The 144,179-nt window shown below is 37.4% G+C and overlaps 2 protein-coding genes across 3 annotated transcripts; one reads left to right on the top strand and one right to left on the bottom strand.

The window, feature by feature from the left end:
* Window positions 1–63,718: 63,718 nt before the first annotated feature.
* NEIL3 (nei like DNA glycosylase 3) lies at window positions 63,719–87,279 on the top strand. Its single transcript, XM_075149296.1, has 10 exons — window positions 63,719–63,835; window positions 66,487–66,602; window positions 71,562–71,696; window positions 72,777–72,990; window positions 74,203–74,277; window positions 76,878–77,044; window positions 80,141–80,310; window positions 83,446–83,848; window positions 85,725–85,902; window positions 86,730–87,279. Exons 1-10 carry the CDS (start codon window positions 63,719–63,721, stop codon window positions 86,904–86,906), a joined length of 1,752 nt encoding a protein of 583 aa, XP_075005397.1. The 3' UTR covers window positions 86,907–87,279.
* A 7,286-nt stretch (window positions 87,280–94,565) lies between these two features.
* On the bottom strand, window positions 94,566–123,324 carry AGA (aspartylglucosaminidase). 2 transcript variants are annotated; one of them, XM_075149294.1, is made up of 9 exons: window positions 123,160–123,324; window positions 120,994–121,147; window positions 120,230–120,342; window positions 114,149–114,261; window positions 113,021–113,135; window positions 111,000–111,075; window positions 110,058–110,165; window positions 108,030–108,163; window positions 94,566–107,194 (listed from the first exon to the last, which is right to left on the bottom strand). In XM_075149294.1, the coding sequence occupies exons 1-9, from the start codon at window positions 123,305–123,307 to the stop codon at window positions 107,094–107,096; spliced, it is 1,062 nt and encodes a 353-aa protein (XP_075005395.1). In that variant the 5' UTR covers window positions 123,308–123,324; the 3' UTR covers window positions 94,566–107,093. The 2 variants fall into 2 exon arrangements, with proteins under 2 accessions (XP_075005395.1, XP_075005396.1); XM_075149295.1 differs by lacking the exon at window positions 110,058–110,165.
* Between the last annotated feature and the right edge of the window lie 20,855 nt (window positions 123,325–144,179).

Genomic DNA, 144,179 nt, shown 5'->3' with positions numbered 1-144,179 from the left:
TATGGCATATGTCACAAAAATTCAAAGTATCAAGGCACAGTGTTCATGTAACAGGAAGAGATTTGCTTGTCATTTCTGCACAGTGGAACACTTGCTATTCTGCAAAACTCACTACTCCTGTCAGCTGAGCTTTAGTTCTAGAGCTCTGATTCTCTTAAACAGACCAAAAGAATTTCTGTAAGTCAACTCAGATCTGCTGTAGTGACAAGACATTCCCAAATTTTGTAGCAATATTGGCAGTCATAGAATCATAGAATCATAGAATCATAAAGGTTGGAAAAGACCTCTAACATCATCGAGTCCAACCACCAATCCAACACCACCGTGCCCACTAAACCATGTCCCTAAGCGCCTCATCTACACGTCTTTTAAATACTTCCAGGGATGGTGACTCCACCACTTCCCTGGGCAGCCTGTTCCAAGGCCTGACCACTCTTTCAGGAAAGAAATTTTTCCTAATATCCAATCTAAACCTCCCTTGGCGCAACTTGAGGCCATTTCCTCTCGTCCTGTCGCTAGTGACTTGGGAGAAGAGACCAACACCCACCTCACTACAACCTCCTTTCAGGTAGTTGTAGAGCACACTAAGGTCTCCGCTCAGCCTCCTCTTCTCCAGACTAAACCGTCCCTGTTCCCTCAGCTGCTCCTCATAAGACTTGTGCTCCCAACCCTTCACCAGCTTCGTTGCCCTTCTCTGGACACGCTCCAGCACCTCCATGTCCTTCTTGTAGTGAGGGGTCCAAAACTGAACACAGGATTCGAGGTGCAGCCTCACCAGTGCCAAGTACAGGGGCACGATCACCTCCCTGCTCCTGCTGGCCACACTATTTCTGATACAGGCCAGGATGCCGTTGGCCTTCTTGGCCACCTGAGCACACTGCCGGCTCATGTTCAGCCGGCTGTCAACCAGCACCCCCAGGTCCTTTTCTGCCGGGTATCTTTCCAGCCACTCTTCCGCAAGCCTGTAGCGTTGCATGGGGTTGTTGTGGCCGAAGTGCAGGACCCGGCACTTGGCCTTGTTGAACGTCATACAGTTGGCCTCGGCCCATCGATCCAGCCTGTCCAGGTCCCTCTGCAGAGCCTTCCTACCCTCCAGCAGATCAACACTCCCGCCCAACTTGGTGTCGTCTGCAAACTTAGTGAGGGAGCACTCGATCCCCTCATCCAGATCATTGATAAAGATATTGAACAGGACCGGCCCCAGTACTGAGCCCTGGGGAACACAGCTCGTGACCGGCCGCCAACTGGATTTAACTCCGTTGACCACAACTCTCTGGGCTCAGCCGTCCAGCCAGTTTTTCACCCAGCGAAGAGTGCACCTGTCTAAGCCGTGAGCCGCCAGCTTCTCTAGGAGAATGCTGTGGGAGACAGTGTCAAAGGCTTTACTGAAGTCCAGGTAGACCTCATCCACAGCCTTTCCCTCATCCACGAGGCGGGTCAACTCAATTCCTACGTTCCCCACTAAATCCCAATTAGGAACAAAAACACTATTGATGATCTAGCTTAAGGTATGATCAAGAAAAAAGAAGAGCCATATATCTACTCTTCAGATCTAGATATTAGACAATTTGCAGTAGAAATTAACATTAACTTTTTTTGCCTTAATAGAATCTTATGCTTCCATTAAGAATAGGTTGGTTAAAAGCGGAAGAGTCCACGATATATGTAATGCTAAGAGAAATGAACTTTTCTTTGCTGTTTTGGTGTTTACTAATAGCAAGTTTATTTCAAAACTTACTTTATGATTTTTCAAGGTTTTTAAAGCTACAAATATTTTTAAAACTCCAAATCCCAAAGTTAAGCATACCATTCCTTCAGTGTTAAATTATGCCTTAATATTTTCATATTATTTTATTTGTTTCAGTGGATATGAATTCTGCACATGAACGACAGAAGTTGGGACCGAACCCACCAAAGAATTTAAAACTATGCTAACTTTTAAGCATTAGCTGTTCTGACTTCAAAGGTCTAATCAACATCTAAAATGCTAAACTACTTTAAATCAGACTGGCATAATTAGTGACTGGAAAAAAAACTATTCAAAATTAACATGCAAAATATTGAGTTGTATCTAGTTCTTTTTTAAAGCACACACCAAAAAAAAAAATCACATACTCATTGCTCCCAAATGTAATGTGTATACATGCCTACATACATATTCCTCTAGCACAGGACAAAGACACAACAGGGACGAAACTAATCTGCAGTTTCTAAATATGACAGCAACTTGCTGACATTCAGTTGAATACCTCTATGAAATATGAGAGAACTTACTGCTGATTCAGTGTACACCTCTCTGTATCAAATATTGTATGATACTCTATTAGCATAAATATATCATTGCGTTTCTGTTTAAATGATTACATTCTTGCTGATAGATTATTATTCATTACAATTTTGAATGAAAACTACAGCTTCATTTTAAGCAAAATTTAAAGATAGAACTACTTAGGAGAAACTAGCACACAGTGAGGCAAACCCGATGTAAACCATACTGTAGGTCAAAAGGTGTCTCTCTGGGCTTTGGTTTCAGCTGTATCTTCTGAATGTGACTGACATAAAGCCAAATATATCACTGTGTTAGAAACTAGTACAGCACTTCCTCCTTCCTTTTAAAATGACAAATGCTTTTGGTAAAGAAAAATACATGGGACTTGATTCTGTTGCCCACATAGGTGTATCTTGTGCCACCTGAAATATCCTAGGATATCTGACACATCACTGCTGCACTGTTAGGTTATGCTTATGGGTTTATGGGATACCCGTGCCATCTGGAGTGGCAGCTGAAGGTCAAGCAGGATACCCTGGGACACCTAGGGGCACTAAATACTTACGCGAGGGCAATTGAATCATACCGTTAAAAGCAATCATGCCATAATTTTTCAGATGAGTGGTGGGGCTTGGAAGCTGTTTTACTCTTTTTTTTTATTAACAGAGGCTTCCATTTTTGCTCTTGGATTATGTCTGGTGAGTTGGTGAAGCTGGCTGTAACCCAATCCCCTAGTTCCAGACTCTTCTTATCAGTGGTGTCCTGAGACACAATAAAGCAAAGTTTTTAATCCTGCTTCTGGGATTGCTTGAAGAAAATGTTTTAAGGAATTGTAGCAGAAAACTCACAGTTCTTGAATGCAAAGATATTTCTATATAAGTAACTTAAGAAAACATAGCTCTATTGAGCTATGTATTCTTAGAATTTGTAATATACAAATTCTGCCTGACTACTTGCCTGATTTTCAGCAATCAAGCAATAGTGTCAATAAATAAATAAATAAATAAATAAATAAATATTTCACAACTCAGAGGTTATGTTTTGGTAACTTAGTGATACTTGTATCAATTCTAGAAAAAATGCAGAAAAGTCCACAAATGAAAAGTGAAATTATTTGTAGCATATAAGTCACCAAAATACCATGGCTATTTAGATCCCTATGCTCTGCCTATCAACTATCATAAAGAAAAAAAGAGCCTGCACCCACAGTTGCTTGTGAGGCCAAAAACAAAGGCAGGGAGCTCAACTGCATGTTACAGAAGCTCTAATACACTAGTGAAAAAAAGAGTTGGGATTAGTCACTCTTCATCCAGCTTTCCCTCACAGGCAAACCTGTAGCAAAGAAAAGTGTAATTTGTCAGCAGACAGCAGGGATTTGTGCAACTTCCACTCTGTATTGTGAAATCTTACTGGGGCTCCATGACCTACACTCTGCCAGGGTCTCCTGGGATCTCTGGGAGGCTGCTGATCATGGAACACATTTCCTTTGCTTCCAGCACACTCTGCCCTCCAGCCTGTACTGCTTTAGCAGTGAATTTTACTCCCATCTTAGATGAAAACAAGCAGAAAGGTTGTGAGATTTCTACTGTCCTGCAAATGTGACTGAAACGCAGGGGAGATGTTGCTGTTAGCTTGAATGCAGAAAAGTGTGAGGTAGAGTATAAAATAACAAATGGTAGGTTATATATAATCTGAATAATAGTTACCTAGCTTTTACACACCACTTCCCATCTGTAGACCATATGACATTTTACAAAAAGGATTATGTTTATCCTCACTTTATAGGTGGAGAAAAAAATTACAAAGGATTTCCCAGGGTCACAACACAGTTTGAAAAGAAGTTGGACCTTGACTGCCAAACCTATGTCCTGGAGACCAAATAGCTACTCCTGCAATTTCTGGACAAGTCAAGTTTGATGAGATGTTGAGTTAAGAGTTATTTTATTTGTTCTTCAGGTTAATTAAACATTTTTTTTTAAAAATAATGACATTTTAATATTGCCCTACACTGATTGTAAAAATAAAATCAATCATTTTTGCCAAAACAAATTATAATAGCATAAAGAAATACTCCGCGGCTCAGTTTCTTCAAATTGTCAGTTGCCCAGATACTGCAGTAAGCAACACACACTCACAAAGGTCTCAGCAGTTACAAAGTATAGTGTTAATTTTATATAGTCAAGTCGAATAATGTTGAAAACAAGAATGGCTGAATTTTCATAAATTTGATAATGCATCCATTGTCAAAGGCTGGACACAAAGTTGAATCAAATTACAGGGAATGTTCTTTTGCCTTACATAAAAATCATGAAGGAGATAATATTTTAACATTAAGATGAGAAATACAGATTTCTGTTCAACAGCTGGCAAGCTGTATATTCAATAAGAGCTGTCATAAAGAGGTTGCTAAAAATCAATAAGCTTCAAGAAATAAGAGCATGGTTGCAAGTATTTTGTGTAGTTGGGAGATCAAGTAGCATAGCAATGGGTGAAATAGAGAATACACTGCAATGGGAATTCAACTGATTACTAACCAGCACTTTTGACAGAAGGAATAGACTAATCAGAATAACAAATATGTTTTATAAAGAAAGTAACATGACTTCAAAAAGGAAGTAACATTCCTATGTAAATGCGAAAAAAGGGGAGATATTCAAGCATAAAACTGAGATGACAGCTTCAGAAGAGGAGAGTATAAAAGTTATTTTTCCTAATGAAGGAAGGAGGGTGGACAAGATCTCAAGAGAAAACTAAGTGGTTTGCATTCAGTCATAGTACATTGATGGTGATGGTGCAGCATGCCTAAGGAGCTGGATAGAAGAGAGGGATATAGAACAAGTCCAAAAAAGAGTAGGTTTGGCCCATATTTAAGAACTGGGGATAGCAACCTTATTTGAAACAAAATACGAAGTAGAAGTGTCAAGTAACGCTCAAGAATTAGCCAAGAAATATAGTAATAAATGATGTTACAATTGAATGTAATTGAGATTTAACAACTGATTGGAATGTAACTTTTTGACTGGGGAAAAATTTCAGACTTCGGAAATGCATTTGGAAACACCAAGTTGCAGTTGTGAATAAAGGTACTGCGAAAAGTTTTAATTTTATGTTTCTTTTCTGACATTTGTATTTAATATCTGATCAATTATAAAATTAAAAAGAAAGCTGTAGAAAATGACTGTACACTAAAGCAACTCTTGAAAGACCTTAAGTGATTTATTACTTGGAAACAGTATAGAAAGTGTGAGATGGATGCTGAAGTGCTCTTGATCAATTCAGTATGGTTCACTTCATGACTGAGATTTCAAACAAACATGTAGATGATCAAAACTGGCATTGAAAAAATGTCAAATAGGGTATTGATCTTCCTCACATTATGAGCTATTCCTGATTTATAAACCACATTCCAGAAGGTGACATATGACATATGCCTGATCCCTCTTTTATGTTTGACATATCATCTTTTAATTTATGTACCATAAGTCAAGTTCTTCCCTTAGGTATGCAGTGGAATTCATGTTGTACTAGATACAGAATTAAGATACCTTAAAATAGAAAGTAAAAGAAAGTCAAACATAACAAAGTGCTATATAGTTTGAAAGCCATTGACTTGGGATAATGAAAGGAAAGAAAAATATCCCTAAATTCATGTGGCAATCTTTCTCACTAGGATGACTGATTTTATTCCAGGTCTCATTCAATTCCAGACACATTCAAAACTAGATGTATGACTCTGCTTTATATCGCTCAAGTAAATATGCCTTGCTAGAAAGACCTTACAGGATTTTAGAATCATAGAATCATAGAATAGTTTGGGTTGGAAGGGACCTCTAACCTAATTTAACGGGAGAATTAATTCTGATGGATGCATGAAATTGTGAGCAAATTTAATTTTATATACCATGTCTGGTGTGTCTTTTGTACACTTGACCCTTAAAATCCTTTCTTCCAATATGCTAATGAAAGTAAGATCTGTACTTTGCTGAATGTAGGCAAGAGTTTCACAGCATTTTTCAATGGCAGCCTTAACTGTGTCCTTCACATAAGTGATTAAATGCTAATTTTACTGGTACTATAGGTCTAAGTACATTCTTCTTATTGAGCTCTTCAAGACTTCATATTTATGAAGGAAAAATTGCTATACAACATTGTTTCTATTATAAAACAATTCATGAGCAACTCAAGTTTAAGAGAATGCCTTTGAACTACTGAAAATTTTAATACAGAAGGTAGGAACCTAAAACTGTAGTTCCTGCTACAAGATTCTATTATACTGAACTTGGCTCATGTTCTTCAGTTAATATCTTGAGGAAACAATGCATTTAGGAACTCTGTTTCAAAATGCTAGTTTTGCTTTGATAGATAGTTACAATTTCTATTAAGTTCAGATCTTTTTTTTTTTTCAAATTACCTGTTAATTCATTGAGTTTGCAAAAAGGGTTTTATAAAGCAACAAATAATAGATCATTTAGAACAAACAAAAAATATATATTTTCATTATTACTATCCAATAAGTTCTTCATTTGAAATATTGCAAACAGAGGAAGTATTAACATTAAGCAGACAATAAAAAGAAGCTGTATGTACTTCACCAAAACTAGCATTTGAAACATTTATAAATATATGGACACTTTGAAGTGCTTTTAAGGATGAAAGAACAAAAAACATGAAATATCAATAAATATGATGCTTTGATACTATATAAATGCTGTATTTACAAACACATAAGATTTAATTAAGTTTTCAAGTAATTCTACTGACTTTTTCTTTCCTCCTTTTCTATGGTACAGTCTCAAAAAGAAACCTCCATCATCTCTGATGGCTTTCATTCTTTAAAAGTATTTGCCACAAGACTGTTCAAGAAAAGTTGTTCACCTGGAAGCAGATTAAGAACTGTTTGCTTTGATTAAACAAGATAAATTTTTAGAAGACATTAACAGAAGTTTACATCATGATTTACAGCTGAATCATCTGTGTAGAACTAAAAGGGAAAAAAAAAGTGGAGGATTCAGAGACAATCTATGAGAATACGTTTATACTCCTTATCTGACGGGTTTCTCTGCTCCTATCATTTTACCCCTCAAGTATTGGTAAATGGCATTATGTTCCATAAAGGGCAGTAAACCAAATTTAATTCTTTATCCAGGAAAGTATTTTCAAATGAATTTATATTGCTAAGCATAGGAATTTTGAAGTTTATGTACTTACATAGTTTAATATTATTGGTTTTATAAAAGCTTTCAAACATAGTAGATTATAGAACATAATATTATGATCCAATTCCATTAATTTGGGTATAGACCATTTTTTTCCATCCCTGCAAATTCAACTTTATTTTTTTTTAATCTGGGATACATTAACATAAGGTATGTCTGCCAGATAAGTAGTGGTGTGAATTTTTCAGTCAAGATGCTCAGAAAAACCCACCTCATACTCTGGACTTTATTGCCAGATAATAATTAGGAAGACTAATTAATTTAGTACACCTTACATGCCCAATTACATTAAGAGCATGTCAAAATAACAAGAAACCTAAACACTCAGATGTTAGGAAATTTAAGTACTAAATTTTTCCCCTTTGTGTATTATGTATGATAGTCTTTAATTTACTTGCTATTTTTTCCAATGGGACTTCTATCAATGGCTAATTCTTAAAGAACGGTTCCTAATTATGCCTTTTTATTGTCAATGTTCAATGCATGTGCCCAAGCCTTGTTTATTTCCTACTGTTCAAATCTGTTTTAAATACAGAATTAAGCTCCTCTTTTTTTTTTTTTTTTTTTTTTTAATAGAATACATCGTTATATAATGCTTATTTCAAACACTTTATGGGCTACAGGAAAATAAGGGTATATTTTGTACTATTTGTCACTTCCCCAGCAGTGGCCTCTGTTCCCTGTTGTTTAGACTTTCATCTGGGCCTTAAACTGTCACAATCTGAGAAACTTCATTTAAACCTTGTTCCAGGACAGGATAGGATCCAAGAACCACTATGCTGCATCTCTCTAGTACCTAGCACTGTACGTGTGTTCTGAATTTCCTTAACAAAAGCCAACATGGCTGGATCTCTCAGAAAATGCAGTTGCAGACATCTTTTTTTAAAATAGTGATACCCTTTCACTTCTACTCCTATCATCAGTATGCTGCACAGATTGCACAGTTCCATCATCACCAGCTTACAGAGATACATATCTATACTTGAAAATCCGACCTCCCAGAAAAGAATGCTCTACTCATCAGGCTAATGTTGCAGTATTCCCTTCTGAACAGCAGGATTAATGGTGCCAGAAATTAAGTTTTGCAAGAGAGAGCGTGACTTTGTCTTAACAGTTAGCAAACGATCCTGTTCCTGCATGGAAAGAAGATGCAACTGTGCCTTTAATTATGGGGCTGGAGTTATAGAAGAAACAGGACTTATGAACCTTTCAGGTGAAGCTTGCTGAAAAGTCCATTAGTCTACCTTGATGTCCACCACGACTGGCATGATAATGGAACAGTAAGTAACCTTTGTGGCTTATGTAGTGATGTCTACGTTAGGCCAGGCTCAGTTAAGGCATTCGGAACATCATCTATGCCATTTGTGAATCCTTGGAAAGAAAAAGTCCGTATGACCTTGCTGGTTTCATCCACTCAAACTATTTAAGGGAGGAGAATTTAGAAGGTGGTCTTGGAAACCTTGATCACCTCTTTTCCAGAAAGTGGATTTGCCTATCTCACATTGGTTAGTCACCGATCAGCAGGAGGCATGGTTGTAAAGCTCTGTAGGAAGATGCTATTCTCTTGGACACAGATTCTTGGATCAGGAGCCAGGATATAAGTAAGTAATTTGAAACTAGACTACAGAATCCTACTTATTTTCATTCTATTTTGGTTTGGTGAGGTTTTAATTCTTTACAACAGCACAGCTTTCACAGGAGAGTTACACACAATTATATAGAGCCATGTAATGAGGGCACTCTTGAGAAAGGTAGAAATCTAAGGAATCTAAACTATCCTCTACAGATTACTTCACTCATGGAGGGGAAATAATTGAATCTATGTCAATTGGATGAGATCTCTAATCACCAGGAAAAAAGAAGGAAATATCACCTATCCAAAAATGAGCTTGCCTGTACCACCACTGCCTGTTTGTATCAAAATTACTTATTTTGGGAGAAAGGAAGGGCATGAACACTTTTTAACAGGGGGAAAATTGCATCCTGTGCAATCATCTCAGAGCTTAACCCATATCTTTCAGATAGGATATCTGCTCAAGTAGAACAGTCTGGCCTGGGCATATTGAAGCTAAATGTTCAGTAACTTGGCTATCCGACATGGACTGATTCCTCTTTGAGACATCTAATTTTGTCCAGGCATCAAATAAGAAGGTTCAGTGTCTAGCTCATTTTGGACTGGGTTGCAGAGCAGGTGCCTAGAACAGAACTGGTACCATCCACAGCACTGCAGCACAGAAATCCTGTTTCGGATACATTCCAGAGTCTTACTCTCATTCTGATGAGTCAAACGAATTCAAGCATTGCTCATGTACAACAGTATTTGCTGGACAGAGCTCTGAATAGGTGTTGATAATTAATAATAATAATTATTAATAATAATAATAATTCTCCAGCTTATTTTCAATCATGCCAAGAAATTCACTTCAAATTGTAAAGTTTGGTATTCTAGTGAGTGGGGGAGTACTGGGCTTTAATCTGACTACAATTAAATTTTGGGATGATCTCTACACAGTATTTACACAATAATTATTTCTCTCTTTCACTTGCACTCATAGTAAGCAGTGCTGACAAAATTATCTACATTTATTCTGAAAGATTTCAAGTTATAGTTTCAGTAAGACTGATCTCTATCAACGGCTAATTTATCACAATCATTCAAAAATTGGAAGGTGAAAGTAGAGAGGTGAAGGTTATTTGACCTTACTTAACCAAAACAGAAATGTAACCTGAGTACCTCACCCGATCTTTTAAATCAATAGATAAGCATATTGCTTTATCAGCAGACACTCCTCATGAATAGTAAATAATTTCTGTTTGCTTTCCCTTATCTCTTCACACCACAAAATTTTAATCACAATACTTGATTATTTTGGGAAGAGAAAATTTAGAGTGATTTTTTAAAGTGGTAGAGAACCATAAGCATCAAAGCAATAAACTACTATGGCTGTTAACCATTACAATTGTATAAATAAAGCAAAATTAAGTTGTATGCAAATGGGCTTATTTTCATGCATTTATAGACTGGAAATAGCAACATTTTCTTTTCATGTCTCTCAAACCTCAAATTATATGTCTGCATATGCAAAGACAAGTATGCAAGAATTGCTCAACTGACATTCTTACTGAGATGAATGAGAACTTCACCTGGGCAAAAACTGAGTAAATGGTCAGTATCTGCTTCAAGCTGTTTTAACAGTATCTTTCATATAAATGTTACCTTTTATCCATATGGGTTTATGAAAAAATAAAGTTAAATATGCATTTTAAATTGTGTTTAGTTGAAGCAGCTTAGACAATCCATGGGTTCCTGTGCTTCAGCGAGACAGAGAATTCCTAGGGTCCCTTGACGCTCAAGAAGAATGCACTTTTAGAAAGGTTACTATGTTATTCACCCTTAAAAGCCAAACAGCAAATCCAGGTGGGGCAGCAGTATGACTTTGCTTCCCTCTTACTGCTTTCATGCCTTGAAAGATGGGCTAGCTAGTACCACAGGGGAATTCACAAAACTGGGGCTATAATTTTGATAAATTACAAATTAGGGGAAACCTGTCTGCAAACCCTATAATCTTTCACTTCTTATAAAATGCTTGACAGATTAATCCTACCAAAGATCTGCTTACACAGCAAACATTTCTAGTTCTGTCAGCGATAATTTAGTGTGTTTATTGTTAGAATTTACCTACTTCTGTATTGTATCTAGCTCCTTCTAGATAAAAATTATAAGAGAGTAGTTTGCATTTGAGGTACAGGCCACTTGCTGTATTAGGCCACTTCCTTGCTTTGTCCATGCAGTTTATGATCATAAACTGCTACTGTCTCAGTCTGAGATGTCACAAGAACATAAGAATTAACTCATTATCTTTTCACAGATAGTAACCAAAACCAGATACCCAGAGGAGAACGTAAGAACAGAGTAAACATTGTTCTTTCAATTGCACTTCTAGCCTCCAACAACTTCTAACCTCTGTTATATCACCCTGCAGTTGTCTGCCTTCCAGGTGGAAAAGCCTTATCTTCCTCAGTTTTTCCATAACTTTGTGGATGTGTTCTATTCTTTCAATCTTCCTTCCACTTTCTCCTATCTTTTTTAATACTACTACCTTCTTAGCAGGAATCATGGTGGGAGAGCAAGGGGGTGAGGGAACCAGAATTGCACACAATACTCAGGAACTAATGGCATAGTCATAGGTTTGGGTTTGCCATTTCTAAGTAAAAATTTAGAGAAAGCGAGTACCTGCCTTCTTCACCACACTTCTGCATCTTTTGCAGGCATTACCACTCATTTTTCTGAAGGCAGTTTCAAACTTTTCAAATCTGAAGCAGAACTCATCTAAAATGCAAATGCAATATCTGAAGTTCAAAAGGGTACACAATGGCTCAAAAAGAAAAAAAGGTGCGTCTCCATTCTGCAGTAACCTCTGATTCAGACCTGGACTTACCTATGTCTTTCTTTAAAAGCCAGTACAAGAAGTCTGCTCTCTCTCCAAAAACTATGTGGGCTGTCTTCTCTCTGGGTTGGTCCTGACTTTCACACACAACATCAGTAGCAAAACAGGATTAACAGAGATGACAGCAGCTTGTTAAACCTTTTGATGTTCAGTGATAAATTTACATGCACATTGCAATCTCCCACATGAAAAAAGGTCAGTCTTAACTGAAACTAATTGGTAAGGTTTGGAACTAATTGGAATTCTTTTGGTTTGCTAAAGAAAAACTAAAACAGAAGAGGCATTGAGATTAACACCACTTTCATACTTAGAGGCAATCCCTTTAGGTTAAGGGTTTCAAAAAGTTTATGCCTGTTTACATGTACCATGCCTCTCCAATTGATAAATTAATTTCATGTTTATATATTTCAGTTATATTTCTGATATTCCACACAGTTACCAACCAAGTCCTTTGCTATATTTAAAAGAAAAATCAAATTCCTATGCCAATGTCTTTCAATATAGCAGTAGGGAAATATTTACATTCCTAAAATAGCAAACCGAGAGAAGATGTATAAAACAGTTGATTTCTTTCAGATTTGATGTCTGCTTGGGTGTCACCAACATTAAAAGCAGTATCTACAGCAGTCATTTAATAATCTGTGATTTACAGTCACTGCTTAATAGTGGTTGAACTGGATTTCCTCCATAGAATTCCATGAGCTCTAAGCTAAGGGCTTTCACAGACACTGCTTTAATTAGACACTTGAGGCCTGATTTTCTAAGGAATGCTCCACAACTGACTGTACATTATGAATGTTTGCCTGGTTATTCACTTTCCTATGTCCTTAACAGGGGATCTAGTTGTTCCCTTCACAAATGAAGTTCTCAGCAGCAGAGCTCATAATTTCAAAAGGAAAAGCATTCTCAGAAGTTAATAATCTTCAATTAGAAACAGTCAAGTGGACCATTTGTTCCTAATTTTAGACTCCTAATTTGCTATGGGAGTTCTGCCACCTAAATGTGTAATAGGTGCTTTCCGTATGAGCAGAACACTGAAGATATTTTCTTCAGCTAACAAAGATTGCAAACTTACATTTTTTAACATTATTTTCTTGTAGGCAGAGAGATTTCTAAATTTTTTTTCAGGCACTTGATTTTTTTTTACAACTTTATCAGAAATCTATTTTGTAAATGGATTTTATTCTCACTAGCTTATTTTCTATGTCATAGCTCTCACTAGTGTCCTTTTGGATTGTTGGATTCAGTCAACAGTTTACAGGTAATGGCAGTTTAAATTGCATAAGACAGTACTACAAGAATATTTGTAGATTGAGGCGAGGAAGGTGGAGACATCCAGGACAACAGAGCATACTGGATCAACTTTTTTTCTGTCCCTGGCATTACGGACTGGTTAGAAGCAAACCAGTTTTCAAACTATATTTGTATAGTCTTCCTAATTCCTTTTCTGCTACAGTGTCTTTGTGATACCTACACTACAAAACCCTACAGTCTCTGAAAGAGAATTGTCTTAAGAACAAAGTAGGAGCATACTGTTTGCCCTACTGAGTAAACTGTTAGAAACAAACCAGTTTCTACATTAGGAATTAGGAAGACTGAAGGCTTGTGTAGACTTGACTTGTGTTCATATACTTGACTACGAAGTTCAAAACAAGGACCAAGTGGATTTCAAATGGAGAAAACAGTGCAGAAGATGGGAAAAAAAATAACTGTGTTTAAAATTTTATCTGGATACTTGAACACTACATGAATATATGGGAAATTATTACTGAAGGTTAGCTGCTATTCAGTCCTCTTCTTTCATCTGCCCACTATCTGTATTCTGCCCTGCTATCACGAACCATATTATTTTAATTCTAGGCCTCCCAGTATCTCCTCTGTATTCCTGCAAAGTGCTATACAGTGCTTAGGTGGATATCATGACCTACATCTTTCCTCTTTGTATTATTAAAGTGAAAAAAGAAACATTAGTAAATTGACTGAGCTCTGTAGATTATTCCGTGTATCTTCTGGTACAGTTTTCAGCAGAGTAGATGTGAAAATAAATGAACATGCATCAGCTGAGGTACAGGCTGAGCAGTGATTTTGTCTTTCATACGCAAAGACATACCTAACAGAGAAGACTGACTATATTTGGCACATTCACCTGTGCCATAAATTGGTAGGAATATCTTCGTGCTCTGTTTCTAGAATTAGACAGTTATGCATTTTATCTTGGTGTTCAAAATGAGAATTACACCTTCTGAACACAGTAGCTCTGGCCCTGTGTTGAGTGTATGTCGTGGTTTAACCTGGCAGGCAGCCAAATACCATGCAGCCGCTCACTCACTCCCCCCGCCCCCAAGCAGGACGGTGAGAAAATCGGAAGGGTAAGAGTGAGAAAAACTCGTGGGTTGAGATAAAGACAGTTTAATAGAACAGAAAAGAGAAAATAATAATAATAATAATAATGATAGAATATACAAAATGAGTGATGCTCAATGCAATTGCTCACCACCCACGCTGACCGATAACCAAGTAGCGATCGGTACTTCCTGGATCATGCCTACCATTCATATACTGAGCATGACGTCACATGGTATGGAATACCCCATTAGCCAGCTGGGCTGGCTGTCCTGATTATGTTCCCTCTCATCTTGTGTACCTAGCTCAGTCAGTAGGCACGGGAGCTGTCCTTGGACTAGGAGGGCACTTAGCAACAACTGAAAACATCAGTGTGTTATCAACATTCTCCTCATACTAAATCCAAAACACAGCACTAGGAAGAAATTTAACTCTACCCAGCCGAAACCAGGACAGTGTAGAGGCTTAATTTTATAAGAAAGCTTACTTATCTCGGAGCTTATTATGCATGCTGCATGTATTATGCCCTCTTTTTCTCACAGCATGCCTTCATTAACTTTACATTATTTGAATGCCCATTATGCAGCTTATTCTATTTCTTATTTCAAGTTTCAACCAGTGCAGCCTTATTCAAACTATATTTGTATAGAAAATAACCAATTTTCAAATGTGATAAAGGATGCTCCTTCTTCTTTCACTAAAGAGTCTAAATTTCATCTTATCTACACATAAAATCTTATTATGTAAAGGCAAGGGTCAACAAACATCCACAGAAATAGTAATTTTCAGTGGGTGGAAGAATCAGATGTTCACAGAAGATGACTCCAGCAGCCAAAAAATAAATTTAGTGCCTCATCTGAATGCCTGCTTAGCCTCTTTGAACAAAAAAACCCCAGGTATTACTTTTAAAAATATATGGATTTAAACTTCTTGTCTCAAGCATCACTCAATGGCACTAAAAATATTAAGAAGAGCACAGCCTCTGGAAAATGCTGGCACCCACATCCCGAAATATCAGTTCTCCTGAAGTACGATATCCCCAAATAGAGACAGTAAAAGTATCAGTCACTGTAGGTGCTTCTACACTGCTTTGTTCAGACATGAGGTGCCCAAGACTGGAATGCTTCATTTGTGTTCAAGCTAGCAGAGTCTCTAGACACCTCTAGATTGCCCACGGCATACATCTACACTGATATATTTGAGATTTGCCTAATCCCACTAGAAAATACCTGAAAAATGATTTACATTTTGCCACAACTGTCTGTCACCAGACAAATACTTTCTGTCTGCAGAAACAATTCAGAAAGGATGAAAGGTAAAGGAAAAGTGTGGTCATGAACAAGACTGAGAACATCTATGTTGGACTTTGTTGGGTTCTGCGATAAAAGCTCACCTGCACACCCACAAAGGAGCCCAGGGAGACAATGGCCCATGTCCTGGTTCCGGCTGGGACAGAGTTAACTTTCTTCCCAGTAGCTTGGGGGTGTGCTGTGTTTTGGGTTTAGTGTGAAAGGGGCGTTGATGGCCCATTGATGCTTTGGCTGTTGCTGGGTGATGCTTGCACCGGGAGGGGGGAGCACAGCTGGGGTGGTGGATCCAGCTGGCCAATGGGGTGTTCTATACCATGTGACATCATGCTCAGTATAAAAACCAGGTCGGGGGGGGGGGCTCGGCCCCCGTTCCTGACACACAGTTGGCGGTTGGTGAGCAGTTCCATTGCGCGTTGCCTGCTTTGTGTATTCTGTTATTGTTGTTGTTCTCGTTATTATTACTGTTCTACTTTGTTTTATTTCAATTATTAAACTGTTTTTATCTCAACGCGGGAGCTTTCCTACTTGTGCCCTCCCGATTCTCTCCCGCATCCCACTGGAGGGGGGGTGTGGTTGAGCAGCTGCGTGGGGTTTATTTTTGCTGGCTGGGGTTAAACCACGACAGCCCACCACAGGAGACATCAACCCATTAACGGCCAATCTCCACAAGCCCAGGGGAGCACAGGGGCACAATGGCAGTTGGGAACCGAGATTAAGAACTCCCAAGGAACAAACAAATTCTCTGGGCCCTTCCCAGGGCTGTACCAGCAGAGCCACAGCCTCATTGTCCCGGTGTGAAACCCATCAAGATAAGTCATCGGGAGGAGCTGTCCAGATCACCTTTTGGTCCAAGGGGATTTGCTACCCAGGGATGTGGGACACACTATGGGATGCAGGGAAAGAGCATTTTGGGATTGCACAGGATTTTTGCAGGATGGTTAGGGAAAGAATAGAAAATGGGGAAAAGAGAGAGGGTTGGGTGATTCAGGGAGGAACAAGTGTGGGAAAAGAAAGGTAAGAGGATAAAAAGAGTTGGTTGTGTGTGAACAGATCAGTGCAGTCTCTCCTGTCTTCTTATTAAATTCCTTTCTAAGCCTTTCCTGGGTGGGTGAGGGGTCTCTGTTCTGTCTGCACTGGGAACTGGGAAATCTCAGCCAGCTGTGCGTGTGCAACAGTCTGTACCCACAACTGGAGGGGGTTGCAGCCTCAGGGGCTTGTATGTCCAGGTGCCTGCAGCTGGAGAGACAGATCCAGGGGCAGCTAATGGGCAGACTGAGTGTCTGAGCCCAGCTGCTGGAGGATCCACATATGTGTATGTATAAATACGTGTGTGTGTGTGTACTCTCAATAGTAGACCTCCATCCTCCTCAGCCAGAGAGGGGAGCAAGAGGAGGCTGTTGGTGCTATCTGTGTTCGTGTGACTGCTCTGCGTGTCTGTGATGTGTGCAGCCGGCCATGCATATATGTGGTGTATATAGGTGCTCTGTGTGCATATGCCTGCTGGGAACACACCCTCACTGCTGGTTGGACCTGGGGACATGGAGCTGCAGCAGCCTTGCCTCTCTTGGGCTGATGGATCTGGCATGATACATTTTCCTCTAACAGAGTTAAAGGCATTTTAACATAATCTAATAACTGTATTGATTTGGGAAGTGATGTAATGACAAAAAAAAATTATTTAGAAGTCATTAATGACTCTTGCACCAACCCAGGAGAAAGAAAAAGGACAATTTTTATGGGCAAATAGTCCTCCTTGTTATGTACTTAGCAGTATAGAAATATCTTTTTTTTTCCATTTTGAGACCAAGACAATCTTTGCAGTGTTTTAGCCTTCACTCCATCCTTCTTTCATTTCTAGAAAACCAGTTATCATACTGATAATCTCTTTTTCACAGAGGAAGAAAAATGAAGTAGTTAGAAAATAATAGAGTACATTAAAGAAATGAGAAATAAGATAAATGCTATCTGCCATTTCAGATAAGAAAACAGAAAGGAGGTCACTAGCTTACTTACGAAAACTTTTGCGTAGAAGTAATCATACAAGACTAGAGGAAAGGTAGAGGATGAATCTGACATGATCTATCACTCTTAGTACTTTCTTGTGCCTGGTACTTTGGAAGGGCAAAGTAGCTTCAGACAAAGTACCTTTGGTTAAAACTAAGTTTAAGAAGTAATTTAGGCTTATGGAAACAGAGAGAATACTGAAATATACTGCTAAATACACTGCTTATTGAGGTCTCTGACATTTCTAATTTGGCAACAAATGTTAGTGGGTACTTTCTATTTTGATTCTGTAACCTGATTCTGCAACTTGTTTCCCATAAAATGGGAACAGCAATATCATCTCATGTCATGTAGCCTACATTTAAAATAAATGCCTGAGTGCTCGTGAAACACTCAACTATTATAAGGAAATAAGTAATCTGAAAGTCCATAGAGAAACATTGGATGCTTTCCTCAAATGGGGTTTGAACGAATTTAGCAAATAAAGCTCTGGACCACTTTTAACAATGGAGTTTAAACAAATACTGAGTATTTGTGTACTGAATGATATTTGGATATTTTTAAGGAAAACTAGCACATCTCTGTAATTAAAATCTGTATCATAATGTATGTGCAGCTCCACTGAAGTTGCACAAGAACCCTAAATATTAATCTTCAAATTCTTGGCTTTGCAACATTAATATTTCTACTGCAATGTTTTTCAAACCAGCAGATTAACTCCTGTCCTCCTCCCTTCCCAGCAATTATCTCATGATATTGTCCCCTACATGGACTCCACATCAGGACTTTTTACTCTACCATACATGCTTTTTTTCCCTCTAGGGAGCAGGTACACAAAGAATGTAATGATTAGGCCAGTTGGAAAAGACGTCATGAAACAGTTCATCTGCCATTGTACAAGCACTGTTCATATACCGCAAGTAGGGTCTCGGAGCAGAATTTTTTCTTCAAAGAATACGTCAAAGCTGATCAAATACAAACCTACATTAAGAATAAAATATTATATCTGAGATTTCATCTAATCAATTCACCCTACTTGCACTCTTTCTCCCTCAAGAATTCAGGTTTTAACCTAGTATCAGAGAGCAAATCCTTCCATGTCAACTAATTATTATGTCCCTATGAGATACACTGCAATAGTGGGTATTTGTTTTTTGCAACCATAGTGATGAAGTGTGTTTATTGGCTAAGGTCATAAGAATTCGAAGCAAGTATTTGCCTTCATTTAATTTCAGAAAATCTGAACAGTCCTCTAACACCAAATAATAGGGATTTGGGGAATAGAACTACAAAACAAGTTTTGCAACTTTTTCAGATACCAGTCTACCAATCTGACTTTTTGATTAATTAAAAAAAAAAATTATGAAATACAGAAAGATAACACAAATCTGATTATCTTACAAGTTCTTTGTTTAGTGCTGTATTAGGGATGAGTTTTCTTTGAAATGCCTTAAATTCTTATTCTTGAAGACATATTTTATTTCTGCTAGCAGCTTAAGTTTCTACATCTATAATTTTTATATCAGTCTTATCAAAAGTTAACAGAAATTACCAGATAAAGTTTTCTTGCTGTTAATGTTGTGATCCAGCAAATTTAAAATATAAATGCTTTAGGGAATTTAGAAATTTGTGTGTTTGTTCCTATTTGACAATCCAAAGCTCATGATCCATCAAAGTCAATAAGACTCTATTAAACAGTTGGTCAGGCTCATAATGAATGGCAGATGCTGTATATAAGATCAATATTGAAAAGATTATATCACTCAAGAAAGACTGCCAAAGATTTCAGCATCTTTGCATAGAATTATATAGAAGAAAAAGTAAGTATTGTGAATTTTAAGGATGTTAAAAAAATGTAACATGCAACAAATCTGTACTGAAAAATAATAAAAACAGAACAATCCATGCCTGGTGCCAAAGTTACTAAAGCACAGACTTAATTCACTGGCAAAAATCTTTTCACTTTAGTGCAAATGAAAAACAAACAAACAAAATCTTCCTATTCTAGTGTCATTTAAAATGTTTGGCAGTACAGAAACTGCAATCATGGTATCAACTAGAACCTTCATGGCAGTTGCAGATTCCTTTAATTTAATAATTTACATTTTGGTGATCTGTGCAATTTCCATTCCTCAAAAACACTAAGAGTTACCTCTTCTTGCAAAGTTATGGAAACAAACACTTTCTATAGTACACAGCATAATCTAGCTTTCAAGACAATATGCAACAAAGCAGAACGCTGAAGGGATGCATTTATATTCTAGTTTATTCCTTCCATACTTGTTTTACAAAATGTCTGACAGACATGAAACCACACGAAATAACACTGTATGGTTTAGAAGGAATTAAAAATACACTTAATGTTGTCTTCTCACTGGATTAAATCCAGTTGACTAAAACAATGGAATAGCTCTTGACTCACAAAAATGTGACTGAAAATAGAACATACTTCTTGCATTATTAAAAGAATAATCCCCTCCAAAAAAATAAAAGAAAAAACAATCCCTCCATTCCCCAACTGCTACACAGAATCCAGTAAAATTCTTATGACAACACTTTTCAACTGAGTTGGTAGATAAAAATGTTTAAATGTGTTGGTTATCCTTATTTTTACATGGTTTTAGTGGCAGAGTTAGAGGTAAAGATCCAGTGGAAGAGCTCCAGGTGACAGAAACTTTAGAGGTAGACTTGAAATATATGGGACTACACCATTCCATGAATTCTGGAAATTGTAGTGCCTGAAGGGTCAAAACATGAATGATAGGAATAATACTGTCCAGCTGGTACTTCTCACATTTTGAAGCAATGCAAAATCTTAAACAAGGAAAGAGCTGGCAAGTATGATCAACTAATATTTCAATTTAACACATGACAGGTGATAAACTATGTAGCATACAAAGTATATGGCATACAAATCATTTCTAGGGCATCTACATTTTACACTGAAGTGTAAAAGAAACACCAACTACTGTCATTGGAGAAAAACTACTTTTTACAGACACCAGATCCTATTCCCAATTACTTTGAACATTCTGCCTCACATTCTAGTTTCACACTCTTTTGTGGGCAAGAGTCCTCTGTCTGTTGAGAAACAAAAGGCGTATTGCCACGTGGCTGTGTAAGTATTCTCCTCTTCCAGGCCTACTTTCTGCTTCAATGAGAAGGCCAAGCATATTCATAGCTAGACTATTGCTAATGGCTCGCGCCTGTCAGTATGAGCTCCCACCAGAATTTCCAGATAAAATAATGCTTTCTTGTCTGTCTGTTTGCAATAATGACACTTTTATATGTTTTAAACAGATTAGTATCTTCTGGCTAGATAAGCTAAGGCGGCATTGCAGAAGGCCAATGACGTCAGATGATAGCAAATATTATTTCTGAATGTTATAATAATTGCCTTTTGTCTGTCTTGAGAACAGAAACAGTGTCACAAATCACCATCACCAAAATCAAAGAAAACCAAATTTTCAGAGAAAATGAAGCAACCTTGACAGCTAAGTGATAGTTTCAAATGAAATTGTCCTTATCCGTTACTCTTTTCAATAGTGTCCCTTCAGAACACTACTAAAAATATATATGCAATCTGATCTAATACATCACCCTTCACATTTCTAAACACAATTTTTGTCTGCTATGTAACTCTGGTACAGTCACAGAGATGCACTGTGATTCAGCAATTGAATTTGGCTCATCTACCAGTTTTCTGTTCAACATTCAATTTACCTTGTAGTCTCAAACAAATGTGTGACCATTAGATTTGGCACTGGACTGCAAAAGGTAAACACAAGCTCCTTTTTTCATCATATTTAAAGACAATTATGTTACAGATTTTCAAAAGGACTTCTGAAAAAGCGGTAGGGACAAAAGGTTTTATCTGTTTTGAAGCAATTTCTTTCTTATTTTCCTGGGATAATTCAGTTTTCTATTATTGAAATGAAGCCTTAACAGAGTTTTGTAGTCTACCCCTGGTCCTTTTGGCTAGGAATAAAATGGGAAGCACTGAATTGTGTAACTTGTTGATATGTTTAATGTATCCCCTGAAAACAACAACTTTCATTCTTAAATATTTTTCCTCATGCTGATATTTGTTCAGTTTAATTTTAACTGTAAGTATTTTGAGACAGGACATTAGTCTCTTTCTTTGTCACTACAGAGCTTTAAAGAAGTTTGATTGTTTTATTACAAATCTCTCTATAACCAGTAATAAGCAAAATGAGAAAATTCCTCTTTTAAAACCTAAATGGTATTTTTAGCCCTCATAGTTATTATTATATTGCTAAACCATGATTTTCAAAAGTTAAAAATCATCATCAATAAATAGCATATCAGAAGACGTTTTTACGATCAATTCATAATTTTGGAAGTCTCAACTTTGTTTTAACATTCTCAAAGATGGCATTTATAAGTCAAGACTGTGCAACGTTAACTCACCAATTACAAATCCAAAAGCTGAATGTTCAGCTTTTGACTGTTTATTCTTACAAAAATCACATTTCAATTTAAGGTAATTCTTAGCTAGAAAATATTTAAATGTTAATTTTAAAGACCTGAAAATTTTGTTCATGGAAATTGGAATGCTGTGAAGAACAATCTCCCTTACTATAGCCTTCATTTATCTTGTTTTCTAAAAACTTACTCTGTATTTATTACTCTGGCATATAATTATGAAAGCACTGTATCAAAAAGCATAAACTTTAGTGAACGTTCCGATTTGAATAAGTTCACAATTACTATACTCCTTTTATGTGTTTGAAACACCTTTTTGTTATACCTAGATTAATTAAATATTAATTAATTTTCATCAAATATATCTAGATTAATTAAATAATAAAATCCCTGCATGTGATACACAGCCTGATTTTTTTACCAGTTTTCAAAAAAACTAAAGGGCCCAAATAACAGCTTAGGCAACTCCAAGCTGATTAGTAGTCACATTTAAAATAGCCGTTCCAAAATAGCCCTATAAAACTATAAAGTGTTTTAGTAAGACTAATCTATCCAACATGTCAGAGATACACAAGAGTCTGTATTTAGCTTGTCTTCAGCTTTACGGATCTCAAACTTCAACGTGATTTTCTTCTGGCTAATAAGTGACCAGAATATGCATGTAATCCTCCCAAGAGTTTACCTAATTGGGTCAGTCCTTGTGACTTTAAGTTGACCCTACATAGAGCTAAACTGTAAGGCAAGTTAAACATCAAGTTTTCCTGACATTAGCCGAGTTTATAAGGCAACCATATTAACTAACTAGGGTGAATTACATCAAAACAAACAGTCTATCTTTGCATAAGGTTCCCAGCACCAGTTAAATGATGTTTTAAATGATAAATAGCTTATATTTCAGGAAGAAGGAAAGCTTGTAGTAGACAATTACTATGAAGCATCTTTCCAATCATTAAGTTATACTAAAGCAATATTTTAGGTCCAGTTAGTTAACCGTAGGGTAAACTTAAGTCACCTGAACATCCAGTGAGTGCTCAGAGGCATCTGGGCAAAATATTTGCAATGCTATCAGAATTTCCCAGAGCTGATGGGGCAGATTAATGAGATGCACAGTCTGTTAGTGCATACTGTAATCATAATTGCAGAAATCAACTGCAGATATTTGTCATCGGGTCTTTATAACATATCTGTGTGAATGCATATTCTAGTGAAAATACTAGGATCCTAGTATACTGTACTTATCTTGTGCAAAAACTGTCACTGGGAGAATTGTTGACGCTATAAAAGTTGCTTCTAATTCAGAGAGCAGTTAAACTGTTTTCATTTATTTTAATCAGAAGTGTAATGAATGTATTTGTTAAAGAAGCTTTCCATTTTTCATGTCTTTTCAGAAAAGAATGAATGAAAAACTCTAGCAACCCAGCCCTGCTCTTGTGAAGCCTTCATCTGTACAGCATTAAATTAACAGCAAATCATACTTTCAAAGATGGAGGATATTTTCTTTCAAAGATATAGAAGTTATTTCCATTGAGCACAGTACATTTTTACCATAATGATTATTATGTACCTGTTAAATAGGTTTCTATTATTACTGAGATGTATTCTAGTGTTATCTGAGATGCTTTCTATGATAGTTGAATAATTTGAAAAAGAAAACATAGGTAATCAAATTTATGGTATGGAAGACACAAGGTTAAAAGATTAATGGAAATGCACGGAGGTTAACTTCTGAATTCGAAACTAGACATCTGAGCTCCTCATGAAATGCACAATATGAATTAAGAACATATGAAAAGATCATAAGAAGCTGATAAGCAGCTGGGAATGAAAGGTAGCAATGAGTAAGGCTTAGTTACCTAGCCTGATTGGAAATAACTACTTCCCTTCAGTTGTGGTTTTCATCAAAAATATCCTGAATTTTGTTTCCTAATAGTAGTCATCTGTTTATGAAGGTCTTTTTTTGCAAAGTAGGAAGTATGAAGGACTCCCCAAACCACACAACTAGAGAACTTGCCTGGATGGGAACAACAGGTTCAATCCTGAGTTCTGTACAATGCCAAGCAGTAACTTGAACTGCTACCCTAGGAGAGAAGCCTGGCTACCCACTTACTGAAGGGAAAAGGTTCTTAGTATCTCCTACTGATGATGTCACAATTTATAAATAATTAAATGGTCGTCAGGATACAGGATGAATGTATGAATGATCGTATATCCCAGCTCACCTAGGATGCTGGAAACCAAATGCATCATCTAGTTAATATTTTATATATCTTAATTCATTTTACTTATATTTCTGTTTCTTCTGACAAAAGTATTTATATGCTGGGTGCAAAGAGTGGATCTTTTGGAAAAGCTCCTTTGTACTAAGAACATGAAATAGATCTCGCACTCTTTTCCTCAGGCGTGTACGCTCTGGCTTTAATAAAATACAACAGGCTTGTAGTCTTTTATTCTACTGGGTTTTTTAAATGCCTTTCGAATGCTTTTACCTCATTCTGAGCCTTTCTTCATGGTTCTTATTCTTGCTTTCCCATTGAATAATTAGAAATACCTTTTGTAGAGAAATATCAACCAAAAATACTACACTGAGAAAGGGACTGTAAAAAACCATCAAATTTACATTACGATTTTACCAGCAACTACTTTATATATAAATAAGAACATCAAAATATGTATTTATCTGTTTATATATTTTGAATATAAAAAGATTACCTTATTAAAATGTGTCCTGTTTTCAGCTGGGATAGAGTTAATTTTCTTCCTAGTAGTTGGTATAGTGCTGTGTTTTGGATTTAGTATGAGAATAATGTTGATAACGCAGCGGTGCTTGCTTAGTTGTTGCTAAGTAGTGTTTACACTAAGTCAAGGACTTTTTAGCTTCCCATGCTCTGCCAGGTGCACAAGAAGGTGGGAGGGAGCACAGCCAGGATAGCTAACCCAACTGACCAATGGGGTATTCCATACCATATGACGTCATGCTCAGTATATAAAGCTGGGGGAAGAAGAAGGAAGGGGAGACGTTGGGAGTGATGGCGTTTGTCTTCCCACGTAACCGTTATGCGTGATGGAGCCCTGCTTTCCTGGAGATGGCTGAACACCTGCCTGCTGGTGGGAAGTAGTGAATGAATTCCTTCTTTTGCTTTGCTTGCCTGTGCGGCTCTTGCTTTTCCTATTAAACTGTCTTTATCTCAACCCACAAGTTTTCTCACTCTTATCCTTCCGATTCTCTCCCCCATCCCACCGTGGGGGAGTGAGTGAGCAGCTGCGTGGTGCTTAGTTGCCGGCTGGGGTTAAACCATGACAAATGACAACTCAATGATCTAGAAAACACTTTATAGTATACATCTCTATAGTCTATTTTTAATTTGATTAAAACTTTTCTAATGGTCAGGCCTTTGACAATTGCAAATTGCTGTAAAGACATTCATTGCTGACTACTCATAGTTAAAAGACGGACATATTACTAACCCCGCTTTGCCACTACAGAAATAGAGACAAGATGTGCTTGTCAATATTTTAGTGAGAGTCTTAGGCTATTTGTTTTCTGACCTATGACAAGCACTGCATACCAAGGTGAGACAGAGCAACAGTGGGAATCTATTAATTTACTTTTTCAATTTGTTGAAAAAGACTTTCTTATGCTATAATGATAGACAAATAAATTTATGTGCAATGTCTCATCTATAACTACATTAATAGAACACATCTTGGTAATCAAAATGTCACACGCATACAGGCAAAAGCATACATTATAGACAGGAAAAGCACATCCTCCTATTATGCTCCTCCAGCCTTCTTGTTTTGTTTTCTTTGCTTTCTTTTCTTTGTTTTTCTGAGTGACAGCTGATATGCGGTACCTGAATAAACTATTTACTTTCCAGTAATAATTTTTGAGCTTGAGGGATGTTATCTCAAGAATTGGTAAATTAGCATTATCCAGAGAGAACACAGAAATTGCTTTCTTGGAAATGAAGCCAGAAGTATTATGACAATCTTCTCTGACAGAGCATTAAAAAATTATCCAAAGCTGGACACAGAGCTAGCAGTAAGAGTTAAATTTCTCTTTAAAGTGCATAGTTCCCAGGCCACAATGTTCCATTAGGCAATGCTACCTACCAACACTGTTTTATATGAAAATTTAACATGGGTAGTATATCAGCAAAATATATTTTTTTACCCTGGAAAAAATCAAATAACTACAGTAAAAAGTATTAAAGACGTCAAATAAACTCATTAGGTTTTTAAAAGGCTGTGTATGAACCATATTCTATCACTATTGCCAAAGCAATTAGAAAAAGCAGAGAAAGCAGTATATTACTCCCAATCAGTTGAATATGGCTGAGAAGAATATCTGATTTGAGCATACCCTTGGGCAAACATCCTGATTTTATACAGATGGTTTGCACAAACAAATTGTATGTATCTTTCAATATCCCATTACAGGTCATAAAATGTTTGGATCTTAACTGATTGCTTTACTAGATAAAGATTAGGTTCTTACAAACTGTGCATGTTCCATGTGTCTAAAACATTAGTAGGTTAGATGGTTGGATGTAAAGTGATCTCTTAAATAACTAAAAATAGTTATAATTACAATAATAATACAATGCATTTATTATACTTTTCTTCACCAAACAAGCTTATACAAATAAAAATAAAAACCATGTGATGACATTTTATATTACATCATAAACCTATGTGAAAACCTGTATCTTTCACTTCTAAATATACCCTGCAAAAGAAAATAAAAGGTTTTCTTCCATGATAAAATCTCAAACTGAATGTCACATATTTTTCTAGCATCAGTCTATATCTCTTCTCAAATAGTGCCTAGACCAGAAATAAGTTTGTATACAGATATAGGTATACAGGCAGATTCAATCAGGAGAGCTTGTAAAGGACCTTGCAATAATATGCTCTCTTTAGTTTGCACTTTTGTTTTAGAGTTTACAAATAGTGTAGTATATTTGAAAGAATATTTCTAACTGCTGGTATGTTAGTGAAAACATAACTCAGTAGTAAGCAACTTGATTTAAATTTGGAGGGGATCTTAAAATACTCTTTAGAGCTCTCAAAATCATTACTGATCATACATTAAACCCTTAGAGTGTTTGTATCTAAAGACTTCCTTCAGAACTAACGTTTCATCTGGTCTATATAGTAATTTCTCACAAGACTTAAACATTATAATGTTAATACACTGGTTAAGTTCACGTGCTCATGTCTCCCTCTAGTGCCTGTATCTGTTCTGTGTATTTTTAACTGGATTTTAGAGGTTCCTGTCGGTGCAGAAACTGGTAAGGTTTGGTAAGGAAAGTCAAAGAATTCAAGCAAGAAGAAATAGGTTTGAAGTGAGCTATTTGCTATTTGCTTATAAATAGTTACTAGCTTGGGGTTTGGGGTTTTTTTGGGGTGGGGCGGGTAAGGTAAGAGACAAATAAAGGAAATACAAACCTAATTCTCAAAGGAAGAGTTTAGTCTTGATGATTCTTTTGATCTCTCCTGTCTTTATTTGAGACTTACTAACTTCTTTCTTCAATGGGAAAACATGCTATTAAGCTCTTTTATCTAAATCTTTTCAGTGTGCAAAAATATTATGTCACCATAAAATGTAGAGATGTTTGGATTTAACTAAATCACAAAGACTTGGTTTTAGTAGACTTTCCAAACAAGTGGCCTCCTGCAAAGGGACACATGCAAGGACGTGAAGAAGTTTACAAGGAAACAGCTTTTTCCCTATTCCCTTTTATTACTACTTAAGATAGGAAAATAGGTAACCATGTTTGCAGTAAATCATATCTAATGTCTACTGTTATCAGATATTACAGATTCTAGTTATTGCTGTTTAATGCTGTATTATAAGACCATGTGAATTGGACAAATAAATTCATTTGAATTAGACTGAAAAATTCTTTCAATATTCACCTTCCTCCAGTAAAATGCATTTGCAAATGTAACTGGATGCAGTTTCACAATTTCTTTGTGTTCACAGACTGAAACATAAAGGGTTCATGATTCGTAGAGCCAGCATGGAATCACTGTTGTACTCTGACATCTTTTGTATTGAAAATGTTAGCATGCAGCTCATAATACTAAATCATTTTATCTCTGTGTCAGAGTAAATAAAAGTATATATGACTTCTGAATGTATGAATGTTCATTTTCTTAAGTTGTTTATCTCACCTAATAAAAGACACATCTTTTGTACCAGTTTTGATTTCTGCAGGACACTCTCTCCTAGATTTCATGCACAGAAAAACATCCTGTTTAGCAGTATCATTCATCTTATTTTATATAGTAAAAAAATTAAGTTAAAAACTGCTAAGTTCTTACCAGTCAAATATGAGGTAATACTTTTTAACCATATTTTCCTAGGGATATCTAAATCTGAAAAAGGCAGGATGTTCTGCTAGTTAACACTTCTTCCACTATTTCTTTGTTGGTCTGAATAATTTTACACTCTATACTCAGCCTATTTACCTTATATCTCACTAAATAAAATTACCAGGCAGTATATTAGAACGTAGGTATGAATCTGCCATGTAAACAAAGGGAACATCTAGGAATTCAAGATCCTATCAAGTTTCTCACCCAGTGAGATGGGTGAAGCTATTTTATTTGGAAAATACTTCTACTGTGACCTTCTAACTAGTTGTTTTCCCATCAGTGTCTTGTGTTTTGGATGAATTTTGGTCAGTTACAATAATTCACTTTTCTGTGTTCACTTTCAGAGAAGATTTGCATAAACAATCTCTTAGGTAGAAAGCAATTTCCTGGAGCTAGCATCACTATTTCTATCAGAAGATATTAAATGAATATGCATAGTATCAATGGTAAGAATATGCAAGCATCTATCAAGTAAGGAAACTAAGCTAGTTCCAATAGTGTGTAAATAACATTCAATATTTGTACAGCTTCATGATTTTGAACTAAATGGAATAAATCAATAAGAAAATACCATAAGTTGCTTTTAAATACAATATGATAAATAAGACTTTACATTTCCGTACATTTCATTACAGTTGGATCTGCATATATATCTTACTATCGGTTACTATTGGTTTTAAAAATAGCTTCCCTATTTTTTAAAGAAAGATACATTTCAAATTGAAATACAGATATAAGTGAAAACAAGCAACAGAAGTAATCTTATTTGGGACATTACTCAAAGCCTCTGTTTGCTAGGAAATGGGCAAGAGAACCTGAAGATTTATTACTCTGTTGTCTACATGAATGTGCCTGTGCACTATTAACAATCTCTGTGCCATTCAGTCTCCAAACAATTTGAGGACATATGCTTTCATGCCTGGAATGCAAAAAGAATGAGAACTTAGTACAAAATTTGCTATTTTAAGTGAATGTACAAAGCTATTTCTGGCTAACGCATGTTAAGAGAGTAACGATCCTACAAAAAATATTTTTCTTCTGATGTTTCAGAATATCATACTTCATTGCTGAGAAATGTATGCAATAGCAAAATATTTTTTGTTTTATCATATTTTTTAATATGGAAAGATAAATATTTTTATATTACTACCATCTCCTTCCCTCCTTCTCTTCCCTTTCATTTTAATGTATGTTTTTCTATCACTGATTTGAATCACTCTTAGAAATAATCCAGAGGTATCCTCTGATTGAAAATTCTGCCTCAGACTACATATCCAGTCAGTGTATGTATATATAAATGAGTCTCAGACATGAAAGCTAGGGAGAGGGATGTAACATTATTCATTTCATTTCTCAACCACAAAGATGATGCTTTGAAGAAAACTCCGTGGATGCTGAGAGTGTGCAAACTACTATGCACAGTAACATGCCCTCATGAATCCAATAAAACATTATTGGGCAAGTTAAAGTGGACTGTTAGTTTAAGTGCTTTTTATATTGTAAAATCTATTTTTCACAATATAAAAACGCTTCTTAGAAGAAAGCTTCCAGAAGCAAGGGAGTTTCTATATCAAAATGTTTCCATCAGGAATATGCATACTGTCAAAGAGAAATAGTGAGATGCAAGCCTCCACGTAGGGAGCCTTGTGTACCTATGGGCTCTCTAAAGAGCTGGAACAGAACCTGTTGTCTCTTCTGAGAGTCTCTCCCACTCAGAAGAATGTGAAGAAAAGTCAAAACTAGTATCCCCTCTGTGGGAATAGCTGCTCAGATGTCCAGTTATGCTCTCATCACCTACAACAATCAAGCTCACAGGAACATTGGCAATCACACACTTCTCTCTATTTAATATTGGCCTCCCTTTGTTCAGTTAATTCAGTTCTCTTCTTCCATCTGAGCTTCAAACAAAGGTTTGGGAAACAAGAGCGAAAGCCAAAAACAAACAGAGTCCAAAGAGATAATAATCTCTCTTTCTTCATGTTAACTCTGATGGATGTGACAAAGTTCCTTTCTCAGCCCTCGCAAAGTCAATAAAAGATTCCACTGACTAGAACTAATCAAGCTTTACTAAAAATTGGCAGTTAATTAGACCCTGAGTTTTTCTAGTTCAGACCGGGTTTGCATTTTATTACAAAGAAGTCAGAAGATACAAGGCCAATTGTGCTTAATCACTGAAAGAAGGAAGAGGATGACGTATCACTTTGTGTCAATACATTTATTTGTTATTAGGTGATAAAAACCCTGCAATGTGGTATTATGACACTTGCTGCTCAGTTTATCAGCTCTTACACATGCAATGGGTAATCAGCTCTGAATTAGTACTTCCTTGGCATTCTCAAAAATTTATCTGAAAGGGGATATGCAGACTGCATATTTGAATGCATGCACACTGCATAAAAAGTGGTCTTGACCTCACTAACTCTGATGTTGATTTGGGGTAATACTAGTCATATAAAGCAGAGTTTGCTTACATATTTGTTCTGAAAAAGGAAAAAAAATGGCATTTTCCTCCCATGGAAATCAATCAGCTTGCTTTCTGTTGCAAAGTAGTATATGTAGGCCAGGATCTGAATAAGGATAAACAAACCCGTGTAAATCTATGCCTAGACTTCTATAGCATGCACATTATTTCCTGTAAGAATTATTTATCCAGAAAAGCAAATCTTACTATTGACCTTCTATTTTATATTGTATTGTGTTTAGAAAGGCCCAACTGTGCCTATAAAATCATGTAACTCACACAGACCTCAGCTGTAGTTGCAGCACATTTATTAGTAGAATGGAAAGCTTTCTACCTGTTCCAATGTATATTTTGCTAAATCTTTAGAGGTCACCTTCAGGGTAAGCTTTTAATAAAGTCCAGCAGCTGAAAATCAGCTGTTCTCTTTTAAGATGTTTATTTTTCTGGATCAAGCATAATTTTCACGTCCAGTAAATGTGACATGCACAGGTATGTTTCTGAAGGTATTCACATTGGCTTAATGCTTTCCAACATGTAACAAAGCAAACAAAAGGTCTATCTAATTTCACTTCATTTTGAAATATGGCCTTTGAATACAGAGAGTAATCTGGGATTTTTTTAAACCTGGCAGCAAGTAACTGTAAAAAAATGAAGGTTGTCTTGTATAGAATGTACTCTTTTGCTACTTTAGTTCTGGAATGTTTTTTCCTTGTACTATTGGAGAAACGCATACGTTGCTATGACTTTTTATTGACTGTGCTTATGGAGTTAAGGAGAATCTTAAGATAAGGAGATATGCTTATGGAGATAAGGAGAATGCTTAAGGAGATGTATGAAAGTGTTATTTATCATATTTAATTTAATTACAAAGAAAGTAATGTATTATTCAGAACCAAAATTGACATGACATGTTAGATAGTAAGATACCATATCCAATACATTTAGCTCCTAGGCATGAAGAAATAATTTCAAGAGAAATGTTTTTTATCTTTGAGCTGCAGTCTTTGCAAAATAAAAAATACCTTGATTGGAATATTGGATCACTGGAATGAAAGTATGGAATATCAGATCAAAGTCAGGTTCTGTTACTATTAGTAAGGAACCATACTTTACAGATAATCTTATTGCCTCCACAAGCAGAATATTACTTTGCATGAATAAGCTTATTAGCAATATCATCTTTCCTCACGTTGAATATTCATTCTTCTTCTTCTCTCTCCCCATATACATGCTTGAGAGTGAGGTTTTGATATTTGCTAGCCAAAATACTTGGCCATTTAAACAACAGCAAGTAATCTGCTCTGTACAAACCAGTGGGGTAGTCCCACAGTCCCACACAACAGGAAGGGAAAAGCACATGAGAAATTGTGATTCTGAGTCATAATTCATTTCCTGGTGTGCTCATGGACAGCACAGCTTCTCATTACCCCCTTGCACAGGGTGGATCAGAGAAATAACAATTTAGACAACAAATATTAGAACTTAAAATGTGATCGAATGAGTACAGTGGGAGTCAGCTCTAACTGAAACAGTTTTCTGCATACAAGTTTAAAGTCCACTCTTTGACCTCGACAAAAGAAAATTCTACGAACATTTGCTTTAGATTTTTCTAAATCATCAAATTAAAAACACCTGGTGGAAGCACTTGACAAACTTCTGACAGAACCATGTTCAGAAACCTCTGGTTTCTAATCAAAGTTATACAAATTGTTCTCCATTAACCCTCAGCACAAAAATCCCTAAGTCTCCTAAATCCATGGATTCAGAGAAGCCCATTTGTGGAGTACAAGGGAGGACATAAGTGAAGTCTTCCAGGGTTCTGAAGAATTTGCAGGAGTGCACAATTTGAATTAAAGGTGAGAGCATTTGGGCTTTTGGGTCCTGTATTTCTTAGGTATGACTCTAGGAACTCTAAAATGACTTATTTTTTGTCCCAGAGGAGGGGTCTGGGTTTTTTTACTAATAATTTAGATAGTTTCATTTAGGACTAGCAGGATAACAAATTTTGAAATCTCAAGAAAATGGAATTACCTTTCTCTAAACAAAACAAAATTCCTATTTTAGAAAGACTTTTTCTAACAGTTGGCAGTGAGTAGTTATGAAATTGCACACCCTGCTGATATGTTTCTAATAAGGGATTATGTCCTTCAGTTCAAAGTAGATAATTACTATATTGAAAGTGGTTTACATGGATGAGACATACTAGCTGGTATTTAAATTGTTCCAAATTATTATTTAATTTTTTAAAAAAGAAAAGGTTTAGTAAGTAGTCTTAAAGGTTTCAACTTCAGCATTTCCTAAGAAAAAAAACATGTTGAAAGCATCTTTTTAGCTGGATCAGATTTGACTGTGGTTGAACAACCAAAGAATAAAGACAAAATTATTGCAAAATATCCACTTACAATAAAACTGAATATTATAATAATAAATTATGCTATATAATTATAAATTATAAATTATTTACCTAGTATTCTGTCACAGATTATTGTATCTGGAAGGTATTCACACCTATTAAGTTGTGAATGAGACTTTACTACAGTTTTGAGCAAGGAGGAAATACAGGTGATAATTAAAGAGAACCAGCATGTGGGTTTTTGCAATTATTAAGTGAAAGTCAAGTTAAAATAGTTTCGTTGGTAAGACAGCAGTACATAAGATACCATAATCAAAGCAGAATTGTATTCAAAATTCAGCATAATTAGGATATAATAAAAATTAACTTATCTGGGGTTTTTATGTCATCATTGTATCCTAGGATAGAAAGGATCCCAGAAGACAGTTGTACACTGTCATAGTAAAATAGTACATATGAAAAGACAAGATCAGGCCAGACAAGAAAATTCATCAGGCAATCAAAAGTGTAAAGTCATGTTGGACATGGTGCATTTTTAACTCTGCAAGTTCCAGGAAACTGCAATGGGATTCCAGATTGTAGAGGCCAATCTTCCCAAAGGACACAGGATATCTTATTTCTGAACTGAGTGAGATTCAAAAAAACTGGCAGTGTTAAATGCAAGCTATCATATTCTAATGCAGGATCAGGCAAAAAAGAGAAGACTCATGCACCATATTCTTACACAGAACTATCATCACATATGTAAAGGAGAAAGGGCACTTCAGCTCCATTTTCGGAGTTCTCCCCTGTTGCAGCAGTTCTGCATGTCAGTTGATGCTGTAATTCCTTGCCAAATACTGTCACATGAAGTAGATGACAAACTAAGACAGCTTGGATTAAAAATTCTACTCATCATACAAAGGTGACATGCTTGCAATCTTGTGACAGACTTTCCTATATTCAACTCATGTCTATAGATGTTTAGGTTTGAGGATGCTTTAAAAGGCCAAGTTACTTTTTGACTACCTTGACTTAATTAATGCTCTCGCTGAGTAAAATCCAGTTCTTTGTAAACTGCACTAGCAGTTCCATTTCAGTACCGGATATCTGTACAATACACATAGTATTTATACTCTAAAAAGAGAAGTTTCAAAACAAAGGAATGCTGACAGATAGAAGATTAATGAAATATTTTTTTCCTGGCAACAGAATTCTTTGTTTTGCTAAAAATATTTAAAAGATTAATGTACTTTTTGTCATATAATTTTCTATAGAGAAGAGAAAACAGAAATGTCAATGACAGGAATTAGTCATACTGAATGAATATATCATAAAAAAAGAAGTCAGAAATCAAATTGATATCTATACATGTGATTCAGATTAGTCCACAAAAAGTGTTTTCAAAGATATTAGTCCTATACCTCATGTAAGTCAGTCAAAATGTATTTTTTAAATAAGAAACAAAAAACCCCAGTATCTTTCATTTTTAAAGAGATTTACAAAATTTGTAGGAAGCATTTGAAAGACAAACAAAAAAGGTAATTTCAAACAAAACAGTTTAAGTCTAAAGAAAAAATTATTCTGTTATGACAAAATAATAGGTTCTGCTTTCAGCTACAGTCACTGCAGCAATATTGAATTTGCTGAGCTATGAGTGATATGGCATTCAGGAACAAATATGTTATGCTCAGTAACAAGCCAGTTTTTACCTTACATACGGTTTTTGGAGAAAAGATTTACATGTTCTCATTATCTCTGAACACTCATGAGAAAGCAGAGAGCAAGCAGACTGTCCCCACAGTTTACATGAGGAAAAGGTTTCTGTTTATCATAATGATCTCTTGAATCTTTTTAATCCTCTGTTAAAAAGAGCAAGACAGCTGCATTTGAAGCTCTTCTTCCAGCTGTGTATTGCTCAGTTGTTGCTTTTTCATGGAATTTGGGGACTAGTGTAATTAGACTGAAGAGAGTTGGGTCATGCTTAACAATTAACTCTGCTAATATAGTTGATGTGTCCAAATGTTCCTTTTGGGTATCTATGTAAACATTTTCTCTTGATAATTCTCTACTCTCCACTTCTTACAATAATGAATTGGCAGCTCTTCGACTATCTACAGTCCATGCTTATCAACTTTTAAGTTAAATATATGAGAATGCAATTTCTTTATTAATAAACAGCACAAATAATGATATTACAAGAGATGGATAAGATGACCTCAGAAAGCAAATTATGAACCAGCATTAGTGCAGACTGGACATCGACATTTATAATAATTCATCACGAAAGATTAGGAATTCTACACTGCTGAATACTTGTACAATTGCAATTTGATTGACTTGTCAGTGAAATGTAACTCAACCATTCTATTACAGTCTTTAATTTGCATCATTTATGTTGCAGTTAGACGGGGTTGGATCCTGGAAGGAGCTAAGGCTTGAGTTAGTGGAGTTAACGGAAGTCAGTACTTTACAGAATCAGGCCAGAGACAGCAAACTTTGTAGTTGTCAAAGAGGTAAGCACAAGAAGGGCCAGAAGTTGTTAGAAGAATGAAGCATAGTTGAAAACAAATAAGTTACCTTGCAAAAAAGAGTAGCAAACAATATACACAGAAGTTATACTATTGAATGATGCATCATGGTATCATCACCATCACACAGCAGCAGCAAAGGGAATAAACAATTCTATTAGGAAGCACAGCAACATGGAGTCAAGTGCCATCAGACTAACGAGACAAATGTTCTTCTCCTTGTTCCACTACTGAAACAAGATAAGGTATTTCACCTCTTCTCTTTTTCTTCTGCCTTTCTGATATTACATTCTTCAGAGCTCTGTCTCTCATTATATTTTGTGCAGTGCTTAACACAACAACTCCTTAATCATGATTATAATCACCAGGAACGGTTCTAATACAAAACCACCAAATATATGTGTTAGTTATGAATTCCGCTCTTCTTGAGAAAGAGATATAAGCACACAGAAATAACCAAAATGTCTAAATTAAAAATCACAAAAAAAATCTGTTGCTGCCAAACACCAGAAGTGCCTGACTCACTGGGTACCGCCCTGCCTGAGCAATGCACATAGCATTTCTATGGTAGGCTCTTGTTCAAACCCAGAACTGATATGCTTGGCAGAGATTAGCTCCTAATTTCCATGTAAGCTTGGTATCATTCAGAAAACAAGCACCATGCAAATCCAGAGTCCAGGTCTAGCAGGCGTTTTCAGATCACACCTAGAACACACTGACAGGTGTAAACTAATTCCAAGCTTCAGCTGTGACTGCTTTACATCTGTGGAGAGAAACAAGGAATGCAGTCACAGTCGCAGCTCTCATACCAGGAGTGAGGAAATCAGAGCCTGCAACTTCAGTTGTCCAACTTGTGATTCTCTGAGATCTCTGCCTCGTCCCTGACGCCTACTTTGGACTTTTGCCTGTCTCTGTAACACCATCAAGCTATTCTTCATAGGGTTTATCTGCATTCAGGTTTTAGTTTAGACTTGTAGTACACTGTTCGTGGGAACAACCCCATCAGCCCTACTTACTGTGCCTTGGATCAGATCACAGAATTTCTTTCCCTTCAGAGCATGCCCAACTGGAAGACTCAGTTCAATTGTCATCAGATGTGCTTTGTGGTAGGTTCTTATGGGAAGCAACTACTACTGGCAAGAGAATCACCAGTCCTTCCCTCCCTGTTCCTTACCTCTTGTTTTGTAAATTTTAGTTAGTTCTAGAGAAAATCAAAACACACAACAAAGGGCTCAACAAAGTTGATAATAGTTATTTAAATATTCAGTAAACATTATTCAATAACATATCAACCAATCAGAGTGCAACATTTGTATCTATTTAGCATACTCCCATCATTGTTAATAGCATGAGAAACAAGAACAACTAGTAGGGAGTTTGAGCAAATCCTCAAGAAAAGTATATAGTACTAGAGGAACAGCATGGTGTAAAATTGTCATAGAATCATCTTCATCCTTCATCATCACCACCTGCTGCAAACTTTTTCTCCTGAATTAGCTTCCCCCATCAAAGGTGATGTATGCCTTCAGCCACAGACCCCGCTAAGGAATCCTTGTGCCTGTCTCTCTAAGTCTGACTTAACATCCTCTTTGCAACAGTGTCCTCTCTTCCTGACAGCTCTACCTTTCACATTGTTTTCTGCTGCTTTCTTTCCATCTGCTAAGATACAGATGAGTGCTCTGGTTTAAAACAAAATTAACAAGAGGAAAAAAAAAGTCAAGGCACCATTGAAATCTTCTTGCTCTGCTAAAGCAAAATCTTACAATTCACCTCTATCAATGAATGCAGTTGTACTTATTGATTAAGGACAAAAAATCCTTTCCTGCTATTGGCTCGTAATGAAGGAGGCCTTGCCCATCCACAGTGTTCTCATAGTGCACGGGATTTTCTTCAACTCTTGAATCTTTCTAGACACGCTGTGAATGGCTCTTTGTCTTCATGAACTAGAGGACAGAACTATGACATGGAAGGGGAAGATAAGGCTCCTCTGGAATAGCTCACATTCTGCCTGTCTGGCCCATAAAAGTCTAGGAACATTTTTACTTCCTTTCCCATGGTCATAAACTCTGGAGAGAATGTGGAACTTGTGTCAAAGGGGAAGACCACTTATTTCATAAGTTATGTTGCTTATCCTTATCCTTATTTGAGAATTTGTCTGAATCAGACGATTGCTATCAGAAACATCCTCCTCTGCTAAGAACTGTGGGGGTATTTTTGTCTTGTAGGCCTTGTTTGAGATGGGAAAAATCCTAATTTAAGACTTCCTGGACTCCTTTTCTTCTTTGTCTCCCATATACAATCTTGGCTCTTGGACAGTTGTGGTAAGGACTCATATTTTAGTGCTCAAAAGGACCAAATTCAAACTGAGCTCTGTAATGATATTCCAAATAAGTTGATAAAGAGTTGTAAGTTACAGCAAAATCAAATGAACAATGAGAAACTCACTGCTGGACAGAAAGGACGATATAAAAGCAAACTAGAAAATAAGGTAGCGTAACAGATAAGTTGAGAGTTAACAATTGCTCTGACTGATTCTTTTGCCTCTGCCTCTGAAACCTCAATTAGCAAGGCAGTCCTCTCTCTGGATCCATTGATTGCCACTAAACCACAATAAAATATGAAGAAAAAGCAAATCAACTTACCAAAGTTGGTTGCACAAACATTCTCTTCCCCTCTGTTCCTGGGAAAGTAGCTATTATGGATGGCAATGTACGGGTCACTATTCCCTTAGGGGCACTGAATACTAGCAAGAGAGACTGGTTTTATACTGGCAGTATACTGGCAGTATTTAGCATTTGTCTGCATTTGGATAGATTCCAGTCATTGTTCAGTTTTGAATAACTAAGTGTTAGGGCATTGGGTACGTAACAGATTATTTTTATAATATCTTCTATGAAAATGAGCCTACTTTTTTTGATTTATATATATTTTTATTTTTTTAATGACTGTAAAAGTTGCATCAATTTACAAAATGCACATAAATGAAAATTAAATTCAGCATGTAAAACAAAATTATACAAATTATTACAATTAGGTTCACTAAATCCAAGCATAGTGACAATATTTTCATGTGACTTTGTTGACTTACTATTATTAGTTATACAAAAGTAGCTCAAATTATCACTCTTTTTCAAGTTTGTATGACATAATTCATTGGCTATTCTGAATGAATGTCATAAGAAGTGCCCGCTTCATGCCAAGAACTCTCATGAAAGTGTGATTTGACATCATCTATTTCCGATCTTTTCAAGATCCAGAGCTGCAGTGCAACTTGATCAACACTGATTGAAAGTTATGCTTCAAAAGTGGCATTTCTCTAGCATGATCCTTTCTACCCCTTTTCTAGACCCAGGAACATTCTTATTTCATTCGCCACTCCCAGTGTGAATTTCTGTTTCAAATCTTTTGGGCTTTGCTACTCTGAGGAGCACATATGCACCAAATAAGACAGAATTTACCAAAATATCCTGTATACATAACTGGAATTTTAAACAAAAGGAAAGCAATACCTCGGGATAATCAGAAATATCTCAATCCAGCATTTTGTGTTTTATTCTTTATGCAAACTAGTAAATTCAAGAGAGAACATTCAAAAGCTGGAACAAAAACTAAGTCAAGTCAGAGTGAAGATGCATGGTAGACACAAGTAACTCAATGACTACTGTAATTATCTCCAAAACAGGCACTGTAAATACAAGCATTTAAAATGTTACACTGTTAATGCAGAAACATTGTAACACATGCATGTATATGTATATGTGTATATTCAAGACACAATTATCAGTAAGGGTATGTAGAAAAATATATGTTTTCTCTCATCTGGGATCAAACACTGTGGATTGCATGATTATCTAATGTCATTACTATAAAACAGAGCTGCAGATTTTTTGAATTCTTAGCCAGGCAAATCAGTGACAATTGGTCAAGGAATGTAATCTCTTAGATCTTCAAGTTCAAGAAAACATCCCTTTTTTCCTCCAGGAATAATGTCGTTGTTATTAGTACTATTCTCTACAAGCTATTATTATTTTCTTACAGTAATACATAAAGGCTGCACTCAGGGAAACTCAGTTTACAGTATACAGCAGCAAAAATGAAGGACAGACTATAAGCTCATTAGATGATAAATATGATATAAACAAATCAAAAGACAACCTTGTATTTTTTTCAGAAGTAAAAGAATTTTAGTACTGACACTCTAGAAATTTATCCATGTTAACAAGTATCTATGCATATCAGCGAAGGACTGTAAAATATACTGGCTACAGTTCTTCAATTTTTCTTTTAGTGGTATTTTGATAAAGGTGGGTTTTTTTGACAGATCACCCAGCCCACAATAATACAAAAGCTTACTGCAAACTCACTGCAAATGTAAAGACCGTTTGGAGAACAGCATGTTTGGACTCAGCTAAACCCAGAAATTTTGTAGCATTGGTCGAAATGTTGCTAAACTTTTTACCAATTGGAAATCTCATTGTGACAAAAAATAAAAATTGCAAGAAAGATTTCATTTTTTATTGCTCTTTTTGCCTTCCATTTTTGAAATTTACCAAAAAAGAAATCCCACATTTTCCAAGAATACCATTTTCAAGAATACAATATCTTTCAGGGATAATACGATATAGAAAAAGTACTATAATCCCTGGTATTCTTCCTTTTAGTTGGTGATAAAGATTATGTCCATGCCATTCCTGAGGGTCATTCTAGTATAGGCATCCGTATAAGCACCTCTCCATAAAGTGTCCTTCCTTCATTCACACAGCAGACCTTCTAGGATTTGTTCTGGTTCCAACCTTCCTATACCACAGCTATTCTACAACCTAATTATACAGTACTACATAAGGAGCTCTACCTTACCCCACCAGCATCTTGTAGCAAAAGCAGTGGAAATCTTGGGCCAGGGCAGTACCTCTGCATTAGCAGCCGTCTATACTGTCCTCCCAGGGCCCTTCTACGTCCTGGAAGCTAACAGCCTTCATGAGGTAGGCTGCCCTGTATCTCTCTTCATAGGGCTAGCCTGCTCGAATATCTACATCAAACACGACAGTGTTTCCTGTCCCCATCCCAAGCTGACCCGTGTCCTGCAGAGGTAAGGCACACCAAAATGCCTCACATGCAGGCCTTCTTCATCACCTGACAGGCTGCACGAGCCTGTGCCTTAAAGAGAATCTACAGCCCTAACCTGGACTCTACAGAGCTTAACACCACAGGGGTAGAGAGCAGGCCACCTGCAAGGAACAAGAAGGAAGAAAACCTTCTTTAGTTTATGTAAAAGGGGAAGAGCAGTAGAATTTGGGGACCGAGTCAGGAGACACACATCTTATTCCTGCTAAAAGACAGAATATGCTTTATTGTTTCCCAGGCCAAAATGTCCTTCCTCAGAGCTTACAAAGAACAGGACCTTATAAACAGCCTCCAAAGAATTGCTTTGGGCCACAATATACTGCAGTCCTCCAGAAAATAAACCAAGCATGGAACTGGATGAGGTGACCCTGTCTCCCTCGCCCGGGATACTCTGAAATTAGGTGGCCCAGGAGATGAAAAGATGAAGACACTTTCTCAGACAAGCAACATCAAAAGGAGCCTCTTCAGCGATCGGGCAATCAGTGAACAGCGTTTGACCTTCAACAGCATTCACTCCTACCACTGATTCTGCTTTACTGATGTGATTAGATTGTGTCTATTACAATAAACACCTATTTGCAGACCCATAAAATATTTTAAAGAGATACGCAAGTGCGGACATCTTTACCGTACACTTATGTAAACATGTAAGGTAGTGAATCTACTTCCTAGGACTTTTAAAACCATTAACATGACAAAAAATTCTGCTCTCTAAAGTATTTCAAAAGATTTTGCAACAGACTTTCACCTCTGCAAACAAGAGCTTCATTGACCTTACTGAAATTATCTTAGTTTATTCTAGATGTGTTTTAAATCCTTCATGCTCTACAAATTTATTGGAATAACTCAGACAGGGAGAATGGTGATGTGAGAGAATACTACGCACCTGCACCTCAAAACACAGCTAGCAGAACTTACTAGAGCATCCTGTCTGAGCAACCAGCTTATTTAGCTCCTCATGACTGACAGTCAGCAGTTCATATAACTATTATAGCTTATCGAACAAAAAACACAGCACACTGAATCGTAAAGAATGTCAAAGCTTGTAGATATTATACAATATTATTTCATAAGCTATGTTGTATTTGGCAGCTGTCATTTTCTTAAAAAACTGCTGTGTAACTAACAACTTTTAAAAATACTTCTTTGTCTAGCTTGTAGACTGTAAACAACTATAAGATGAATACAATGCTGGGTTGTAAATTGGTACATAAGAGAGGTCAGCCACTTTCAGAAAATCACACCCATAAGAGTATTTGTTTTGTTAGTACACACAGTCTAAGATTCTGGTTCAAGTTTCTGTTTTGCTTGCACAGAACTCTGTCTGCCACCCTAAGGGCCTATGAAGCATGTTCTCCTCTCTGATTCCCTACAAAAGAAAATGCTTTCACATGTCTGTGATAAAAATGAATTTTAAAGTTCTCATATAAGTAACGGGGAAGGAAACCTCATTCTTTCTAGTGTTTGTTTAGGAGCTAGACTTCAAACATTCTCTGAAAAGCAAACAACTCCAGGAAAAGGAAAATTGAAACACAACAAGCACACTGAACACATGAAAGGTTTTGAACTGCATCTGCGATTAAATAACAGGTTAACAATGATGGGAACCAAATACATAGTTACAAATCCAAGATAAAGAGAGGAACCAAACTACACAAGGTTCATGACAAGTATTAATTCTTCTACAGATAATTTTGTAGGGTTACTATTTTATTTTATACACCCTAGAATGAAAAATTTCTTCTTTGAGCAATGGGGGATCATGAAGCTTCAATGTCACACAGAGTTTATTCTTTTAACTGCTGTATATGAAACAAATAGCATCTGAAAACATCTGCATTTTAAGGAAAATGAATTATTCTGTATCAGATAAATGAGAAAGTCAGCAAATGCCACAATATTATTGGGTGCTATTGCTTTAGCCTATAACAAATAATTTTCATCCTGACTCAAAATGTTTCATTGCCCAGAAATATTTATTGCATTACTGCATTGGAAAAACAAAGCAAGAGCTCCCTCTACATAACTCCGGATGCATTACTTTGTTGTACTGTTAGAGATACATTTGTTTTATATTTTACAAGTCTTACTGTGAATGATGCATATAACAAATCAACAAAATTATTCAAAAAAATCAGAGTTCTCAGCACTAGACTGAAATAGTTTTTTCAGTAAAATTATAGAGAACAATTACAGGCTAAAAAATGTAAGATTGTTATACTAAAGGAGTTGGTAGTAAAAGCCTGTTGAAGGTACAGGACTAAAATTTCAGATGAAGCATGCCTAGTTTTTGACACACAGACACCTCTGTGTGAAAGTAAGTTAAACCAGACTAATAAGAAACATCTGAGGAGGCTCATTATTATTGCTACAGTCAGATGACAGCAGAATTTACCATTCTCTGCTGTCCTCCCTGCCTCTCTGTTGAAAGCTTCTGCTCCCACAGCAGGAACCACTCCTGAACCATCACAGATGGTTCGCTATCTCACTCAGATCACCATACCAAATTATAATGATGCTGCTTAGGGTTACTTTAATATCCTGGGCAGTAAACGGCAGTTGTTCAGAACTTCTTTCATGTGTGGTTGCTCCTGCTGCAGAAGCAATAATCTCCAAGAGAATGCCAGGCAGACAAACAGAAATTGCTTCAGCCAAATGAACTGCAATCATTTGTGTTTGTAAATTAAAATTCTGAACACAAAGGTGATTCTTTAGTGATGCATTGTAGAAATGGGAACTGTTACAACATTTCCAGCCTATCTTTGCAAGGATACCCCTGCCTTATGTAAACAATTCCTAGAGCTATTTGTAATTTTTCACAGAATGTTGGCAGACAACTCTGCAACTAAGGGGAAAAAATGCCTTTCTTCATGAAAAAGAATCAATAATGCATGATGGTAGTGAGCACTGTTAACATATAGTCACTGTAGATATTACTTACTGCCTTGAAGCTGTATGAAATGATTCCGAATTTCACTGCACTTTCTAAATAAGACAAAGCCATCCCTTACACATCCTTTCCTTTCAGAAACAAAACTTTTGCCAGCACATTTCAAATTTAAAGTGGAAAATTACCTTCTACCTTGAAGTTTGTGTCAGTTCTATTTTAAATTTAACAAGCCCTGGGATTGATGTGATTAATGTTACAGGTAACTAACATGTTAACAGTATGGAAGTCTCACTGTTTATTTTGAGGTTTCCTCCCCTTCTCCTCAGTGGCTAGGCTGACAAACATTTTGCACAGAGAAAGGAGAACAGTGAATGCTGGTAGGGCACACATTCCTTCCTAATACCCTGAGGAAAGAACAAATTTTCCTTAACTTCAGAATCACTGGTTATCTAGCACAAATACTTACTGCCTCTATACCAAAACTTGCATCAAAATGCATCAGGGCACGGTTTTCTTGTCAACATATGCTATTGAGACAATTGCAACCTAATTGCTGAAGAGATCCTCCAAGACTACTCCAAGGACTTTCAGACACAGGGTATCCTAAGAAGGTTGCTTCAGGAGTCTTAGGATTTATTTGTAAGAATGATGGTAACCAGCCTAGATCATTTGGTTACAGACTTTTGCCATGCTTGCATTTGGTACAGCATATTTCTCTCCCAAAGAACAGATTGTGAGAGGCTTGGTGCTTTTAGAATTAACAAACGTCTTATCCAGATCTTCACAGCAGCAGTTTATTGCTGGGGTATTAATGTGTCTCTGGTTTATACTCTAGCTTTGTGGAACTTTTCGTGTTGACACATCCCCAGTACTGAACGTTGGTTCAATAACTGCTCATTTGAATAACCCACTGTAAAATACCGATGTAGTGGGTTTTCTGGACAACTACAAATATGTCATAGGAACTCAGACATGGAAGATACTTTTCTAGACAGTACTGATGACTCTGGAGTTGTAACACTAATAAATTAGATTCCAAATATAGAGTTGTAAGGCATGATCCAGGTATGATTACAAGACAGGTTGCCATACTTCTGATAACTATAATCTGCACAGTATTAGTAATTTGCTGGCAATCACAGTATCAGACCTCCAGCAATTCTGGCAGTTTTCTGGCTGCTTGAGCCTGTGCAGTAGTATCTTCACTGCCTTTGTGAAACTAACTAATTACACTAAATTTACTTGTGATGTGATCACATAGTTATTTGGGCTGACAGGCCTTACAAAATGATATCAATCTTCCCAACCAATAGCAGAAGCAGCGTGGGGAGGGACAGCCAACATAGTTGAATCTTCGTTGGCTGCCAGAATGGTGGGAGGTAGACTACTGGCACCCGCTGCCTATTAAAGGAAGTTGCCTTTCATTTTGAGTAAAAGATTAAGTATTTGCTCCAGGATCTAAAAGTGTATACTGAGAAATTCTATTCAATAATGAAACTTTTAGAAGTATATTGTGTTGATTTGTCTCTACCGAAAGAGGACAACTTAATACTGAATTGTATCTTTTGTTAATATTTAAATATGGGTCAGGCAACACCAGTGTGAATTTGCATCCATAATTCCTTTCTGAAAAGCTAATTTGACATGCTCTCCTTTTTCACTTTGCTGTGTATTCAGCTTTAGTTGCAAAGATCATTTACTGTGCTAATGTCTTTCCCCTTCAAAAATGCCTGTGCATGCCATGTCTCATGATGAATACACATTTGTAAACAAAGTAGTGATTCATTATTATAGCTGAAGGGCATCGTTTCACCTGGATGTAAATTCATCATTTTTTAATGCCTCACAGCTTGATGCTTGAAATCTCATCAAGCACTCTGAAAGCTTCGTTGACACAGATTGATGATCCAAACAATTAACTTAATAATGGCAGCAGCAACTGGAGGTTAGTATCAACTAGAGAAAGAGTGAGCCAAGTTCATCCCTAGTGTACGCCTAATAAAGTCAAAGGAGGTATGCTTGGGATCTATTTATTGCAAACAATATATTTGACACCTTTTTTCCTTTTCTGAGCTGATTTTATGAGTCTAGCTATATTGCATTAAGTACTCTGTGGACAACAAATTGAAGCTTTTTTTTTAACAGGTTAGGTAGTGTTAAACACTATAAACAACACTCCTTTCTCAGAATGGTTTCAGAAAAGCTAATAATCTGTGAATATTCTGTTAGAGCTCAGCTGGAGACAGCCACTTCTCAGCTGTTAATTACCACATCTCACCTGAGATATGGAGATGTGGTAACTGCCCATGTACGTACTTCTGATCTGCTCTAATGCATAGTAAAATAGTATTCAGTAAAACCCTTACTCTCTGTTGTTTTTCTAGCTTGTCTAGCTAGAAAAGCTTTTCTGTTTTTTTTCCAGCATTGTCTATCTCTACATGACCTGGGAATCCACTGATGAACATACGGCATCATTTGAATTCAGGCTGAACAAATCATAATTGTCTTAAGGAAGATCTTCTGATATGGAATTTGATGGATTCTAGAAGATAGCAACCATTACAACCACCTCATTATTATATCCTTTGCTATCAATCTTTCTGCAATATTAACCTCAGCATTTAAAGAAATCCAAAGTACTAACTCTTAAAACTAAGGAACTTGGTTCTTTCCCAGAACTCTGTGATGGTTTAACAGTGAGCCTAATGTCTTGTGCCAACTGACGTAATCATACCTGGCAAACAGTGCCTGGGAACTGCCGGTTTCAAGCTGAGAGTGACAGATGAATAGCTTTTCTTTCTGAAGAGAGCCAGGTGCTTGGAGTTAGATGTAAAGGGCTTAGGTATTGCCTTGAAGCTAAGCTGTTTCATCCTCTCTTTGATAGTAATAAATGGGAGAAATTCAAGAGTCAGATGACTATAAAAGTACTCCGGATCCAAAGATGACACCTGCCACTGTCTGTCTGCCTCTTTTTTCTTTTTTTTGAAGCTTTTGTCATTTTTATAATATTGATAATTTCTACAGCCTCGTCACTCCCTTCCTCTACCAGAATTATTTTAACTCAGATTTGGAACAAATTCTTCAGATATTTCACAGCAGTCGATATGTCTTTAATGGTACAGTTAGGGTTCCCATGTTAACACTAATCCACTTGTACATCTGGCACCACAGAAAAAGTATGAGTGCTTAGCTAAGTAATCTTCCTACTTATAAGAATTCAGGCACAACTACACACAGACAGCTAGTCGTATTTGCCAGGTCCTTTGCATGCATCAGTGACCTTGCAGTTGCAATTTAGTGGCAGGAGCAACAAAACCTTACATGTCAAATATGAAGATACTACTCACTACTTTAGCAATACTGATTTTAGTACAATTATAAACAGTATTTAGTATTTTAGTAACAGTTATTAACAAAGTAAGACAAGCACTATTTAACTGTACTGAACTTTCTTGTATTAAGGTGCTGGGTATGTTCAATATGGGGTTGTTTCCAAGAGAAGCAAAAGTTAGATTAAAGTCATTCTAAAGAAACAGACTATTAGAGACAACACAGCATACAAATAATGATGATGATACTCCATACGTAGTCAGAACTATGTATTTGTTTGCTAAGTCTAATGCACAAAAAATAATTACTGAGGAACGGAGGATGGTGACCAGTAGAGAGCTGGGACAAAAAGAAGAGGAAGTATCAGGGAGTTATATACAGTCAGGTCAACTGGAGGTCTAGTCATGCTCCTGAAGTATGATAAGCTGTAGGGAAGACAAGAATGCATACACATGCATATATTTTGAATTAATTTCTCCAAAATCTTTCTGTTCTAGATGAAATTCTCTGCTACTGCTTATAATTTCTGAAAAGCAATAAATCTAAGTTGAATCTGAAGAGGTAAATGTGAACAGCTATTTATTCTCTTTCATAATATAAGAGCAAGGAGCCATTCAAGAAAATTGAAAGACAACGGGCTTGAAGTTAAAAGAGAATATTATTATAAAGCACATAATTAATGTGTTTAACTCTCCACCACAAGATAACAATGATGTGATAGCAGCAGACAGAAAAAGCATACATTTAATGAAAATATTGATAGACTAGACAGAATATTAAAATACATTTTCATAGATGTAAAGCAATTAGAGTATTGCTAGATACAGCAGATGTTATGAAAAACCAATGAAAGCAAGGAAATGAAAGCAAAATCATACTATATATCCCTTTGTTCAAACTTCACTGTTTTCACAACTGTTATACAAAACAGACCACGCACCACAACTCAAATTCTGATGACTTCAACTTTTATCATGCATCTCTCAGTCAAGATCTCCCTCTCCCTTCACCCCTATTCCTTTTCTAAGAAAAATGTGTACATTTGGGGTTTTTTTGTTCAATTCTGCTGTATATATTAGTCTGATGAAGATCTGTAAATAGACAATGGATAAGAGAAAGTGGTGTCTTTGACAAGCAAAATTAATGTTGTGGTGCATGGTCTGTAATGCACAACTGTTCTAAACACCAAAAAAAAGTGTTTTCTTCAAACATTGCTTAAATTGGATGAAACAGAAACATAGTGACTAAATATTTTGTCCACCAGCATCTGCACATGAATATTTTCCTTTTGTTTCATGAAAATGTGTAGTTCCTTATAAAGATTAAGCGTGTATGTACATGTGCCCAGCTCTCATTCAGCAGATCGGCACAGCCCAAGCACCACCAGTCAAGAGGGTATGCTTTACAGGCTTTACTGTAGAGCATCTGCTGTGTCCATGAGGTTTGTGTAGAAAACTGTAGATTACTTTAAAATGACCTAAAGGTAAAGTGATCTCAAATTCATCACAAAAAATAATAAATTATCCATGTATTAAAGTTCTTAAGTCTGAGTTTTCTAGCACTAAAGAGATATCAAGCAATGTGAAAAGGTAATTTCAGCCTCAGCCTAACCAAAAAATATTCTTTTTTTTTTTTTCTTTTAGAACGGATGCCCCCACTGTGCAATCTGTTTCAACTCTGCTGGAGTATTTGATGCTGACCATTGTCAGTTCCTTCAAAATAATAGATAAATAGACTATTTATTTGGCTTGGCATACTAATTCCTATGACAGGCTAGCCTATTTTACCTCTGTAGCTTTCTCTTTTATGATTAGTTTAGGTGTGATTATCCGGTTCTTAACAGATGTTCATTAGGCAACCTGTCTTCTCTGTGTACAGAATAAAGAAAAGCGAGTACATCTACTTTTAGACTAACACAGTAAATGACATAGCTACTTCTTCACGTCCAAAGTAACTAGGTCTTAATTTTAAAACAGAGCTAGATGTGTAGCTCACAGATTAGATATAGGTTATTTTCATACTCAGTGATTTATCTTAGCACAGAAATTGAAATCTCCAATATAGGACTATGCAGTGGAAAAGCACTAAATTATTTTATTTTATATATTGTTTCAACTTCTAACAAGAAGTTGGAATTAAAATACCTCTTATTAGTTTGCACTGAGAATACAGAAAAGACCAGTAGTACAAAACATATTATGTCATTTTATAGACACAGCAATAATGAAAACATTGCTAAAGCAATGAGATTTGCCAACTACTGATGAGACTCAGGAGAAATTCTTTAACAGATGTTTCCTACATCAAATAGATACTTAGCCCTCTCTGATTACCATGATCTTGAGAATTCATGACTTGACTTAATGATCAACACCTCTTCTGTTGTCCAATAAAAAACAAATTCTTGCAATAGGTTTTCCTTCCAAACAGCAGCTGCTAAAATATATTTATGGCTTGAGTCCCTTATGGTGAAGTTGTATTACAGCATTCTTGTGTTCATGACATAATTAGGGTTCTGTCAGCACATCAGTCATACATTGATGAATGCACATCCCATTTTCTTTGCCATTTTAAAAGCTACTGTCCTCACAGTGACCAGCGACTACTCTACTACAAGCTGACCTGACCACTTGTTTACTTATTGAAAATTTCAGCTGCTGTGCTCCAAGATTATTTATTATTATTTACTGTAAACTTACTTCAACAAGCTTCCTTTAACAGCTGTATTTATTATTTTTAAATGCCCCTTAATATACACAACACTGAATACTATTCTCTCTGGATAACTTCTTTCCTTAGCTTCAAGTTTCATCATTAAACACCATTTAGGCACCTTTCAAGAAGAGGTATCAAACTCGTTCTAGAGTAAGAAGTCACCACCTAAACTGAGAGCTTCAGCAGCTTATACCTAGGACTGCGATTAGCAAGAAAATAATAGTTTGAGTTACTAGATAAGCCTGGAAATATGGATGGTAAAATGAACATTGTTTTAACACAATACCCAGATCTATTTGTTTCCTCTTCTTTAATTTATTTTTAGCAGTCTTCAAATCTAGGTCACGCTAATAATATTTTATATCTATAACATACACTTCATCCCAACAATACTTTTTCAGCTCACAAAATATACATTGCACATATAACACCAATGAAGTACACTTATTTTTGCAAAAAAATACCTTGAAACAAACTGTAGCAGACACTGAAAAGAAATTCTTGCCAAGGAAAAGTCAGAAACCCCTTGATTTTTCACATTATTAGGAGATTTTTAGAGTTACATTGTAGCTTTTTGTCAAAGTTTATACCTCTTCAACTTTCACTGATTTTCATAATGAAAATACCACAGCTCAATTTAAGTTTTCTGCTGCTTTTCATTTCTTTTAATATTTATCCTATTAGTATGAATAATAACTCGGGTACCTGGAATGGCATGATTTATTTTTGCTATCCAGAAAATGTTCAAGTTTCTTATGAGTGGGATGAAAATAACAGGCATCTTTTAAAAAATATATCTTTATAATAATTATTTTTAATTCAGTTAAACTTTTTTACTTTTAATAGGGTAAGTCAGGAGTAATAATTCAATTGAAACTAATGGACCTTTTTAGCATATAACTGACATAAGAAAAAAAAACCCTTTGGTTCTCAATAAATATTTCTTAAAAGCAAGTCATCTCATTTGGACTGGAACACAAGAGGTAACATATTACTGAGTAACTGGGTTAATTCCAGCAACACAGTTTTTATAATTATATCCTGAACAACAGTGAAATTGAACATCTGAACTTAGCCTAGCAGCTTAAAACATACACTTCAAAAAATATCACCTTGCCTACTTCTTGCACATAAATCATAGAGTGCCACCTTGCCTTTGCAGCCCTTACCTTCTCAACTGCTAAAAATTGCTGGCATCATTAACTCACTTCATATTATGCTATTTCTCTTTCTGCCCAACCTGTCACCACCTCATTTTCTCCTGCATCCCCTGGTTTGACAGATGCACTTGCAGTAATACTTTCCTAGTTTTTGACTTACTCAGATTCTGCTATATTGCCAGCTTCCTCCTGAGAGCGCTGCTGTACCAGGAGCCCGCTTGCAAGCAGAACTAAAGTAGACTTCCAAGCACCACAAGAACTGCAATATTGTGTCCTACAGGTTTGCTGCTTATTTCCAACTTAACCCATGCTGTGCGGATTTATCCATGATTTACAGAAACAACTGGCTTTTCCACGGGAAATGCATGCAGCCCACATTACCGTGGCCTAGACAGCTCTGTCTCACTGACGCGGGCTGTGTCTCACTGACACACTCTATTTGTACACAGTCTATACAGAATACCACACATGAAATACATTCACAGCTTCTGAAAAATCAGGCAGATTTGTATTCTGTGTTGTTTGATAGTATGTGCCTGATTGTTAGAGCTGCTGATCATAGCTATTCTTTTGTGTAGTTTACTAGACCTTGTATAAAATTGGCATATAACAAATAATGAGTTTTATTTTTCTTTTAAAAATAAATCTTAAAAGGGAAACTAAACTATAGCGGTAATTGCAGCATGGATAGATTGATGTGGAACCCTATCAAAATCACGAAACTGCTGAATCAACATTAATTCAGTAAGGAATTAAAGGAGAATTAATTAAAATTCTAGAAAATCTTATAATCAAACAAGTTTGGTGACATTATTAGACCACATGCAATTCTGATTAAAAGCTACTTGAAAAATAAATTAAACCATCTGAAAGATCTAAAAAAGTAATGTACCAAGTTGGGGTGTCTGTAGACGGGTCTATCAAGTGCCACCCTCAGCCCTGTTCACTTCAATGTTTTAGAAATGGTCAAAAATTACTGTATTGCTAAAAGGTATACTGATATTTACAGGTAAATGTGCACGGTAGACAGGATCACTTAAACTTTGTCTAAAGATATGCTGTAGTGCACTCTTTTATTCAAGCAAGAAACCAAAACATACTGTTTCTACTACCTTACCCCCTTATCCCTGCTAAAAACAAGGAAGCCCTGTATCTTATCTAGCTGTTACTTCTCTCAAGCTGCTGAGTGTTTAATTGTAAAATAAACAGTGTTTAAATGTGCAGATGATACAAATGTACATGCAATCACAATTTGTAAAATGACCCAGATGTGGCTGCGGGCAAAGAGAAAATGTTTTCCCAAATTACTCTTATTTTCTGAATATCCGTCTTCGGTTTTAGTCTGCCTTTGCTTCTAGTCTAGCTAGGATCTTAGAATTATTTCTGTGTAATATCTGCCAATTTAATTAATGGTCTGCTTACTCCCTCTTCCAGATCATTAATGAAGATACTAAATAAGACCAGTTCTAACACTAATCCCAGGGTGCCTTGGCAGACACCTCTCCTCACAACATAATTCATCATACTCTTTGTTTGGAGATTGTTTGGATGATACAGCTGATGTAAAAGGAGGCTGCCCACCTGCTTGGCTATGTTAACCACAGGGAACACATTACACCAATTACTGAAAAACTTCACTGACTTTATTTGCTTCTTGCTGCAAGCCAGAAAATGAAGTGTGTTGACAAGGTTCTAGAAAAGAGCTCTAAACCTTTTGGTTCCTGACACCTGAGAAACAGTTCAGCAACCAGATCACTGTAAATGCTCTAGACAACAGACAATTCATAGAAGCAAATCCCTACTTTTTGAAAAGACGCCCTACTGAATTAACTGAGATAGAGAGATATAAACTCTTAGTTTTTAAAAAAAAAAAGACTCAAAAACTTCAACTGCTAGAAGAAAGCAAACTATTTTTCTTAAAGTGCTCCCAAACCAGTGCATATTAGACTGAAAGTAGCTGACAAGAAGTCAGCTTCCTCTGCATCTTTGAGAGCAAAATCTATTTAGCAGTAGCTGAACTGTATTTAAGTTACTTTGGACAGAGACTTCTACTGATGGAGGATTCTCAAGATAATTTTTCTCCCAGATAATGATCTAGGTAATGTTGTTCTTACCTAAATGGTATCACCGACTCTTTTTTAGTGGTTTGCATCCCTTCTTCTGTCATAGCTTGTTGGTGTAGTTTTCCTTTCTGGTAAATCAGCCTACAGATGGTGAAACAAATATAAAACAAATATAAAATAAGACATTTAGTGGTCACTGAGAGTTTCAACAGTTTTTATTCTATTTGTGTAAATATTTTATATAATCTCTTGTGAGTCACAGTGAAAACTTCCCACTATTACAAAAAGAGTCCAGAGGCCCTACTTTTCAAGACAGCAGTCTGCTCAAACCCGAGACTAATATAGTTGGTTATGTCTTTGGGCAGCTTCTTACTGTGTACTTTCATGATTCAGATATTATTCATGTTGTTTTTAGATAGAAATCCTATAAATCCTCATTGAGTGTGCTTCTGAAGTCCAGTTGGAGGCCATCTTTGCTTTATTTTATGCAGTTATTTCAGGTGTTTTTTTTCCTCACCAGATTCTACTTAGTAGTAACCAACATTAATCTTTCCCTAGTTAGTCCAGTGTCTAAAACCTTTTACAATGCTGACACTTTTATTCACTGTTTTACACAGCTTCTCTTTTCCTTAGATCTGACTTAAGATGGGTAGTAGAACAGCCACAGTTCACAACTACTTTCTCAACAACCCTCCTTAGCCTGTGATGGGCCATACTCTATTAATACAAAATTCTCACCATTATGAAGTCTGCATGAAGGAACTGAAGGCAAAGGTTGAAATACAGTAAAGAGAGTTCAAAATATCCGAAGGCAAAAGGAATAAATCATTCCTAGTACTGCAGTGTTGCCAACCCTTAAATTGAAAAAGTGCATCCAAAAGGTTTTGTCCTTTTTGAACTTCCCAGTACTCCTATCAAACGTCTTTCTCATCAGCTTCTATCAGGTTATACCCTGCCAAATAACCTTGCTGCCAAATCAACATTCTCCCCACTTCACAAATCATGAGAAACTTTATTGCACAGAAGCCCACTTCTTACTGCTATAGCAGTTTAATCAGCAACTCTTTATAGACAGTCCTCTGCCAACACCTCTTAGATATAATATTTCATTATCAGAAGGGGAAAAAAAAAATAAGGGCTGCAGCATGTGCAAAATACATTTGAAATTTGTTTAAGTAACATGAAGAATTTCACACAGAATTAAAAAACACAGCGAGAGAAATCTGGCTGATGAACAGTGTGGATGTTAGACTCACAGAAACATGCAGATTGGAAAAGACCTCTGCTGTTCACCTAGTCCAACGTCTCACGCAAAGCAAGGCAATATTCAAAGTGAGATCAGGTTCCCCAGGGTTCTCCCTAGGAGTATTCTCCAAGGGAGGAGATTTCACATGCACCCTGGACAACCTACTCCTGTGCTTAACCCCTCCTCATGAATTTTTGGTTTTCTTACATAGTAAAAATTTCCTTTCCTGAATGTGTTGCATTGCCTCTTGTCTTTTTGCTGTGCACCTCTGAGAAGAGCCTCTGCATCCTTAACAGCTTCCCCTTTCCTTAAGCAGGTGAAGACAGCAATCACAGAAGTGTAGAAAGCCTTGCCCTTCTCTTCTGCTAAGCAAACACTGATCTCTCAGCTTCTCGCTGTCCCTCATGTGCTCCAGCCCCCTAAACATATTGGTGGAGCCCGGCTGGACTCTCTCTAGTTTGTCAATGTCTTCCTGTGCTGAGGAATCCAAAACTACACACAGGAGTCTGGATGTGACTTCACCTGTGCTAACTAAACAGAAATAATCGCTTCCCTTAACCTGATGGCTATACACCGTCTGAAGTAGGACTGACTGCGGTTAGCCTTCATTGCCACAAGGGTGCACTGCTGACTCATTTTCCATTTGACAACAGGACACCCGCAGAACCATCCTGCAGCGCTGCTTCTCCGCCAGTCAGTCCCTAGGCCAGCATTTGTTGCATGGGGTTATTCCACTCCAGTGGAGCTGGGCTTCAAAAAAAAAGCATCTTCTTGCTTCTATACAAGCCCAGGCTTCTTTCTTTCTGACTTCACTCACGTCTACAAAATACACTACATCTATACACTCCAAAACCCAGCAAGTCATTATTGGCTAGTCCTTCTCCCCTTTCCAAAGCTCTCCCTGTCTTGAAAGCCAGGAATGAAATGAAAAACTCAGCTGCAGTACTGCTACACTGCTTCCTTCCAGCCAGGAGGAAAAATCTTTTTCCTCTCTCCACATGGAAAGGCAGAAATTCATACAGAGCTAAAGCTTTTTATCCTACTTCAAAACTGTCTCCAGCCTTTACCAAACACAGCAAGGTCTATCCTTTCCTTCCAATCTGTTACCCTTGTCTGAGGTTCAAGAATAAAGTAGCGATTGTAAGCTCTTTGGGCCAGTGCTCATAAGGCTTCATCAGGAAGCCAGACACCATTTTTGGGCAAAATGATTATTTTAGAAAACGAATATAGAAATAAAGTTCATAAAAAGGGACATTCACATTACTTTCACTAGCCAGTTTGAGTTCTTACTTGCATTCTTACATGACTTGCTGATAGGAGTGCAAGTAATAAATATATGTATGGAAGGCATCCAGTTTTGTTTAATTTACCGGCATTGTTTGAGAAGCTATGAATCATGTCAGAGATTTAAAGGGATTACTGATAGAGAAGAGTGTAACCTTTCTTCCAATACAACAGCTGTTCTGAAAAATTTCCATAATAACAGTTGCTTTTAATTATATAAAGAACTGCAAAGCCTTTTTAGCTTCATATCAATAATGCAGCTTTGATTCAAAAGTTGCTAAAGAGATAATCCTCAGCCTTTTTTGTCAGGGCCAGTTTATGAATAGCAATGATTTAAATCCCAGTGTCATAAATTTTTTCAAGGGAAGGGAGGAATAGTCTTTATTTCCCTGCAGCTAGGACTGAAAAATTATAAACAATGCTTGGAAAACATTATTCTCATAAGAGTCCTTCAAGAAATGCTACTGATGTCTAAACAAATACATTTAAAATAAAAATATCAGAAATACAGCACAGACATGAGAAAAAAATTACCCTAAAATATCTAGTCCGACACTACTGATAAGAATAAAACAAAAATCTCTATATCTAGATTTGGTGTGTTTTACTAAAGAAGGATTATTTTTAGTAATTTTCAAGGCCCAGAAAAGTCAGTGAAAATTGCATTTCTTTATCTTCTACTCTTCCTGCTTCTCTCTGTGATTGAATACTGGCCTCTGACTGCTTAATGCTTATTCATTCCTCATTTTCTGGGCAGATCACTAGTTTGTGAGGATAATTAGAGACCCCTGCTATTCCTTCTAAGCCTTGAATCGTCAGGCTAATTAAAATGCAGCGCTGCATATACATATGCAGCTGACAAAGGCTTGCAGCAAGGTACTAGGAGTCATACTATTTGTGTAACAGAGAAGTAAAAACTGTTGCATCTGCTAGGACAGTTTTTGTTATGGCCCTCATTGTGTTTTGCCCAGCAAACCTCATTTCGTTCTGTTGTTAGAGCTTCATAGATCTTATAATACTATCTGTGCCTTAAACAAATATTATCCTAATGTTTTTCAGGACAGCATTAAATTACCTCATTAAAGTACATCTAAACCTGATGGAAAGATGGCAAGTTCTTCATTCCAAGATCATCTTCTCCTATATCCTCTTATTTTTCCTTGAGGTGTTAATCTTAAATGTAAAACATCCAGGGTAAGAGAATATACCTCAGAGCACTGTATGTATGAATGCAATATTGGCAAGAAGGCTACAAAGAATGTTTCTGCCTCTCTCCGGGTACCAAATTTCTCCTTTATCCGTTCATCTGTTTTAGTGTGTAGATAGCCTAGAGGCGCTGCTGGCCACTTTTTCTTAAGTATCTTCAAGGCTTTACCCTTTGAATAAACTACAAGTTTTAAATATTTTAAATATTTTATTTTCTCCTCCAGACAAATGTAGTAACTTTTACTTAATTTGGGAGGAGCCAATATACATCAACAAAACAAGGAAAACTACTGGCACTGAACTGTGTCTCAAGATGCAGTAAAGTTACGAGCGCTGTTCACAAGTTACTAAGTAGGTTGTCTGTACTTATCCCATGAATATCCAGCTTCAGCAAGATCTGCTCTTCCCACCCTGAGGCAGTTGCACGTTGCTGTCAAACTTATTTATCCAAATGAAGTTAAACTACGACTGTAAATTAGATTATGCTATTGTGAATAGGTCGAGGCACCTATGCTGATGGATCTGAGTATGTAAAAGCAAGCAGAAGATTTAACTGGGAAGGGAGTAAGAGCCTTTAAGGAGCCTATTAATTTTCAGTACAAATTCACAAAATAACTTTTTTTTTTTCAATTATTTTCCAAACATTTTATTTCTGAATTTAGGCTGGGCCTTAGTCAATTCTTCTCCAATATTACTCTGTAGTTTAAGAACTGCAAAAAATGTTCTCTCCTTTGTGCATAATATTTGGAAAGAAACATTCAGGAAAAAAACTTGGTATTGCTTAATATGGTTATAGAACTCTGAAATGTCGTAATTTGTGTACTACACTGAACATTTCTGAAGGAATACATATATTTTCAGATCTTTCTTTTTCTCCAGTTTTGCTTTCTAACACACACACACAAAAATAATACTTAGTCTGTAATAGTTTGATATCAGAGGTCTGATACAGAGACATAAGCAGTCAAAAACTAGGGCTTCCCACATTTAGCATCAGTGCTACTTAGCCTTGAACATATCTATGTTACCAGGAAGCTAAGTTTCTGCTGTAGCCAGTTTTCTGCCCCTAGGATGTGCACAAGCATCAAGACTTGAAGATACCAGTTTCTTTATACCTCATATGTAGATGGAATTAACTGTCTCTACATATCTTGCTTTTGGAGTGTGCTCCAAGGGATGTAGTTTCTTTTAATGTTTACCAGGTCAACTCTTGAACAGAAATATGGTGAGGAGAATATGGTAGTGGTCTCTGCAACTCTCTCTCCTGCTGGCTTAAAATAGTCACACAAGGAATAATGCAGCTAGGTTCAAAGCACTCGATCTAATTTGGAGCAGCATATGGACTGTTGATCTCCTGCCTCCAAAGGAACTGTCATTATCACTGGGTTATTAGGTGCTCTGATGGAGAAAGGAAGAGGAATCTCTTTAGTAGTAAAGCATTTCCCTTCAATAAAAAAAAATTAATGGGTTTAGATGGATACTGAATACTTAATAACATAATAACTACACCATTAAGACACGGATTCAGTCCCAAAAAGCCAAAATTAAATTCATACACTCAAAAACTCCTGTTACAATTAATGGCAAGATCACAGCCTAAGATCAGAATATCTTTCCAGAGATAGTTATATTACAATACACGAAGTCTGAGGTGGCTATGTCAGCAGTCAGATGCTGAAAATTAGATTTGATAATTCCAGGCAAATCTAAACGACCTTGGTTCCAGTCATTGCTCTAGTTAAAAACAAAGTACTTTATGCAAAGTAAAAGCACTCTGATAAGAGAGACGGCGTTAGCCTCAGTTCAGAACACAGTATATTCTAGTCTCCTGCGTACTTTCTCAGGAGTTAGAAGCTCTAGGATCAATTGCTCTCCACTTCCCAGGGGAAGGATGCACCACTGATTATGCAGGCATCAACAGATTGCTATAGCAGCTTAAAGAAGCTGCCACATTCTCTTTTTTGAAAAAATTGCTTTGCTTGGATATCTAACCAAAGGAGGTGGTTCACTCCTATGAATCCAGAATGCAGAGAGGCTTTTAGGTAGCTCCATAGCACTTCCAGACAGTACCTGGCTCAGCGTACAAGTGAATCATGTTCTTAAACATAACTCTCCCCTTACACTGCATAAGGAACATAGGTGACTGCTTGAAGTTACGCAGCAGGGTATCCAATAGCAGGAACTGGCATTGTTCCCTGTGTGGCTAACGGAGAGAAAGACCTAATGAGGCCTCTGCTCTAAATCACTGTTGGTGAGGTGCCTACCTTTTGCCATTGATTAGATAGGGAGTTCAAAGTTTCCATTACCTTACAAATACAGGACAGTCAATGGACCTCAATTATTACTGAGTTTTAGGGAGTGTGAATAGCTTGCCTCTCTCCTTTTAAGTCTAATTCCCCCTTGTGGATTTAACCCTTTGGTCTGAACAGAATAGAAATTCAGATTTAAGATAGATTAGTTCTGCTTTTTCTTTTCCTCCTCCCCCCCCCCCAGCAAAGGCCAAGAGATTAATACAGTACAGAGGTCTCTCAGAAAAAGTATGATTTTCAGTGTTTGAAAGCAATCCACATCTAATTCCCAATTGAAAATGGCAAAATTACTCTGCTGAAAACTAACAGGTCAAACTAGCCAAGATTTTGAATTTTTTTTTTTTTTTCATTTATAGGGGAAATCAAGAATTGATACAGAGATAAGAAGCTATTTTTACTAAAAGAGTGGAGCCAAACAGTCATTGACAGGTGAATCTGTCATACTATTAATCACTACTCAGGGAAATCCTGGTAATATTGTGACAATATTGAAATATTAGTAATTTTTTTTTAATATAATTGCACACATAATTAAGTGGTTTGGGGTTTTTTGCATCCTCTATCTGTCTTACTCTAACTCATGTCCTGCTTTGGCAACTTAAAGTACAATGTATTAAACTTATAAATAATAAATTTACTTTCTTGTTTAGTAGATGAATTGGAACCCTAGGAATATGCTTATCTGTGACCAGTTTTCAACTGGTATAAATTAGGATGGTACTATTAAGTTTCAACTATCCCTTTTATTTCCAGTTCATTAATCCATTAATTACAAGTATTTTCAACACATACTCCATGTTCAGTGAGGATAGTATGTAAGTTGTAGCATTTTATTGTGGCTGCAACAATGAAATAAATGCAAGAAACTCCCATACTAACACTGTTATTCACAACTTAGTTCATAAATTTTATATTGATACTATACTGCAATTTCCAAAGAACCTCCTTGTTCTATACCTTTACAATAACTGCAGCTCTAAAAAACAAAGTTACAATAGTATGTTTTCTGTAATGGAAAGTAAGAACTTTCCACAAAGAGAAGGATCCCAGCACTCAAGACATTATTTATTTTGAGATAACTGACAAAAAATAATTTAACTATGCATCCATATCAGCTGTGCATGACCTTCAAAATTCACTTTCAGACAAGGAATTCATAACCAGAACACATTTCCTGAACAGTGCAACTATTTGGATTAATTGCATTAACAGACTTAATTTAGAAGGATTTGGGAATGTTTTTACAAGGTTTAGGAAAGATTTCATTAGGATTACATGATGAGCAATTTTGAGTGTGCTTAACTGTTCACATTAACTCTCTAGGCACCCATGAAAGAGATCAGTCATCCACTGCTCGTTAATTGTTATCCAAGATTTTGTCACCATAAAAGGAATGTCTTTGTAGTTCACTGTATACTTCAACCAGCCAGAAGAAAAAAAATTATGCCTTAGCGAGAATCTCAATGCTGATGTTGTTCTTTGGACTGTTGGATTAGAAGAACAGGGTATGCTTGTATTCTGCATATTTCTGTTCTCTCATGTTGCCTTCAGAGAAATGGAACTTTACTATTTGGTCTAAAATGATATTCCATTTAAATTAGTCTATACTTGCCATATGATAATATTCCTTGCCAATATCTTTTTTCAAAGCTTTGTTAATTGCAAATTTAACTTACATATTTAAACTGCGCACCAATGTTCTAAGACTAACACATTAATCCAAGGGAGAAAATGCGCATAAAACAAAGAGTTTGAGCAATTGGATCTTGGTAGCTCTACTCTTGCAAATTAACCACATCAATTTTATGCCAAATGTCCTGCAACATGAACTGGCACAACAAGGCAGGGAATCGGGGCTTCTGTATAAATTCTTGAAACTGGAATAAAAAAAAGGATTGTATACTTCTCATAATTCTGGGAAACCTGAAATTTTTGAAAGAAATGTACTTTTCTTCTTTTTTTTTCCCTAATGAGATCACAACTGCAATAATATACCAGCTATGTCTGCAAAAATATGAGGGTCCAGTTCTGAGCACACTGTTCTGTTGTATGCTATTATCGGAATGTAAATATTGCAAATGCACAAACAAATCAAGATATGGTGCCTGAGAACACCACTGGGAAAAATAACAGAGACAGCTGTGCACGCTACTACAGTAACAGGGGACAAATTTCTGAGCATATGTAGATTTACTCAATTTCTGTTTTAAAAATAGATTTTACCTTTCACTGCAGGTGACGCCATTATTTGCTATATCAATTATCATAGTACAGTAGAATGCTATGATTTTGTTGATATAACAGCAGACAGGAAGTAAAAAATCGTCAAATGTTAAACTTATACTCGAGTGAGATTTATTTGCTTGTTTGTTCTTAAAATTTGCACATTTAATTACCTGTGGGAGAGATTATTTCTTGTGGGCATTGGATTTTTCAAAGTGAAAGTAAGGTGTGAACAACTATTGATGGAATTACCTGCCAAGAAACGTTATACTCTAATAAAGAACCCTGAAATAAATTTAATGAAAGCTTTTATTTTGTAAGCAATCCATCAGCCTCCTTTTAAAACTTGCATCTTACAAAAGACGTTCCCTTGTAGCCTGGGAACTGCAGTGTTGAAACTGAATGGCAGCAACCGAGATTTCCTGACTCAAGAAATTACTGTTACAAAAGCAGCTAAGATTATTGTACTTGGAACGCTGTAAAACACAAACAGTTACATATTTCTGTCTTTGCTGCACTACTACATCATTAAAAAACTGTATCAGCAATAATTTTGCCCAACAACTGTTCTTCATTCAGCTGCTGTCATTTAGGTACTTTTACCTAAAAACCATCCTGATTTAGAGTTCAGCATTGGGCATTTGTTTCAAAGTATAAAACTGTCAGACTGGTATCTCTTACAGTGCTATTACCTCTCTTCCCTTTGTTGCAAATGTGTTCTTAAATGCTTTTCTTAAAGCAAAGAAACTCCGAAATGTTTATCAACCACCACCAAACACTTTAACATAAAGCTCACCAACAATCATTTGTACGTACCTGGAATTCAACTTTTAATGGAATAAAAGCACATGCAAAAGGTGAGTTACTGCAGAATCTCTAGTTAAAATTCATTGTTTACATGAGTGGAAAAAGGGGTAGAGAACCTTAATAAATGGTTAGTATTGCGGCTTCTGATGCACCTGCACAATTAGATGTGGAATTGAAAACCCAATCTGCTGTAACACACTGCACAAACCATCTACTGAAAAATAACCAGTTATAAAATCCCTTATGATGAAAAACATTATATTTGATAGCCAAGTAACAGGAATTGTTATTGTCTGTACTTTTAAGATGCTTACATATGAATATAGAAACCCGAGTTATGTATCAATTTCTAACTGCCTTGGAAGAACAGTAAGGCAGGACTCAAGGGCAGCAGAAAAATCAGCTTGAGTTTCACATACCATTTTGGAACATTGCTGATTTCTGCTCTCTGACTAGTGAGCTTAATTCTCTGGCTAATTATTGCCTTATTGTTTTAATTTAGAACGATCACAGCAAAAACATCACTGCAAAAAAGAAAGAAGAATACATTTGCAACAAAGGGTAGCACACCCTAACTGTAGTAGCACACCTGAATTCACAGTTTTATTTCAGCAAACATAATTACTTTAACCTGATTTAGCCACTTCCTTTCAGGAAAAAAAAAAAATTCTTCTAGGAATAAGACCCATTTTGACTGAACCCAGATAAAAGACTGGATATGGACTGTTTATGTAAGAACTAATATTAAGAGATTTCGATCAGGTCAGTATGCCTCACGAAGTGGACATTAGGGAATGGCGTCTAACCTTCAAATGCAAGTTCCCTCAATTTTCTTGACGTTCGTGGAGTTTATTACACCCATTCTTACTTCAAATGCAGCAGGGAAAGGAGCATTTTCCTTGTATAAACTTGGACTGACTGCAAAAACCTATTAAATATTGACTTTTTTAAGGCTGAAAATAACTTCTAATTGTGCATTAAGTAAGTCTTAAAAGAAGATGTACTTCCACGGCTGTTTTAGACAATACCAGGAAGCCTGCGACAGCTAATTAGGTATTTGAGGACACTGGAAGTTCACACGCAAGAACAAAATAAATAGGATATACCGTTTTTTCCCTGAAGGGTCTCACAAAACACAGCTTTTTGATTAACGTTGCCGCCCATGCAAAAGGTAGTCTAAGCTTAAACAGCAGCTAGCCGAGACTGGAAAAGAAACAGGGGGCGGGTTAGGCCAGGCCCGCCCCTCCGGCCTCCTCCAGGCTGGCGGCGGCCGTCCCTCCCCGCCCCCCTGAGGGGTGTCCGCCCCCCGGACACCCCTCACCCTGCCCCGCGGCTGGACCTCTCCAGCCCGCGGAGCCGTTAAGGGCAGATCAGGAGCGCCCGTGGGGTTTCTTTCTGTCAGTCTCGACCTGAACTCCCCCAGGGGCCGCGGGCGTCCCCCTGCAGCCATGACGGCCCCGTGGTAACGGCCCGGCGCTCACCAGGGCGGCCGGGCGGAGGCGGAGGCGGAGGCGGAGGCGGGGCGACCCCCGGGGCGGCAGCACCGCCCCCAAGCGAGCGGCAGATTTGAACGGAAGAGGCGGGCGGGCGCGGAGCGCTCGGCGGTGCTCTGCCGCCATGGTGGAGGGCCCGGGCTGCGCGCTCTACGCAGAGAGGCTGCGGGCGCGGGTGCGGCGGGGCCAGGCGGTGCGGAGCGCGCGGGGCAGCGCCCCCCCAGCCGGAGCCGGCGGCGCGGTGAGGGGCCGGCCCAGGCCGCCTCTCCTCAGGGGCCGGGCGGGGCCGGGGAGCGCAGAGCTGGAGCTCCTGGGCGTGGTAAACGCCGCCGGTCTTGGGGGAGAGGAAGCGAATCTCGGAGCCGTGAGGAGTCGGTGGGGTGCGGGGACGCGGGGCTGGGCGGCCTGGGCACAGAGCAGGAGGGTGGTGCGGCCAGCATGGCCTCCCCTCCCGCCCCCCGGCTGCGGCAGAGCTCCTGCGCCCCGGCTGCCGTCGTCTGGGGGGTCGTCTGTGGATACTGTCTTTATTCTTCCTTTAAATTAGAAAATGTTCTTGTCATCAACATAATAAATAAGCCTTAGCAGGTCGGAACTGTAAAGAGGTGCTGAAGCTATAGGAACATAGGAGTTTTTGGAAATAATGAGGGAAAGCTTTTAGAATCGCTTTTGTTCACTTAGGGTAAATTTTAAAATATCATTTAGCTTCAGGAAACCTATGATACAAGGAAAATTATAGTAACAGTTCCTAATTTTAATTTTTTCGTAATTTCATAAATCTTCACAAGTCTGAATGAAGCATGATGCGAGTAAGGTACACATTGGCCTGCAAAAAAGGAGCTTTTAATTCTATAACTTTTTTTTTTAAATCATTTTAATTAGATCAACTATTTAAATAAATAAAGAATGTGGCATCTGCTCTCAGTGTACATGGTATGTAATTTTTCTACTAGTTTTCATCCTTTCTGTTGGCAGCATAAAATAACTGACTAGTATAAAATTCTGACTGCAAGGGCTCACCTGATACCAAAGCGGTATGAGTTTAACTTAAAATATTTTTAAAGAACAAGTTAGTTTTCCATCTTGGTCACTTCTTAGTCTGATTTAGTTTAAACAAACCTGAGTGGCTTAAAACTAAAATAAACCTTGTTGCACACCAACTTCCTTTAATACTTTTATTGGAAGAGATGAACTGTTTACGTGAGAGTGAAATTTTGCTTTCTTTGTATTTTGATAATAGACAAAGTAAATGATGTTTATGTTATGCAAAAAACATTTTTGTTTTTCTACTTGACAGAATCATAACCATAAAACCCTCTAAATGTATATCATTTCAAGGTAATAATACAGTGGGAGATTGTATAGAGAGTAGCTCTGAAATTTCACTAACTAGCTGAAGCCTTGCTGATTTGCCAGAGTCGCTTTAATGCATATTTGCTGTGCAGTTGAGTGTTGTGATTGAATCAATAGTACATGTATCTGTGCCTTGCAGTTAGGGCTCTGATGACAGTGAATATACTGTTTGCAGGTTTCAGCAGGTTCTGAGGAACTTGAGGTGCTAGTTAGGGGGACCTTGACAGGCTGAGAAAAACGGGCTGGCAGAAACTTAAGTTCCACATTTGCAGGACTTGCAATGGCACAGGCCTGACTGCTGGTCAGATGGAAAATGGCTCCACAGAAAAAAAGGACCTAGGGTCCTATACCAGCTGAATCCAAGTCACTGGCGTGCCCTTCCAAGGAAGAGGGCCAGCCCTGTACTGGGTTGTGCTAACGACAGTGTAGCCAGCAGGCTGAGGAGAGTGATTCTTACCTCTGTTCAGCACTTGCAAGGCTGCATCTGGATTACTGTGTCCGGTTTTCGATTCCCCAGTAGGAAAAAGATAATAACATACTAGAGTGAGTCCTCTGGTATGATTCGCAAGCTGAAGCACATGATGCACAAGGAGAAGCTGATAGAACTGGGGTTTTGTTGCTCTCTTCAGCTACCTAAAAGGAAGGTATGGAGGAGACAGAGCTAGACTCTTGTCAGAGGTACATGGTAGGATGAGAGGCAGCAAATTCAGGCAACAATAGGAGAAATTCTGATTAGGTATTAGGAAAATTTTTCCATCACGACAATAGTGAAGCCCTAGAACAACGGCCCAGAGAGATCAGAGTCTCCATCCCTAGAGCTACTCTGAAGTTGACTGGACAAGGCCCTGGGCTGCCTGATCTAAGTCAGTCCTGCTTTGAGCTGGTGTTTGGACCAGATAACCTGTAGAGGACCCTTCTTATAATTTCAGTGGAGTTTCATGTGCTAAGCAAGAAAAGACTATTGCTTCAATCTGACAATTGTCTTTTTCTTGTCCTCTAGTAGTGTCCCACCTGCTGTTCAACATCTCCTGAGATTAGACTTTCAACTAGTAGGAAGAGAGAAATATCTCTGTGAGCTCAGTGGAGGCTTTTCTGTAATAGCATATGAAAGCATATTACTACCTTGAATAGAAACTCCAGCAAGAGGCATTTGGAGAAGGATGTAGGTCTGCAAATGGCAGAACTGACACTCTGACAAGTATTTAATATTCAAACTATACCTGTTCAGTTTACATCAGCCTGAAACTCTTATTGTGAATTCATGACTTGAAGGAAAAGGCATGAAATAACCTGATAAAAAAGATGTATTGTTTCAATTTGGAAAAGAACGAGCTAAGTTACGATAGCATTAGCAATAGTGACTGTCAGCTTCCTGGGTTAATAGTCTCATTGGTTTTGATAAAGCTGCTTAAGGAGAAAAGGTTTAATATTGTCCAAGTTGGAAAATTAGTTCATACAGTTACTTGCTGAATGTGTACTGATGCTGGAATCAAAGTAGTATAAACTCTGTTTTAATCTGTGTGTGTGTGTACTCATTTTCAGACTGCTGCAAGTGAACAGAGAACCTCTGGTCACGATTTCCTTGTCGGACATGTTTACAGGGGTGTGGAGACATTGGGAAAGGAACTTTTTATGTATTTTGATCAGAAAGCTTTGAGGTAAGAAGCAAGAAAAAGGCTTCCTATGTGTTCAGACTGTATGTATTCAGGAGCGGGGGATCACCTTGTTCTTCCTAGCGTCAGTTTCAGGGATCTGAAAGTTAGCGTTACGGAGAAACTTCTCAGCACCCCCTCTGCAGTGCTGGAAATACTGGATATAGTCATTTACATTTTCAGATAATTTATTGCTTTATTCTTAGTCTAAGATTCCCTGAAAAGGACAGTTACTCCTTGAAACACTTTGTTTCAAACAGGAAATTGCATTTTCTAGGGACAAAACTCAGAGAAGTGCATGCAGTTACAGTTACTTAATATCTTCCACTACAAACTGCAATTTCTTTTAACTTTCCTTAAGAAATTTAGACTGAAATTCTGTACTTAATTTTTAATGATTCAATTGCTCTGATAATAAACTCGTGAAAAAATTGCCAAACTTAAAATATTCCGTGTGTATAGATTTATGCTGCGTTTCTGTCTTTCTTTAAACAATATTAACAACTCCTTGGTTTGGAAGTATTATTTGAAATTTGGCAGATGAATGGTTTGGGTATCATAAATGTAACTCTCAACTTTCTAGTGAAACCATGTCTCCTAGACAAATGGTAAAACTGCCAAATTGTTTGTTCATGCTTTGCAGGGCTTATTAGGGGTTTGTTGGCATATTTAGGATTTTGTCATATGCTTTAACCCTTGGACATCTTCTTGTACTAGCCACCAAGGTTGTATTTGGAATCTAGTTTACTTTTTCTAGTTCAATATGCTCCTGTACTGCAAAGTCAACTAAAAATAAATCTAACCAAATGCTCAGTGTAATGGATTATTTAAAAACCCCCTCTCATTCTTTGTGGTAATTAGTATAGAATACATGAGTAAGGCCCTTCTATTTAATAGGTAAGGCTTGCATTTAATGCTTTTCTTTTACCCTTCTACTTGCAACATAATTCTAATCTTTCTACATCTTTAAAAGGGAAAACAACATTACTTCTACATTCATCGTAGTCCTCGTCACCTAGTGACTGATCTTGAACAAAGGTGTAAGGTCAGGATTTTTGTTCATTTAAAACTGATAATATCAACAAATACCTTACAATTCTGTGACATAATATTTTGCCAGTGGCACTGCTGTTGTAGGAGGGAGATGGAACTGAAAATGCTTGGCTGCAAGTACAACAGTTTACAGTGGTTGCATGCTGGATAAATAAAGGCAATGATGTATTAGTATTATATTATATTACCTGAGGTGATGTGTAGACTGATCTTTGGTAGCAGGTGCCTGCTGGTTATCAGATGTAGTGCTATATGCTTATTTCTGTTAGTGTTAGAGAAATGCAACTAGTCTTACAAGCACATACCAGTCTTTACATGACAATCATACAAGTAACTAGTAGGACAGGACTGCATATGTGTTTAAAGCTACCCATATTTGTGAAGGATAGGATTATGGTCCTAATCAGTTTCTCTTGCTTTGTATTGTGCTTTATTTAATAGAAACAGAGAAGAAAAAGCAGTTTTAAAAAAGAAAAAGATAAGTCAGTTATAAAGGAAGATTAAAAAAAAAAAGGCAGGGGAGGTAACTGATACAGTTGCTAGCCTTTTTAAATGACTATTGCATGTATTAGAAATTGATTGCAAAGCAAAGATAAGCAAAGAAGAAAATTATACAATAAGAAAACCTTGTTTCAACAGACTGAATTACATTATCAGAAGAAAAAAGCTATTACTAAGGAATGTAAGTAAGCACTTTGCAAAAGTTCTCTTCAAAGAGAAAGAAAATGTGGTCAAGTTCTAGTATGGAAAATATAATCTTTGACCCTGAAAGATCTTAAATAATTCTTAAGCTTTCTAGCCAATGCAATAACTTATTGTACTTAATGAAAACAACTTTCAGTTATTGTTTGATAATAAGCTTAAAAGTTTCATCAATTCATCAGTTATTGTAGCTCTAGAAACTGTATTTGGGAAGTCCCTTCAGTTATGTCACTTACTTGATTGGAAACATTGTAGAAGTTATGTACAGGAAAGGTGTCCTCTACACAGGAGGCAGATGTTACTTATTATCTGATAATGAAACTGATAATGAATGATATCTGATAATATCTTGTTTTAAAAATGTATGTTGTGCATCTTAAAGATGTTGAGGGGAGGTAGAGGAAGGCTTCAGAAAATGCATCTTACAGCAGTCTAAGATTGGCTGCCAGGATTGTTATTGGGAGACGAAATAAGGAATATGCCGTCAGAAGGTATATTATTTCTTTATTAAAGTTAACTCTCAAATGTAAGACTTTCTTGTCATGAGTATGGTTACTGATATACAGATTCTGTATCTGTACATAGTTTCTCAACATAACAAAACCAGCTTTTCTCGTCTGCTAAGATTACCTGTAAAAAGCTGGTAGTCATGCTGGAATAATGTTAGTCAGACATGTCTTATGAAAGACTGGGCCGTGAAGGGTCATTAGCTCATTTGGATTTTCTCCTGGGGGGGAATGGATTTTCTCAAGTGGGGAATGACTGCCTGGTGGGAGAAGATGACCTCACCCTGAAATTGTTTTATACAGTTTGGCTATTGCTTGCCTGACTTGCAAATGAGGAGGATACTTCTGAAGTGTTGCCATGTTGTGGATAGCAATTAGCAAATGAAGTTCAGTATATTTGCAATCCATGGTGGGCAGTAGAAACATTTTTTAGGACTACAAATGAGCAATGACACCTTCTGAAGAAATTAGTACTGCTTTTTGATGTCCATTTAAACAAGGACATTAAAGTCATTGAAGAAAGTCAAGGTTTTTTGGAAAATCTGAGGATTTTTTTTTTCAATTTTGCCTTGAAAGTCACTTAAATAATCAATGAAAATTGAAAAAAAATTCACTGATACTTGTGAATTGTGCAGGAGAGACTTGCATGGACTGCATGTTTTGCCATGGAAATGATACAGTTATGTGAGAGAGGTTTAGTTTCTGTAGTGTGCTATTAATGTAAATTTGGAGTGATAAATGCTTTAAAAAGTTGCTGAAAATTGATAATGCACATATGTTCTTGCATAACTGAAAACAGACAAAAATATTCTTAAGAAAGAGATAATTGTTGACTCCAAATCCCTTAAAGGAAAGACATCCACTCCCTTGATTGGAAATTACACCTTGGCCCTTAGAACTTGATAATGTGAATTGTCACCGTTTTTTACATCTCCATATAATAGTTCGACTGTGCTGCTACTAATACTTTATTTTTATCGGGAAAAATGTTTTAAATAAAAGCAGATCCTTACAATACTGTGTAGCACTAAATAATTCTAAAACTTCACCTTTTTACTTTAAAACAACAAAAAATCATCAACTTCTTACTACTAGCTATCATTGAGTAACAGATACTAGGTTTAATTAGCGTGGCTTTTCTATTTGTAATTAAAATGAGAAGATTTCTGTTTTGCCCTATTTCAGGACATCAAAGGTAATGAAACACATTGGAATGAAATTTTGTAAATTTCTTAAGGCTTTTGAATGTAAATGTGTAGCAATGACTCAGTTATTTTTTCTAGTCATGAACTGACAAGTCACTACTGTAGCTAATAGTTGTGATTCTTAATGCTCCTTTTAAACATATACTGGAGTTTGGTAAATGAAACCATCAGCTATTAATGTGAATGCTATTTCTTTAAAAAGAACTTTCTGGAAGCATTTAGTGCATTATCATTTGGTAGCAAGATGCAAGAGTTTGGTTTAAAAAAGAATTTGAGGAGGTTTAAAAAGAAATTTGACTAGTTAAGCCTGTGCAGTACTATTCATGGCACTTGAGACTTAGAAATGGCTATTGAAAATAAAAGCAGCTGAAATAACTATATCACCTGAACTGACTTGTAAGAAGAGAGTTTTGGAAAGACACAGGTTTTTAAAAATTGAAAAAAATTAATGAATAAATGCTATGAGGAAGTTACATAAAGAGTTGACTTTAAGACTGTGCTAATGAAATGTTGTCTTAACCTATCTGTAAATATTTAAAATGCCTAGAGGGGTTAAAAGGAAATATACACCTGATGTTGGGTTTCGTTGGTCATTTGTGTAGTTTAATCTGTTAAATCTTTTTGTAGCTACAAAATAATCCAACTTTTCTGATATACAAGGTATAGAAGTAGGACATTCCCTCTATCTTATGGTTTTTTAGGACTTGAATGTACCAGGTGAATTTGTAATAAACAAAATGTATGAGACCATAGTCAAACTTGTCCTTTGCTCAAGTATCCTAGCTCCCAGTAGAATATATTATAAAATGTGAGACCTCTTAAAGTATTAGTGATCTGTAGAAGGAATGCTTGAAAGAGTCTGTTCCACTCCTTTGCCATCTGTGCATTTTTCAGTTTATTTCTTTTATTAATTTTTAATTCACCTGCAGGTTTTGCCTTGGTTGTAGGCAAAGAAAAGCAGAAAACAACATATGGCAGATGTTAATTACTTTGTTTATGGCGTTAGTGGAAGTAGCTTTGATATGATAACAGTGTTGGCAATATGGGGACTGAAATCTTTCCTTTCATACCAGCTGACTTCTGCCTGATTTAACAGAAAATTGTCTGGTAAAGTAGCTTCATTTCTTTCAGCCTCCCTGAGGACTTAAGAACCTATGTTGGCAGACCAGCGTGTCAAGTGAAAAAATTCTAAGTGCGATACATCAGGAAAGTGTGTTACTTAATGATCAGGTTTGACTTCTGTATAATGAATTATGAAGACCACTGGAAAACTACTGTGTTTTGGATTGGTTTTGACTTGGGAAGGGTTCTTCTCTGGGAACTGAGCACTATGTAAGCAAGTAGTTTGTTGCCGTGTTACTCTTAATGACTAGAATTAATGTACATACATACTGACTTGGTTAGGTAAGAATAGTTCATAACTTCAAAAAATAGACTAGTGTAATGCTTGGAAACACTGTTAAGATAAAATACCCATAAGAACTCTCTTTCTCTCCGAGGATTCACTTCGGTATGAATGGTTCCATGTGCATTAATCCTGATGCAAGCAAAGACAGAAATGGAGCACTACCAGTTTTGGAGATACAGCTTACAGAGGATACTATTTGTTTTTTCGAGGTGACAGTAGAGTATAGGTAAAACAGAAACTAACCAAATTAAACACAGCTTGGTTTATTTCTTTTTGTAACATTCTTTTAAGAACATAGTGAAAAATCACACACAAATTGTTAAGTGCTTGGATGCCATCATAGACACAAAGAAACAAAACAAAACTTTCTAAACATATCATATTTATTGTTATGGTAATTTAATTTTGTTACTTTTTACCAGTTTACATACAGTTAAAGTAGTTCTATGCATAGTCTCATTAGATAGTGTCAAGACGGGGAATGAAAGTTGGATTTAATTCCGTCCTTAGACCTGAACGCTGAACCCCGTTGCTCCTTTAATTTCCACGCACAAGTCTCGCTTCCTTACAAGAATAAGGACCTGCGATGATTACTGGTGTCAAATTTTTATACTCCCAATGTTGTGTTTTTATTTTTGTTTTCTTTTTGGAAGCAAATTGGTATAATTGTTCTAATTGACATTAAGTGGATGTTTTTGTCCATCAGCATTGTACTTCTCACTGCTAATAAAAATAACATAGCAAGCTTGATTTCAAAGAATTTGAGGCTCTTGGGTGAAAAGGAGCATGTAAATTCAAGTAACATATATATGTATATTTAATATTACAAAACATAAAAGCTTATGTAAGCCTGAGACTTCTTGTACTGTATTATTTTCAAATGATTATGCTTAACCTAATAAAAGCAAGGTTTAAGAAAATATATCTTTTATTGACATGTTGTAACTACTGGACCATGTAACCATACAGTTAGTTATGTTTGACGGTCCAAAGACATGGTCCTTCCATGTTGGAAGCTGTTTTAAAGCAAGGACTGCCAATTATTTCTCAAACTAATATGAACAAAATAAGGATGATTTCTTGTATGTTGGACCAGATGCATATTCTATGCATGTATCATTAACCTATTTTTGGGAAGGGTGGTTAATGTAATTTCTGTGCCTGTTCCTGTCACTGGCATTTTCATGGTTTCTGTTATATGCATATAATGTTCTATGATACTTTCATGTATTGTTTTTAAAACCATACTGCTATATTAGCATATATGTAAAATAAAGATAAATTTTAATTTATTTTTCTCTTCCAGAAATGCAGCTGAGAGTGAGCGGAAAGTGAGAATGATGGAAAGCTTGGATGTCTGTTCTCCAAAGTTTAGCTTCTTAAGAGCAGAAAGTGAGATTAAGCAGCAGAAAACCCGCATGTTGTGTGATGTGTTACTGGATCAAGCAGTATTACCTGGAGTGGGAAATATCATAAAAAATGAAGCACTGTTTGACAGTGGTCTTCATCCAGCTGCTAAGGTGGGTGAAATGTCTCAAGATTGTTTTTAATGACACCAAAGCATTAAGAATGTAAATACTTGTTTATATAACATTTTGTCATCTTCTTACCTTTGTTTTATCATCTATCATTTCTTAAGTTATTCTAAGACATTAAATCAATGTTTTATCATTATAACTGGAGATATTTGTTTTGGCATTCCTTGGAACCTGTTGCTGCTACTCCTGCCTCACAGAGTGGACATATTTTGTGGGGCTAAGCCTTCTCTCTTACAACTTGAAACCTCTCCTTAGTAGGAAATTCATTTAACTTTCAAATCCTGACTTTGTCTGGCATCCTGTTGTGCTACCATTAAATTGTCAGCCTATAAATAAAGAAAAGTGAAAAGTGCTCAGGTTTTCTTTGTTCACTTACTACCCAAAATAGTTTATGTGGTAGAGTTGATTATTTTTGCAGCTGGTTCTTCCACTTCCTGTCCTGCTAGCTGGCATCATTTTCTTTTCTACCATTGTTTACCATACTTTTTTTGGTTAAGATTCTCAAGCATGCGTCTCGAAACTTTGGTTGAAAAGAAGTCTGATGTTTGCAAAACAGATTGAGATTACATAGAATGTAAAGGAAAGCTGGTGAAGGTAGTAACTGAAAGGTTTTTTAAACATAATATTTCTGAAAGTTCTTTGTAAGATCAGTCTGGATTTTTATTGTATCTGCAATGTGAGCTGGCAGAGGAAAAAAAATGTGACTTAAAATTTTGAATTCTTAACAAAAATGTGTTTGGTTGATACATCTCTCTAGTTGTGATGCCTTTGGCTCAAGTATTCTTCCTGAAGATCTCTCACAGGAAAGAGCCGCTGATGATAGGTAGGTCGTATCATAATCCATGAGGAAATTAAGAGGGAACTAAGTTGTTAACTCCATATGATTCCTGTGGTCAGGAACTCTTAGGTCAATATAGAGGAAAACAACTGAAATTTTTACCTAATGTTTCATGTGGATGAGGCAAAGTACATTGTTTTTTTGGTATTCACACAGTGAGTTTGTGTAGTATAGAATGTGAAAATGTTCTGTTTTACTAGGATGATATATATAATGTGAAGTCAGAGAATTATCATTACAGGAAGCAATACAATTCCACATCAGCTGAAGGTGTTCAAAATGCCCCTGCTTTATAGGTCTTTCTGCTGTTGTTCCTTATCAAAATATTCTAAAAATCATTCTTGTCTTATTTACAGGTTTGCCAACTGACAGATGAGCACATACGTCACTTAGTGAAAATGACACGCGATTTTACCCTGCTTTTTTATAAGGTATTGGCATATGTTTCTCAGAAACCTCCAGGCATGGACTCCGGCACATTAGCTGTATGTGATCATCTGGTGAAAACAGTAAAAAGATGCAACAGGACAAGTGTTTCCATGAGTGGGAATGTTGGTTTGTGTACTCCTCATTAATTGTGAATTGTCCAATGATGGAAAGGTGGGGGAGTCTAGACTGTAAGAACGTGCACAGCTTTGGCCCAGTTGCAGCAGAAGAGTTTGAGAGATGCTGCCTGAGGGCCAGTAGAGTTTTGCTGTGCATGCGCTGTAACATCACTCTGAACATGTCAGAATTCATGTAGGTTAAGCACACGCTTATATATAAGATAAGATAAAGGTCATTCTTCAAACTGGGAACTAGAGATTGCCCCAGGGAACTATGAAGGTAATTCATGTGGCTTCCTTTATGAAACTTGAAATAGCAAGTATATTTATTTGACTAAATAGATTGTAACTTCTAACAACTTTTTTTTCTAACTGAAACAACTTTTTTGGTTGCTAAAGTGAAATAAATTCAAGCTTCTCCCTACTGCCACAACTTCACTAGGATTTCATTTCTTCCCCTGTACACTCTATAATTCCTGGTTGCTCTTTAACTTTCCAAAATAGAAAAAGAGAGCATTTGACCTAATTCTTGTATGTTTTTCTTCTTTAAGCTGCATGCAGAGAAATGAACAGCAGCAGTGCAATTCTTGTCTGTTTCTCTTGGTATTCATGAAAGGCAAGGAGCTACTGCTGCTAAAAATTTTTTTTTTGGTAGGCTAGGAGGAGGGCACCTAACTTTCCTAATACTGTCTTTCAATCATAAAGGCTAAAAATGTAATTTGTTTAATAGTCTGCTTAAATGTCTGCTTTCCCCCAACCCACTGAAGAGTAGTTCAGTCTGTTGGCTAGGGAAATCTTTTCATTCTCCAAACTTCATAGTGAAGTCTACTAGTACAGATATAGCATCTAGTTCTGCAACAACTATAATTCTAGGAGATTTAAATGTGTCATGGACTTTTAGACTGACAATAAACAAAGAAGTTAAACTTTCTGTAGCTTAGTTTAGCCATTTTCAAAACTTCTATAATCTATACTTAGGAAGTATTTGCTAGTCAAGTGCTTTTAAAGGGGAGCTAGCCCCCTCCCCAAGTCTCTTTAAGATAAAAACATAACAAAAATAGGTTAATAAGAGAGGTAGTGCTTGATCATTTTTTATAGACCGTTACAGAACGTTTGCAGTAATCGTACTATATCATTTGTAGTAACACCTTACAGATGCAAAGATGAGGAATCTTGTTTGTGTAGAAAGCTGTTGCTTCTGTTTGGTTTTTAAATAACTGGATGGGAGGAAACTACTAATAAGAAACTATCTGTAAACCTTGAGGAAGAATCTTGAGGAGAAAGCAAACTGTTTGTGAATATTTGTGCAAATATATATTAGTAATTCCTTCTGACTGAATTACTGGATTGTACTGGAAAAAGCATTCTCATTCAGGAAGGCTGATGAATAAGAGCACAGCAGAAGCAAATATGCTCAAAGACATTTGTATTTTGGGAAAACTCCAAGGGTCTTCATGCATTATGGAGCTAGAGCTATTGAATCCTGCCAGAGCTGGGCTGGTATTGCTGGGCCAGCTGTGGTATCATTTGAACTGTGCCCAAGGATCTGCATTTGTAGCGCAGAAACTCATGTGGCTCTGCAGACCTGGCTGCATCTCTACTGGGCTTTTCTTCGTTTTGTTTTTTTTTGTTTTTCTGCAGTTTTAGGTGGGGTATGTCTATGCTGACTCCACGTGAATTGTCTCATGAAATGTGCCTGCTTGTCAGCCCTCTGGAGGCTCTTTAGGTCACTGTGCCCTTTGGGCTTGTACTGTACTTAATTTAATATGACTTTCTGCCAGGATCTGGGGAGCTCGCCAGAGTGCCAAGTGGCTTTTCATGAGCCAACTTGTCTGGCATGGCCAGTGCTAAGATGAAACTGAGCAACTTTACTAGGTGCTACCCCACTCCTAGAGAATCTCTGGAATATTTCTGCATTGCGCAGTTCTTTAGGTTTTGGGAAGGTTGATTAACCCAGATTGTAGCATCAGGTCTGAGCTGGCTCTGCGGTGTGTTTTTGGTTCTTTTTGGGGTGAGGGAAGGTGTTGTTGGTTTTGTTGTTGGTGTTTTATGTTTGGTTTACTTTTGTTTTCTATGCTGCATTGATTGGAGCTCATCAGCTCTTTAAGAACATTCCTGCAGGTGCCAGGTCAACGATGACTGGTGCTGAATCAGAGCTAGCTGGTGGAGCTGAACTCAGGGGGTCCCTAGCATATATTTGCTTGTGCCTGCTAGTATGTGTTTTTGTCTTGTGTCTTTTATTTTATATAATAGTGTCTGGAGAATTCCAGACACTATTATACCTGATTTAAAGTCAATTCATTTCATAAAAGAATATGAAATACAGATGATAGCCTTTATGAGTGTGCCTTAAATAACTTTATGTAGTCATTGAGCTGTCAGTTTACGTAGGGTTTTCTTACTATAGCTTCAGTTGAACTGTAGAGGGACTGACATAAAATTTATACTGGGTATCTAACTTGGGTTTTAAACACGTTCTGTTTTAGTGCCGCAAAACTGGGTCTGCACTCTACAAACACTACAAAGTATACAAGCGCCCAACCTGTGGTCAGTGCAATGGGAAGATCACCGTGTGTCGTTTAGGAGAGAATAACAGGATGACTTACTTCTGCTCTCGATGTCAAAAGGCAGATCCCCAGCTTGTCAATGTTAGGTATGATGGTAACTTTATAACACTTTTAAGCATTGCTGTCCTCAAAGTGCTGTTACAATAAGAGGACATCACTTCTCAAGTAGAATGGATCCTTATGCATTTTGTATCTAAATTCACTTGACTTTGCAAAAGAAAAATGTTTTGGCCATTGGTATTTAAAAACGCTTAAAAGCTTTGATTCTTTAATACTATTTCTTTCAAAGGCCCTGTCTGTTATGATGGGGCTATTACTCTAATCAAATATAGGAATTATAAAACAATTCAGAGTACTCAAAATTAGTCAATGCTTCTGGAAAAATTGCCCTTTGTTCTTGGTGTTATCAACATAATAGGCTTGGATGTTTACACACAACTGAAGGAAGGTAGGAGTTTGTGTCTCTCTTTCTTTTCATAGGATAACCCCTTCAGTCCTGGAATATCTAAATAGCTGTGCATTTATGCAACTTTGTTCTGGCATAGAGTTACACTGAGGAAAACTAAAACTTAGGTAAATTCAGAGTGCAGCAAATATTGTAGGGCTTAGGGTTTTTTCTTCCTCCTGATTGGATTTGGAAAGCTTTTACTACAGGTGTGCCACAGAGATACTTTCAGTTCCACATAAATTGTGCTAGCAGCAGCTTTCCTCCTTTTATTTTAGAAAAGCACAAAATGCATTTGATATCACAAAGGGTCGAAAGGTAACAGTTCCAAAAGCACCTAAGTTATTCTTGAAAATTTTCATCTGAGGCTTCAGAATCTTGCCTTTTTATACTGAGCTCTGTCAATCTAATAAAAGATACTGCTTCGCTTTGCAAACTTTGCCTTCATTAGTGTGTGTGTGTGTATATATATATTTTTAGATAAGATTTACAGAACACACAAATCCCTCTCCCACCTCCAACCTTCTTTCAAGATTCAGATGGCTGAAGGGATTTTGGTTAAAGCTTAAAAATCGCCTTTGAGTACAGATCAAATATAGAAAATTCCAGCATGGAAGATAAATATTTCACATCCTGATAACCCCAATCTGCTGTATTTTCAGAAAGTAGTAATGAGAAATATTTTACAGAAAGGTAGGAAGACAGCAGTGTTCCGTTGAGTTAGATAACTAGAAAATGATGCAAGGAAAAAAAAAATCTCTTTCTCTCTCTGTGCTAGAACAAGTAGTGGTTTGGGGTTTTCTCGGGTGTTTTTTTGTTGATTCTGTTTTTTTTTTGTTTTGTTTTTGTTTTGTGTTTTTTTTTTAAAAACAAATAATTAAACAATGGTATATTCCAGTGAAAAACATGGTAATGGTAGCTATAAAATAAAGAGGTTATTTCTTGTGCTGTCCTCATCCTAATGGTCAGGTCTTTGTGTTCTACTGTTTTGTTTTCTATTATGCAGTAACTGTTACCAAATAAATGTATGCTTAGCTCAAGTGGTTTATCTGCCATTGCAGACTTTTCACATTTGAAGACTGAAAGGAGCCCCTGTGCTCAGCCTGACTTGCTACAGATCATAAACTGTAGAATTTAACCCAGTGGTTCTTGGGTCAAGTCAAATAGGTTATGATTTTGCTCAACTGAAAAAAATGAAGAAAATACCCATTATCATCTACCTCATCAAATTCAAATGTGCCTTGAATCTTTAAAATACACTTTCCCCCCGTATTTCATGTTCCAAAATGGGGGGGCGGGGAACGACACAACAGACGGACTGGGAGGATGACACGGAATTAAAGTCCAAAGCATGACATGCTGAATATGTTCAATCTAGTAACGCATCTTTCGTAGCTGAGTGGAATAACTGATCTAATAATGTGAAAATACCCATTTTTAACACTTCTAGTTCGTCTGTTTTGTTATCTAGCCACAGTATTTTGGTGAATGCTACTGTAATGTCTGTTCTACCTCTTAACAGCACAGGATCTCTGGTCTGTCAGCAGTTCTCATTATGCTCCTTAGTTTTCCTGTTGTGGAAGAGATGTGGTAGTTAGTGGATATCGCTACCATTATTTTAGAAATCTAGACTGTTAAGGAGAGTGTAATTATGGAATAAGCGGTAGGTCGAAGGAGTGTCACAACAGTTCCCAAATACAGCATTTGCATTATTAATTGAAGTGCTTAAATTCTTAGGATTAAAAAAAAGTCTCCAAAAAGTACATAATTCCACAAAAACTACGGAGAAAAACACTTGATGACTTGTCAACCATAGTACTTAAAAATTTACATACATATCTTACTGAACAGGTAAGTTCAAGTTACATTTAACATGCTAACAATGTTCGGATACTATGACAAAATTAGTCCTTGGTAACATGTAGTGACTGTAAAATAGTAACTATGATTCTAAATCAGGGTATCAATATAGGAGGTATTATAATTTACAGAAAAATAAATAAAATTAAATCTATAGAGGTGTCTGGAGTACAGCTTTGGCTCACCAGTCACAGCTGGAACATTCCTGAACTCTTTCTGATGAGGAGGAAAAAAGCACCAAAAAAAAAAAAAAGAAAATCCTTAATTCTGAACAGGCTCCTAAATGTTAAAAGGCTTTCCAGCAAATGGTGCCACACAAGAAAGACTTTCTAACTTTTACGGTTTTCAGTTCTGTTGGCTGTTAGGATAACAAGGTGGTCTAATTGTTACCATTTAAATGAGAGCAAAACAATTTGTTTGCTAGATAGTGTGATTTTCTGTAGTCTGGCTTCTGAACAGTTCTTCATCCAGTAATGCATTTGTTAGTAAGCATTCTGTACAAGGGATGGGGGAAGAGTACTGAAACAGTCTTCCTTTCTCGCCAAGTTTCTTGCTGCAGTACTTGAAAATGGTAGGGAATTTGAAAGAGGCTGGGGCATTGTGCTGGAGAGCACATCAGTTAATTAGCTTTCTGTCCATTTTTGTTTAAATATTTTTATTTGTATTACTTCTGCAGCATTGGGAAAGATTTGCCCCTGAGGTAAAGAAGAAAAAAAAAATCAAACTCTAACCATGACATGCTGTCCAAGCTATAATAGGCAGGCATAACACTGTGTAATACTTGTTCCCTAGCCCTGTGCCTCCCTGCACATAGTGGTGTAAGGCAATTTGTAGAAGAAACGTCACAAAAGACTAACATCATTCTTTTGTTTCACAGCAAACTGCCAACTAGAAATAGCCTAATTGGCTGGGCATATGGCAGGGGGTCATGTTCTAATGAACGTGTAGCTCAGAAATCTGAAGAGGAGTGGACGTGTATGCGCTGTACCCTAATAAACAAGCCTTCTGCTGAAACTTGTGATGCCTGTTTGATTTCAAGGCCTGAAGGTATTGAAAGGTTGTCTGGAATCTGTACTGGGAAAGGGGGAAGGACTGTAATTTTGATGCAGTTTTTACAACTGTAGAAGTGTAGAAGTGTCTCATTGTGAATCGTATTTATATAACTTTAACTAACTTAAGGTCAGATTTTGTGGAAATCTTGCATGGACAATCATGGAAACTGTCTTGTCTTAAACCCTAAAAGTGTCTTGTCTTCCATCTTTGTGTGCAGGTGAGATTCTATCCACAAGCCTCTGCAGTGACCCTTTGTTTTTATGGGGACAAGGAGTGACGCAAAACACCATTCTTTCAACTCTCCTTAAAATCATTAGAAGCTTGCAACATATGTCTGATAGAGGGGGCAGAAAAGTAATTATCGTTCTTTCACATGGACAAAGGCAATATATTTTGGTACCCTTTCCAAAAGGATGTCGGGTTTCTCAGGGGGCTAGGTTTTCTCCTTCAAGTTCAGAGTAAGGATAATTCTGGACTTCTTACCTAAATTTGTTGTTTGTCTCTTACTGGAGCTTTTAATGCTGCTATCTAGATCTGGTTGGCAGAAGCAGCTGTGAATGAGACCTAGAAAGGGACAGGAAGATGGAATGAGTAACATGCTAGCTTCTCTCCAGATTTCTTTGTGGAAATTTGGATATTGAGAAGGGATGAGTGAGGTAATGGACAGACTTTCCACTGAGACCTGTTTTCTATGTGAAGAGGAGCTTTGTATTCTTTTTCACTTTCTGTAGAAAAAGTGAGTAAATTACTCTGTGGAGGCATTTACAGGAAGTTATTTGGATCAAGACTTGCTCTGAAACATTTTGAATTGCTAACATATATTCCAAGAAACAAAGTCTAGAGGTATGCATGTGTGTAGCTTTTTAGGGATAAAGCTAATTCTATAACAATTCCACATTGAAACTTTTATACCTCAAAAACTAATACTCCACTTACTTCACGTTGTGAGTGAATTATTCAATGAAGTGGCTGAAATCTGCACGCAACAACTTATTTCTTTATCCTTCTAGCTCCAGTGCTGCAAAACTGAAAGAAAAGATGTTTGTAAACAATATACAGGCTTTTTGTATCTGAGAAGAATTAATGTTTTTACGTAGGCTCCAGGACCTATTGTTAAAGTTATTTATTTAACTATATGACTCAAAGTATATATGCTGAAATCGGAATTAAAGATCACATTCTCATAGCTTTTGATGGTACTTTGAGCTATACTTTCCAAAGTGCCCCCAAATTCCCAGCCGGTGAAGAAGAGACTTTATGATACTGATCTTGGTTCTTATAAAATAAGTTCCAATGCTTTTTTAAAGTATTGCTTCATTCTAGTTATTCCTTTTATGAATGGAGTGATGTGTGTGAAACTCTTATCTTACACTAGCTAAAGTCCATTTCTTCAGGCCAGGAATCAATAAAAGTATGTCTTTGTGCCTTACATGATACTTGTTGCCAGCAGAGGCTGATCTTGCATAATTCTTCTGCAAAATCAGTGCAAGAAACCTGAAAGCTTGCATCTGTCCACAGACTCACATTTACCAACTAACATTTATCCTGGAATTAATACTGTCAGTTGGACCTTAAGATAAATAACGGCATGTGCACAAATGCTTTATTTTAAGCTTTGTAACAAAATCCTGTTCCTTCTCCTGTACTTCCAAGTTTCACTTGTTTAACTATATGCCATTACTGAAAACAGGCCTGGAATTTGAAGGTGTGTTAGACTTGGTGGAATACTGTTATAAAAATTCTTTTTTAAAAAAATAAGTCTTATTTTTGCATCACAGGAGTGGTATTTGAGATTTTTTTTAAACATGGTTTTGCTTACCTCTCTGTTTTCAGACTTTAAGATTCCCTTGCCTGCTCACTTTGTTCCTTTTTTTGTCTTCTATGTTGTTTCTAAAATTAACTACTGTCAGCAGAAACGTTTGAATTTTTGAGGACAGAATACTTGGTATGTAAATTTAGCTGCTGGCCATACAGCCAAAATAATTCAGTCTGTAGACAGAGATAACTATTTACCATTACATCTCAATTTCCTTGCTCCTTTGCTAAGTACAAGGCCAAGTTCCTATTCTTTCTTAAACAAATCTGAATGCACTGGGACCAGTGTGTTTCACTATGCAGCAGTGGCAAAATGGAAGGAGCCTAGAAACAAGTATTGTTCAGAGTAAACTGTAGGGAGTCTTATTTTGTTTCTGAGTGAGAATGCCTTTGGAGAGAGTGTGCCCTTGTGTATGTCTTATCTACCCATTTTTCTTCTGATTAATTCCCTCTTCCTTGTATGGAGGGAAGATGTACGAGCAAGACACTTGCTGGAGATGGTAGAAAAGAAAGGACTCTGTTCTTGAACACTATGGCTTCACAGCTGCTTAACAAAGATTGCACATAGGGACCCCACAAGGTTTTTTCACCCTTTTCTCAGGAAAGATTACCTACAGACTCCTTATTTATTAAACTGGCATTAATAAATTATGCCCACTCTTTTGGAATGATTATTGACCACTAGGCGGGCCTCTGATTCTGTGAAGAAACATACTGTTGTTCATGTCAGGAAATAAATATGAAGTAAATGTCTGAACTACTTGCTTCTGAAGCTTCTTACAGTAAGGGATCGATAAGTTTAGATGCGCACAATGTTTGGAAAGGACAGGAACCCTGAAAGCACTAGAAAACCCAACAAATGAATATTCCTTTTTGTGTCAATAGTAAAACAATACTTTAAAAATGGATAATGTGTTGCTGCTGGAGGTACCATACGCTGTGATCTCTCAGTGCTGGGGTTGTAAAAGGTTATTTTGAAAAATTTAAATATTTTAATCCCTGTACTTGGGCCAAATTCAATTTTGTATGGTTAATTCTCCAATAGATTTCATTTACAGAGTACTATTCAGATCTGGTCCTATTCAAGCAATAGTAATATTATCTTGAAACACATGTTGTACGTGACTCCAAAAGTGCATGAGCTTTTTTATTGTAAGAAATTTGATACTGTATCTAATCTGTGACAGGTTTTGAGATCTTCCAAGATGGTATGGTAAATTTACTCTTTCACTCCCTGTATGATGACTTATGAATACAGATATGATGTATCACTCTACACAGATGTATTATAACCAATAACTTATTTTTCCTTAGTTCCAAAGACAGAGAATGTTGAAGATCCTGCAGCCTTTAACATAAACTTAATGAAGTACCCTTGTAATGATTTCAGAAAACCAAGCACAGAAATAAAGATCAATAGGAAAGCTGCATTTGGAACTACAACTCTTGTCCTAACAGATCTTGGTAGCAAAGCTGTTTTGAGAAATGATACCCAAATATCCGATGGACACTCTCGATGTGTTTCTCCAAAAAGCAGTTGTAATCAAATCCGAAAAAATGTCTACCAGTCAGGGGGAAGCACAGACAAGGATTGTTCAGCACACGTAAATGCTATGGCTTTGTCCTCCTGTCAGCAACCTCTCGCTTTCAAACACGTACAGAAGAAACAGAAAACTGATCATGTCCCCTCTGTTCACCAATATAATATAGCAATCAGGTATGTATTCTAAAATGTAAACAAGTCTTTTTATAATCCCATAAATCAACTTTATCCGTGAAGACTAATGGAATACTGTGCTGTTTGGGTTCAGACACTGTTGTCTTTGGATTTCTGCCAGAGGTAACTTATTCTTGGGTAACTAAAATTACACTCAGATTTCAAAAGCACTGAATGACCTAGGCTGTCACTGGAGAAGTCCTGATTTTGGCATCTGGCCAGTACTGCTGTTAACTAAACAGCTGTTGACAGTTCAGCTATTTCCATGGAATAGGACAGTATAGCACTAATAGGTCAACAAGCACAGTTCTACCTAAGGAGTTGTCTGATCTTAGCACTGTAGTTGCGATCTGCTTAGAGACATCTTGAAGCCATTGTGAAAGATGATGAAAAGAAAGTAGCCGAATGAATATATTCTAATTAAAGTTATTTGTCAGCTAGCAATTTTCAACATTCTTCCATGATATGAAGATCTGTACAGGTACCTTGATGAACCTCCCATCACTATTTTCTCTTAACTTTGCTCCCCATCCTATATGCAACTACTTCAACGCTCTACCCATCCTGAATTTTTATTTACACAGCCCTATTCAGACACATCCATTGCCTAATTAAGAGAAATGTGAGAACCTATTAGGGCTGTCAAGGAAAAGTTGGGCAGCCATACACAACAGTAATGGGAGTGCAAGATAGATGTCACTTGCAGTGGTAAATTATGCAGGGTGAATGTTAAATATTAATGATATGCTACAAAATTCTTGGTTGTGTGTCTGTTCTGAAATACAGAAATTATTTCATGCATTGTTGAAGCACCAGTTTTGAAACAGGATCTCACTGGCTAGCCAGGTTATGCTGTATGAATATACTTTCTCCTTGCTGTCTCAGTAGAGAACTACGGAGAACTGAGGATGTAGGCAGGATAATTGAGAATACAGAGGAGTGCAAAGAAGAAATGAGACAGTATCAATCATGATAACAGGTAGTTACAGCAAGTCATCAACTTAAACATTTAAAAAAACCCCCAAAAACAACAAAATCCAAACACTTCGTAACAAAAACCAAATTTGCTGTTTTTTTTTTCTTTTGTTTTAATGAGGTTGTTGGAAGAAAACTGATGTCTGCAGGACTGCAATGTTCCAGACATAAAAGAGAATATAAAATTCCTAAGCTGATAATTTAACAAGAATGAATTAATTAATCTTTTTTCACTAAAGTTTCATCACTGCTCTTCTGCTCTATAAATATATTGGACAGATACGTTTCAGAGTATTAATCTTTTTCATGTTACCGTTTTTAAATAAAGCCTTGTGTATTGCATTCAGATAATCTCCAACTATCTCAATCATGAGGAAGAAAGAAAGAAACTATCCCATTCAGAGAACACTGTTCTATCCCCTCAGTTGGATTACTTCTTGTCCGAATACAATTTGGAGCATTACTGTAACTTTTTAGTAAAGAGGGTGGGAGTCTGTTCTGTGAAGCATACAAATACCTTCAACCTGGAGTAATTACTTGGTATTGGTCTTTTTCCGATATTCTTTAGAATATGTTGGAATTCGGGGTGCGCAGTATAATAGCGGTGGTAATATTTGTTTTGTTTTGTAGATTAATTTGAGTACTTTGAAATAATTTAAAACATGGGCTAAAGCTGGGGAAAACTGGTATAATACCTGCAAGAAAAGCACAGTGTCTTGTGTATTCACTACTAGCAATCATTCAGCTTTAAAGGCGCAATAGAAAAGTATATTCTCTGGCTGTCATTGTGTGTGACAGAAACTGAGTGAGCTGTTGTAATGGTGGGAGAGGGTTCTTTGGCTGTGGTGTTGGTAATCCCTTAAACATTATGCAGGAGTCATTTTGTAACCTGTCATTACAGCACACCTCAAGCTAATATGACAGATGATATTCGTATGTCAAGCCGAATGGGCCATCCTCGCTGCAGTAAACACAGCCGTCTCTGCAGCCTCAGAGTTGTGAAAAAGGACGGAGAAAACAAGGGCAGGCAGTTTTATACCTGTCCTCTACCCAGAGAAACTCGCTGTGACTACTTTCAAGTAGGTATAAGACTACAGGGCCTGTTTTCTAATAAGCACTTGTTCCTCCAGCCTCCTTGCCCCAGTAATCTGTAATTGTGGACAGATATGATCCCTTTAAAGTTCGAAGTAATTTTAAATACTTTTGCACACTGAATTGAAACTAAGAGCATAATAGTAGTTATAAACTGAGTTTTAGTTACTTCTCTTACTACTGAGAAAGCATCTGCTTGTGCAAATGCTCTTAATCTGCTTCTGTGTGATGTAGAACAGATGCATAGCAGAAATGTTGATTTGAAGAGACGTACAAGTCGTTTAGTTCAGCCTCTTGCTTGAAGAAGGACTATGGCAAACTCGAGATCTAGACATCAGCCATGTTTCTGTCTATCCAAAATCCTGAAAACCTCCAGGGATAAAGATTCTGTAATCTGCTTGGGCAACTGCTCCTGCTGCTGCACTAATACCTAACCTGACCTCCCTAGCTGCACCTGGTGGCCATTGCTCCTTGCTGTGAGTGTATGTGACCGAGAAGAGTTTGACTCAGTCACCTACCACCAGGTCGTTAATAGATGAACTCAAGACAGTCATGACTATAATGCCTTAATTTGAAGAAAACTATGTGTTAACAGCAATTAAAGTTACACTAGTTAAAGTGCGTGCAGTTACAATTAATGTTAAAAAAAAAAATCTAAAATCGGTGATCACAAAAGAGATCAAACTATCTTTACCAGGAAGAGTTTCTTCTAGGGCCTCCGCTGTAGATCTGTTTCTATTGCCAATTTTAAAATAAGGAATTCGTAGCCATCACATATGCTAAAACTGTGCCTAAAACCTGCTTCTTTTGGCAGTGGGCTGACTTGAATTTTCCATTTTGTAACCATGGCAAGCGATGTGTTATGAAGACTGTGTTGAAGATTGGTCCCAATAATGGAAAGAACTTTTTTGTGTGCCCTCTTGGGAAGGAAAAACAGTGTGGCTTTTTCCAATGGGCAGAAAATGGGCCAGGTATGCAGGTTGTTCCTTGATGTCAATGTTATAGTTATCTGCTCCTCAGGATGTCTCAAGTGCATACAACTTTCCTAGTCATTTCTGGTTTGTTTTTGTTTTGTCTTTTTCCCTGTTCACTGGTTAATTAGTAAAATAGCTCCAACAATGTAAAGAACTGGAAAGAGTAATTTTACATAGTCCTATAAAAAATAAACACTGCTTGTAAGCTGCATACTATTTTGAAATAAACATCTAACTTGCAATATATTGCAACATACTGTTATATTTCTAATAAAAAAATTGAACTGTTTTCTTTTTTTCATGTAAATGTCACTGAAGTTTGACAGCACTGCATACTTTCAAGCATATGTGATTTATAGAATGGATAACAATCTAAGTTAGTATTTTAAATTGGTAAACTTTTTCATAAGTGTAAACATGTATTTAATAAAAGTGAATAAAAAGTCAATATACTTTTTTTAATACTACTTCATGCTTTATTTCCTAGAGCTTAAAATGAAACAGCAATGGACTGTATGCTTTGAATGTTACCATAGCTGAATGTGTGACCTTACTTAGATTTGGAAAACAAAGACAAAAACTGCCCTAAAATTAATAATACGACTCTGCAGTTTTCTTAATTACATATTTTAAATCCAGGTCTTAACATTTTATTCTATTGCTACTGAACTTTTTTCCCCCAATCCATGTGTAATGCATAATAAAACCATACCACTTAGGTGGTTAAAACTCAGTTTACATTTGCTTGTCTTACCACTATTTGGTGAAGCAAGGGGAAAAGTAAATAGAATTTGCCAAGCTATCAAGTGTGAAGTAAAGCAGAAACAGAATTCTTCAAATCTTTGGAGCATGTGCTATAGATAACAAAGAAAATAAAACTAATGAAGGTATGGCCAGAGCTTCATAAATTATTGAACGACCATCAGGTTTTAAAGAAAGTAATGGGAAGTAGTGTTGCTTCCCACCAAAAATGTGTGAGGTGAAACAGGTTTAAAAGCTTCTTGTAAATGGTCCTTCAGTCTACGTAAATACTTCAACATTAATTGTGTCACTTCTGAGAGCTAACTGCTTTTTTGCCCCCCCCCCCCCCTTTTTTTTTTTAAAGGGGGAAGGACTACTTAATTTTCCTGAGGAAGTTGTGGAACTTCAGTCCAATTTAAATTTTCCATGCATGGTGCAAGTGAAACTGATTAATTCTTGTCCTAACCAACACAAATTCAGAGGCTTTTTTCCTCCTCTTTTCAGTAGCCTTTGATAACTTTAAAATCTTTTAAAAATTTCCTTATGTAAAGGAAGTATTTTCTAATCGGATTGTAGAAACTATAATCCTTATGCTGCTCAATGGACTCTTTCCATATAATATATATCTTTCATGAAGCCTGTTGTTTAAAGCAGGGCACAGAACTCCACCTGAGAACAAAACAAACTACTTCACATGGTGAAGACTGACTTTCCAGTGCCATCTTTTTATATGATGCTTGTTACAATGATATGTCACTGATAGCAATTTTAAAGATTTAGATGTGTAAGCACAAGCTATCTAACTAATTCCTCACTTGTATTCCTACAATTGATTACTGTGATAAAGTCTGATTATTTTTAAATTGTACATGCTTTTGGATGTCTTGCACAGGGATAAATCTTGGGTAGTTCAGCTAAACATGAAAAATCAAAAAGAAATACAACCATTTTTTATCACTTGCCTCCAATAAATGTTAAGATCTCACTGAAGCTGGAAGTTAAATGACTTTTTCAAACTTTGACACTTCAAAGATAACAGTTGGGCTGTCATGTCTTTTTTTCTCTTAGCAGCCAGACAAGTATCTGTTTATATATAACACAATCGAGTTCTAAAAGATAAACTGCTTTTATTAGCTACTGCAATCCCTTTCCTTTTTCTGTTCTTATATTTCTAGTATGTGTTGTATGTTTTTTAAAAAAAAATGCACAAGCAATATGGGAAGTTAACCTGGACGGTAGAGCAGTGATGTATAAAGTGCATTCACCCTCTGAGGATGCAAAATCCAAATTCTTTATTGAAATGAGTAGTATGTCCTGCTTAAACTAAAGACTAAACTAAGGAAAAGCATTTAAAATAAAATATTTTGTCCGGATCATTGGTTCATCTATTTAGGAAGTCATTTTTCCCAAAGTTTGCATAATTTAAAAGCATGAGAAATAACCTACATTTAAAATCTTACTATTACAATAGTAGAAGTTTCATCTTGAATAAAAGTTGTTTTATTTTTAAAAAGTGACTTTCTGTATTGCTTCATTTCTGCTACTTTCAGCCTAACTACAAATGTTAGCATGCAATAACTTGTATTTATCATCTCAAACATAATGTAATAGGCTAGCATAGGCTAGCCAGTTGAACCAACCAGACCTGGCTGCAGATAAGTAGCTTGAACAGCTGTACTTCACTATTTACCAGTGAGATTGCAAATTAGAGATTTTGTGAAGTATCTGATTGTGCATGAAGTTGCAATAAAACAGGTTAAGAATTCTAAGCATCTAAGTTCTCTACAGATGTTTCAGAATGGTTGTATCACTGATTGATGATATCACTGTCTTGGACAAAAAGTTGTTTCAGGAAATGCATATATAGCTCAAATAAATTCAGGCAAGAGATGTCACCTAGCAGATAACCTGTAAAATGTTTGAGAGGAATTCTGAAATGTATAAAAAGAATTTTAAGAAGTTTAAACAGGAAATAAGGCAGAAGCCACAGGGCAAGGCATGGCTATTAAAGAAGTGCAACATGACAGTTGTTTATGAAATAACTGTTTATGGAGAAATGTTTATTTCATAAACAAAACTGTAAATTTAGAAATCAGATTACCACGTAACAAATTAAACAATTTTGCTATTAGTACCTCTTCCCTAAACCTCATGAAAGTAGGGTACACTCATATCAAGGGGAACTTAACTGGTCTTTTACATTGCTAAGGCTATTATGCTATACATTAAATAATAAGATTATAAATTATTTAATTGTAATCTCATGTCTCTGCTATAAATACCACCCATTTAAGCTATAAACTTCAAAGGTTTGTAGAGTGTGTTCCCTTGGGCATCTGTTTTGCAGGGGTGGTATATTTATATCAGTCTAAATTTGCTTATGATGTATCCTGGTTGTATAACATCACAAGGTGAGAAAAGGCAGAAATGGAAATAACAAAGGGCAAGGATACCCTGAGCTCATCACAGTGAACTAGCACATGGAGGAATCCGACATGTTTACACTCCAGTGACATAAGAGACTGAGCAAGAGACAGTGAATTCTAATTCACCAGCTGCCTCTGCATAACTTACTACTTTTGCAAACACTGGTTTTCAAATTTTCTTTTTTTATATTCCCCCCACCCCCCCGCTTCCTCTTGGAGAGGACAGCACTATGTAACTTGTTTAACAAGCTGTGGCCAACAGCTGGTTACAAAAGGTTTTGATAAAAAAAAGCTGGCAAGAAAACTTATCTTGGAATAGATCCCCCTCTCAACCTTTCAGAAAGAATCTGCAACCAAGGGTGCAAAACAATAGACAGTTCTCGAAAAGATCTCTTGTTTTTGCTCAAGACAAAAGTCCTGATTTTCAGCTTTTGTCCTAACAATTTACAAATGTGTTTGTTTAGTTTTTTCACATTGATTCATCTATTACCGTGCAAGTGATGAAACACACTTATTTCAGATTCGTGTCTGGCTTACACATTTTAATGGCTTGTGTTTCATGCAATCAACTGTGAAGGCTAAAAAGAATAAGAAAGCCTAAGTTAAAAGAGGGAACTGTCTAACCCGAACATTTTCTGTCATTTATATTCCTCATGAAAGCCAATGTAAATAGCTTTTAAAAACATACAGCCCTTTTTAACAGGCCTTAGGGTTCTGACGTAGGGTCGTTGTTACTTTAATCTATACCCATATACAGCTAAGAGAAATGGGATGTATTGCCAATGTCTACAGGAGGCTATTAGGGCTGACAGGCTCACATAAGCTCCTTCGACCAGATGCGTTCTGAACAAGGTGGTGATGACAGTTCTGCAGTAAAAAGGAGTCCTCCAGTAAAGCTGACTTCTAAGTACCCTTACTTATAGTTTTTGGGAGCTTTTTTAGACATTAACATTACAAAGTGATAGCATGACTCATAACAGAAACCTGTCTTTAACCTTATGCAGAAAACACTTTTTCTGGTTTTATATACCACAAAGCTAACCTCATAAAGCTCTCTGAACTCAGCTGAGATGATATGTAAAACAGTTTTTAGAGGATCAAATCAAGGTCACATGAATCGTGAAGTAAAAATTTTAAACCTAGAAAATGCTAAGGCCATACCCAGTTTCTCCTTTATGGTAGCACTTTAGTTACAGTTCAAGTAAGTTTAGGCAGAGTGTATCTTTCACTTTGAAAGTAACATTTATTTTCCATTCAGGTTAGAATCAACAGATTTTATGCTTTTATACCCTTATTTAAAGTACTTTTATAATCAGCTATTTGTTAAAGACAGACATGCATTTTTCTTAATCTATGCATGCACAACTACCATTTGATGGCAATGCGAATCCAGCAAACAGATTGAGGGCTGAAGCAGTGGTCTTATATTAGTAATTCACTGAGGGAAAAATAAATTTACACCAAAAATATGCACTCAGATTTTGATATGTGACTATGTTATAGCTGTGACTACAGACCTTTACAATTATACATATACAACTACTTCTGCATCCACCTTCCTGTGTAAAATGGTGCTCGTTCTCACTTGTTTTTCTGGAATGGAAAACATTAATAAGATCGTCTTTGCTTGATGGTGGAACGGGACTTTCAAAGAAGTGGAAGATAGAATCATAGAATCATTAAGGTTGGAAAAGACCTCTAAGATCATCGAGTCCAACCGTCAACCCAACACCACCATGCCCACTAAACCATGTCCCTAAGCGCCTCATCTACACGTCTTTTAAATACCTCCAGGGATGGTGACTCCACCACTTCCCTGGGCAGCCTGTTCCAAGGCCTGACCACTCCTTCAGTAAAGAAATTTCTCCTAATGTCCAATCTAAACCCTCCTTGGCGTAACTTGAGGCCATTTCCTCTCAACCTATCGCTAGTTACTTGGCAGAAGAGACCAACACCCACCTCACTACAACCTCCTTTCAGGTAGTTGTAGAGCGCGATGAGGTCTCCCCTCAGCCTCCTCTTCTCCAGACTACACAGTCCCAGTTCCCTCAGCCGCTCCTCATAAGACTTGTGCTCCAGACCCTTCACCAGCTTCGCTGCCCTTCTCTGGACACGCTCCAGCACCTCCATGTCCTTCTTGTAGTGAGGGGCCCAAAACTGAACACAGGATTCGAGGTGCGGCCTCACCAGTGCCGAGTACAGGGGCACGATCACCTCCCTGCTCCTGCTGGCCACACTGTTTCTGATACAGGCCAGGATGCCGTTGGCCTTCTTGGCCACCTGAGCACACTGCCGGCTCATGTTCAGCCGGCTGTCAACCAGCACCCCCAGGTCCTTTCCTTATGCCATCCTTTCCTTAATATCTGTATGAATGTTCATCATTAGTGGCTAAGTATCTTTCACATGGAATCAATAGGTATTGCAAAGTGTTTCACGGACTTCACAGCAACCATAGGCCCTCTTTCTCTCTGAACAAAATCTCTAGAAGATTTAACACTCTTTTCAATATCTTTCTTGTACCTTTCCGCACTATGCAATTTACCTTGCTGTCAGCTACACTTGTATTGACATTTGCTGATGACAGCTTGAGTTCAGCATCTAGTATAACTTAATACGCTACACGTCTCTCTTTATTCCTCTAATGCCTGAAAGGTTGTTTATTATGTCCAATTTTTACTTGAATATTCAAAACATACATTCAAAATCCATTTAGAAAAGTGTGGAAATGCCCTATACTTTATTTTAGTGGAACAACAAAATAAAATCCAATCTAAGGAGAGAACCCAATGATAAAACTATTTTCTGGATAAAAGCTTATTAAAAATGCAACAAGCATACTCACAGGTGAGGAGAATTAAGAGTGTACACATTATTGTCTAAACATAGTCAGTGCTTTAGTTATTTAACTTATTGAATTGCCATTCCTATACAAAATTCAGGTCCCTGCAGTTTGTATGCTTTATGAAGGGGAAAGTAAAGCAAGAGTTCCTCTGTTTAGGCAGGAGAAGGCCCATTCGACTGGTTCAGCTACAGATGGAGCTGAAACCTAAGTCCTTCCTTCAGATATCATATGTCTATGTGGTCTTTCACAACAACCTGTATTATCTTTATCTGTATTTTACATCAACTAAACAAATTAACTGCAATTCAAATGCTCTGTGCTCAGATTAAACAGGCTTTAATCTCAGATTACGAGTAAATCCAACTGCGCATTTCATTAGATTAAAAACTGGCCTATGCACAAATTTTGCTGACTGGTCTGTGCGCCAGGCTGATTCCAGCCAGCTCCAAAAATGCAGTATTCAAAGTGGGCCTTACTACAGCAGCCTGAGCATCACGTCTTTGGATAAGAACTTGCCTGTACTCCACTAGTTTGTAGTTTATACAGAGCAAACGCAGATTTTTGAAGAAATCTGCATATACATCCTGCACTAGACAGCAACTTGAATAGGAGTTGCCCTCACATTTTGATCATAGAATCCAGGAGGACAGATGGGGTAGAAGTTTATCGTTTCCTATAAACGAAAAATTTATTTCTATATGTTGCACATTTGACAGAATCATATTTCTTAGAGGGATCTATTCACATATCTTTAAATCTAGAAAGGATAACAGTAATCATCTAGCCTACTCTTTTGCAGAAACCAGGTGGATTTATTACACTCCTTTAATCAGTTTAAGTGTATTAATGTCCACTCATCTTCCTCCAGATGCATTTAATCTATAAATTCTTTGTGGCTATTTCCTTCAAACATAACTTCTCTGTCTCATTCTGGCCTGGGAAATACTTGATCATAATGACAGTGACAGTAATGATTTGACATGCAAAAAAACCCTCATAATTTGTTAGAGGCCAGGACACTGTAGTATGGAACAGCTGAAATAGGGAAAACTGGGAAATGTATTTTAAGCTTTATCCAGAGAACACAATGCAGCACCACACAGGGATAACCAGCTTTGGTACCCCAACCCAGCTAGGTAGCATTTGCAAGGCACTTTCGCTCCACCTAGTTGACTCTGTTGAAGAGCAGAATATTGGCCTAAGCTAGTATTATTTCAAACCTATGGCAATGTCCATTAAGAACAACTAAAAAAAAAAACAATGTATAATCTCTCATAAAAATAATTCAGGCTACATTTCTCAGGGTATAAATAATTCTATACCAGCAAAAAACTAAGGTTTTAATCAAAAAGAAACAAGTTAGATTAAATTTCAAGCACTTATTTAATAAATTAATATGTTCTAGAACTTCAGGATGATCTTAAATGTACAAATGAAAGTTTTGAAGTGTCTTTAGAAAAACATTCGTTACAAAATATAAATAGAAGCTTAAATTTAAATTTCAATTTTAAATCTAGACTACATTTACAATGTAAAATTTAAACTCATTACTATAGCAGTACTGCAGAGTCTACGGAAGTGAAAAAACCATTCAGCAAAAGTTCCACTCTGAAGGCAAAGACAGTGGGTTGTACTTCTTAAGGACAGTATTTCCACACAAAGTGGTCTTGAAGGTAACAGTGTAATTTGCTTTAATTGTAACCGAGAAATAACATTTAAGCAAATACTGGGCTTTGTAGATGAACAGTACAAAAGTAAAAAATGCACTCAATACCAGAATGCACAAGCAAGCTTAAAATCCATTTGCACAAAGAATAAATTAGAAAAATAATGCATTTAACCATTATTGTTTTCCTTTACCTTACAACATACGTAGTTTATCCTTTGCTTTCTCTCATACCTCATGTCATTTGCACTGTATTTGCCATTTCTCAGATCCTTTCCAAAGTTCAGTCATTACCTAGTATTGTAATACTATACCTCTTCACCTAGAAACATGTGCAATGTCTTATGTTACACATCAGTTCACCTTCACTAGAAAAATAGGATGTGCTTATTTTTAATCAGTCTAAAATAGTCTAATAAGACAAGGCTTTACAAATACAAGATAACTGCCTTTATATAAAAGCAGCATTTAGCAAATGCTTTCTTAAAAACATGAACTGACTCCCAGTAGACCAGAGCAGCAATATTTACTATATAGTAGCACAACTTCTCACAGTTGTGTTTTAATGAAATTGAATTCTCTGATCAAAAAAAAGTGGCGGATTTTTTTTTTTGTCATAAATTACTCAGGATGACTATAAGTAGGTTATTCCAGTATCAGATGCTAAGAGTAGCAGCAACAAAATACAGGAAGTTCACAATAAGGAAACGTTTCAGAAAGTTAGTTTAGAAACTTTTATATCTGTGTCAGAGATATGCAACCACTGAAAAGGAATTAGAAATCAAAAAAAGTACATAATCACACCAGAAAAAGGTTTTCCTTTTTTTAGTGGAAATGTATTATACATGTAGTTGTGAAGTCGGCTTCTAAAGGTTCTTGGATTCCCACAGAGACCAATATTGACAAAGATCAGGTGATCAAAGCAAGATGTAACTGTTCAAAGTATCACTCTATAGCCTGACTTTGCTTGTTTGTACATAGCAATGCAGAATGAACCATAAACATAAAAGAAATTCTATACTCTTGCCATAAAATTATTCAGGTACGCAGATACTACAGTAACTACAGAAGTTTCAGCTATTTATATTTTGCTAATTATGACTTGCTTTGATAAACTAGAACAGGAATTATGTAGTTATGGGTTAAAATAGAAGGAGGAAAGTAGTTATGGGACAAAACAGAAGGTGGAATTCAGGCAGGGGGAAATAAAACCCTGAAACTGTAGCACGCAAAAAAGCAGGCAAAAAAAAAAAAAAGTGGTTTAGTTAGTAACCTAAAACTTTATTTACTAAATCCCAGCTCACTATGTGATGCTAGTTTGAATGTAATAAATTAGATACTGCAGTACTGAATGCAGCCTCTCATAACAATAATCAACTGCAATTCAAACAACCTTTTTTTCCCCTCACTGCCCTACATGATCTAGGTTTGAGTGTTACCTAGTATACCTTAATTTCAAATTCAGTTTAAAGCCTCTGATTCATTGCACAAGATGGATTAACTTTATTTTTAATTTATTGTTATATCAATACATGAAGCACATGAAAAAATTCAAGCACTTGAACTTTGTTACTTAAATCTCCAGAAGCCAGATAAAGCCTATTTTACATATATGCATTTAGCGGTATCTGTTGTAAAGTCTCTTCAAAATAACACAGTATGCAGGACTGACAGCTTTGATGGTAATAAATACTGGAAAAGGCCATTCCTGAGATAGCAGGCCACACTCAAGCTATTTTGTCAAAAATACTAGTCATTGTCTTAATTGCAAGGTTTCAGGTGACGATCAGCTAGCAGGCTCTGCTGATTGAGATGAATCTTTTAATGATAGCTTAGGTGATTATATTCAATCTATATTTACAGATTGCTTAGGCTGCTTGATTGAAGAAGTTACTTATGAAAAACTTGTAACGGAGGTTGGGACTGTTTCCTAGGAACAAAAATGACACTGGGCAGAAAACAAAATCTGTAGCTCTCAGCTTCTACTGAGTACTGCAGTACTGCAGGCTCAGCCACCAACTGGCAACAGGCTGCAAGTCTGCTCATGACAAGCGAGTCAAGAACCATTCGTAGTAGCCGTTCAGTGCTAAACTGCATCCACTTTGAAAATGAAAGGTACACCCAACTAACTCCCGTTGTATTTAAAATCAAGTTATTTAGAATTTTTATCTTGCTTTATTGAAAGAAGCTAAGTTAGGGAATAGTGTTCACATCCACTGAAAATAGTTTCCTAAATGTTGCAAATAGTAGAAAGCTTTTGCATTGGAAGTAGACAGTAAGGTCAGTAGAATGACCTGCAACTGCCCTTTACGTCCATTCACACCTAATTTTTACCATAATGATAAATACATTGTAATAATAATTTATTCTACGATAATTTCTTCATGGGCCTGCCAACTGCCCCTAATTCTCTACTCTGGTCCATGAACAATTAAAGCAATTTTTTTTTTTTTTTTAAATATTAGTTTCCTTTTGAACTGGTAACAGATAAAACTACACTTTTTCTAGAACTTTTGGAAGACTCCCCAGATGAGGGTTGAGTTTAAAGCAGTCAAGATTCAGGAAAATATTTATTCAGATTGCAGAAGAAAACAGAAGAATTCCCACTTATACCCTGCAATAAGAATTAAATGAATGTAGCTCTTACAGTTATAAAATATGAAACATATACATCTCGTGTGCTTGGCCGATGATTAACATACATGGCAATTACAGTCTCTCACCTAAACCAGTGTGCAGTACACCCACTTTTCTCTTCAGCCTGTAACACTGCTTTACCAGGTAGCTTACTCTGAAGCATCACATCTGAACACAGGTCCTGGTAACCCCTTCAGGTAAGGCTAAAGTAAACATTCTTGGATGTAAGAAAGATTTACTGTTCACTAATTAATTACTCAGATTACAATGATATCTGTTAAATTGTTCTGCCATGGATAGGCTGCTACCATTGCCAGAACTTCATTAAAAACATTGGAATTTGTCAACAGTGTAAAAGGAAAAGATTTGTGTTGTTCTCCACACATAGTGGATGGTAGGCCTCAAACTGTGATCACATAAAGGGAAAGGCTGTGCCTAGTGTGGCGATCTCATGTACTTGGTTTGAGAATAAAATCTACTCAATTGCATTTCATAGGTACGAGAGAAGAACGCCTAGCTTGTAACTCTGTGGTGCTTCAGCATGAGGTAGGTACGTTGTTAGTCACTCACTATTAAGTCATGTGCTTTTATAACATCCTAGGGAAGAGACACTTACTACTATAGAAATTTAATACATGGGAACTTAAAGAACCTCACTGATAGAAAATTCTTCATGTCAGAAATCTACATTTATTCTTTACTCACCAGAAAGTTACCTTTAATGTCTTGTTGTTAGTGAACTGCTCAGGAACTTAGCCCATTTTCTGAGCTCTGCTGGTATTCAAGAAATGCTTACCAGATGCTTGGTACTGTGTACTACCTAACCGGTGCTGGCAGAGGAACAGACATATGTCAGGCTGCGTATCCTCATGGAATCTTACTTCCGCCTTTCTAGAGAAGATCTTCATGTGGTATCTTCCTTGCCATCTCACGTTTCTTACTGAAACTGTCTCACCTTGTATAAATGCATTGCTATTTATTATAGGAGAATAAGGAGGAAAAGATTCTTTGGCCTGTGTTCTAGGATGATCAGGCAGGTTACTATTTGAACACAGATTTTCATGCTTCACATATAATAGCACAGTCATTGGAACAAGCAAGTGCAACAAGCCACAGACGCACAAACTCACTCTAGCCATCTGCTGAGCAGCATTCCGTGTGTCAGCATCCTCGTCAGATCAGGCCCTGGGATTAGAAGAAGAGAATGACCAGAGCTTGAGGGCCTGTTAGCTTCCTGGCATTAGGAGTTACTGGTTTTATACATCCCCATGAACAGAAACACACACAGGAGATGTGGGATACCTACAAAGTTAGAAAGCAGCACCAGAGACGAAATACTGAGATCCCCATAAAGCTTAAAACATTGGGCTCTGGTGCCTAAGCCCCTTTTGGATCTTCCCAAGAAAGGGCAACTTTTCCCCTTCTAAGGATGGAGCACTCTAATCTTTGCATGCTGAGACTAAAGGCTTCAATAGTTTTGTATTGTTCAGTGATTTTGGTATTCACTGTGAGAAATGCTTTAGAGGCACTTACATGAGATGGTCTATTATATGACCAGATTGCCTCAACTTCTAGTATGGATTTGAAGTTCTTCCCAAATGCTAAATCTGGAAAAATCACAGCTACAAAGTCGAACATTATGGTTAAGTAGGACACTGATTGGCATACTATGAATAGCTAAGACTGACCAAAGGTACATAAATGACAATTATAAATTGCAGTTGGAATATTTATCTGGCATTAGCAGTTACATTTGTCATAGTGAGGCACTACATTATTCTTATACAAGTACAACTTTATGCAAGATCAAACTTCTATTCTCAACTCTGAAAGAGACTTGATTTTTCAAATTAAGTTACAGGGTCATAGCTCTATTCTTGAATGTGACTGGAGTTGTTATCTTAGCTCCGCTGAGCATATTGGCACTTGTCTCTCGCCTAAACCTCTTTGTGATTCAGTAACCAGACATCCCTGTGACAGAAACCCCTGAGAGTCCCATATAGTAGTCTGTCCAAAACACAGCGGTGTTAACACAAAGCACATCTCACTGCGACTTTCAATTAAATAGCCAGTCAAGAAGTCTGAACTCATGGTGCTCACATTTTCATGAAGCATTGTAGTAACAGCACTCGCTCTGAAGTATGAGATCTAAGTTGTAAAGCCACCTCAGCCAAAAGAAATTCAAACTTACATTTTAACAAGGAGAAGGCCATCAGAAAAAGGTTTTATGAAGACCCTGTACTTTCCCATCCTGAAGATGGGAAACTTATGGTAAATGAATATTGACGTGACAGAAGAGAGAATACGGGGAACATGACAATAGCCTGTTGATGAGAATGCTCCCTGAAGTAGTGGGAGTCCTGGATTCAAATCCTGATTTCTCATGTTTCTTGCTGAATTTTATTGGGGACAAATAGTAGGATGGGCATCTAGCTTGAGGGTTGAATCACGAAACCTGCAGAGAGACAGGCACCTTACTTCAGTCTGCAGGAAAATTTTGAAGAGTCTGCTTTTGCCAATCTAAGTATGTGCTGTCACCAGCTGGATAATTTCTTGTGCTCCTCAGTGCCCTGTTGCGTACTCCTGCAGTCTACCTTGTGTTGGTATTAGCAGCTGGGTGACTGTATAATAAAGCAGAACAGCTTGCTTACCCATGCTCTGAAAAAAGAAAAAAAAGATCAGTTTTCAGCCAGACCAGCAAGCTGATCCATTTTGTGGAGCTGCATAATCACCAGAACCAACTGCATAACTGAAGAGAGAATGCATACTGGAACACGCCGGTAGTACCACAGAGAAATCTTTATCCAGCTGAAACCATACTCTAGAGATGGTCAAAGCTTAAAACATAACCTTGTCTTCAGCACTTCACTATTACCTAATTGTTCTTTGTTCAGTATAATTGCTTTTTGTGAATTTTATTACCACTGCTGTAACTCTGAGCCTAGGAGCTCAGTTCACAGGAATGAGGGTGGCACCTTATACATAGCTAAGGGCTTTGATCCATACTCCCCCAGCAAACAGCTGCAGTCAGATTGCCCGGGAGCTGTTTGTTACTGCTCTTTCATCAGAAGTTACGAACCCCACAGCAGAGCCAGCGGAATGCAGTGCAGGCATCTGCTATTCTCAGTGCAAAGTGCAGATGGAGGTCAGAGAGGTTAATCTGCTGGGATCTGGCATGAAGCTGTTTGGGTGAATGCATACAGTCTAGTCTGCCAGTCCTGGTACGGGCACAGTAACCTCCAGCAAAGAGATACAGTGGGCAGGGAGGAAAAGTAGCACTGCAGAAATCAGTTAAAGACTATTAACATCCTTAAGCCCATGTGGCAAAGTGATGTTTCCCCCTAAAGACCCATTTTGTTGGGTTAGCACTTTCACTAAGCAGTAACAAAAATTGTCATAACTCTTGCTGAGAAGTGAGATCACAGGACTTTTCATGTTGACGGTTTCATAAGAATAGGTAAAGACTAAATTTAAATAATTACAGTTCGTTAACACTGCAGCTACTCCAATGTAATTTATTTTCTACTTTAACATACAAATTAGTCTTCAGTAACAACCAAATTAGCAAAACACATTTGACTGCATATAAATTAGACCTGTTTATAATACTTTTTACATTCACCCTTTTAATATATAATGCTTTACTTCATCTATTACTATAAATCAGTCACAAAAAAAAAATCTAACAGAGATAAAAAATTGATTACGCAACAAAAGTAGGAAACTGTCAGTTCTATGTTGCTCCTCAATGCTCAGGAGAAGTGCTGCAGATAAAAATATTAATTTATGGGAAGTTTCAGTTCCTTTATCCTTCTCTATGTATTAGCCTGCCAACCCAACCTTCATCCTCACAGATGATCTATGATAATTTGCCTTGGAATTTTTCTCCTAACAATGAATATCCAGAAGTAGTATTAAGCTACCAGCACAACCATTTTTATTTTCAAATAGCCTGTCACACTGTATTTAATAACCACATATACCATCAAGCATCTACTTATGAACAATAAGCATTCATGACCTAGCTAAGTATAATCCTAAATCTGCAGTACTGTGATACTGCTTCTCAAGTTGAGTATCTCCTCCCTCAACCCTCAAAAATGCAACTGCTGTTGCCAGCATTTAAATCACTAACTCGCTACTAGTTAATTCAGGACAATACAGTATTATCTATTATTTTTTGTATTTACAAACACAAAAAAACCCTTAAGTCCCCCCTCTTCCCCTCCCCCCCCCAAAAGTAGAGAGTAGGCTTCTCAAACATCAAGAAAAATTACTAACTGCTTGAGGAATTATGCCACCTTTAAGAAGTCTTAACATCCAGAACTTGGATCCTCCCCGCCAAATGCTACTTGGCAAAATAATAATACAAGACAGTCTGCATCACACACGAAGTAAACTTCAGAAAGAAAATTAACCAACAGTTGAATCTGGATGGTATAGTCAGAATGTGTCAAGAAAGCTGTTAGACAACACAGGTCTGCTGATAGCAACAAGAAAGCAAATTAGTATCGAGAAAACATTTATAAAACAACAAACTACACATTTGAAGAAAGTATGAAGTACCATTAATGGCAGGAGAACAGGGAAAAAACCCACCAGTATTCTTCTGATTTCAGAGGTGGGAGGTAAGAAAAGGAGCATGCCTATACAGGGAAGAAGGCTTTAGACAGACCAGAGAGTGCTTTAAAAACTGCTGTAGTTTGTAGTGAGTATAAGCAATATATCTATTTGCTTTGGAGGTGATTTTGTGAAATTTTTGTGAAATGGCTTCAGCAGTATGTGATACTAGCCCTTAGCAAAAGTCATCCTACAATCTACTTTAAGCCTCAGATGAAATTACTTTTGCATGGGGCAGAAGCGAGGGGTGGGAAGGGGTGCAGGAGAATTTGGGTGACAAGTGAAAACAACTTGCCTAGAAACCTTGTTTATCCCGCAGAGCTGAAGAGAATCTAATTTGTCAAGGTCCTGTGCAACAACAGAGAACCTATACAGCAATTTAAATGAACGCTATGAGTAAAATTAATGTGGTAACATAGCCTGTGGAAATTACCGTGAAGGCAAACATTCTTCAGACTTTCAAACAATAAAACATCCAGATCCTGAAATTCTATATGAGAAAAATTATTTAGTTTATATTTCCCATTTCAGTTTTGCAATTACAAGCTGATCTAATATTACGGTTGCTTAACATAATATTATGAAATACTACTGTAACATGTAAATGTCTATATGTAAATATGTAATTTCATTTCTTTTACAAGAAATTAATCAGTAGGAAAAAAAATTACAAAAATTTACAAAAATCTGACAAAAAGCTCATCTGTAATTGAGACAATATACATTTGTGAATTCAAGTTACTAAACCTTGAACAGAGAAATATTTTAAACATTTTGATCTTGTAACAATGAAAACAAAAAATTAAAGTGTCAAAGTCGGAGCATCACAGTGTTCAGTTCAGTTCCTGTTGTTACCCTGACATTCTAGAAAGACTGAATACAGTTTGCAAATGCAGTTGGAAAATCATACTTAAGTGTACACTCTTTCACAAAAAGCCTTTCTCCTGTTGGGAAGGTTAAGTTCTATAACAATCTCTGTATGCTTGTCTTGGAAAAGTAACAACTTCAGGTTCTTCCCATCTGTATATAAGAATATTCAAATGAACCAAGGCCACTGGATTTCTTGCTAAACTGAATTTCTTATTCCTTAAGATCTTTAAATGACAAATGCTAAGAAAGTACAAATATAAAACGCAACCCAACTTCACAACCACATTCAAGTGGCAGAGATCACCACAACACCAGCAATCAAAATAATAATTTAGCAACAAACAGAATTAGAGCTGAAATGTATTTTGGAGTTGGCCTGGAAAGTATGCAAAGAGTGAGAACAAGAAACTTCCTGTTCATCTAACACATGAAAGTTTTTTCCAGGCAGAGCTCTGAAATCACCATTTCTAACCAATAAAAAACCCTGACTTCTACAACACAATTGTTTCTGTAAAACTCTACCTGGGAAAAGTATAATAAAAACCTTTTCTTTCAAAGAATTTTTCCTCTCCTACTAGAAAAAAAAAATCACCAGTAACAGGAATTCCCTGAACAACTGGCACACTTTGAAGTTGCTATTGCTTTTATTTCACAGACCACCACCTGTCACTGTAAACATATCAGCTAATTGCACCAAGAGAGCATTGTACCAGCAGGTGTATTTACCTACGTTGATTCCAACTGTCAGGGGAAAAAAAAAAAGGGAATGAAAACACAGCAAATATTGTTAAATGCACAAACATCTAAAAACATTTGCTGCCTGACACAGCAGCTCAAACAATAATAACAAAGCTAGTCATAAAATCCTGAGATTCTGCCACATCTGCTTCACGGACATTTCAGAAATGTTCTTTTGCTGTAAATTTAATGGAACTTACGTGGAGGAATGAACAGACTCCCCAGTGAGAACATTTGTATTTCAGTGCTTAACGTATAACATACTACTTGTATATTAGAGCTAAAGTATATTTAACTGTATCACTGATGTTTCCTCACCCACACAGACTACAGGTAATAGAACTGAAATCCTACACATATTCTCTGTTTCAAAACAAGGATGAACAGAGTTGTTAATGAGTTACAACAGTCATGCAATTAACTAAACCCAAACAACAAATGCTAATAAGAATTTCTAAGGTAAAAAGCAAATCAGCACGGCTGTTGTTTTTACCCTGTGAAGAGATAATAGATTCACTCCAGTTTATACAGTATTATTTGTAGATTCCGTCTGAAAGACCAACACTGAATTCTCTCAAAATCTGAATTATTCCTGATTGAGGCAGTTACAGATAAAAGGACGTATTTCAGTGGTAAACCTACAAACAGTGAAAGGACAGGGAAGTTTTCTTCAATAAGTGCATACAGAACATTGTCAGGGTTCATATAGATTGCTTTATTAAAGAACAATTCAGTGGCATGCAAAAACATGCCATTGTTGGCTTTATTAGTCAGACCATTGAGCTAAGATTCTTTTTCTGTCTACATTGGATGAAGCGATAATTTGGTAAGAAGTTTTAGAAATAGAAAAAAGCAGGATAGCTAGAAGCTAATGAACTTAAAACACAGTTGGACTTAAAAAACCCCCACAACTTTATAGACAGGATGCATTCAACTGTACCACTAACTTGCAAATACTCATATTCTGTGTAGGTTTTCTCTGCATTTTGTAGTAAAAGTTCGAGAGTAAAAACTTAAAAATACAAAATTCCTTGAAATCAGAAACAGTAAGATTTTTTTTTTTTGCAACCACAGCAGAAACTGTCATACAGTTTTTGCCTACTTTTGGCAAGGGTTTGTACTTTTAAAAAGCCTTCTTAAAAAACCTCATGTGTCTGCTAAGCATAAGAGAACAGCACTACTACTAACAACCTTTAAAGGAATATTCTTAATACAAAATATTGTTATTTTTTAAATTCAGAATTCTGTCCATAACATCAGAACAGCACACGCATAAATATTATGATTTAATATATTGTCAAATTAATAATTAAAATAGTTTACACAAACTAACCATTTCATTTATGATAACTAATTCAGCATGGCAAAGCAATCTACATTATTAAACCACATGTATTAGCACATACGTTTCATGGAAACAAGTTCATGTACAGATGAGCTGACTATGCAGTAAGTTAGAACTGTAACTTAGTGACTTATAGAGTACTCATGATCTTTCATCATGGGCACTCATAGCCTCTAGAGGCATACACGAGCTAGCACAGAATGGCACAAGCACTCTAGAAAGCAAGCCAACGATGTTCCCAACCTCTCTCAAAAATGAATCCTAGTGGATTCAGCTGCAGCAGTTTGAGACATTACCACTCAGCTGCCAGTACTGCACCTTCGATCTTCAAAATTCACAATGATATCTCCAAAGCAGCAATCATTGGGATTTCATTAATCTATTTGCACTTGACTGCCTGAGTTATCTGAAGATACAGCAGCCATGGCAGAAGGGTTGTAGGTAGGACAGGTAGAAAACTTACCTTAAGCCACTGCAGATATATTCAGTAAGTGTTTCTTTGACTAAAGCTTGTTGTGGCCTACAGTGAATTCTGTGCTATGAAGTGCTCTAAAGATCCAGTGACAGAAGTGAATCCCCAAATAAATTACTTTGTTGATGAAGTTCAAAAGCAGGCCATTAATGATGGCTATACTAGTTGGAACGTTTTTTCCTGACTTTCCAAGATACCAACTCAGAACATAAGGCAACAATCATTCTAAAGCACAGTACACAAGCATCTAAACAACCTTCCTTATAAATGATACATTAAGGTGTGCTTTTATTACCCAATCATTTTATTCAAGTAGACAAAGAATAATTAAAGTGTTTATGACAAGACATGCTCATTTTACTTGCTCCCCCTTTTTAACTTTTCCTAGCACAAGTTTAGCAAAGATTCGATCAAATGACCAGCAAGCCACCAAGTTAAGAAAACAATCAAACAGACCTCCAAATACCGATGGAACAATCCTCAAGATGCTGAAGTTCTATTACAAATGAATCCTGGTATCTCTAGACACAGAAAGATAAAGTGACACACACAGCTTCGCCAGCTGTAGGTAACTGTCATGCTCTAGGTATGCAACTGCTCCTTTGCAGGGGTAGATGTGCTACAGGAAAGGGCAAGTGCACAGCACATTAGTGACAAGCAAATCACTGTGATTAAGATTTATAACTTAACTTCCATTACAAAAAAAGGTGACAGGAAGATTTCCACCTGTCTTCACATCCAGTTAGAGTCAACGCAATACTCCTTGAAGGCTTGTACTACCAGGGATGTTTGGATGTCCTCTCTACTCAAACGTATTCTCACCTGTTGTGAAACAATTTAGAAAGGTCCACAAGGAGATGCTCCTATCTCTTAATTAAAGCTTTGAAATATGCTCCACTACTCTTCAACCCCCTTTCCTTGCTTGTCAGTATCTACATGCAATTTTCTTTTCAAGAGAAAAGAAAACCTGGACTAAATCTTAGAAAGACAATTAAATATTCTCAAAATAAGCCTCACGTATAGAGGCAGAGCCCCTCCTGCTCCCTGCCCTTTATTCCAGATTTCTGCCAAATACGTTTTTAAATGGCAAAGCAAAGGTCCAGTTCAATGTTTACTATTCATCACTTTTGGCTATTTAGTTCTTATGAAAACAGACAGACTATAAGAGCCATTAGACACTTGGTCTCTTTGCACGCGTATGACCACCAGTTCACTTTTTGAGCTTTCTTTGGAAGTTTTTCTTCCAGTGACCAAAGCTCTACTTTCCCCAAAAAGCAGGTGAAACCTGGCATTACTTGGAAGTAAATATACAACAGATAACTTTTTGTGGTATTTAGAACCACAGTTTGATTGTCAGGTTTGCAAAAGTTTAAAAATTGAGTTGGGATGTAAGGTAATGCCTACTAAATTCATGACTTAAGGGACCTCAGCAACGAAGCACATCAATTTCAGCCATTTCATTTAGATGTAGATTTTTAAACAGATGAATTGCCTATGCTAACTGTGAAAGTGTCGGCACTAACTATAATTTTGCAACTATGTTTACTTCACCCAAACTACATAGAGTCATTTTTTTAAATCTTGCTTTAGATTATAGTACCAGTCTACAATAATTTAGAAATAAGTTACCAAGATAATTACAGATTAAGCTTAGTTGCACTACACAAAGCCATAATAAAGTAGAATATATTAAAAACAGTGAAGTAGTAGCTGCACCATCAACATACCTTTGTACTCGTTCACATGATTATGCAACAGTGAAAATAAACAACCGTTTTAAAAAGTAACACCTGGGGAACCTTAGCAGTTTCCTCCTCTAAGTTTAGATGTCAATAGGACAAAAGAAATTAAATGCAATCTACTACTTGCTCAGTTGGCTGACTTAGCAAAGGGCTAGAAACCATGAAGTGAAACTGAGTGAATCCTGGAATTTTATTACATGCAGCACCTAGGAAAGAAAGAAAAAAAAAAAGTATAATTTGCTACATTTAAGATTAGTGTCATTGTACTTTATCATCTAAAGACCCAGTCACTAATTCTACTACAATGGTGTAATTATTCTTTTACAATCTGTTTAACCCAAGACATCTTGAAAGTATTTAATTTTTAGGTAAGAATACAGTGCTACTGACTGCTGTAGTGCAATTAATGTCCTTATAATACAATTCAAAACAGTAATGTAAGTTAGGAAAATCTCTCTCTCTCTTTCAGTTGTGATTAACTTAATGAGTTCCTCCAACACTAATCTCTTAAACACAGAACTATGAGAAATAAGACATCAAAAAACAGCAATAAGCAATCTAACCAAATAAGCCATGTTGATTAGCAAATTGTATTTCCTACTAATCTAAGAGTTCACTAATGAGATGCCTGGCACAATGACTGATCTTGGACTGCTTTGAAGCTATGCTTAACATTCACATTCTCCCTGCCTTATGCCATACCTAGGGGAGGCATAAGCATTCTTTTTTAAAACCTTCAAATTAATCATACTCAATCCAGGAAAACACATGAAGGTTGTAAATATTTTTGATTTTTACTAAGACTTGCATAAATTTTGTGAAAGTCTAAGACATCAAAATGCAGAGGAAAAATTAAAATATCTCAAGTCCACACTAGGACACAGTTGCCCTGCTAACCAGCATTTGATATTATAAATGGCCAGTATTGCTGCAGTGTTCAAAGAATAATTAAAGACTTCTGCTTTAAAATCCACCTTTGGTTTTGTGCTTCTGTGACCTAGTTAGGGTCAACAAGCTTTGACTGTTAAGCAAAATACATACCATAACTTCCAGTTGTATTGGCACATATAACAGCGCCAAAGAACTTTGGAGCATACTTCTGGATTCTGGAAATAACTTTCTGACAGGCTACCGCTGGGTCTGTCCCCATCCTCATATACTCCACAGCTTGATAGCTAGAAAAAACCAATCCCACACCCAGACAGTTAGCCATACTCAGGTTATATATTCTAAAATACCATTGAGAGACCTTGATTTCTTTGAATAGTGGAAACACATGATAAATAATCTTTAACCAAACTTCATATTGGCAATTACTCAAGTTCTACATGAAAAGTAATTAACGACCTCTGATATTACATTACTGATAAATTATTTATTTCAGTAAGCATTAAAAAATCTTTCAGAAAAAACTTCGGTTTCTGGAAACCTCAATATTGACACATTTTCTTTATTTCATGAATATGAAGGTACAATGTTTTGATCAAGACTTTGAGCCACTTTCAAATTTTTTGCAAGCCAATTTAAAAAAAATTCTTACTCTAAATGAAAGAGTTATAAAAATGAACTTCCTTTGTATCTACAGTATCATTAGACAAATGACTATATGGGCATTGCTTGAGATGAATCAGCTGCATTTCCAGAATGTCCTCAGAGGCAAAAAAAATTACTTTTGTTGTCGCTTTCTTTCAGAACCTGAAGATTAAAAGATAACGCATAATATAACTTACAAGCAACAGCACTGGATTTTGTTTTGATGAAAGATGCATATACTAAGACCAACTCTTGTTACACCAAGACTCATCTACAGATAGCATTAGCTATAGATGTTATCAAAGTACCGCAGAAGAAAACTTTCCTTGCAATCTGAAACTCCCTATTATCTTTGATTTATTCTAGCAATCAAATAGGTTCAAGTTATCTGAAGATACCTATCTGATTATAAAGCTATATTTCATAGGGGTCTCTTCACTAATCAAAAACTCAGTAAGATGTTACTATCTCAAAGAAGGCGGACAGAAAATATTAGCAATTTTGCCCTTTATTTGACATTTCCTTCACTTCTGGCAGTTCCATTCTATTCTTTGTTTTCATGTGGGAATATCTAAATAACATGGAATTAGGAAAGATGTGTATCCACAAGGAACCTGTGATTAACCATCTAGTCTGAGCTGTTTTCTAAAACCCGTTGGTGCCAATACAGAATGTTTTAAGCATTACAGCCAAATCCTTCAGGCTGCTAAACTGTAATGTAAGCTTTTATTGATTAACCTCATAGTGGAGCTCACTACTACTATTGGTATCTGATACTTCAGGATAATTCATGAAGTTGTCAATTACCTTTTAAATAAGACTAGCTTGCAACAGCTTGAAACTCATTGAGGACATTTGTAAATATGCAACGGCTAGTAGGCATTCATAACTGCCACAGTTTCAGAAAAAGTACCTGAGTAATATAAGGCCACTGCCATATACTCCTTCAAGCATCAGTGCCTATTATGTTCAGCACGGACTTCCATAACTCATTCCTGCTGAGACCGACCCACAAGAATGACTGTCAAGACTCATGATGAAAACAGCCATATTTTATGCAGGTTACGCAACCATGACGACAGCACTGAAACACCTCTTCCAGTTTCAAATTAGATACAATTACATAGGATTGTTACAGTGACACCGCCCCACCCTCCTGAGTAATCCAAGACTCACCCCTCATCCTTTCTACAACTTATAACACTACTTTCCCACGCAACAAAACACTTTCCAGGAGAAAGCTAATCAGTTCTGTTAAAAAGCATGCAGGTTGGGAATATACTCATTACCCGCTGCTTGTTTGCTCACAGCTTGGCTCACAGTATTAAGGGATCTGTCATCAAGATATGCAAGAAGTCACTTTTAAGACAGATCATAAGGATGATTTGATTCTGCTACTGTTCTTCCCCCTTCCATTCCTTCCTTTACTCCTACTTCAGCAGCCAGTAAGTCACACTGTCTTTTTAATCAATTACGTCATTTGCCGAGTTCACATTTTGCTAGAGAAAGTCAGCAAAGTCTGGCCTAAGGACAAACCTGGGTAAGAAGCGCATCATGATGTCACCATCCCCAGTAGCTGCAGCTCCTCCGGCTGTACTATCTGCATAGGATCCTGCTCCAGCTATTGGAGAATCTCCTACACGGCTGTAGTGAACAATGGAAAAAAAAACAAAAAAACTGGAAACTACAGAAAACTGTAATTTACTAATTCCAGTGGGATTGCATTAATGTAATAGCTCTTGGCCTGATATTGACACATTCTTGTGACTTGGGCACACTTTTAACTTTGTCAACCTTACTGCCTCCAGCTGTTAGCATTAAACCCACAGGAGAACAGAACAGGTAAAGAGGTCACTCCACTGCAGTCAGAAGTCTTGTCTTAAAACTACCGATAAAAGTGATCTGTGATAACCTGACTGACCTGAGGCTTAATCCACCTCCAATGCACAACTGTTTGTTATTATACTGACTATAGTTAGTAAAAGGCAGTAAGGTTTAGCCAGTGGGCAACAGTAAGTAGCTGGGGACATTAAAATGTTCAATAACTTGTTGCTAAATACAGAAGTTGTCTGACTTTGTTGACAGACAAGATTCCTAACTGGGTACAAAAAAAAATCTGAAAGACAAAATACAGGCCTGGGGCTCTGATTCTATGCACATTTCTTTGGAGAATGTACACCTCTCCAAAATGCTTATTTGTCTCTGGTGCCTTGCCTTACAAGTTGCCTCACAACTGTGCCAGTTGTTTGTGTCTCTGTATGGTGAATTAAGCAAGCTGAAAAACAAGCATTCCCTCAAACAAACACAAATCATCTTGCAACTGATTCAGTTTCTCAGTATTACGATTTATGGCAGTGCCCAGAAATAAGTAAGGCCATTTTGTGATCATCACAGTCTAAAACATATAACCTTTAGATAAGCTTACTATAGTAAATGAGGTGGGGAAAAAAGCTTTTTTATAAAACCAGAGATACTAACCCTGGAATTTTGTGGCCTGCACCATTAGTAGATGTCCCAGAAGCAACGGTTCCACTCCCACCGATTACAACCATACCTAAAATTTTCAAGAGGAATGAAACATACTCAGAAACACCCCTAACAGATTTATTAAATTGGCACTATGGTTATCAAACAGAACCACAATACCCAGACTATTCAAATTACTGATATCCTGAAATATAAAAAAGTCATACTCTTAAAGAAAACAAGTTATTTTTAAAACACATTTGGAAACTTTTTGGATGTATTAAAACAGCTCAAAAAGGAATCTAAAACAGTGAGTGCCACACTGTTCAGAGCTGTGCATTACTGCTGCATAAACAGCCGCTGTCTCCTGATATACACCTATGTTAATCAGTAGAGAACAAGTACCTGGTGTTACCACCATCAGGACAACAAAGTTTGGAAATTATAAATGATGCTTGAGGGAGATTAAAAAAAAGTCAGAAGGATGAGCTTAGATTTGGCAGAAGGTGAAATACTACCTACCAAAGTAACAAGAATTACATGACAGGCAATCAAATGTGTGGATAAGTCTACCCCTTGCTAATTTCGTGCTGATAAGGAAGCCGCTGCCTCATATTAGAGAAGCTTAGATTGCCACTTGGAACAGGATTTGGGATCAGCTGCTTCTCCATAGAGCAAGATTTCACCTCTTTAACAGAGGGCAGAAATTGCTGCTGGCATCAAACTCCACTACAAAGCGAGAGGCAAGAAGCAGAATTCAAAGAGCTGAATCCTGGTTCTCTGACCTCACTAAGCAGTACCTCCTTCTCATAGAAAAGTTTCCTGACCAGTAGAAGCTAAAACCATAGAGGCACTGACTCTATGGCCACCATTAGTCTCTGCAAAAAGACTGGAAGGACATCAGTTCCTACCAGCTTCCTAAATGCTTTCTGAATGAAGACTCTTCTCAAAATGTATTAGTCAAGGCGACACTTCTTATATAAAAAAACAGGGTGGGAGAGCTTGGAAGTACAGATGTAAGCACCATCATTTACTACAAAACAGCTTAGGACTACTTAATGATACATCAATTCCTGAATTGTATTTAGCAGATTTCCCTTTCACCTTGAAACTCCGTAATTTCTGAGTTTTCTAGCACATACTGAAGACTGTATATCCCAGTAAAGAAATCTACCTACCAACTTAAGAATTTGGTAGGTTGCCTGACTTCTGTAGAACATTAATTGGTTATTAGTAGGGTGGACAGGAAGCAAAGAAGAAAGATTCACATTTGAAACAACTTGTTAATTCTTGGTATTGCAAATACTGTCAGGCAGAAAATTCTACAAAGTATAAAGCTTTGAAAGACATGAATCTGTAACTGCTCCAGTCCTTTGTCTGATCTGCTCATTAATCAGCTTATAGGCTTAACAATTAACAGTCCTCAATCTGTAAACTCTTCCAAGTTTTTGGCACTACTACTGCTAACCTGTTTTAAGCATAGTAGTTTCTGTAGAAATTTATTGGTTTATTTAAAAGCCAGAATAGAAGAAAAATGAAAGCAAGCTTTATTTTATAATTTTAAGGACTGTTCAACAAACATTGCTTTTGGCTGGCAACAGGACTAACTGGTTACTCATTTCTTCCACCACTGCAATGACTTTTAAGTTGGTCTGACAGCTACAGGGGAGACTCGACCTAAGTTAACCACAATCAAGATAAAAATAATTATTTTTAATCTTGATCAGTTTTATAAGCATCCATAGCTGCCCAAGCAATTATGCCAAGGTATCTGAGGGAAAAGCAGTGGGGCAATGAACAAATAGCTAAGGGCAAAGAATGATGCAAGTGGCTGTGCAGCCAGTGCACTGGAAAAACAAAAACAAATCCTACTTTTAAGCACTCCATCCTAACACATAAGTAACAGAATCTTGAAACCACTATAAATAGGAAATAATGCCTATATGAAATACTTTTCTTTAAACTTAATATGATTTAATCTGTACGGGAATGAGAAAAAAAAAATCAGCATCAGAGTTACCAAAAGTTGTTACCAATAGTATCATGATTATGAACACTTCTTTGCGAGATGTTCTGTTCTTCTTTGTAAGTTACTTTTTCAGGCCGTTTGTATGGTCCACAGGATTTTGAAGAGTCTGGTACCACATTCTGTAATTATTTTGTGATTTTCATGAATAATATATTATGCTTCATTACAGATAAATTTAAAAATACTACAGTCAATACCTATAATCTACTACACAGGTATCAGATGCCCAATACTTAAATTATACAGCTGTACTGAAATCCCGCAAGTTGTTTCACTTAAAGAATAAAGACTGACTTCTGGTATTATATGGTAAAAAGTTTTTCCTACTAGAAAGTTATGTGGTTCAAATTAAAGATTCTCCTTTGCTCAACTGACTAGTAAAAAAAAAAAAAAAAGTCATTCTTCAGCAAAATGAAGAAAATTTTCAAGGTAAAAAACCAACCAGATGAACTGAGCCTGTTTTACTGATGTCAAATGAAGATGATATTGTCAAGTCAGTATCATAGTCAAGGTATTTTCGCAACTGAAAAACAGAGTATGTATTGAATTAAAATGGTTCAGAGTATGTATTGAATGAAAATGGTTCAGCAATGCAGCATTTCATATCCAAGAAACAATGAAGACAGTGTACAAACATGTAGAAATCTGCAACAGCAATCCAAAAACAAAAACTAAAAACCAAAACAAAACAATAAACCAACCTCACCACAATAGGCAAGTTTAACGCACAGCTGCACTAATCTGATGTGTTCACAAGTCTGCATAAAGCCTCTCTATTTAAGGACCTTAATTGCACTGTAAGATTTTATTTCAGAAATTTATACATGTATCAAAAAAAATATGCACTGCTTTGTGTAGTTTGAGAAGTCCTGTCCAAATTTAGAGCTAAAAAAAAAACATAATTCCCACACCAAAATGCTACTGCAGCAAGGTCAAAACAAGCAGGATCTAGACACATACTCATCCCGAGTCTACCAAATGCTTGGTAATTCCAAGTTTGTTCTGTTCAATAAGCAAAATTTTTTTTTTCTTCACATGTAAAGCACAGCTTCAATATAAGCTGAAAGGAAAAGGCAATGCTGCATTACTGACTTTCTAAACTCCCCCTTCACCATCAACTGCTGCACTGTACCTTCCAGTAGTTTGGCTGACAGCTTTGATTAAGCCACTTTGAATACACCGAAAGAGATTTTTGGGTTGTTAAATCTTCGTATGGAAACCCCATTCTTACAGCAAACAGGGAGGCTTGAAAAGCAACAACAAAACCAAAAACATTAATTTCTTCACATTTTTATGTATTTTATGATAATGCATTCATGTAATGTTATCTAGAAATCAAGAAATTCTACATTCTCTATGGAGATGAGAAATATGTCTTCAGAGAGCAGTATCAGCCTTTATAGTGACGTACAACTGCAGTAACAAACTCTCCCTTCACTGGCAATATCAAATTTCCTCAATTCACTGTAACTATGTTAAGACATGTATGTTTTACCATTGAAAGAGAAACAAATTCAACTCTGTTAATCACCTGGACACAAATAACCTGGAGCAAGAGTGGCCTGGGCTGCGTGTGTCACAGAAATATTTAAATAAATGATACAAATAATAGTATATTTTCCTTAAAAAGCTAGTCTCTTGTGAAATGTAAGTAACATAGCGGCACAACATTTGCCACTAAAACACTGATACTTGCAGAAATCAATCCACCAACTTACATCATATTACACTTCTTCCTTGCAGCTTTAAAAGTGACTGCTTCCTTGTTTTGAAAATTAATATAATATGTGTCAAGAGAGCAAAAGAAATACCAACACAAGCAATGAAAGAATGCTGCACTTCTAAGAATGGCTTTTATAGTTAGGGAAAGGGAAAAGAAAAAAGATAAACTCTTCTTCCATTTGTAGATAACTTTGGTATTACCTAGTAACAGATACTGTTGCTAGATTCAGATGCTTGAACAATTTATATTACCAATCCTTGATAATAATGTCACTATAATACACAGCTGAACAAGCTTCTCCAGTCCAAGGACTAAGAAAAGCCTTCAATTATTTCTGGACAGCTTTTCTGTGTTTTTCTTAAAAACTGACACAATTAAAGTCTCTTTGCACTCAGAGCAAAAGAAAACTGACAGCTTCAATTAAACAGATATTTATTTTCCCATTTCTAGAACAAACAGGCAGGGTTGTTTTTTGTTTTGTTTTGTTTGTTGGGGTTTTTTTGTTTGGGTTTGGGCTTTATTTTTTTTTAAAGGTAAAATTGTGCTTGTGCATGTTTGTCAGTCATTCTTTCTTGACTTTTGAAGCTTTGTTTCTATTCCAGGAAGCAGAGTTGGTCATTTTTACTCTCTGAACTTTTTACTTGGATTAGTGGTCTAAGTATTGCTAGGACAAAAAGGGAGAAGGTCAGGCACACTGTGATTATGAAACTTTCCTATCTATTGTAGACAAACCTGAAAATTTCTTGGCAGATGATAACCAAAATTCTTCTTTTCTTTCCTCACTTGTAATCATTCTGCACTGAATGTCCCTCACCAGACTCAGTTCTACATTGGTATACGTGGCTTTTATTGCCAGTTTTCTATGACCTTTCCTAAAGAAATTAGGCAATGAATGCAAGAACTGGTCAGTGTGGTTATCTGTATCTGTTCAACAGAAGCTACACCAACTCATTTTTTATGTACACCACTGTCATTATAAACCTTAACTGTAAAACCACACCAAATTTGTTTCTATTCTGGCTTACATCTACAACAGCAAGATTAAAACAAGACATCAGGTTTGACTTGCATGAGTTTTTTTGTTCAAGATAGATTTTATCACGACCACACTGTCATCCTCTTCACTGAGTAAGGCTCAAGGTTTCATCATAGCTTGCGATTAGCTAACAACTGTTCACGTATAACTCACAGGATCAGCTTCCTCATGCAATATGATATAAAGATTTCTTCACTTCCCCAATGTTAATTACTCTCAGCGCCAATTTTTATATGTTTTTTTAGGGACAAAATAATGCAATTTATTAAATTTTCATTTAATGGGTGAAAATGCTGCAACAATATAACTTCAGAATTTTAAGGTTATCAAATTTGAATGATTTTGTTCACTGGATAATTATTTCAGTGTTCACAGCCTGTGACTCCACTTTTCATTTCCAGACCTAGAACCTGCTGACTCACACTATCACACATTTTTATTTTTTATTTACTAGTTTTATTTGGTTTTTTTTTTTCCCCCCACACTGAAAATATTGAAAAGGAAATAATTTCAAAAAGAGATGAAAGCACAGATACAGACATTCTTGAAAGTTAAAAGACTACCAATTATTTTAGTTTTATCAATAATCAGAGGCATGGCTATTTTAAACAACACATGGTGAAGGGACAACACAGCAGGACATAAGCAATCTAGAAGGTTTCTGGAGAGCATTGATGAAAACTTCCTGACACAAGTGACAGAAGCGCCAACGAGGAGAGCTGCTCTGCTGGACCTCATACTTACAAACAAGGAAGCGCTTGCTGGGGATGTGAAGGCTGAAGGCAGCTTTCGCTGCACCGACCATGACATGGTGGGGTTCAGGATCCTGAGAGGAGGGAGCAGGGCAAAAAGCAAGATCACAAGCCTGGACATCAGAACAGAATTTGGCCTCTGCAGGGATCTGCTTGAAAGAGTCCCATTGGACATGGCCCTGGAGGGAAGAGAGGGCCAAGAAAGCTGGCTGATACTCAAGGATCACCTCCTCCAAACTCAACAGCAGTCTATCCCAACAAGCAGCAAGTCAGGCAGAAATGCCAGGAGGCTTGCACGTATGAGCAAGGAGCTCCTGACAAACTCAAACATAAAAGGGAAGTATACATAACGTGGAAGCAGGGACAGGTAATCTGGGAGGAACATGGAGACACTGTCTGAGCATGCAGAAATGAAGTCAGGAAAGCCAAAGCCCTCCTGAAGTTGAATCTGGCGAGGGATGTCAAAGGCAACAAGAAGGGCTTCTATAAGTACCTAAACTGCAAAAGGAAGACTAGGGAAAACATGGGCATGCTGTGGACTGGGGCAGTGGCTCTGGTGCCACAGGGCATGGAAAAAGCTGAGTTACTGAATGCCCTATTCACCTCATTCTTTGCTAGTAAGACTGACCTTCAGAAATCCAAGGCCCTGGATATCAAGGGGAAAGTCTGGAGCAAGGAACACTTACCCTTGGTGGAAGAGGATCAGGTTAGGGAATACTTCAGCAACCTGGACATACACAAATCCATGGGCTGTGATGGGAAGTAACCATGAGTGCTGAAAGACCTAGCTGATGTCATTGCAAGACCAGTATCATTTATTTACAAACTATCACAGTGACTGGGAGAAGTGTCCAAAGACGGGAGAAAAGCAACTGCTGCTTCTGTCTTCAAAAAGGGCAAGAAGTAGGAACAAGGGAACTACAGGCCAGCCAGCCTCACCTCGATCATTGAGAAGATGATGGAACAACTAATCCTGGAAACCATTTCCAAGCACATGAACGACAAGAAGGTGATTGGGAGTAGTCAGCATGGCTTCACAAAATAAGTCATGCTTGATCAGCCTGATAAACATCTCTGACAAAACAACTAACTTGGTAGATGAGGGGAGAGCAGTGGATATTGTCTACCTTGATTTCCGTAAGGCTTTTGACACTGTCTCCCATAAGATCCTCATAGAGAAGTTGATGAATTATTGGCTGGATAAGCAGTGACGTGGACTGAAAACCGACTGAAGGGCTTAGCTCAGAGGGTGGTGATCAGTGGCATGAAGTCTAGCTGGAGCCAGTAACTAGCAGTGTACCACTGGGAAAAATACAGGGTCCAATACTGTTCAATATCTCAATGATCTGGATAATAGGGCAGAGTGTATGTACCCTCAGCAAATTTTGCAGATGATACAAAACTGGGAGGAGTAGCTGAAGCACCAAGGGGTTACACTAGCATCCAGAGTGATCTCGACAGGCTGGAGAAATGGGCTGATAGGAACCTAATGCAGTTCAACAAAGAGAAGTGCAAAGTCCTGCACCTGGGGAGAAACAACCCCATGCACCAGTACAAGCTGGGGCCACCCAGTGGTAAAGCAACTTGGCAGGAGAAGACCTGGTTCTGAGGGGCAGCAAGCTCAATGTCAGCCAGGAATGTGCCCTTGCAGCAAAGGCAGGTAACAGTGCAGGCTGGGCTCCAGCATCAAGGGAAGTGCTGCCAGCAGGTCAAGAGAGGTGATCCTTCCCCTCTACTCTACCACTGGTGAGGTCACACCTGGAGTATTGTGTCCACTTCTGGGCTCCCCAGTACAAGAGAGACATGGACATACTGGAGACAGTCCAGCAGAGGGCCACAAAGATGAATAAGGGACTGGAGTGTCTTTGGAGCCAGGAACAATGTACTGTTCACCCATTTAAAAATGATCCACTGAACAAAATTAATGCATGCCACAGCTTGCCTCCTCCTCCTCTCTAATGTTAAGCACTCATAGAAATGAATTTTTAGGAGACAGGCAGACTTTCCTGGATTATATCACTAAATATATTCCAATAAAAGTGCAGTTTAGTTTTTGGGAAAAAAATAAGGAATAACGCCAGCAATTTTGCATCTTGAATAAAAAAAGCCTGCAGAGATTATATACATTTATATGAAAAGGTTTTACTATTCTAGCTAGCTTTTCTGGTAAAAATGTAAATATATTTATTTAGAAAATAAACTGTCGTTTCTCTCACATGCTGATTTGAAGGTTCAAATGTATTCTTCTAAAGTTCTATTTTCTCTTTATCAATCTTCACCTAGTAAAGACAACTATAGTTTCCTTTATCCAAGTTCCTATTTCCACAGAAAATACATTCCTTCACAAGAAATATTATTCTTTCTCAATTTCTCCACTACTTTGATTTGTTCACTAAGATTTATCACCATCTCAATTTTTACTCAGATATATCTTCAGCTTTCCCCATTTTTCTTTTGCCACTACTGCTAGACATTTTCTTCTGAGGAAGTTCTCACTGACAGCAAGGACTCAGCATAACAGCCTTGTCCACATGACTCCATTACGCAAAGAGCTATCTTCTTAGGCTGGAAAATATATTTTAAATCAGCATTTAAATTATTCCGTTTCTTCATCTTCCTTATCTTTTCTGCTCATTCTACCAATCAAAAGTTAAAAATATTTTTATAGCTACCAATGATGGGGAAAGGAGTATTATGAGCATTTCTTCCTCCTCTAATACCTGACCAATTTCTTTTTCAGCATCACCTGTGAAAACTCTCTTACCACAGCCACTTGTAACTTAATCATGGCCAACTGCTTGAATTAAATAGAATATGCAAATCTGCCTCCCTCTTTTCAGACCTTCTGTCAAACACTGTCTTCACCTCCCTCTATTGCCCTATTTTACTCCATCAAAAAACTGCCGTTGCACTTATTTGTCTATCATTCTGTACACATTAATTCTTTCAAGAATCTTATCTTTTCTTACCTATTTCAAAGCACTTGACTCACCCTTAATGCTCAGATGTCAATTTCCACACTTATCTCCACATATCTTTCTGAGCAGGCACATACATTTTAAAAGTCCTTAACTGTGAGCCAAGTAACCTTCCACTCACAACTCATATACCTCCCTGGAATGTACATCTCTTTTGAAACCAGTATTATTCTAACAGCAGCAGCTTATATTTTGAAAGCTCAACTATTCCTCCAGTTTGCTATCGCTTTTTTGTTGTGCCCAGGAGTATAGCCCCTAAAGTAATTTTTTACATTCAAGTTCTCACTAATATTTTTAAACTATAAAATAATCGTGCTCAATATATACTAAAATAGTAACACGTAACTGGAGTGTCTATTAATTGTGTCATTCCTTAGAAAAAGTTACTTCATGGTTTTAAATGAAATGTTTACATCTAACAGCTTCTATAGTGTCTTGTATCAAATCATCTTTGATACCTTTGATATCAGTGATATTAGCAAAGCTTTGGGATTACAAGTTAATATTTGCAGTTAAATTGGTGGAAAAAACATAAAATTGTGTTTTTCTTTTCATGCTAATTCATACGCATGCAATAAAAGAGTAAACACTTCTGAATTATTTGACTAGATTAATTTGTCAGGAAATCGTTCCACCTACATTACCAAGATTAATATATGGTAATTTTAACAGGAAGTGTTTTAAGAAAAGACTATGACTTGGAAACAGTTAAAGGAATAATTACCTGACTCTCCCACTAACAATGTATGCTTAGTGTATTCAATGACCTTTCGCGCTACACCAATTGCATTTTTTACATGTCTGAGATCCGCAACTGCCCCAACTTCCATAGTATTGCTGGAAACAAGAAATATTTAAAACTTATTAAAAAGACAAGAATAATTTTACATTTTTTATTAGACAAAATCTGTTCTCATCTAAATTAGAAAGTTTGCTCCTTTAACGTATTGCTTTAATTGTTCTATGCCATAGACAGATGGCATCACACTAGTAGGGAAAAACTTCATACATATATTGTTTCCTTTCACAGGCATGGGGATGTTGCTCAAGTGACAATAACTCCATCCATAGTAATATTTTCAGTAGAGTAAGTATTTTGTTACATAAACTCATAACATGAACCACACACTTGCAATTACTTTTTAATCAGGACAGCTTTAAATGGTAAATAAAGTATAGAAGACAATTGCTCCAGAAGTGAAATATTTATGGAATGAACGTAAAGGGAACGCTTACAATGCTACAAACCATCTGCTGTGCAACTGCTATATCTAGAGCTGGATTACTGCACTACATCTAAAGATTCAAAAACAAACATGCTTATCTACTCTTCCACCAATTAGATAAGTATTTTCCCTAGTTCCACAAATTAACATATAACTTGTCCCACAGTCAGCCCTAAATCAACAAGATTATCAGTAACAACGCTTCCATTAAAGTGAGTTAAAAATTACAGGGATCATTCTTTTCTCCATGCAGTTTTCTTACCCATCCATAATCATTGCGTCCAGTGTTGTTTCTCCACTTTCATCTGGGCTTCCTCCATATCCCACGCTCCCATCGCATTGGTCAATCTCACACTGACCACAGCCTCTCTCAACTGCATCCAGCTCAGAACCTCCCAACTGTAATACTCTCCAAGCTGTAATTGACACAAATAATTAAATGTCAGCAGGGAAAACAGTCTCCACTACCGCTTTAAAGAATGTTTTAAAGATGGACATGATGAAGATGCATTATATGAGTGGATAAAAAAAAGTAAACTATAACTTATAGGCGAAATAAAGTCAAAATAGACATATATTCCAAAGAATGTAAAGCATTACTTTTCTAAATACTGTGTTTCTTGCATATCTGATTAGTGTTTCTGATTGAGAAATGAAGCTTTTTTTCTGACTGGGAAGGTGTTATTTACTAACGATCATCACAACTGCTATATATTAAATAACCTCCTCTGTCCAGAACCAACCATTACTTTATCACTGTTTATTTAAAGCCTTTTGGGGGGAGGGAGAGGGGGAAACAAAACTTTTATCTCAAGAAAAAAAAAAACAAACCAAAAAACAAACAAAACCCAAAAACTTATAGCAAGCAGCCCTCAAAAGTTTCATATACTAAGTCACAAGCTGCAGAATAAAAAGATCTAAGCCATACAGCAATCCAAAAGATCTAAACCTACATCAGTAACTACATAAGAACAAAAAGAAAATGGAAACGATATACAAGAAATTACAGTCTCCACATTCTCCTGTTCAACCCTTAGTCTTCTATTCTTTAGGATCTAGCTCATAGTGTCATAATGTAAGACATTACAGACGTGCGAAATGACATGACTTGAATTAATTGGGCCTGAAGGCTTTGCACATATGACATTTCACAAGGTTGGACCTCAGACAAGATTTTCCAAAATGGCTGAGCTTGCTCCATTGACAGTTGCAATCCTGCTTCTTCCTCCTTGTGCTGGCTCTGGTGCTCCACCATCTGCCAGAGCCAGCACAAGGGAGGCAGCAGAAGCATACAGTCCAGCTCTTTCTGGCAGAAGTAAACTATTACACTGCCTCAACCTTCTCAAGAAGCCTCACCTTCACAAATGCTGCATGCAACTGCAAGAAACTGCCTGCACCAAGGAAAAAGCAAGACATAATACCTAGCATCCAACTCCACATACGCTTATCTCTATCATAAACTTCAGTGTGAGGAGTACTGCTCCAATTCCTATTACCTTTATTGCTGTGAGTAGTTACACAAGCTTTCAAAAGGTTGCAAAGCAAGGGCCTTGCAGTTCTCATGACTGTATTTCACTTCTGACCTATACCAGGCTTTATAGGTAACCCATTTTACTAACAAGGCTTCCCTAATAAGGGGTTATTTACAACCCAACTATGCTAAAATAGCCTTTGAGTCTTTTAAAATCAGTATCCACAACTAATTTACATTGCCATCACAAAACAACATAGAGCTTTAAAAATATAATATTCAGAACTATCTAAATCTTTGAGGGCAGGAAGGAATCTCAGAAGGACACCATTAAAAACAAGTCACCATTGCAAACAGCCACAAGAGTGTAAACCACATTATTGGTGAAAGAATGTTTTTAACCTAGCTTTTTCACAGCTCATAACCCCTCCCCCCCCCCTTTTTTTTTTAAAGGCATTTTTCCCAAACTTGAAAGATAAACCATTAGTTTGCAGGCTCTCAGGCAACACCAGGGCTCAGCAACAGCACATCACCAATGCAAGCGCAAGCTCAGGGACTTGGCCCCCTCCCATACGAGGGCAACCGGACACCCCGACGCCCGGCCCGGGGCCCAGCTCCCCCGAGACCCGACGCAGCCCTTCCCAAGCACGCAGAGAGGCCCTGCACGCAGCCTCCCTGCCGCTGCCGGGCTCGCTCTGACCCTCTGACTCCCTGAGGGGAGCAGAGTAGCGCGGGCCCGCTGCAGCCAGAGCTGTTTAAGGGAAGCAGGGTCACAGCCCGCTTCTGCTTGCCACGCACAAGCGCGGTCACGCCTAAGAGGCTTATTTGGTTTTTAAGCCAACACCAACACCCAGAGGCCCCCGTCCGCCCCGCAGCAGGAGGGGCACCCAGCCAGGGAGCGATCGGCACTGCCCTACCCTGTTCTGCCCCACCCGGCCCGGTCCCCTGCCGGGGCACCTGTCTCTGCGGCCTTCCTAAACGCCCAGGTGTTGATGACTACAGGCAGGGCAGCGGCTGAGGCGGCGCCCGCCAGCTGCAGCACGACGAGCAACAGAGGCGCCGCCAACCCCCGCCTCCAGCCCCCGCCGCGTCCCGCTGCCGCCATCGCCAGCCGGCCCGGCCCGGCCCCCTCCGCGCCGCCTCCAACCAGGCGGCTGCGGCGGCGCATGCGTACGCGGCCCGGCCGCGGCGGAGCGATACGGCCGCGGGTGGTTGTAGAGTGCTACGGTCGCCCCTGCTCGCCTCTGTGGAGTGAGGCGGCTCGCCGTGGCTTAACCGCCGCCCCCGCCCCAGAGCCTACGGCCCGCTGTAGGCCTCCTGAGGAACGTGTTTGTGGCAAGGAAAAGCCTACATGCTTCCCAGCAAAGGCCAAGGCCCAATGCAGATTAAAGTACAATTTATATTTGTTGTATGTCTGGGTGTGTGTGAAAGCCAGCCTCCTTGTGTGGAGGTCAGGACCCGTCGATGAGCGGCGGTGGTGGGGACAGGGCTGTGCGGTGGGTGCCGGCAGGGACCCTGAGCCAGGGGATGGGCACAACAGGTAAAACATGTTCAAAAGCAATCTCCATATGAGCTCATGAGATTCGCATGCAACATCTTTATGTGCCGCCTTGTTAACATGTATATTTTTGTCAAAAGTATTTTAATTGCACAGCGACGTTTCTGTGAAGGGATCTACTATAGCGAATCGCTTACAGAGGGATGTAAAAACCCTTGGTCTACAGAAATCATAAAACATAACAAGTAGTTTCTTAATTCTGCCCCTGCCATTGAAGCTTTTCATTATAAACCATTAGCAGTAGTTTAAAGCCATTTGACATGTTGCCATAGTAGTCTGTGTTCAGGTCCGTAGACTCGCCTGCTGTCAGCGTGATGCACCGGTTTGTGTTCATGGCTGATTACGTTCAAGCCATCGCTGATCAGCAAACAGATATTATTTCTGAACAACGTGAAAAAAGGTGGCTTCTGCTTCTACCAGAGGAAGTGAATATAAAATATAGACTTTTTTTTTCCCCCCAGTTCATTCTCATTTCAATATGTAATGGGCCAAACTCAATTACACTGTACCAGTAATGTCGCTGATCTTGTATATGTAGTAAGAAGAGATACTTGGGCCTCGTGTGACAAGCTCAAGCTTGTAGGCATGCATAAATTGTAAGTGTACCCAAGCTGATTTAAAAAGCCTGAAGCAATATTATTTTTATTATAACAAAATGATCCACAGGCTTTGGAATTAAATGGTTGTCACAAAAGAAAGGCATTATCCTTTATTACAGAAGTCAGAAAATAATAAAATACAGTATTGGGTTTGACTTTAGTAATAGCAGGCCTTGGTTTCAGCCAGTTCCCAAAAGCAAAACTACAAGTAGTCTAGAGAAACCTTTACTCAGGTAAATACTGTTAGCTGATTTATTTCTGATGTTGCTGTTCTTATTTCTGTCACGTACTTCTGTGTAAAGCTGTTAGGGAAGGGAAAAGGGCCAAAATACAGATCTGAATTAATATTAGCTGAAGGAAAATGGAGGAAAATATTTTCAGGAAAGCAATTGAGTAATAAGCGAAAAGGAAAATATAATCAAACATGTTCCTAAAATTGGTACATGAACAATATTTTTCAAGTCTCGTTTTCTTTTAGCCAGATAAAATGGACCATTATGAAAGAAAAACACTTTGATACGGGTGTCATTCAAATAAAAGTATTAACTGTGATGGTTGCATCTGCAGGCTGAGCCTGCACAGCTGTGGAGAGAATATTTTGTACAACTTGAAACAGCATAACATTGTGCTTTGAGGCCCATGTAGAAACTCAGTGAGTTTGATTTCTGTGGTATGCTTTCTAACTGGCATTCAAATGTGAATGACTTCCTGCTAGAAATAAATGCAGTAATGAATCCATGCTTTACTGTATACAGCGTTATTTAATATCATATATTTTTATGCTAAGTGTGAAAAAACTCACAAAGCAAACACTGCTCTCAGATACAGTGTGTAAAATCAACGCAGGGTCGATAAAACTCTGGTTTTGCATGCTGAAAGCTGAGGAGAATTTGAGCAGTATCTGTCCAAGACAACTCTGCAGGTCAGTTCTGCTCCATCCATCCGTGCTCTTGATTTGCCTTCTGTCTCTGATATAAAGTATTTTAAAATTGGTCTTTGAATTTAAACCTTGTTTGTATTTTCTTAAAAACTAGCCGTTGTTTTGTATCAGTTCTTCCTACATCGGCAGTGAAAATGCACCTTAATCTGTTTGTCCCCCAATACTTACTGTTATCTTAGAGACTGTAGCTAAGATAAATGGCGATACCGGTAGGCTTTTGTCTCTGCAGCTAAAAAGCAAATCAATGTTTCCACAAACAGAATTTTTCTTCAAATGCATAATATTGAAAGAATATTCTAGAGAAAGACTTGTATGGGCAAGGGATTACTGAGAGGATCTACAACAGACAACACTGTGACTGAATGGCACTGAGTAATTAATGAAAAACACAGGAGGAAATTCACCTCTTTCCCTGAGAGTGTCTGTTCCTACAGTGGCCAAATTCTGACCTCAATTATATCTGTGTGACCTTATCTAGCACCATCTGTTCAAAAATGCATGCCTAGTTCCTTTTTGCTGTCTCAAATTTTGCATAAGTGTGCTTTGAAATCTAATTAAGTATTGTAGTTATATCTGTAATTTGTTTACATTTTTATCTTGATTTTACTTACACTTTCTAATATTAACATACACAAACACACAAAAAGCAAATCTGAGAATAATTTTCTTAATAAAAATAATCAACTTTTTCATTAGCATTTGCTATGGAAACTTACTTAAGTGTGATTTTTTTTTTTGACACCAAGGATTTTGAATCCATCATGCTTCTAATTAAAATACATTTTAAATGACCCTGTGTTGTGGTTTGCTATTTTGAGTAGATTTGTGGAAGCACTGTACTCTCAGTTTTTAAAATGCTCTTTTTCTCTTCCGATCCCTTTTGTGGCTTCTTATGACACATATGTTATCTCATTCACTGAACGATGCTGGAAAGGGTGAAAAGATTTGTTCATGGTGAATGTCTCCATCATCTACATCTTAAATCTTCTAGGAAAGACCCTTATGCTCTCTCTCATGCTTGAGAAGAGCTATTTATAAACATGTTCAAAGCTGCTTAGTTAGCCTCACCTGAATCCTCCATAAAACTCAGCATCAGTGTGAGGTCTGTCAAAATGTGTAACATTTAAATCACATGATTATCCAGACCTCTGCTTCCCGTACTGTTCTCATGTTTTCATGTCTTCCCCAACAATCTTTTTCCATGTGTTGTGTGTTCTTTTTTGCTTGTACTGTAAGGTCTTTTGGGTATGGGTTGTCATTTCATTTTAAGTTTGTGCAGCATATAGCACCTGTGTGTCCTAGCTTAGCACTCCTTCATCTTTGACAATACGTTGATGAGCATTAATATATGTAATGAGAAAAAATACAGATGCTAATTATAATAACCAAGCAGCCATCAATAACTAAACAATCACAGTCATGTTTCCATTGCTAAATTTGCTTTTATTACCACTTTTTTTTTTATCAGATTGCTAAGTTACAGTAGCTTACTTTCTTACTTTGTAACCTTAAACTAATTATTACGTGTCACAGAATAATATGTTCTTACAGTATTATTTGGCCTGTCTCAAAACAAGTTATGTGTAATACATTTCCTATTCGTAATTGCTATACTTGTCCACTGCAGTAATAAAGTTGTCATATGGAACATGTAATGGACCACTTTACGTTGTTGGAACTGCTTTTTTTATTACAACTCCTTGTAACTTTATGATGTCTTCATAAATGTGATCCATGGCAATAATAAAGTTGTTGGACAAATACAGCAAGTTACTGTTTGCTTCGCCCAAGTCTGAAAGTTATCTTGACGTTATTAAATGAGCATACTTAAAGGTTTCAATGTTGAAAGGAAGGTAACCAGAAACTTGTATTATACAAATACTATTTTAAAATATGGCAACTTACAGTGTCTACATCTATTTCATGTGATTTGGGTATGCCTACCAAGACTTTTAAACAGGATCCTCACTGAGTTATGATTATCTAAGACTAGAGGGCATATCGACACATGCAACACTGTGATGTTTTCATGGTTAGAACATGGTTAGAACATGGTTAGAGGTAATTTACAGTGTTTAAGCCCTGACTTTGAAAAGAAAATTGTGTGATGTCAGTGCATAGTGCTCTGCCCAAGTTGTTTTCTCTGTAGTCTTTGTTAGGACACACTGTGTTTCTCCACATGTAGTTAGTCTGTGCAAACCAAGCCCCTTGATTTATACTGGCTTCTGTGTCTCGTGCTCAAGTTCATCCACGTAAAGCTTGCTGAGGTATCACAGCCCCATAGTGTTCAGCGTAGAGATGGTTGGAAAACTTTGAAGACAGATTTTAAGAATAGGGCTGGGAAGCGGTAAAGAGCTAGTTCCTACTCCATGATGTCTGAACTGGGTGTATCCACAGCTCTGCAGCATTTCTAAACCACTGAAGAAGTGTACAAATCAGGTCAAAGTCATTTTGAGAATCTATTTCAGCAATGTACCAACCATTCAATTACTGTCCTTTGCAAGTTCCACTGGACTCTGATACTAACCACAGGGGTTATTAAGTGGGAAATACATCTTTTTTGGCTTCAGACTGACAAACTAGAATCTCGAACAAAAACCCTCTTGATAGCATTTTACCAACTATATTTTAAGATGAAATGGCTGAGATACAAAGCACAGAAGTACAAAGTTTTGAGCTACCACTACCTTTTTAAGTTCATTTTTGTGCCAGAAATTGACCTTCTGTACTGATTAAATCATAGGATATGGTGCCTAGAGACAAGGGGGCAAGCCAACGGTTAAGCAGCAGGTGTGAGTCTGAATTTACTTACTTTGCGAGGATTTAGTCTGATTATTTGAGTATAATAATCTCAACAGTACAACACCACAGAATGCAAAGGAGACTGTGTAGATTGAAACAACAGCAGAATTTTGCTTCAGATTTTGTGTGTGTTCATTCTATATAAATGTTTCTCAAATTCTAGAAGCTTTTACTTGAGAGAAAGGAGTTGTTTCATGCATTTGCTGTCATCTTTGATATTCATTTTTGGAATACTGCTATGAGTTAGACTCATCACATACCCTAGATAAATCTCAATAAAGTATATCTCTTCCTATGTTTTCTTCTCTCCAGGGTTGTGATTTTACAATTACTTTGTAGACTTAGACTTTAGAGTCACGTTGAAAGGGGAGGCTGCGTTGCTTTTGTAGCATAAATACGAATTCAGATTGTGAATAAATAATAGTTAAACTGACCTTTCAAACCCTCATTGCTGCGGATGGTCCCATTGGCTTCATTGGAGAAGTATCTGGTAAATGATTACTCCCTCATCTGCAGAACTAGTTCACCTACGAGGCAATTGCCTGGAGCTCTGTGCCATGCAGGGACAGGGCTAGCTAACTTAGGTGGTGTCTGAGAAAAAAGGGACACATATCTAACCTTCTGACCTGGGGCTCCCTTAGTCTGTAACAAGATATGTAATGGTGTGCAAGACAGCAATTACTGAGTTCATTTACGACAGTCTGTGGTCATCTTTACATTGTCTTGACTTTCATAAAGAGATTGATATACACCTTTTCAGAAAAACATTTTCTAAAATATTAAACAAAAACATCACTGAGCTAAAATTGCTAGAATTGGTCAATTCCAGTACCATACCAGGACAGGTCTTTATTGTCTGTTCATTTTCCCAGTAGCCTTGTAGCTACACTTTATTTAGAAGCAAATCTAGTTTTGCTCCAAAACTTGGAATTTGACAACCTTGTCAATCACTATAGCAATAACATCACTTAGACTTTACTTAAAGGAGCTGTAAGACTTGATAAAAAGCTGGATAATGTCATACTGAAACTATGGTGTTACCGTACAGACCTCCATCCAAACAGGTCTTAATTTTGAGCTGCTCTGGTACCAGATGCCTTTATTGTGACTTGATAAAAATCTTCAAGCTTCTAAATGGAAATAATGCTTTTTGGATTTGGGTGTAAAGAGAATCTGTCAGAATTTTCACTTAAAATACACGTGTGTAAACACTACACATTTCTTATTGAAAGGAACTATGTTAACAGCTTTCCCCCTATTTATCCGAACATATTTGTTGTATTATATATTCTACCATGTTTTCTTTGCATTCATGTATATTAAGGACAGCTGTGTAGCTTGGGGGATATCTGTTGAGCTATAGAATGGATAACCATATGGTACCTGGCTCTAACTGACTGTATTTCAGCTGGAAATTCAAATTCATAATCACAAGCAATACAAATATAGGGGTGTTTCTTATTCTACTGAAATTACTCCATTATCTTGTTTTAGTGAAATCTGTTTTAAAGACTAATAGATGGTGTATTGCTGCTTGGATTAACCCTTGTACTGTGTGGTGGGTTGATCCTGGCTGACACCAGGTGCCCACCAAAGCCGCTCTGTCACTCCCCTCCTCAGCTGGACAGGGGAGAGAAAAAGTACAACGAAAGGCTCCTGGGTCGAGATAAAGACAGGGAGAGATTACTCACCAGTTACTGTCACGGGCAACAAAGACTCGACTTGGGGAAATTAGTTTAATTTATTACCAATCAAATTAGAGTAGGATAATGAGAAATAAACCCAAAACTTAAAAACACCTTCCTGCCACCCCTCCCTTCTTACTGGGCTCAACTTCACTCCCAATTTTCTCTACCTCCTCCCCCCAAGCGGCGCAGGGGGACGGGGGGAATGGGGGTTGTGGTCAGTTCATTGCATGTTGTCTCTGCTGCTCCTTCCTCCCCAGAGGGGAGGACTCCTCACACTCTTCCCCTGCTCCAGTGTGGGGTCCCTCCCACAGGAGACAGACCTCCACAAACTTCTCCAACTTGAGTCCTTCCCATGAGCTGCAGTTCTTCATGAACTGCTCCAGCATGGGTCCCTTCCACGGGATGCAGTCCTTCAGGAACAGACTGCTCCAGTGTGGATCCCCCATGGAGTCACAAGTTCTGCCAGCAAACCTGCTCCAGTGTGGGCTCCTCTCTTCATGGGTCCACAGGTCCTGCCAGGAGCCTGCTCCAGCGCAGGCTTCCCACGGGGTCACAGCCTCCTTTGGGCATCCACCTGCTCTGGTGTGGAGTCCTCCACGGGCTGCAGGTGGATATCTGCTCCACCGTTAACCTCCATGGGCTGCAGGGGACAGCCTGCCTCACCATGGTCTTCTCCATGGGCTGCAGGGGAATCTCTGCTCCCATGCCTGGAGCACCTCCTCCCCCTCCTTCTTCACCGACCTCGGTGTCTGCAGGGTTGTTTCTCTCACATACTCTCACTCCTCTCTCCGGCTGCAGTTGCTGTTTTACAGCAACTTTTCCCAGTTCTTAAATATGTCATCCCAGAGGCACTACCACCATCTCTGATGGGCTCGGCCTTGGCCAGTGGCAGGTCTGTCTTGGAGCCAGCTGGCATTGGCTCCATCGGACATAGGGGAAGCTTCTAGCAGCTTCTCACAGGAGCCACCCCTGTAGCGCCCCATTACCAAAACCTTGCCACGCAATCCCTATACATACTGACAATTCACTCACTAGAAAACACTCAGGATTTGCAAGTTTATGTTGCTTTACGTATATCATGTCTGACTCCCCTGTAAGCAGAATTACCAGAGATGCAGTGCAAAAAAACATAGTCTATAGTTACAAATTGATATTTAGAGGGAGTACCATATGACATTTCAAATACATGGTGGTTTGCAGTAGAGTCATGGACCTAGCCTAGATCCACAAAACCATTTTAAGCTCGTGCTTGGGTCCCCAAACTACCAACTATGTGAAACTACAGATACAATAGGAGGTAGGAATCCAAAACCCTTTGCAAATGTCGCCTGGCCTATGGCTCGTTTCTGCACAGTTGACTTAAATCTGTCTTAAATCTCAAGTTGTTTCTTTGAAATATAACACCCCGAACAGACATTAGTGAACTACTTGACGTGGCGCTTAGGGACATGGTTTAGTGGTGGACTTGGTAGTGTTAGGTTAATGGCTGGACTTGATGATCATAAGGGTCTTTTCCAACCTAAATGATTCTATGATTCTATGATTCTAAATTGAACTCTAAATCTAGAGCTATCTGGACACACTGGCTCTGGATCTGCATCTTCTACTTTTGAGATGTGCAGAATGACCTGCAGCCCATGCCTCTTTCACATCAGTAAGACCCACATGTAAGTATGTTCAGAGGACTTTATCTCCTGACACCCGCCAGTACCTGCACAGCTACAGACCATCTCTAGGGAAGACAAATGAAGACTTGAGATTTAATGTGGCTGTGAAAGTCCCTAAGGAAGAGCAGCACACATCAGAGAAGACAGAGAGAATGAACAGAGCTATATAGAATGGGGCATGGATGACTGAAGTACCTTCACCCTGCTTCTTAAGAGCCTAGTATTCTTCATGTCTACCTGCCAAAGTCATCTAAAATGAACTTCTTTGAAGTACTGTTTTCTTTTTTATTGGCCATATTTTTCTTCTCTATGTCTATTTTAAAATATGCAAAAAATGTATCTAACAATCTTTCTTATACTGTTAAAGAATTGCATGCATTGCTATTGAAATAATAATAATGAAAAAAGGGCGTAATTAACTGATAAAGCATAGTTTCTTCAGAAGAACCCCCACATGACAACTAAAATGTTTTTGAAAACGTACCCATTTAATGTATTTGCATCAAACCGCAAGTTACTGGGAATATGGCAGCAGGGAATCCTGAGGAGTTGCCCTTGCCCTGTATTATAACAAATTGAACAAAATGTGGCTGATTTTTCCATATAATTTACTTTGTTAATTTCTTTCTCAAATTGTAAGAATTTCCCATAAACAGTGACTTTGAAATTTTGACTTAATCCATAAATGGCACAATATTTAATGAAATTTTGTCCAAAAGGCCTATCCCAGCAAATAGTATTTAAGATGAAAGTACTTACAGACTTCAAGAGAAAATACATCTTATTATTTGTTTAGAAACCTTTTCTAACATTTGTTAATTTCAGTAATCCTTGAATTGGAAATACAATCATGGCTAAGTAATGTACCACCTGGGAGCTACTTTAATCAGTAAAACCATTCTGGGAACAAAGATGGTTGCTGTCATCTGGGCTATGACTGAAACAGTGCCATCACTTTTCTCTAAAGCGATTTCTAAAATTGTGTATTATGTTTTATTCATTGTTCTCATCAGAGTTTGCTCCGATCAAACATGCATTCTAATAGTGTATAATTTCCTATCAGATGCATGAATTGTGTTTACTTTGCAAAAAAAAAAAGTGTACAGAATCAAGGATTGCGTTAGTTTCTAATACCAAAAATACCATCCAGTGCTTTGTTAAAAGTGGCTCCATCAATGTACGATAGTGATGGGCCGTTCTTTCAGGAGCTTACTCTGGCAAAGGATTCACCTCCTTTGAACAATGGCTGGTGTCAATTAAGCTCACGATGTTTATCACCTCAGCAGTTTCAGTTTTCTTTCTTGTAATGTCTGTATTCAAAATTAAGCTGTTACTATTTTTATCATTCAATTTTTTCTATAATTGCCCCATAGTGATGTGTGCGCTGTGGTACTGTCATATGGTCTGTGGCACTTCTATTTCTACACAAGTATGTAAAAATACATAGAGACTGAGTCTGTTCAGAACTTTGAAATAAAATCTAGAATATTAATCAGGTGTTAAATAGGTCAGATAATGTGAAATGATTAAGTCTAGTTTTAAAAGTTCGGCATGTTTTTTTTCCGCATTTATTTTTTGTTCATTAAAAGATATTCCAACAAAAATGTCGTCTTTGACTAGTATTTACTCCTAGAACTACACAAGCGTTAGTTTTAAGCAATGCCTCTGCTTGAGTTTAAAGAACTTATATTCTTTAATTTTGCACATATTTGGCTTTGAAGTAGCAAATACAGACTCCTGCTAGTCTACAGACAGTATGAAACTATGATTCTATCTACAGTCTATAAGAACTAACAGATGAAAGAGCATGTTATTTTAGTGTCTCACTCATAAAAGCAGGTTTCAGTCAAGGAGAAAAACGGATTACAAATCAATCCATGTAATAAACATAATACCCAGAAGCTGAAAAATATATCTAAACGATATAATAAAATTCCCTTGAAGACCAGATGGGAGATGGAACTTCCTCTCCATTTGACAGTGTAAGATATGTTTGCGGACTTTCAAGCAGCATCTTTCATTGTTTAACTTGTGAAACATTAGTAGCATCTGCTTCCATACACTGTATGTATTTGACTGCATTCTGATTATTTTATACTAACAAGAATGAACCCAACTGAGGAAGTATACCACTGAGAATGACCCTTGATCAGCAAATGACTTAGTAATTAAGTACAGCTGGATCAGCTGCATTTGACTCTGGTGTCCACTACTGTTCTAGAGAGCAATAAAAGTTGTAAATATATATATATGCATGCAAGCAAACAGATTTTGAAGCCAAAAAATTATAAATTATAGGTTACCACTTAATTGCACTCTAATGCCTGTATGTATCCACTTAAAACGAAGGACATCGTTGCAAGGAACTTCTTCCATTTCCAGCTGATAGCGAAGTATACTTTGCTTTTTACTACTCCAGAAATGTGAAATCCTAATTACAAACTCAACAATACTAGAAAAAAAATCTGGGCTGCCATATATGCCATGAATAATTTACACTTGTTTCATGTTTATTAGGAATTGTATTTTTATATGGATGTATACTTCTGTACAGACACACTCACAAAATATGCCAACAGCTATAGCATTAAATTAGTCTCTAGATATAATGATCCAGAGTTTTCCAAACAGGCAATCCCTGTCATGTAATTAATATCATCGTCTTTTGCTTAGGAACTGGATGTTTCGTGCAGGAAGAAATAATGACAAACTGGTCCTTAAACTTCTCAGGTCTTGACCTTGCCTGCTTAGTGGAAAGTGGTGGTGAGGAAGATGTCACCTGAAACAACTCTGTTGACAGTCAGAGTGATTGAGTACATTCAAAAGTTTTCAGTACAGCACTGCCCTATGCCTTGATAATCTCTGATCAGCACATTTTCATCTTGTCTACTCTTGTCTGGCATTGCCGTGTCCCGTGTCAGTCCTTAAACTGCCTTGAGCATGACATAAAAGCTTATATGGTGGTTGTCAAGATATCGCTTGCAATTTGTCAGTCCAGGAGCTCCGCCACAAATCTTTTATCCCCACACTCTATCTTAGAAACCGTGGCAAATCTTCTGGTAGGCCAACTTGTTGGTAGCAGAGTCCAAGTAAACTAGTCTGATGAGTGTTACATTTTTATCTAAGCAGAATTTGGACTGCCTCGACACTCTGAACATATCAGATTTAATGTCACCTAGGCATAGGTGGTTTGATGACAAGCATGACAGACAGCACCACATAAGGTTTCTATTCTTCCTTGACATTGGTGGCAGCATATATAGGGTAAAACTTACATCCATCAAAGTGGACGTATTGCAAATAGACTCGTAATTATGCCTATGTGCATTGTGATTAGGCAGGGCAATGTATACATGCACAAACACGCACACAGGCACAAGGATTAAGATGGTCAGTGAACTCCTGCTTACACACCACGTGACTATCACAAGGGAGCCAGAGATGTGAATTTTCAGGATAGCTGTATTATAAAAATACTGCTGTACACTCAATTTTATTTTAGTTGAATTTCCAGATTTATTCACTAGGTGGCAATGTAGTACGTAATTTGTAGCAAATTTGCAGCAGAGCTGTACTGATCAGAAATAACTGCACTAGATAAATGTTTTAGACAGGATTGCAATAAAGAAATGTTGATTAATTCATAGTTCTATTTTTTTATTTTATGCTCATAAAAATTCATACACTATGTACACCTTAAGTAGAAAATACGTGAGGTTGTGGTAGATTGCAAAGCCTGCAAGAGTCACATGAGGTGTTTAGAGGTAGCTCAGGAGAACCAACAGACCCCATCACCTATGGTATTATGCCTGAAGTGTCAGGAACGGAGCGTGGTGCCAAAAGGAGCACATGCAGCTCCGTCACCTCAGTGCAAAGATTTAGTTTCAGTCAGTGAGAGAAGCCTGATTACAGCCAGGAATTAGAAATACTTTATTAGAATGAGTTTCTGAAGTATATCTGCTCTGATTGTATCAGAGCTCTAAGCAGTGATGTGAAGACTGGTTCAGAACAGAAGAAGAACGTGGATAGCTTCGTCTATGAGTTCCTTGGTTTTTCTCTCTTTTCTCACAACACTGATGCTTTAGAAATCTAAAGCTAGAGGGCTAGAGGCAGTAGGAGAACCAGCCCAGTGGAGCTGGTGAGAGCTGGCAGCTCCCTCCTGGAGACCTGCGACAGAACGAGGTCTGCAATGCAGGGATAGAAGAAGACGCAGCAGGGGTGGAGACCACCAGCAGCAGGTTGCAATTCCCCTTTTAAGATTCACCCTGCATGCAGTGGATAGGCTGCTTGTATGATTTGATCACTTCAATATTAAATCTTCCTTTTGTAGACATAAGATGCGAGGTGTTAAAATAGAGATACTATATTATATAGAGCCAAGATGTTCTTTTTCTCATTTGCCTTGTGAATTAATGAAATACTTTCTATCAGGCAGATTCAATCTTTGCTGTTTTTCAGAATGACCTCATGCGAGGCTAACTGTCTGCCCAATTCTCTGTAGGCAGCCTTTTGCTTTCTCAAATTTCATTATGTGACTTGTCTGGTTTTTTTGTTGTCTTTTAAGCTGTCCATGCTTTTTACTCTAGGGCAATGGGCAATGTTTATAGTTAGAAGTTTTTGCTGCCGTGGTGCGTTATAACACTGATGGTTTATTCTGTCTGACCCAGCACTCTTTTGTCCTGAGCATTTTCTGTCAAACTGTCTCAATTATCCCTCCGTTCCTTAGACAGATTGTACCCCCGCTGTAATTGTCAAGTGGACAATAATTATTTGGGACATTTAATTATTTTTGGCCTGTTATATATCTCTGAGTTTCTGATGCTTATGATTTCTTTTGTTAGGGGACCAGGTAAAAAGTAGCTATTGGCTATTATTAAAATGTATGCTGCAATTCGGGAGAATTTGTACTATATTTTATGTTTCTTTTTGCTGTCCATATTAAAAATAAACAAATCCCCAAAAAGTCAGAAGTCTTTTGCAACCAGAGGTGGCTCGCACCTTAGGGATGGTGGGGTCTGACCCCACCAGAACATTATAAACCCTGCTAAAACCTTTCTTTGCCATTCTGTTTTAATAGGGACACGCAGTGGCAACATAATGCAACAGAAGTTTAAGAACAATATAAGTTGTTTATTATCAGGGTAAAACTAATAAAACAAGAATATTGACCTATTAAGTACTGGAAAACAGAAAAAAGTGGCCAGTCACTTGTAAAAACTCTGCAAAACTTCTACAACTTTTTGTTACAACTCTGAACAGACTTTTTGTGTTGTCCGAATTGCTACAGGCTCTGCAAGTATGGAGATGACCAGTGACCTAACATGTAACAGCTTGTTAAAATATGTGATAAATTTCCATCTTTATCTGTATATATATGATAGAGTGTGAATGCACAGTTTTAGGACACTCCGGAGCTTGTCCAGTAGCCCCGAGTGAGGTCTCCGTTGAGTTACATACATGCAAGCCCAGATACACATGCAGTTGCACACAAGCCTACTAGAAGTTTTTCTGTTGGGATTCCCACCAGCCAACAAGCTTTAAAGCTGCCACTACTTGCAACATCTGTGAAATACGTTTTTGACTTATGAGGTCTTGTTCATATCCCACACTGTCTTCTCCAGCTTCATTCAAGACCAGTGACACAAGGAAGAATCTGTTATGACAAAAGGCCAGCTCACAGCACGGCAGTTACTACAACAGCATTTCCATCCAGAATGTTATATAGTGCGAAATTTTTCTGGTTTTAATATCTATGTAGATTAGCTAATAGCTTCTATGTATCACCCAGTAAAATAGCTCATATAGATGGCTGAAACCAAACCCAGAATATCATGGAACTGTTGCTTGTAGCATTTTTGCTCACTTTCATGTAAAAATTCTGTCCCATAACCAGTAACTTCCTTTGGAAAGCCAAGTGGAAACCTGGATTATTTACCTAAGTCTGAATCCTTAAATGTATTTGTTCTGAAGTCGTCCCTACTTTGACCACAAAATGAGTAATTGGAAGTAATTTAATTACACAGGAATTGATTATTAACCCTTTATCTCTGAGCAGTTGACCTGGATATAAATATTGGTACATAGCACTGAAGAATAGGAGAGGATTTCCCGATACGGCTTTATCCAAGTTTCTTTTTTTTCAGCAAGGCATTTCTTCGCATAGCTTTTAGAAACATACCTGAATTAGTCTTTTTTAGATTGAATTTACAAAGTTTTTAACTGGATATTTGGAGAGTAGGGTTTTATTAGCTTTAAATTGGCCAACAGAAGTGGAAAACTTTTTTTGCGGGAGGAACATAAATGCAAAACTTTTTTTATAGGAAGAACATACATTTCTCAAATCTGCTCCTGATTTGACTTAATTTTTTTTTCCCTCTAGTCCCTTGTTTTCAATTAGAAGGTTAGTGTGCCTGCTGGTAAGTTTACTGTCTGTTTTCAGCTTCCTTTGCATTCCTTCTGTACGTGGATGCAGTGGAGACACCAAACTGTAGTGACGGTGGCCCTGGTTCTGCAACAATATGTATATATATTTACTTAATTTAAAGCCCATGCCATGACACCGTCCACCATTATTGCATTGTGAGCCTTGCAATATTTGTTGTTTCTCTTAAAAGCTCACTTTGTGAATCATGTCATCAAGAAAGAATCTCAGCTTTCAGCTAAACAAAAATATAAATTTTTATCTTCCTAATAGGAGAGGGAAGTTTGAAAATATGACTTGAATATACCAAAAGGCTTTTAAAGACAGTAGGTAAAAGAGAAAGATAGATTTATTTTAAAATTATTATGATGTTTAAGAAAAGCCTTGTGTTTTGGGTTGGGGGTGATTGCTGAATCCTGGATATTTAGGAGACAGACAAAAGAGCTTTTAAGCGGAGGAAAACACTCAAAAATACTAGCAGGCAGAAATATCCTGTGCATTGTTGATTTCAAAGAAGCTGACTTTCAAAGTTGCTGATAAGAAAACAGCTGCTTTCTGGTAATGATAGAATTAGTGCCCTGTACAATCTGTACGAACATAACACATGCCCCGAAGAACAACTAGCACGCCTACAATATAGCAGCAATGGTATATACATTATGCATACCGGGGAATGGAACTGGTCAGAGACTACTGCCAGGATTCTCAGAGCTTTTGAACATTGATAACAGAAGTTCTTGATGAAGCATGTAACTGCTAATAACGAACAATAACTACCACTTGTTTTTTATACATTTGGATCCATATTTATTGAGCTGAGCAGAGCTGCCAGCTTTATGACTTTGCAGAAGAGATGAAGTAGAATGGAAAAAAAAGCTGACTTGGTCAAAGATACAGAAGATAAAGGGAAGCTACAAAATTAACAGTTCTGAATTTATCTTAACTGGTTCTGTTAAAGGAAAACATATCATGCTGGATCTGACAGCCTGAGGGAGGCGAGGCTACTGCAGTGCCCCCAGGTCCAACAAGTAACGAGTCTGAAAATGTTTTCCCAGTATGCACAAGCACTCAGAGCACCTGCATACACCACATACCTGCGTATATATACACGGCTGGCCACTCAGACCACAGGCAGACACACAGAGCATTCACATGAACACAGACAGCACCAATGGCTTCGTCCTGCTGCCCTCTCTGGCTGAGCAGGGCAGAGGTCCATTAGTGGGAATATGTATATGTGTATGAGCAGTGTGGATTCCTCCAGTAGCAAGGCTCAGATGCTCAGTCTGCCCAGTAGCTGCTCCTGGACCCCAGTCTCTCCAGTTGCGAGGACCTGGACATAGAAACTCCCAAGGCTGCAGCCCCGCTCCGGTTCACAGAATCATAGAATGGTTGAGGTTGGGAGGGACCTCCGGAGGTCATCTGGTCCAACTCCCTTGCTCGAACGGGGTCACCTAGAGCCGCTAGCCCAGGACCATGTCCAGATGGCTTTTGAATATCTCCAGGGATGGAGACTCCGTAACCTCTCTGTGCACACCCTATGCCAGTGCTCAATCACCCTCAGAGTGAAAAAGTGTTCCCTGCTGTTCAGAGGGAACCTCAGTTTGTGCCCATTGCCTCTTGTCCTGTCACTGTACACCACTGAAAAGAGCCTGGCTCTGTCTTCTTTACACCCTCCCTTCAGGAATTTATAACATTGGCTAAGCCTTCTCTTCTCCAGGCTGAACAGTCCCAGCTCTCTCAAGCCTTTCCTCATAGGAGAGATGCTTCAGTCCCTTACTCATCTTTGTGGCCCTTCACTGGACTCTCTCCAGTATGTCCATGTCTCTCTTGTATGGGGGAGCCCAGAAGTGGACACAGTACTCCAGGTGTGACCTCCCCAGTGCTGAGTAGAGGGGAAGGATCTCACCTCCCTTGACCTGCTGGCAGCACTCCCTGTAATGCTGGATCCCAGCATGTACTGTTGTCTGCCTTTGCTGCAAGGGCACATTGTTGGCTGATGTTCAGCTTGCTGCCCGCTGGAACCAAGTCTTTTCCTGCAAAGCTGCTTTCCAAAATTTTTCCCTGCATCCCATAGTGTGTCCCAAACCTCTACACAGTGAGCCTCCTTAGTCTGAAAGGTGATCCAGCTGCTCCCAATGACATGCTTTGATGGTTTTCACGCCTGGACACTGTGGCTGAAGCTCTCCTGGGAGAGAGCACCCTCAGCCCTTTTTCCTGGGATATTCTGATGAAGAGAAATAAAAAGTGTGTGCTCGTTCTTAGCTTTGTTGGTGAAGCCTGTTGACTGGTGGCTGTAGCTCTGAATATACTGTAAGCACCACCAAGCTTATTTGCAAAGTATAGCCCTTATAAAATGACAAGACGCATTAGAGGTATTTCAGTATTAACCCTGTCTCTTCTAACCAAAGTAATTTGTGAAGCTAAAGTTTTTGATTATTTTATTGGCAAACTTGAAGTGCTATTATGTAGCATATTGGATTTATTCAGAAAATTGTTGGAAAAAACCCCAATAATGTAGGTACAGAACTGTAGTGTTTCATAAAATAACATAGAGGGGACTTTCACTCTTCTGAATGCTTTTGAAAATGCTTGCAAGAAATTCTAAGTAGAAGGTCAAAAAGGGTCAAATCTTGAGGTCCCTACTCTGCTTTTATTTGGGCTTGACTCTGATAAAGCTCTTTTACTCACTCCTGTGTGGGTTTTGCCTGAACAAGCACTGTGCAAGACTTACAATGCCAGGACTTAGTCCACAAAAATTATTAGCTCAGGTCACAGTCTAGGCTTTCTTATAATTTATCTGTCACTTATGTTATAAAAGTGCAAAGGTGATAAAGAAGTCATCTCTCAGGTCATATAGCAGTTTAAACTGCTGTGTCTCTGATTAAGCATTGTAGACAAAAGGGGATAATAAGATCCAGGGGAAGATGAGAAGAGTAGAAGTAAAAAGCTTGCACAGCTATTGGAAAGAAGACTTACATTATTTTGCTACAGACTCAATAGGACCATCTGATCCCCATTTCTTATGAAGTGTAGTTCTGACTGCCCCCAAATTGCTTTAAACATGAAAAAGATGACACCACTGTGCTTAATAATGTTGTTAACACTGTGTCTGAAGATTTGTTCCTTCACTGTACTGCACATAAATACTGCTTGGTCTTCATCTGTGCAAAATGTAAAGGTAAACTTTAATTGAGGGCTTTTCTTTGGGGATCATGTGCATTCAGGGGGAACAAAACTCCTATTATCAACCTAGAAATATAACAAGTTTGAGAGCGTTGTCGCATAGAGATACTGAAACGTTAATTCATGCTTCTGTCACATCTTGTCTGGATTACTGTAATTCCCTGCTTGCAGGTCTCACTCAGCCCTCCTTTCACAAAACAAGAACTTGTACAATAATGCAACCGCTGAGATTTTAAACATGCACAATAGCCGGTCATCATGTGTGTCTGTGCTGAGATCTCAGTGCTGCCTGCCATTAGGTACTGGATCGATTTGAAGATCCTGGTGATGTGTTTTAAAACACCACATGTATCCAAATGAGTTTTTGGTTCCCTATTGTCCAAGCTCAATTTTACTCAAGTGTAAAAATGTTGGGCTTTCATTTGTTCAGAGCGAGAATTATAAATCACTGTGTCCCATAGCTTTTTCATGCAGCTATGGAATGCACTTTGCCAGAACAGATTTGGAGTGTCGGTCTTGTCATTGACTTGAGGTCAAGACTGTGGTGGGTTGCTTAACTTTTCTTTCTGTCACCAGCATCTCTGTTTGTGTCAGGATATATTTAATAGAACATTGTAAGGCTTCCTTTTTTTTTAGCTGTTTCAGAGTTGCAGCATTCCTGTACTTTACAAGAGGGCTTTTCAAATGCTAGTGTTGGCATTTCTGATTTTTTAAGAGTCACGAGAAGATTTTTATACAAAGAAATTTAACAAGATAACAGAAGTGTTTCTAATACAGATGTTGCTCTCTGTCAAAAGGCAGACCCCTACCTTACCTACACTTTTTGTGTATCACAGATAGGATGGGAAAGACATCTTTAGTTACGCAGTTGTGCTCTTTCTTCCTTCGATATTTTGGAACAGGATACAAAACAATTTGTTCATATTGATTGTGTACTTCACACAAATGCCTCTATAATTTGCTGTGCAAACAAGACCTTTTTATCTAAAACAGCTTATAAAAATAGTTTTGCTTTGAAAACTATTGCACAGGTTTATTGGCTGCTATAGTTCCATCTTTTTTCTGTCCCTATCCTTCCCTTTTTGACCATTATATGCTGCTCATGCTATGTATATGTTTGCGTCATTAGTACTGAGCCTACATTTTGAAACATAGTGTTTCTACTGCTAAGCATGATTAATGGAAAACATCATCTGCACGTTTAGGCTCCATTAAAAAAGGCATGATCAAAAGAAAAAGAAAAAAAAGGAAAAAAAAAAGGTCCTGTATCCACACTGGCTTCTAGTTACTTAAATCCTATTTAGCATCTAACTTTGCATTGAAATGAATGAGTATAGGCAGCTTGAGACCTAAATAACCTTATGGATTGGTCCCTAAGTGCTTTATCATTCTGTCATCCTTGCTCATGGCCAGGATACTGTATATTACTTTTCTGTTATTTTCTAGCATTTAACTTTCAATATAGGTATTCCGTCACATACATATGTAATATTCCTTTCAAAGCCAGGATGATACATACCCTTTTTATTTAGCCCACCCTCTAGTTTCTTCTTGTCAGTTGCAGTTTTGATGATTGTGACAATATAAAAAATGTTATCCTCCAGCATAGTGTATATCATCTACAGCAGGTGAAGAAAGGCCAGAGTATTAAACTTTCGCACAAGTTCAATATAGTGTTATTAGCAGATCTGCTGAAGTTTGCAGCTTCCAAGTCTAAAGCGCTTGGTTTCTCAGTTAAGAAACAAGGATGTCTTAAAAGGCTAGGCCATACGTTATGTCCCCAAAGACTAACAAGCTTATACTGCTGTGGAAGTTCTTTTGATAAAAAAATCCTTATCACCATTATAGGCTTAAAGGTTTCCTGTGTCATGTCACTGTCATGGATTCTTGTGCTTTACATCTCCAGTGGTACTAAGCAGGGTTGGATTTCACAAGGTGTTAGGTCTTGCTGTCATTTGGAGACATTTTACTGCTAACAGTCCTGTTGGATCTTAAGCAGTTTGGTGAAACTTTCTTTTCCACATAAAGTGTAATGTCTTTTTTTACTGATATTCTTGTTTGACCCTGAATGTAAGGGAGGATGTATCATCTTCCTTGCTGTGCCTGTTCCATTTCTGCACTGCCTATAGACACATTCAAAGTTTCTCCAGCAGTTAAATTTTCCTTTCTGTGTTTGCCTCTGTGCTGTATTCATGGCCAAATTCAGACGTGGTGCATGTTACTTAGAACAATTCAGAAGATCCACTTAGATTCTGCCAGATCTATTTATACCATCTCTATCAGTGTATAACATAACCTGTAATTTACATACCAAGGAATTGCAAGAGGATTTCAATTTAAATAACAGAGACTCTTCTTTCATTTACACCTACTCATGAGTCCTTATTATGAAAGCTGTAGCGAGTTAGATTGACATTTGATGAACAAAGGGCAATTGTCTTCAATGGAAAAGAACAATAGTGCTCCAGTAGTTTTCTGAAGCATATTTGCACTCTTATCATTGTCATTTTCGTCTTCCTGGGTTTGGTGAATCCAGTCCAAGTGAATTGATATTGATCCCTGCCAGTCAGTATTTTGCATCTGTGTAGAGGAGAAGAAAAAACCTCTTCTTATTTCTTTTACTCTTGTGGCGTTGCCTCAAGATATTTCTGTCTCGTTGGTGTGTGGATTTTGAATGGGTTTTATACTGTCTCTAGTTCAGTCCGTTCCAGCTTTTTCTCCGGCTAGTCTGCTTTGCTTAGTGTAATGTATGGTGAACACGGAAATACCCCTGGTCAGGGAGACTCTGGGAGTCCAGGAGTTAAGGTGTGCGGACATCCAGTGATCATGGTGCTGAGCCAGCTTGTCAAAATCATGGCCTGGATTTTTACTTTTTATTTTAAAGGTATGATAAGACCGAGCTAAATTCCTAAGTCTTTGTGTGCTAAACATCTTTCATACTTCTTTCCCTTTCGGTTAAGACGTAATCACAATATGAGACAGTAGTTAGAATAGCCATATATTGGGCTGCATTTCCTATGTTTTATGTCAGCCAGTCGAAGCATGTGTCCCTTCTGAGAGGCAAAGTATGAGGCAGTAGGTTTGCAGGCTGAGGGGGAGATTGGGGATGGGGAAAG

This window comes from Calonectris borealis, chromosome 4, assembly GCF_964195595.1.
Source record: "Calonectris borealis chromosome 4, bCalBor7.hap1.2, whole genome shotgun sequence".
In the NCBI taxonomy this organism is placed as follows: domain Eukaryota; kingdom Metazoa; phylum Chordata; class Aves; order Procellariiformes; family Procellariidae; genus Calonectris; species Calonectris borealis.
The sequence above is the reverse complement of the archived record's forward strand: the minus strand, read 5'-3'. Positions and strand labels throughout refer to the sequence as shown.

Coding starts and splice junctions, on each gene's coding strand:
- NEIL3 (XM_075149296.1), top strand. CDS start 63,719: ATGGTGGAGGGCCCGGGCTGCGCGCTCTACGCAGAGAGGCTGCGGGCG. Junction 74,278..76,877: donor TTACCCTGCTTTTTTATAAG/GTATTGGCATAT, acceptor GTTCTGTTTTAG/TGCCGCAAAACTGGGTCTGC. Junction 77,045..80,140: donor CCCCAGCTTGTCAATGTTAG/GTATGATGGTAA, acceptor TTTGTTTCACAG/CAAACTGCCAACTAGAAATA.
- AGA (XM_075149294.1), bottom strand. CDS start 123,307: ATGGCGGCAGCGGGACGCGGCGGGGGCTGGAGGCGGGGGTTGGCGGCG. Junction 113,136..114,148: donor GTCAGCCAAACTACTGGAAG/GTACAGTGCAGC, acceptor AAATAATTACAG/AATGTGGTACCAGACTCTTC. Junction 107,195..108,029: donor CAATACAACTGGAAGTTATG/GTATGTATTTTG, acceptor TTTCTTTCCTAG/GTGCTGCATGTAATAAAATT.